The sequence below is a fragment of the Nomascus leucogenys genome, chromosome X (genome assembly GCF_006542625.1).
Source record: "Nomascus leucogenys isolate Asia chromosome X, Asia_NLE_v1, whole genome shotgun sequence".
Classification (NCBI taxonomy): Eukaryota; Metazoa; Chordata; class Mammalia; order Primates; family Hylobatidae; genus Nomascus; species Nomascus leucogenys.
Window position 1 is genome coordinate 105294001 of NC_044406.1, and position 111266 is coordinate 105405266.

Genomic DNA, 111266 nt, shown 5'->3' on the forward strand with positions numbered 1-111266 from the left:
CATGCCTATGCGCAATGTCTTTTGGGAAACACTACCGGGGATAGAGAAGTCAGTGCTAGCATCTCTGGCAACAGGGGGATCACTATCTATTTGGGAGAAAAAGCTACAAATGAAGCATCTCTATGACTCAAATGACTCAACCATGTTTACCTATAATATAATGACTTACTCAACTGTGCAGCCAAGAGAGCCAGGAAAGGCCACAGTGTGTGGCCTTTTCTCAAGAAGGGCTTCCCAGAGGAGGAGGGACTTGGGCTTCAAAAGATAGGCGGCATACTCTGTCTGGGTAGGGCAGTAAAGGCAGGACATTGTCTCCACAGGACTTATGTCAAAATGCACATGAGGCCTCAGAGGGTTCTTGGCTGTAAAAAACAAACAAACAAACAAACAAACAAACAAACAAACAAAACAAAAAAAACTTGAGCCTTGTGGTAGGGAGGAAGGAAGGGGATGTTGTCATGTCCAGAGGACAGACCTAGAGGACAGACCTAGAAGATTTAATGGAAGTTCTATGGTGAGGAGGATGACGAATAAGGCATCTTTATGCCTACTGCAAAATCAAATCCTCCTAGGTAGACAGTTTTCATAGAAAGCAAAAAGTGTCTTCCCAGGTCATGAAGAGCAGGGCTGTCCACTCGAAGCTGCAAGACAAACACTCTAGACTCTACTCATTCAATCATGCAGTGAACATGTATTGAGCATCTACTATACGCCTGAAGTTGTGTTAGGGGCTGGGGACTCACAGTTGCCTAAGACTTGTGGCTTGCCCCAGTTTAGTCTAGATGAGAAGACAGACATTTGGATGATGATGACAATTTTCCTTAGGGAAAGGTGCTCTCTTTCCCCACCCTACTCCCTCTGTCAGTCAACAGAAGTGGCCAAGTCCTTTCCATTTGCAGACCAACATCAGGGTCAGGGTGGGACAGAGGGAGAGACCTAAAGCCACAACAACCCACAGAGGTTTCCACTTAATGTTGGGATAACAGGCAACACCCCTGGAAGACCAGCCCAAAGATCTACTTTACAGCCTGTCTCAAAACTCAGGGCCTCCAGGCAGCCTACTTTTCTATATCTGCCCCCTACCACCCTCACCAGAGGCCATCCTGAATGACAGTGATATGTGTGGATGTGGTTTAGCTCCCCTAAGAAAGGCCCTTTAGGGGGAACGCCCAGGCCTGCCTCAAGTTTGTAACACCCACGGAGCCTGCCACAGGGCTCTGCACCAGGTCAGTGTTTGGTAAATGCTTGCTGAATGACTCAAAGGGCTTTGGAATCACTATCACCATGAATGGTGTTTCTCTTCTACCTGCCTAGGGCTTGACTGTCTACAAAGGGCCTTGCTATCCCCTCTTCCTTTTTCTTGGGATCATTTCCCTGGCCTCGCATGAGATTTCTGCTCTTCCGGCCTAGTGTGATTCTGCTGTGAGGCTGCAGACAATGAGGGATCTCACCTCTCAGGGGAGACCCTGCGCCCGCCCCCCACATACAGGGAGTGACTTGGTCCCTTGCTGGCCTCCTAGTCTACTGTGTCACAGCCAGAGCAGGCTGCGGGCGCTCTCCAAAGAGAAACACAAGTGCGGGAGTGCCATCTCCCTCCAGGCGGGGTAGGGCCCGTGGTCCTCAAGCCCAGTACTTCCTGCTGCTCCTGAAAGCCACAAGAGGGGTGGGGGACAGTCTGGAATGCTGGTCTCTCTTGGGATTTGACCTTCACTCCCACATCCCATGGGGGTCACTGCACAGGCTCTGTGACCTTGAGCTCAGCCCCTGGGAGTGGAGTTGCCTGTCAGGGCTCCATCCTTCCTGTTGAGCAGGAACTGCAGCCCCACTGGGCCCTGATTCTGGGCAAGTCTGCACCACCACAGGCTCCTTTTCACTTACAGGCTAACCTAGCTTGTGGGATTCGAAGAAAGATTATTATCATTAATACCCTCTGTGTGTGCAGGGCCTTGCCATTCACAGCGACACTTCTTCATAATCTGATTGATGTCTCAGGATAGGCATATCAGTTGGGTTTTTCATAAACTGAACTCAGTCATTTTTTCCCTTCCTACTGGTTTTCTAACTCAGTGAGTGGCCCTCCCCCTTCAAAAGTATATTAGCAGTACAAGTGTCTCAGAAAAAAACAAACATACCCATGTATCTTGGTTGACACTTTGAGTCTGATAACACCATGCTCAGCAATTACAGGGCAGGGACACACTCCCTGCTGAGCAAACAGTAGAGTTCAGGGAAAATCGCTATCAAGTATAAGTGTATTATGAGGACAGAGACCAATTTACCAAATAGATTGATGAGAGAGTTGCTATTCACAGTTTGAAAGTGCAGTTATTTTAAAAGACATTCACAAAGTTATTGAATTTGAGTGAGTATGCACTTGTTTATTCTATTCCCCTGGGTTTTCAGATATAAGTTTGTAAAAAGAAAGTGACTAGTTACATCCCACAGCTAATTAGTGGTCTGGGCTAGGACACAAGCCCATTTTTCTTTCCTGAGCCTTGGCCTGTTTATATGAGCCTCCCTGGAATGGAAGCGTTTGCTTACAGGCTGCCCATTAAACACTAAAAGTAAAATAGAAGATAAAAGAGTGACTTGAAGCTCAAGTATTCCAAAACATAGTACAATGATGACCAGTTCAACATTTAGATAAAGTACTATACCTCTGAAATGAATATTTGCTGCATAGCAGTCACAGGGGAAACGGGACTTGAATTCCTTGAAGTGGCTTTACATACAAAGATCTAGCAACCCATCTAACAGCATCTTCTGATGAAGTGAACAAAAGATGTCAAGGTGGAAAGCCAGGGTCCTGACCAAATTCTTTAGGCTGTGAGACCTTGTACAAGTCACTTAGCCTTCCTCAACTTCCATTGATGCTAATATCTAAGTTACTACCAAAGAGAATCAGTTGAGGTCATCCAGTCAGTCTCCACATTTGCTCTGTCTTATCCCTAAATTCCTCTTTTCTCCATCCTCTGTTCTCTCCTTAGCTGAGTCGTCTTCATTTCGCTCTCTACACTGTAGCCAAAGAGATCTTTTGAAAAGGCAAACCCAGTTACGTAGCTCATCTGCTCAAAACCCTTCAATAGGTCTCTGTTATTATTATAATAAAAATCCCAATTCCTTACCCTGGTCTACAAGGCCTTTCATGATCTGGCACCTGCTGGTTTCTCTGGACTCATCCCACACTACTACTCCCTCTTAAATCCTAGACTCTAGCCATAATTAACAGCTGTTCCTGGGTGAGCCAGCTTCTCTCACCTCCAGCCTTTGCACTAGCTTCTTCTTGTTCCCAGAACACTCAGTGCCTTCCAGCTCCCACTCCCCCTTTTCTTCTTCTAACCCTGTAATATTCTGTATCTATATTACCCACCTGGGAAACCCTCCCCCAGTCTGAACTGCTCTTCCTCTGTGTCTCCCCCGTCACACCCCCGCAGCACCCTATGCTTCTGTCTTCTTAACACTCATCAGCCTGATTAAACGGCCTTTTTTTCCTTGTTGATTTCTCCCACTCACTTCTGCAGGACTGTGTCTTACTCATCACTATGTCCCCAGTGGAGCTCGTTGAATGAATGATGCATGTTTAAATGCTTTGTAAACTGCAACTTGCTACACAAGTGTTAAGTATTATGTAATGTTATTGTGTTCAGATTGCTTGCTTAGTTATTGTTGGCATACTCACCCATTTGATAATAGCGAATATAATATTTCAAGCACATTATTCTGGCTCCTTCTTAAGCCCAATAGTAATAAAGGCTACCACTTATTGAGCACTTAACCTGGTCTAGGCTCTACGGTAAGATTTTACATGTACAATCCCATTTACTTATCATTATAGCAATCTTATAAGCAAGGTTCTATTATGAGCATCATCCCTATTTTTCAGATGAAAACACAGCTTGCCCAGTGTTACATAGCCAGATTTTGAATCCAGATTTTTCAAGTTCAAGATCCATGCCCTGCCAAAGTCTTCATATAAGAGAACTATCAACAGAGTGAAAAGGCAACCCACAGAATGGGAGAAAATATTTGCAAATCACATAGCCAGTAAGGGATCAATATCCAGAATATATAGAGAACTCCTAAAACTCAGCGGCAATTGTTTTCTTTTTCTTTTTTATTTTTATTTTTGAGATGGAGTCTCGCTCTGTCACCCAGGCTGGAGTGCAGTGACGCGATCTTGGCTCACTGCAAGCTCTGCCTCCCGGGTTCATGCCATTCTCCTGCCTCAGCCTCTCGAGTAGCTGGAACTACAGGTGCCCACCACCACGCCTGGCTAATTTTTTGTATTTTTAGTAGAGACGGGGTTTCACCATGTTAGCCAGGATGGTCTCGATCTCCTGACCTCGTGATCCGCCTGCCTTGGCCTCCCAAAGCACTGGGATTACAGGCGTGAGCCACCGTGCCCGGCCAGCAATTGTTTTTTAAAAAAACAAACTGATTAAAAAATGGGAAAAGGCTTGAATAGTCCTTTCTCCAAAGAAGATACAAAAATGGCCAAAAAGCACATGAAAAGATGTTTAACATCACTAATCATTAGGGAGATGCAAATCAAAACCACAATGAGATATTACTCACACTCATTATGATGGCTACTATTTAAAAAAAACAAAACAGAAAATAACAAGAGTTGGCCAGCATATGGAGAAATTGGAACCCTTACGCATTGCTGGTGGGAATGCAGAATAGTGCAGCCGCTGTAGAAAGCAGTGTGTTGGTTCCTCAAAAAATAAAAAGTAAAAAAAATAGAAGGACAATGTGAACTAGCAATTCCATTGCTGGGTATATACCCAAAAGAATTAAAATCAGGGTCTCAAAGACATATTTGTATACCCATGTTCATAGCAGCAGTATTCACAATAACCAGAAGGCAGAAATAACCTGTGTCCATCAACAGACGAATTAATAAACAAATGTGAGATTTACGTGCAATGGAATATTATTCAGCCTTAAAAAGGAAGGAAATTCTTGCGGCTGGGCGACATGGCTCATGCCTGTAATCCTAGCACTTTTGGAGGCCAAGGCCAGCAGATTGGCTGAGCTCAGGAGTTCGAGACCAGTCTGGGCAACGCAGTGAAACCCCGTCTCTACTAAAAAATACAAAAAATAAGCCAGGCATGGCAGCATGCACCTGTAATCCCAGTTACTCGGGAGGCTAAGGCAGGAGAATGGCTTAAACCCAGGAAGCGGAAGTTGCCGTGAACTGAGATTGCGCCATTGCACTCCAGACTGGGCGATAGAGCGAGACTCTGTCTCCAAAAAAAAAGGAAGGAAATTCTCATATGCTACAACGTGGATGAACCTTGAGGACATTATGCTAAGTGAAATAAGCCAGTTGGAAAAAGACATATATTGTATGAATCTACTTCTTTGAGCTGCTTAGAGTAGTCCAATTGATAGAGACAGAAAGTAGAATGGTGGCTTACTAGGGGATCGGGGGAAAACAGAATGGGGAATTAATGTTGAACGGGTATAGAATTTTGGTTTTACAAGATGAAAAAAGTTCTGGAGATGGATGAATGATGACGATGGTTACACACCAATGTGAATGTATTTAATGCCACTGATCATGCACTTAAAAGTGGTGAAATGATAAATGTTATGTTATGTATATTTTACTACAATTTAATAAAAAGATCCAAGCCCTGATTCTAACCATTTCTCAGTCCTGCCAACGCCTTCAGATAATTTGCTCCTGATGAATGTTTGCTGCTTTCCCTCCAGATTACCTGCCTTTTGTTTCTTTTTCCTCCCATGACCAGACTGCTCTGTCTGGTCCTCTAGAGCCTCCACATTGGTGAGTGTCTCTCAAGAGGGCAGGGCCCAGGCTCAAGCCTCCTGCCCACTCTCCTCTTGGGAAGAAAATGCTTACTCTGAGAGCAGCCAGCGCAAATTTTACTCATAACAATTAACAGATGGCTGTGCATCCCTTCTGTTCCCAGGAATCACATCTCACATCGGGAATAACTGCACTGTGCATTTTTCCATCACTGGTAACTAATTCAAACAGTGACATTGGGCATTGTTATTCATCGGTGAAGAACAGACATAAAGAGAGAGGGGAAGTGGCTTGGGCTGAGTCACATAGCAAAGTTAGAACTCCAACCTCCCAGTGAGAAACCTCGCCCTGGACTCTGTCCCACACACCTGGCAGCTCAAGACTTGCTCCTTTTTGTACTCTGGGCGACAGACTCCCTGGCTAACCAAGCGGGTCTAACTTGTCTTGCAGAGAAATTAAGCAAAATCTTCCTTGGGATAGTATCTTGCCATCTTTCTGTTTTTGGTGGTTGACAGGCCAGTATCTCCACTACTGCTGAATGACCTTGTGCACATCATTGAAAGTGTCTGGACTCTCAGTTTACCCTTCAGTAAAATGTAGGGAAGAATTATTGGTGCCACTACCAGGGGAACTGAGGATGAGGTAGGGAGGGAAGAATTGGGGTAAACTCCTCCAGTGTATTCTGCATCATCCTTTACATAGGTGAACATCAAATTTAACTGAGCATCACAATCACATGGGTAGCCTTTAAGAATACAAATTCCTGGCTGGGCGCGGTGGCTCACGCCTGTAATCCTAGCACTTTGGGAGGCTGAGGCGGATGGATCACCCGAGGTCAGGAGTTTGAGACCAGCCTGGCCAACATGGCAAAACCTCGTCTCTACTAAAAATACAAAAATTAGCTGGGTGTGGTGGTGCATGCCTGTAATCCCAGCTACTCGGGAGGCTGAGGCAAGAGAATCGCTTGAACCTGGGACATGGAGGTTGCAGTGAGCTGAGATCCTGTCACTGCACTTGACCAGTCCAGCTTACTCGGAATTCTCTTTTTCCTGGGCCACCTAACTCCCAATATAAAGGAAGTCCCCTGGTATTGAGCCGCAGGATGGTCTTTCACTTCTCTATTTAAATCCTTTCCAACCTAGCTTAAAAGCACCTTTTCCATGAGACTGCATTGCAGTCTGTCCCCTTTGGGGGCTTCCGTGGACACACTGTTCCCTTAATTTTGGCACTTCTTACAGACTGCCTGTTATTTTTTAAATCTTTTTCTCTTGTTTCCTCAGTTAGCTACTGGAGGATAAGGACTGTGTCATATCCTATTATTGCCCTACAAATGCCAACTCCATTAGCACATAGTATATGTTTGATAAATATGTGTTGAACTGATGAAAATCTTGTAGGTGGGAAATCTGAAATAATTTCCTACAATAAGTAAGAAGAAGGAGATACGAGAGTTCGAAACCAGCCTGACCAACATGGAGAAACCTTGTCTCTACTAAAATAATACAAAATCAGGTGGGCGCAGTGGCACATGCCTGTAATCCCAGCTACTCGGGAGGCTGAGGCAGGAGAATCACTTGAATCCAGGAGGTGCAGATTGCAGTGAGCCAAGATCGCGACATTGCACTCCAGCCTGAGCAACAAGAGCGAAACTCTGTCTCAAAAATAAATAAATAAATAAAAAATAAATAAAAAAGGAGATGTTCTGTGCTCTTTAGCTTCCTGATCACATGAAAAAAAATTTTATAAACAAAGAGATATGAGCCCTAGCTTCCAATTTGGCTGTATCAAATTCATTATGACCTGTGGCAAGTCACTTGCCTTCTCTAGTGTTCCGTTGCCTCATTTGTGAAACCAGAGCTGACGTGTAAGCTAACTTTCCTTCCTTCCTTCTTTCCTTCCTTTTCTTTCCTTTTTTTTTTGAGACAGAGTCTTGCTCTGTCGCCCAGGCTGGAGTGCAATGGTGTGATCTTGGCTCACTGTAACCTCCACTTGCTGGGTTCAAGCAATTCTCCTGCCTGAGACTCCTCAGTAGCTGGGATTACAGGCATGCGCCACCATGCCCAGCTAATTTTTTTTTTAATTCTTATAGAGATGGGGGTTCACCATGTTGGTCAGGTTGGTCCTGAACTCCTGGCCTCAAGTGATGCACCCAGCTCCGCCTCCCAAACTTCTGGGATTACAGGCGTGAGCCACCATGCCCTGCTAAACTTTCTTTTAGTTGTGGGTTTTGGCTATTCTGTATAGCAAGGGGTGGTCTTGCTTTCCATATCAATACCATTAATGTCCGTGGTTCCTTTTTATCCCCCTGTAAGGACTGCAGATTTATGGGTCACCCAAGTTTATAAAATGAGAATATCAAATACAGAACAAATGCATGCTTTGGCCAAGCTTCCAGGCATAGAGTGTGTGCATGTGTATGTGTGTGCAGGGTTGCTTACACCTTACTACAGTTCTCTGGCTTTGAATGGACTCTTTCCTCCCAGAGTTGCTCAGCAGGCCTTTCCAAGTACAGGACTGTCAACCATTTGTTATTTGTGTGCCCAGTCTCTGCTTTGTGAATGACCACAGTGCATGGCATTCCAACTGTTTCCTCTTGTCCCTCTGCACACTCCTAGGGCCAGAATGTCCACTGGCATGTTCAGTAAGATCTGTTCAAGCACTGTCCTGCTTATGTCACTGGAGGAGATATAAGACACCAGTCCTTGCCCTCTGAAGCTTCTAGCCTACATGGGAAGCCAGTACAAGGATGTGTGTATGTGGGGAAAGATGCACTATCATAAGTGAGGGAGAGCCTGGGAGTTATGTGCTGCTTTTTTTTTTTTTTTTTTGGCAGAGTCTCTCACTCTGTCGCCCAGACTGGAGTGCAGTGGCGTGATCTTGGCTCACTGCAACCTCTGCTTCCTGGGTTCAAACTATTCTCCTGCCTCAGCCTCCCAAGTAGCTGGGATTACAGGCGTGCACCATGATGCCTTGCTATTTTTTTTTTTTTTGTATTTTTAGTAGAGACGGGGTTTCGCGGTGATCCACCAGCCTCAGCCTCCCTACGTGCTGGGATTACAGGCATGAGCTATCATACCCGGCTGCTGCTTTGATGTCTCCAGTATCTAGAATAGTCCTTGGTATGTGGAAGATGCCCAACAAATATATGAAAATGTGTGAAAATTGCTATGGTTTTCAAACTTGATATTGTAAGGGACAGCTTTTCTTCAATGAAATCATACCTGGAGGCTCAGTTATGTGAAACAGATGGAAACAATACTGCCCTGCTTGAGGGGAGCTAGGGTCAAAGCCTGCCTGCTTGTCTCCTCTGAGCCCCAAAGAGATTCTTGAGAGTCCAGTTGGAAAACTACTAGTTGAAAATGAGGGGCAGCTCAATCCTTGCTCTCTCTTGTTGGTTAACCTTAGCCACAAGGTGATCCTAGCAAAATAAATGGAGGTTTAAAGAACCTTACACTCCAAAGGGAATATTTGCACCTGAAAAAGATGGTGTTAATCTCCCCCTTCCCCTCATTCCAGGGGGGCTCCAATTAGTAAGAGCAGAGGAAGGAAGTTCTGAGTAGGAGACTTCTGAATTGGTTCAACAATGTATATCAATGTAATGGTAATATTTGTTTAACTTAAACAAAGAAAGAAAGAAAACCACTGTGATAATGTTTTTCAGCATTCAATAGAAACCCACTTGGTGTTGTCCTACAGGCAGTCTTGATTACAATGTAAAACTCCCTGTGGAGTCTGGTCAGTGAGTAGCTGGTACTGCCATTTACACCAGAGTACCCCGCATTATCCAGACTGCTATTCACATTCCTGACCAAGTTCACGGTCAACCTCCTGCACTGGCAGCCAAGAGGGCCTGCCTGGAGAGAGCTTCTCTTCTCCATGCCTGCAGGACTGTGACTCTCTACCTGACCTGGCCCTCTCTTAGCCTCCCTACCATAACAGGGCAAGGGAGGGGAATCAACCCAGGGGATATTCCCTTGTCAAGGTCGTCCACGGAGCAAAGCACATCCCAGATTTGCATCTAGGAAACAATTCTGAGTAACAGACATATATATATATATATATATATATATATATATATATATATATATATATATATATTTTAGGTATGTCGAAGGGGTAAAGCTCTTGAATTAAGATGGTTTCATCGTTATCTAGCTCATGAATCTCTACCTTCCCCATCGACTGTCCTTCCTCACAGGTGCCTGAAGGGGCAGGCAGATAATTAGTGCTGGGGACCTCATTTGATAGTAGAGGAAACTGAGAGGTGAAAAGAGCTCCCTTCAGTTAGATAGCAGCTCACCAGGAACCCCAGTTTCTCCCCTACTGCTTGGTATGGCCACCTCCTCCACCTCTTAGCCAGTCCTCTGACTTCTACATCTTAAAAATCTAGCTCAGGGGCCGGGCGCGGTGGCTCACACCTGTAACTCCAGCACTTTGGGAGTCTGAGGCGGGCGGATCACCTGAGGTCAGGACCTGAGTTCGAGACCAGCCTGACCAACATGGAGAAACCCCATCTCTATTAAGAATACAAAAAAATTAGCCAGCTGTGGTGGCGCATGCCTGTAATCCCAGCTACTTGGGAGGCTGAGGCAGGAGAATCACTTGAACCCGGGAGGCAGAGGTTGTGGTGAGCTGAGATCATTCCATTGCACTCCAGCTTGGGCAACAATAGCGGAACTCTGTCTCCAAAAAAAAAAAAAAAAAAAAATCTAGTTCAGGTCTGACCCCGACTAAATGGACAATCTTCCATTGATTTCCCATCCCCTCAACCCCCTTTCAAGCCACCATCCACAGCATTTGGACTAGTCATTTGTACTTAAGTAACTGAGTTGGTATCATGAAATTTGATCTTAGGATCAAAGCCACTCAAGGTTAGAGCTGGAGGGAACCTTGGAGATTAAGAGAAACTAAGGTTTGGAGAACCTACCTAAGGCTTCAAAGGCAAGTTTTCCAATGTGTTCCTCGTGCTTTCCTGGCTACACCTGGAGTTTCTCTATTTCTTCTTCTCCTTCTCCTTCTTTTTTTTTTTGTGTATGTGTGTGTGTCTTTTTTCTCCTATGTGAAGCTTCCTTTCTGCCCTGTGACCCTCTCCCTCTGTCCTGTCTTATTAGAAAGAGGCTCTAGAGCTGGCTGCATAGTACCTGTTCTCTGGGACCTTGGTGTTGATCTAAGGCTGGTTTAACTACCTAAAGAGAAGCAGAGGCCCGAGGGGGCCTTCCATAACCCAGCTCTGAAACATGACTTAATCCCAAGTAAGATCAGCTGTAACATTTGTTCAGAAGCAAAAATGATGGATTCTAAAGTTTGACTTGCCCAAGGTCATCCGGCTAAGAGGTGGCCGCAGCAGGGGGCAACAATAGGTCTTCAGGCCCCTGGGGCGGCACCCTGGCACTGCCCAAGAGCCCGAAGGCTCTGAAGGCCAACTGAGCCAGCGGCAGGCCTAGTCCCTGCCTCCCTGCTTGGAGCAGTGCGACTATACCGTTTTCTGTCTGCTCATTTGTGAGCTTGGTTCCCGTCCTAAATGTGGGGGTTCAAAGGAGACAAAGAGTGTGCGGTTGGCCACCCCGCTCGCCTTCAGGAAGTGTGTGGGACACCGTCGAGGCCCCCTAGCCATTGTAAACCAGGCGCTGAGGCTCGTGCCCAGTTGTACCCTTCCCGCGCAGCGCTCAGGAGCGACAAACCTGGAGGCTATTCGGTCGGCCACTCGGCTGTGCCAGGATTCGCGGACTTTCTCCTGAGTAGCGCTGTCAGCTCGCGTCTTCCCCCTGCCACTCTCCCACGCCCCCAGAGTACCCACCGACCCCAGCAGGCCGGGTACATCCCTGCTGCGCCCATCCGGCCAGTGGCTCCAGGGGCCGGCCTGGTGTTTCTCCAGCTGGGCGCCTGCCGCCCGCCCCAGCGCTAGTTCTGGCGTTGGGGGCAGAGAGGTAAGGAGGGGAGTTAGCGGGGCATCTCCCTCCCAGGGCTGAGCCGGCAAACGCATCTTCTCCGCGAGTTCCTCACTGTCCAGCGAGCACTGCCCAACTTCTGCGCCAGTGGGACCCGCTGCTCTGAGTCGGTCTTGGCACAGAAGACCAAGCACCCTCAGAAACCGCATTCACCACCTTTGGGAGGCTCCTGGGAGAAGGCAAGGAACCCAGGCGGGGCTCCCAGGGCTCTCGGGCTGGGACTGGGTTGTGTGTGTGGGGGGGCTTCATGGATACCCCTCCCAACCTGCTTCCTTTCCCTGACAGCAGCCATCTCCCCCAAGAGGGAGAGCCTTAGGCGTCCCAGAAGACCCGGTGGACTGTGCACCTCGAGGTACCAGCCTCTCCTGGGAGGAGCGGGGGGCCGCTGGTCAGCGGCTGGCAGAGGGGACCTGTTTGCTGGCCCGTTTGGAGGTGGGATGGGGTGGGGTTTGGAGACTGAGAAGCCCAAGAGAAGACACTGAGTTTCTCCCCACCCCCAACCCCACTTCCGAAAAAGAACCAGGTGGCGAGGAGGAATAAGGCGAAGTGTAAACACAAACAACCTCAAAAAGAAGCCAAGAAAAGCGAAGCCCAAAGAAGCAAGAGCAACACTGTTACAAAACTGTCTGGTTTTGTAACAATTTCCCCGCCGCTGGCCAATGAGCAGCGTGGCGGCACGTCACGTGGTACCGTTTTATATAACACTTTGCTGAGACAAGACAGTTATTAGGCGGCGCGGGGCGGCCGGCATGGAGCTCCGGGAGGCGCGGCAGGGTCAGGAGCTCGGTGGCACGGCGGCGGTGGCTGCCCCGATTTCCTCCAGCTGCCACTCCTTGCTTCGTGTCCCCGGTCCCTAGACGCCTCGTCCCCTCCCGTGTCCCTCTTCCCATGGAGTCAGTACGGACCGAACAGATGCTGAGCTTGCCCGCCGAGGTCAGCAGCGACAACTTGGAGCTGGCGGAGCGAGGGGCATCAGCGGCCCAAGTAGACATGGGCCCCCACCCAAAGGCGGCTGCAGAGGGCCCCGCACCTCTACCGACGCGGGAGCCAGAGCAAGAGCGGTCTCCGGGGACCTCAACGCCGGAGAGCAAAGTCCTGCTCACGCAGGCAGACGCCTTGGCGTCCCGGGGGCGAATCCGGGAAGCCCTCGAGGTGTATAGACAGCTCTCCGAGCGGCAGCAGCTGGTGGCTGAGCAGCTGGAGCAGCTGGTGCGCTGCCTGGCGGAGAAAGTCCCGCAAGGCGAGGCGCTGGCGCCGGCGCCCCCGGACGAGGGTAGCACTGCAAGCGGCACCGTGGCGGCGGAAGAGACGGGGGCCGCCGCGGCTGCGGCGGCCACCGAGGTGTGGGACGGCTTTAAGTGCCGGAAATGTCATGGGTTTCTATCAGACCCCGTGTCCTTGTCGTGTGGCCACACCTTTTGTAAACTGTGCCTGGAACGTGGGCGGGCCGCCGACCGGCGCTGTGCGCTGTGCGGGGTCAAGCTCTCCGCGTTGATGGTGGCCACTGGGCGGGCGCGTGGAGCCCGGCGGGCTGGGCAGCAGCCGCCGCCGCCGCCACTGCGAGTCAACGTGGTGCTCAGCGGCCTCCTTGGCAAGTTGTTCCCAGGCCCGGCGCGGGCGTCGCAACTCCGGCACGAGGGCAACCGGCTGTACCGCGAGCGCCAGGTGGAGGCGGCACTGCTCAAGTACAACGAGGCAGTTAAGTTGGGTGAGTCCAACGCGCTGCCGGCCTGGGGCTGGGGCTCGGTGGCTACATGAGGGAGCGGGAGAACAAACCCCGCAGCAAGAATGGATTTGGACCAGGGCAGAAGAGGGGGCGGGGGACCCATGGACTGTGGCCGGGGTGGGGGAGGGGTGATTCTGGGGCTGGGTCTCTGAGTTTGTCCTGTTTTCACTGCTTATCTGTCTTTCACTGTGTTTGTATTGATCTCGGTTGCTTTTTGTCTTTTTCTGCTACTTCTGTTAGCTTTTGTGTTCCTGTCTCAGTCCCTGTTCCTGTCTGTGTCTCCTTGCTTCTGGTTCTTTTTCTCCGTCTCTTCGTATCTTTGTCACTATTTCTTTCTTTTTCGGTGTCACTGTCTCTGTTCCTCTGACTCTCCTTCTCCCGCTGCACTCCTGGCCGCCTCTTACACCTGCTCGCACCTTCCCAGAGAGGAGAGGAACTTCGCGCGCTTCTCGCACTCGCGCCGGGTCCTCCCGGCTGTAGCCAGCAGGAGATGTCCGGTCGGCGCCTGCGTCCGCCGCTCGCGCCGCCGGGTGTTGCCCCTTCCGGGGCCGCGGCTCCCTGTGGGGTGGGTCCGGCGTGGAATTAGGTCAGGAGAGCACTGGTTGCATAAGGGCCGCGAGCGGCCCGGGTCGGGCGCCCCTCCCCCGCGCGAGCGGGCGGGATTGTGTAACCGCTGAGGTAACTGAAGTGGGCCACCACGCTCGCTTCGGAAACCATCCCACGAGCGTGTGCGGGGGGAGGGGGAGCGCTTGCGCCCCGCTGCCCTGTGACTCATTGTCACCGCTTCCTATCACAGGATCCTCGGCTGAAATAGATGCCCCCATCCCGCCCGCCCCGCCAACCCATAGCCTGTGCCCGCGCCTCCAACCCCTTTATCCTGGCCAGCTCGGCGGGAGGCCGGCCCGGCAACTGCTTGGGGATCCCCGGGGGCCGTGGGCTGGCTACGAATGGGTCACGCCTCAGTCCCGCTTTCCAGTGCCGCCTGGGAGGGTTTGGTGGGCTTTGCAGCTTCAAGGGTAACATGGGCAGTCCCCCATCTCCAGCTAGACTAGGGCACCCGAATTTCCCCAGGGAGCCGCTCTCTCCGACCCACCACGCCTGGACCCAGGAAGTGGCTGCTGAGCCGCCAGCTGGTGTTGCCCAGCTCTGGCAGTCTGCCAGGAGCTCGGCCGCGGGGCGCGGTGTCTGGCGAAGCATGCCGGGGAGGAGGCAGCAGGGCTGGGCAGGCAGGGCCCTGGGATCCGAGGGTGTCCTGGACCTGACTCTGTGGAGTGGAGGAGGGGTGTGGGCTGGAGTCTCCACGTGTTGAATCTCCACTCAAGCTTGCAACAGGTAATGGGGGGAGGAGGAGGAGGAATGAGGACTGACGGGGCAAGGCTGGCAGCCGGAGAAGGGGACCCCTCTAGCTCTTGTCTGTGCAAAAGCGAAGCAGACTGAGCTGCCACCAGGCTGGAGTGTGCTGCAGAAGAGAAAAGGCAGAAAAGACTAAACAATTTGCTAATGTCTTAAGAGCAAGTAATGGGCACCCAAGCAAGCCCTGAGCACACCCCTGGGAAAAAAAAAACATCAAAGCCTGTTGCCACAGAAGAAGCTAGAGCCCAGGTCTTGGGGAAGAGCAGGGCAATATGAATGAGGCAGGTGTAGGTCACTTAACTCCAGATCTCTAAGGCAGATTCCATACCTTTTAGCCATCCCCCAGGGGCCAGGAAAGCCCCTTCCTGCCCTCACCCTCCTCCTCTGTTGCCACCACATTCCCCTGGAGGTTCTTCCTTGCATCTTTGTTAATCCCCTCAGAGAAGTCAGGGTGAAAATGTCAAGGTCAGCTTTACCCTTCTAAGAGGAAAGGAGGCTCTCTGTTCTGGAAGATGGCCATTGTGTCCCTATTATTCCAAGTACTGCACACACCTTCAGAAAAAGGAGCCTGCTCCCCACATCCCAGCTTCAAAGCTTCAAAGTCTGACCAGTTATCAGTGACTGCCCAGCTAGCTGTGTGACCTTGAGAAGATGCCTTCCCTTCTCTGGGCTTGATTTTCCCATCTGAGGAATGGGTTGATTGAGCCAGATAATCTCTAATAGCCTGTCCAGCTCTGACATCTAGTAATTCAGAGTTTTTGGTGACAGCCGGCCTCACCTTATTCCCAGAAACCTTTTCCAAGTTCATTTACATTTGGCCATTTGAAATGAGAGGATGGGACCATGTAAATGTATTTCCATTTTCTTCAGGAAATCTTCATATGCGCTGGGCTTTGTAGACAAAGATGTTACTAATGTCATCAGTCATTCCCACCTGGAAAAGTAACTTGGATTTGTCTTCTTGGTGGTTCAGATAGGGGTCACATCTGCCCACATCTCTCTCCTTCCTACCTGGCCTGCTTTCTTGTTGGTAATACTGCACTCATAAACCAGGCTGCCAGGCACTAGCTGTGTGTAGCCACATCTTGTCTATGTCAAAGTGTCTAATGCATCACTGACACCACGGGGCCTCTAATGAACCGCTTGTGAGCGGGGGCAAAAATGACTTTGCAGTTGGGGAACCTCAGGCCCAGAGTGGCTAGGGGTGCAGAAGGCAGGACAATATTAGGACTAGAAATAGAGCCTAACCCTTTTGATCTCCAGTAGAAAAGTCCTAGAAAACTTATCATTTGCTCAAGATCCGTACTCATACAGGACTTAACACCTGCTTGTGCTGGGGGCCATTAATAAGGGTTTTTCTTTCTTATTTTGGCAGCTCCGAATGACCACTTGCTTTATAGCAATCGGTCTCAGATTTATTTCACCTTGGAGTCTCATGAGAATGCACTACATGATGCAGAAATAGCATGTAAGCTCCGCCCAATGGGTTTTAAGGTGAGTGTGGGATGGAAGAGGTGGGAAGGGGTTGTACTGTAGACAGGAATTGGCAGGAAGGGCTGCCTCCCTGGAGCGTAGGGGCACTAGAGCTCAAGCAGAACAGGAAGAAGGCTTTGCAAAGGAGCCAGGGTAAAGATCCCTGGGCAAAGGGTGACTCAGGTCTGCAAGGAAACTGGATTCTTCTCCAATTCAGTCTTCAACTGATGACCTTCAGAGCAGCCTGGGCATAGTGACTCTAGAATATGCACTTGGGAGCCAGACTGCCTGGGTTTGTGTCCCAACTCTGCTAACTTTTATGACCTTTGTAGCCTTGGGCAAATGACTTAACTTCCCAGTACTTCATCTCCTCATCTGTAAAATGGGGGCTATTCAAAGCAGCTACTAAATAGGGCTGTTGTGAGGATTACATAAGGTAATAATGTAAGGTGCTTAGAACAGTGTCTGGCATGTAGCACTATATAAACGTTTTCTTTCTTTCTTTCTTTCTTTCTTTCTTTCTTTCTTTCTTTCTTTCTTCCTTTCTCCCTTTCTCTCTCTCTCTCTTTCTGTTTTCTTTCTTCCTTTCTCTCTCTCTCTCTCTATTTTCTTTCTTTCTTTTTTTGACACGGAGTTTCCCTCTCGCACCCAGGCTGGAGTGCAGTGGCGCAGTCTCGGCTCACTGCAACCTCCGCCCCCTGGGTTCACGCCGTTCTCCTGCCTCAGCCTCCTGAGTAGCTGGGACTACAGGCGCCCGCCACCACGCCTGGCTAATTTTTTGTATTTTTTTAGTAGAGACGGGTTTTCACCATGTTAGCCAGGATGGTCTTGATCTCCTGACCTCATGATCCACCCGCCTTGGCCTCCCAAAGTGCTGGGATTACAGGCGTGAGCCACCGCGCTGGCTTTTTTTTTTTTTTTTTTTGAGACGGAGTCTCACTTTGCCATGCACACTGGAGTGCAGTGGCGTGATCTCAGCTCACTGCAACCTCCATCTCCCAGGTTCAAGTGAGTCTCCCACCTCAGCCTCCCGAGTAGCTGGGATCACAGGCGTGTGCCACCATGCCCAGCTAATTTTTTGTATTTTTAGTAGAGACGGGGTTTCGCCATGTTGGCTGGTCTCAAACTGCTGGCCTCAAGCAATCTACCCACCTCAGTCTCCCAAAGTGCTGGGATTCCAGGTGTGAGCCACCATGTCCAGTCTATATAAATGTTTTCTATCGCCATTGTTATCATTTTCCAGGGACATTAGAAAGAGGAAGGTGAGAGTGGTGTTGCTGGCCTGGTGCTCCTGAACTTCTACTGATAGCCAGGCTCCTTGGCAGCTTGGCCAGTTTTCTCTGAAGGGATCCTCACACTCACACAATGGTTGTGCCATTTCAAGTCCTTAATATAGTCAGTCAGCCTGCCAGTATCCCCAAGGATTTAGGTCACATGGGGGGTGAGAAGAAAAACAGCCTGGACACCTCTCAGGATGCCAGGATGCAAAGTGTCACTTTCTGTATCTTTGCCTCGCTTCAGGACTGGCCCTCAGCCACATGTCAGTACTTTGTTTAGAAGATTAGATTTGAGCCTGTGCTCTACTACTTGCAAACCATGGGGAGGTGGCTTCACTCTCTGAACCCCAAGTATCCTTGTTTGCAAAATGAAGCTATTGATATCTGCCCTGATTGCCTCGCAATGATGCAATGAGGGTCAAAAGTGAACGTGGCCAAGAGGACATTCTGCAAGCTATAAACTTCCTGGGTGTAGTGCTCTCTCTCTACACAACCCAAGGATGCCTTCCTCAGAAAACCAACGTATCCAAGTTCAAGTCCATGATCCCTTATCTGAATCTTATAAGACCAGAAGTGTTCAGAATCCAGAATGTTTTATATTTTGCAAGGACCATATATTAGGTCTCAGTGAGCTCTAGACAGCTTCCTGTAATCCAACACACTATCCAGCAGATTCCGTGAAAATTCACACTCAGTGGGACAAATATTTTTAAACACTTTATATCAGTTTAGGTCAGGTTTTGCCATCTAATGAATTTTGATGTCAAGCTTACGAAAATAATGGATTATCAGAACTTTTTTGGATCTGGAAACCAGATAAAGCATGTGGACCTGTGTACTCTGCCATGAATGTCAGGTGAATCTTGTATGTTCTTTCCTGAGAAGGTTTTCATGAGTGATGATGGATTCGTATGTTTTTTTTTTTTTCCGAGAAGGTCTTCATGAGTAATGATGGATTGGTATGGTTTTTTTCCCCAAGGAACACATTTAGTGTTTAATACAAGTCACCAGTGTCTTAACCCAAAGGAACTTTAGTGGGGGCACTTTCGGCCTCCCAGTAGTGCAAGTCAGGGAGCTGCCTGGGAGTAAGAGGACTTGCAACTCTTTCCACCTCCACCCTAAGCCTAGATCCTAGGGCTAAGGACCTTGATAGTGTGGTGAGAAGCAGAGCTGAGAAGCAGTGAAGCATTTTGGATGAAATGGGAAAAGTGACTTCCCCAGTGAAGGAAGAGTTGATGAAAGTATTAAATAGGAGTTCCATTTCCCCATAGTGATGAAGTGAGAGGCGGGGGCAGTGATGAGATAATTTATTTTCTTGGGGGTTAAGAGAAGACAAACTGATGCATATAATTCAAAACCACCTCCCACCCTGATTTGCATATTTCCCAACATTTCTATGTAAAATGCCCCAAGTGTAGGGGTTTATCTGGCAGCCCTATTCTTTATTCCAGCCATCCAGCCAGAGTGTGTGGTACTCAGCACATCCTGCAGATGATACAGCTCTCCGTGGTGTGAGCTGGTTGCCCTGAGCAGGTAGAGTACATGGGTTGGCTGGGCATGGTGGCTCATGCCTGTAATCCCAGCACTTTGGGAGGCTGAGGCAGGTGGACAACTTGAGGTTAGGAGTTTGAGACCAGCCTGGCCAACATGGTGAAACCCCATCTCTACTAAAAATACAAAAATTAGCCGGGCATGGTGACGCATGCCTGTAGTCCCAGCTACTCAGGAGGCTGAGGCAGGAGAATCGCTTGAAGCCAGGAGGCGGAGGTTGTAGTGAGCCGAGATCCACCACTGCACTCCAGCCTGGGTGACAGAGCAAGATTCTATCTCAAAAAAAAAAAAGTGTATATGGATTGCTACTTGATATGATTAGTGGGATCACACAGAGGCCTTTCCAGTCTCCCAACACTTCTCCCCTCTAGCTGCCCTGTGGTGTCATACAAGCCTTTCCCAAAGGCCCTTGGTAAACACTGCTGGGAGAAGCAACAAGGGAGGCCATCAACATCCATGTATCAGCCAAGACAAGGCTTCAGAAGGAGCTGGGGGAACGTGGAAAGGTCCTCAAGAGGTTTGGAGCAGGGGCCACTGCTCAAGAAGGCAGCTTCAGGGCAGCCTCTGCAGCCAGGCCATAGCCTGAGGGCTCTGAGGCCTGCAAAGAGGCATGTTAGAAAGGGGGGCAGGGGAGTATCCAGCAGCCACAACCGGGATCACTTCATTCACTAAGTTAGGCTTAGTACTGCCAATGGAGGAGGCAAGGGAGCAGGCCACTGGGTGGAGGGACGTCCTAGATGATTCAAGTGAAATGCTCTTCAAGGCAAGTTGCTAGTGTCCACCTGTCTCAAGACACACACAGAGGGCAGCCCTCTCCCCAGCTACATTTTTCTTCCTTCTTCCCCAGGATGTTCCTCTGCCCTCCCTAGAGTGTCTTTCCCAGAGCAGTTGGGCTGGGGCCTTGAGGAGCCATAAACTTCTTTATACTTTTTAAAGTATGTGGTGAGGGAGCAGAAGTGATCCAGGCCCCTAGGAGAGTAAGCATCTGCTCAGCCCCTGGTTAGCCCTCTGAAGGGCAGTCTGCTTTGTGGAGAAGAGCGTTCTGGGAGTCCTGAGACTGCAGTTCTAGTTCCAGCTTTGCCACTAGCTACCTTTGAGGTCTTGGAGAGGTCAGATCCCTTCTCCTGGGCCTCTTCTGAAAACTGATCAGTTAGTTTAGGTGCTCTTTCAAGCCACTACTGAGGACTAGTTCTCTGCTTGAGAGACTAGTTCAAATGAAGGCATAGCTGGGCAGGCCCTGAAAGCTGGTTAGCATGTGGTCAAATGGGGGTTCTTGCTACATTTGATGGTCACTCCGTACAATGGTGGGGCAGAGACAAGGTAGTATGGCAGAGTGGTTAAGAATACAGGCTTTGGTATCAGTCGGTCCCAGGTTCAAACCCTGATTCCACAATTTACCAGCTGTGTTACATTGGGCAGGTTAACATTTTTGGGTTTCAGTTTTGTCTTCTTTATAATGGCATTAGAACAGTTGCCCACATTTTAGGGCTGTAGATAAGAGAGTCCTTTTAAAATGTTTCACACAACAGTGAGTGCTCTGGGTTGGTTATTGTTAGAGCAGTAGTGTTAATAGGCTGAATAAAATGGGATTGAATGCTAATGTTTCCTTCCAGGCACATTTCAGAAAAGCCCAAGCCTTAGCCACCCTAGGCAAGGTGGAGGAGGCACTAAGGGAGTTTCTCTACTGTGTATCCCTTGATGGAAAGAACAAGAGAGCAAGATGTGAAGCCCAAAGAGTGAGTTGAAATGACATCAGGTCCAGCTGCCTACTGGACCCTCCCCTCTCTGTCTTCTCTAGGAAGGGGAGTGAGGGTGCTGTCCTCCCTGGCATTTGGGGTCCTGAGTGGGTGGTTCCCTGGGTTAAGGGGACAAAAGGGAGATGGGAGTGTTAATTGATTGCCCAGAAACACCGTCCTTCTGGTGTGTATGATCAGATTGGGCAGTTCCTACATTTTTGTAGGAGCCTGTGAGGAATGTTCTTGCTTCTTTGACTCAGGGTCTGGATTGTCAGTGGGAGAAAAACCAAAATCAAGTACATTAACATGGGGATTGAGGCTCACTGAGGACATTCTGGCTGTTGATGAGAGATCCAGGGTGTGGGGCTACCTGCTGTTACGTAACTTTACTTTGGCTGAATCACGGTTTTCACCAGCCACACATGACAGCCAGCCCCTGGGAAGGGATGTTGGTGGTCCCTACCTCCCCTCTCACCATACACAGAACTCCAACCTTCAGCTTCTTTGCTAGAAATAAAACACACTGCCTCACAAATGGCTAGTCAGAGACCATTACAATATAATGCAAACAGTCATTCCAACTCTTGGGTCCCAGGAGAATGTGGTAGTTATAAAAGACAAATGGTGTGAAATACTGAGAGCATTAGTGAAGGCTCAGGCATCTTCAATTCATGCACTTTGTTGGTTATTGTTCTACAGTTTACTCTGTTGGTGTCTGGGTAATCAGCCTGTAAGTTGGATTCTGACAGTTGGCGGTTGTCTCTGCTCTCCTTGTGCTCCATCCACTATTCACCGCCGAGCCTTACGGTTTCTGTCCCAGTGTGGTTTGGCAGAGCAGTGGATAAAGAAAGTGAGCAAGAGACAGAACTGGTTTCTGAAGGCTCTAGAAAGGAATTGTTAGCAAAATCAATGAAATAAGGGAACTGGCCCTGGATTTTCTGTCTCTCACAAAAGATCTCCTTTCTGGGAGGTTGCTTTGAATTGGTTTGAGTATGTGAAAAAGGTATGCTTGAGAGGAGCATGGTTCGGGGAGAATTGCTTCAAGCTGTGGACCCTTCTCCAAATCTTAAGTGTAGTCCATGATGTAATGATAATAATAATAGCTAACATTTGTTGAGAATTTCATCTGCATTAGACACTGTGCTAGGCATTTTATGTGGAGTATATTATTTAAATCCCACTACATTCCTGAGGCTAGGTTTGGTTATTTATCCTCAGGTTACAGGTGAGACAGATGAAGCTCGGGCTTGCTGACTTTCCCAAGGTCATGCAGCTGGTGATTGGTGGGAAAGTATTCAAACCCAAGTCTATCTGCTTCCAGAGCCTGGCCTCTTAGCTGCTCTGCCATCCTGCTTCCCATGAGGACATGGCCACAGCCTCAGCACTCACTGGTGAAGCTGGATCAATAGTAGCAATGGAACTTTCCAGTTCCGGGATGAACAAAGGCAGTTAAAAGAAACTTGTCTTTGGGGACAGAGTGTGCAAAGGCCAGCAGAGGCAGGTCTCAGACCCAAGGAGGAATGGTTTCTTGACTCCTGTTTGTCCATTTCCCAGCTGGCCTGAGATGTTTTTGGTGTTACCAGTTGGGCTGACCTGTCTCTCTAGTCCGCTTTTATAGAGAAACTGTTGTCATTTCCACAGCTGCCTAATGGTTTGAGGCAAGGCATTGTGTGAAGCTCTGAAGACCCAAAGAGGCATAAGTCACAGTTTTAGTCTTCAAGGAACTTACAATCTTGCATTTGTTAACATAAATGCCAGATGATGCAAGTAAGCGTATGCCCGTGATGAGTGTTACAGAGTTCTGAAGTGAGGGTGAGAATTTAGAGGCGAATTTCCACTGAGTGTGATGAGGCCATGGCAGCGATTAAGAACATCAAGAATCCTCAGTTGTGTTTATTTACTAGATCATTCCAGTTTCAGGGCTAAAGATTTGACAGAGATTATGCAGGTTCAGTTGACATTTATAAGCTGCCTTCGAACTCATAGGCCTGTGTTTCTTTTTAATGTTTGTTTTTACTGCAGGTTCTTTTTCCCCCTTCTTGACCTATTTGGGCCTTTCTAAGGCTGAGGCTGAAATGGAATTGACTTTCATTCATGTGGAATGATCATTCTCACTGAGAATTGACCCCAACTTTTGTTTTCCAATGCCACTGAGAAGGCCTAGAGAGAGATCTCAAGTAGTAAAATGAAGAAGGGAACTGCTGTTGTTATTTCTGCTTTGTTTCCTTTGATTTCTCCCTTGGCCTCCTTTTCCTTCCCACCACCCTCTGCCCTTTCATCCTTGCACCTTGTGATGCTGTGTGGCTGCCACTGAAGAGTATTATGCTCTTTTTGGGAGAATTCCAAAGATACTGCCTCCTCAGAACTGGCTTGGTCCTGTTGAGTCACGCATTAGGGCTTCAGAGGACCAACCTTGGCTCCTGTGGAGGAGGGACCTCTGAAACCTGGCATTTATGGCCCTGGGTGCTGTGAGTACCTCCCCATTTAACTCCTGTGCCAACTCATAACTGGAAAGTGGGTTTCTCAGAGCTGAAAGGAAACATAAGGATCAATCTGAGGACTTTGGGCCTGAATGCTAGGCCTCTCCCTGGGCCCTGGGGTGGGTAAGTGTCTTAATTCAATTCCATCCAGTGTGATGAGTATTTATTGGGTATCTGTTATGTGCCCTCTAGAAGCTGGCCATCTGGCAGGAGAGAAAGGCTTACATCTGTGACACATTTCTAGGATAACATAATGTGGTGGTGTTCAAGATGCTATATTATGGTGCACTCTCTACTACTGCGTAGGACAGGACTGGAATAGTGAGGGAAGGTAGCACTTGAGCTGAGCTTTGAAGGCTGAGTGGGGTTTGGCTTCATGGTGAGTGCTGGCATCTGAAGGAACATCATGAAGAGATTGCTGGATGCCAGAGAATAAATCAAACTGGAGTTTGGTGTTCTGTCAAATTTTATTGAACGATTAGTACCCTAACTATGTACCCTCAGCACGGGACTGGAGCTTCCCTTAGTGGATCTCCAAACACTGCAGGAGCTGCTAGGTGGTAAGCACTGGAGCAGGTTTTAGAAGCAAAGTCACCTGCTCTCCTTGTGTTACATGTTTCAGTATATGGAAACACACACACACACACACACACACACACAATCCTTGCTGGTACAGGGGAAACTTGGGGCAAGAATGTGGACAGTGAATGGTGCAAGCTACATTAGAACGCATGTCTACCCTCCCAGCTTATCCAATTGCAAGGGAAACCAGCAAGAGACTGGAACCTCCTTGCGCCTGGTACTTAAACTTAACCTAACATCCTCTGGGAGGCAAAGGCCAGAAGAGGGGAGGCGAGGTTGGGAGAAGAGGGAGGAAGCTGGAGTTCCATTTTTCCTAACAGTTAACTGCTCAAGTTCCCAGCTTTGAAGGGATTAAAGATCCAGGGGTGATGGTGGGGAGAGGAGGAAGCAAAATGGGTAGTGGAGAAAAGAAACAGCGAGTATCCTAGAAGACATTTGTAGACTTCTTCTACCCACTGAGGTATTATGAACTTCAAATTCCCCAACTGAGGTTTCTCTCCTGACTTTACCTCTCTGTCTCTTTCCTCCTAGATGAGTTTTAAAATCCCACTGCAGATATTTCTGTGGAGTGTTAGCACTAGCATGGTGGCTCTTAACCTTGGCTAGGCAACAGAGGCATCTGTAGTGCCTTCTCAAAATCCAGATTCCTGGGCCACACTTCAGACCTGGGAGAGATGGGAATACAAAGTAGAGACCTAGATTTTTCATAAGTTCCCCAGTTGATTCTGATGCCTGCTGAAGCGAGGACCCCTGCCCCAGTGTGATGTGTTCCCTAACACACTGGTCCAAGGCTTCCTCCCTGGAGTTCTGCCCTGCAAGCTGGCTCCCTCCCCGCTTCACCCTCCTCCCCTTCACCTGGGCACCTGTAGAAACCTAAGTAGTGAAGTCTTCTGTTTTATGTCACAGCTTCTCCTTAGTTTCTTTTCACCATCAGTCCCGGGGGATTCTCAGGAACATTCTCCCGATATCCTGAAGCTGTTGGCACCTCACTCTAGATTAAAGGAAAACGTAGAGTCAATGACTACTGAAGTTACCAGCCATAATCTGCCAAGGTTGTTACAGGTAAAACTCAACTCACCCAGCTCGCTCGTGATGCTTCGTTTGGCTGTTTTGTGGGCAAACGTGGGGAGTGAGCCCTCCCTCTCCTATTTTGGTTCCTGAGAAAGAAGAAATTGAGTCACTAGTGGTTCTGTTCTTTGCAAAGAACCTCTTAAAGATGCAGCTGTGAATTTCAGGCATGGTCCCAGAGTTTATTCATTACATTGAAAAAAAATTATGAGACAGGGTCTCTTTCTGTCACCCAGGCTGGAGGGCAGTGATATGATCACGGCTCACTGCAGCCTCAGACTCCTGGCCTCAAGAGATCCTCCCACCTCAGCCTCCCGAGTAGCTGGGACTACAGGCATGTGCCACCATGCCTGGCTAAGTTTTTTTTTTTTTTTTTTTTTTTTTTGTAGAGACGGGGTTTCACCATTTTTGCCTAGGCTGGTCTCGAACTCCTGGCCTCAAGTGATCCTCCCACCTTGGCCTTCCAAAGTGCTAGGATACATTTTTTTCCAGTTCTTGGCTAGATCCAGCCAAGAGAGAGATTTTACAGAACTAGAAAGGAATTGGCTCACTGCCCCTGGGCCATACCATTTGGGTGGGTTTATAGGCTTTGGAGAGGAGTCTGGGAAGAGGGCCTAACAATCCCTCCTTTCAAGCTTTTGTTTGTTCAAGCTGCTGGCCTTTGAGTGCCAGCACTTATCCTGTGCAAAGACAACTCTGTCTGATCCTCAAATGGATGTAATTTCATATTCCTGCACTATGCCTTATACATAAGTAAGCTTCCAATACGTATTTGTAACAGAAGAGGAAAGAGATGTTGGAAAGAAAGTTGAGTTGAAGGACCTGGGAGGAAGACAGGTATTTGTACCTTTCTTTGAAAACCAGGAAACAGAATACGAGAGAGATGGGCTCCAGGCCCTGGCTTTCCCGGCAGAGGGTAAGTGGTCAGAAGTTGAGGATCAGAAGCACAGACTCCAAGGCAGAGTTTAGCACTGAATGCCTGGGCACCTTTAGGGGGGCAGTTTTCCCTCCATTCATGCCCGGTGTTCTTCTCCTGTGTGTAAGCCCTGGGCTCTCATAAAAGGACTGAAATGCAGGTGAGCCCAACTTTTCTTAAAAAACGGCAGAACTTAGAGGATCTCCTGAAATCAGAGAACCCCCAGTGATTTCAATAATTAAGATCACTATTACATGATTGAGAATGCTAATACTGAACCCAAATGCCTGGAGTGACTTCTAATTGCAGCTCCATCTGAAAAGAAGAAAAATAGCAACCTTGGCTTTCCAACGTGAACCAGCTGGGGAACAAAGGATTGGATTTCCACCCAAACTTTGCTTTGCAAAGCGGTATACTCCTGAGTGGCCAATGCCTTGGGTTCATGGAAAGTCAAGGTTGTAGTATTGCTGTAGTGCTGGAGAAAACCCCAACTCCCAAGTTAGAGACAGAGGAAACCCACATTATTTTTCTCCTCACCTCATTGTTTTCTCCCAGCTATATGCTCCCCTTTTTCACCTGTCTGCCAGTTTTTTTTGGTAGGGGGTTAGAGGGAAACAACACGATGAGTATCTTGACCTGTGGACTATGGGTTTAGATTAGAGAGGGGTTCTCCATGTAAATCTGCATAAACATGTTGTTATTGCACTTATTTCTAAATCCTTCTTCAAATATCCATCTCCTGGGAAAATATTCTTTAAAAGGCTAGAGACATTGTTGATTTTTTTGCCAGGTGATTTTGTCTTTTTTTTTTTTTAATGCTTTTCACCCCAAATCTAGTAAAAGGAATAGTTTGCACCTTGTTCATTTGCCAAGTGTAACATACATCCCTGGAGCATGAGGTAACTTGGCAGGCCTGTGAACAGACCTATGCCAAAGCCCTACCAAAAGTCCTTTTGGAGTTGGAGTTTGGGGATTGCAGACGGCCGTGAATGGCAGTGAGGGCGAGAGGAACTATTGAGTGACAGGATCTGCCCTCACTGCCTGCCTTGGTTTTGCTAAAGTGGTTACTGGGGAAGGATTTGATAGGAAGGGGAACTGGTGCTATCTCTGGCATTTCCTCTTTTTGCACCTGCCCAAGGAGGCTTTCCTCCTACATACCTTCCTGTCCTTGCCTAGGGAAGTTCCCTAACTCCACCCAAGCTGGGCATGCCTTGGTTGCAGATACTGTGCAGAAAAGAAGTAGGAAATAATGCCTTATGATGACTCCCCAGTTGAGCTCTGTGTCCACTATGCGATCGGGGTGGGGATCAGGACTCTATAGTTTCCCTTTGTCCCTCTGGGTAGGAATATCAGAGGACAATATTGGTCCTAAGAAGATTCTGATATGTGGCCTTTTCTTCATCCAGGACAATCTGGAGCTCCCACATTGTTCTAGTCAGGAGGAAGCAGCAGTCAGGGGACCCAGCAGTGTGATGGACCCAGCTAAAGTGAAGGGGGATGGTCAGCAGCACCACATGAAAGACCAGGAAGAAGAGGAGGAGAAGCGGGATGCTACCTCTCCAAAAGCTGCTTCCAGCAAGACTGGAAAATGCCAGGAAAAGAAAAGGAAACATTGCCACATTGAATCCCAAGAAGAAACAGGGATGCCTAATAAAGCCTCCAAGCAAGGTACTGGCTCTACCCAGGGAGAAGGTAGCTTGGAGGAGATCCCTGGGCTCACCAATATATACAAGTTACTTACCTCTGTCCGGGGGCTCCTTAGGCTCTGGGTGTGTGGCCCAGCTCTGGCATTTACTTGCTGTGTGACCTCAGAGATTGCTATGAGGCTTCTGTGAGATCATGCACAGTGCCCAGCACACTGTAATAAGTGTTCAATACTAATTATTAATATAACGGAAAGCCAAGACATCAGGTCAAGCACAGTATCAACTAATGACATCCCATACCCATGGGGATGCCACTTCCTTCTAGGTCAGCCTCTCACTACCCCCATCCCCATTCTAGGAATGCTGGATGAGGAAAGTGAGGTCAGGCCTCACCCTGCTCATTCCCAGTTGTGTTCCCATAGGTAGGCATGTGAGAAGCAGCAGCTGTGGCTTGCTATCTTTCCATGAGAGGTTGGCAGTGCCAAGATTCAGTTTTAGCTTTGAAGGCCTAGCTCAGTCCATTGAGTTGCTGTAGCTTCTGCTGTTGAGAGAGGTGCCTGTTGTATTTGAATGAAGTCCCCAGGGCTCCTGGACATTCTTTGACTTGCATTTCTCTTTCTGTTGGGGCTGCTGGAAACCTCTGAGAGCCTACTTCTGAGTGTCCCATTTTCAACGGCTCAGGTGTCCACTAAGTCAACTCTCTGGGAGGTGGTGGTGAGAGTGGCAAACGGAAAAACGCATTGGATTATTTTGCCTCAGAAGTACCATCTATGAAACCGGGGTGGCTCCAGCGCTGACTTCTTGCTTTCTAAATCGCAGATCCTCCCACTGATCAGGGGGACAAACCTGCTCTCAGTTTACCACTTGCATCTTTCGACGCATCTGACCTTGAATGCGCTCTATGTATGAGGTACGTCCTGTGTACTATCATTTACTTCCTGATGTTTCTTCATCTCTGGTGTCTGGACCTTTCTGCTAGTGACCTACTGCTGGGTTGGTTAGCATGTAAAAAGCATAGCTCTAACGGAATGGAAATCACAACATTGATTGTCACATGGGTCAGCTTGTGTCCCCTTCCCACAGACTGCATTCCCTGCATTCCTGGCTCCTGACTTGGAAAAACCTGGAGAGTGGGAAGGGAACGGTCTATTCACAGGTCACAAACTGATGGCCCACTGAGCTGAATATGTCTGAATATGTCTTTTTTTTTTTGGTGTCTTTTTTTTGGAGACAGAGTCTTGCTCTGTTGCCCAGGCTGGAGTGCAGTGGGGCGATTTCAGCTCACTGCAACCTCTGTCTCCCCAGTTCAAGCGATTCAGGTGCCCCAGCCTCTTAAGTAGCTGGGATTACAGGCCTGCGCCACCACGCTTGGCTAAGTTTTGTATTTTTAGTAGAGACAGGGTTTCACAATGTTACCCAGGCTGGTCTCAAACTCCTGAGCTCAAGTGGTCTGCCTGCCTGGGCCTCCCAAAGTCCTGGAATTACAGGCCACTGCGCCTGGTCTGAATATGTCTTCTGTTTGGCCCTCATGGGGTTTGTTTTTCTTAAACGTGAATGTCTTGAGACAGGACATGTACTCTCCAGTTGACCATACCCACCACCACCCAACTGCCTTGTTCCAACCTGTGTGTCACAATTGCATTACATTCTTAGCCCCTAGAGATAATTTAAATTTTGGACCCCAGCACTAATCTCAGTTACATGGTCAAGAGCTCAAAGTTCAAGGACTACTGTCACTGCCACAGATCTATTCTTGGGAAGCCAAGTGGTGGGCCTGACTAGCTTTTGTTTTGTGTTGTGCCATGAATATTAGTGGTGGGCCTGAGATACTTAGCCAAGTATCTCCCCACCAAACAGTGCCACATCATCTCTACTTCCTCAGATCTCTGGAGGTGCAAATTATTCACATGCTCCCCCACCCCAAAAGAAAGAGGCTATGATTATGGTGTGTGTAACCATACACATTTTTTTAAAATTGCTTACATGTCTTTGATTTCACAGCTGTGACTTAGTGGCTTAGAGGAGAGGCTCCCTGGCTCTGTCATTTACTGGCTGTTGACCTGGGTGGAGCAAGTGACATTCTCTGCTACTGTTTTCTTGTCAGTAAAATAGAGAACAGTGTACCTACTCCATGGGGTTCTCATGATTAATTGATAAAAATCTATTTAACACCTGGAATAGTGCCTGGCATATAATAGATACTCAGTAAATGTTAACTATTTTTTTTTCCTTCTAGACCAGAGGTCCAGAAGGAAACGTTGGGTCTATGGACCTCTGAGGATGTTCTATATATGGATTCTAATAGATGTATGAATGTCTCGAAGTTGTATGTTAAAGTATGTGGGTTTTCCAGGACAAGGTCCACATCCTTTAGCAGATTCACAAATGTGTCTGTTTTCCAAAAGAGCATTAAAAGGAGGCTGAGATATTTGCACAAAAATTAAGATGGTTGGCAGGCCGCTGTTCGTTGTGCTGGCGGGTCCTGCGGGGAGGGCTGTGGAGCTCCAGATGGACTAAAGAACAAACCAGCAATCCCGAGAGGGCCCACAGTCCCTCTGAAGGAAGCGGGTTGCTTCTGCAGGACCCAGGAGACACCCCAAATACTCTGGGAGGCAAATAGCCTTGGTCAAGTTCTCAAGTCCCTCTCACTCTCCGCCTGGAAACAGACTTGGAGCTGTTGGGGAGGGCACGGTGGAAGTGAGACTGGCCCTTCAGTTTGCATGGGAGCTGGGTGGGGCCTGTGACTGCTGTATTTCCCCAACTTCCTTGGTAACCTGCATGACTCAGCGAAGGCACCCATAATCCTCCTAGGTACACAACTCCAGTGACCTGGGAATCTCACCCCCATCCCCCACAGCAGCTGCAGCAAGACCCACCCAGTGGGTCTGAGCTCAGACATACCTAGCCCTGCCCCCACCCAGTGGTCCTTCCCTACCAACCCTGGTAGTGGAAGACAAAGGGCACATAATCTTGGGAGTTCCAAGGCCCTGCCCACCGCTGGTCCCTCTCCACACTACCACAGCTGTTGTTTTCTGGAAAGCACCACCTCCTGGCAGGAGACCACCCAGCACAAAAATAGAGCATTAAACCACCAAAGCTAAGGACCCTCATGGAGTCCATTGCACACTCCACCACCTCCACCAGAACAGGCATTGGTATCTATGGCTGAGAGACCCATAGATGGTTCACATCACAGGACTCTGCAGACAACCCCCAGTACCAGCCTGGAGCCGGATAGACTCTATGGGTGGCTAGACCCAGAAGAGAGACAACAATCACTGCAGTTCAGCTCACAGGAAGCCACACCCCTAGGAAAAGGGGGAGAGTACTACATCAAGGCAACAGCCCGTGGGGCAAAATAATCTGAACAACAGCCTTTAGCCCCAGACCTTCCCTCTTGACAGAGCCTACCCAAATGAGAAGGAACCAGAAAACCAACCCTGGTAATATGACAAAACAAGGTTCTTCCAACACCCCCCAAAAACCACACTAGTTCACCAGCAATGGATCCAAACCAAGAAGAAATCCTTGATTTACCTGAAAAAGAATTGAAGAGGTTAGTTATTAAGCTAATCAGGGGGATACCAGAGAAAGGCAAAGCCCAATGCAAGGAAATTCAAAAATTGGCACAAGAAGTGAAGGGAGAAATATTCATGGAAATAGGTAGCTTGAAGAAAAAACAATAAAAGATTCAGGAAACTTTGGACACTTTTAAAAATGCAAAATGCCCTGGAAAGTCTCAGCAATAGAATTGAACAAGTAGAAGAAAGAAATTCAGAACTTGAAGACAAGGTCTTCAAATTAACCCAATCCAACAAAGACAAAGAAAAAAGAATAAGAAAATATGAACAAAGCCTCCAAGAAGTCTGGGATTATGTTAAACCATCAAACCTAATAATAATCAGTGTACCTGTGGAAGAAGAAAATTCTAAAAGTCTGGAAAATGTATTTGGGGGAATAATCGAGGAAAACTTCCCCGGCCTTGTGAGAGACCTAGATAGCCAAATACAAGAAGCACAAAGAACACCTGGGAAATTCATCACAAGCAGATCCTCACCTAGGCACATTGTCATCAGGTTATCCAAAGTTAAGATGAAGGAAAGAGTCTTAAGAACTGAGACAGAGCACCAGCTAACCTATAAAGGAAAACCTATCAGATTAAAAGCATATTTCTCAGCAGAAACCCTAAAAGCTAGAAGGGACTGGGGACCTATCTTCAGCCTCCTCAAAACAATTACCAGCCAAGAATTTTGGATCCAGTGAAACTAAGCATCACTTATGAAGGAAAGATAGTCATTTTCAGATGAACAAATGCTGAGAGAATTTGCCATTAGCAAGCTACCACTACAAGAACTGATAAAAGGAGCTCTAAATCTTGAAACAAATCTTGGGAACACATCAAAACAGAACCTCTTTAAGGCATAAATCACATAGGACCTATAAAACAAAAATACAAGTTAAAAAGCAAAAACAAAAACCAAAGTACACACGCAACAAAGAGCACGATGAATGCTACGGTACACCACATTTCAATACTAACAATGTAAATGGCCTAAATGCCCCACTTAAAAGATACAGAACTGCAGAATGGATAAGAACTCACCAACCATCTGCTGCCTTCAGGACACTCACCTAACACATAAAAACTCACATAAACTTGAAGTAAAGGGGTGAAAAAAGGCGTTTCATGCAAATGGACACCCAAAATGAGCAGGGGTAGCTATTTTTATATCAGACAAAACAAAAAAAATTTTTTTTTTTGAGACAGAGTCTCCCTCTGTCGCCCAGGCTGGAGTGCAATGGTGATCTCAGCTCACTGCAACATTCGCCACCGGGTTCAAGTGATTCTCCTGCTTCAGCCTCCTGAGTAGCTGAGATTACAGGCACGTGCCACCATGCCTGGCTAATTTTTGTATTTTTAGTAGAGACCGGGTTTCACCATGTTGGTCAGGCTGGTCTTGAACTCCTGACATCGTGATCCACCCGCCTCGGCCTCCCAAAGTGCTGGGATTACAGGCATGAGTCACTGCACCCGGCCCAAAGCAAACTCTAAAGCAACAGCACTTAAAAGAGACAAAGAGGGACAGTATATAATGGTAAAAGGCCTTGTCCAACAGGAAAATATCACAATCCTAAACATATATGCACCTAACACTGGAAGTCCCAAATTTATAAAACAATTACTAATAGACCTAAGAAATGAGATAGACAGCAGCACAATAATAGTGAGGGACTTCAATACTGCGCTGACAGCACTAGACAGGTCATCAAGACAGAAAGTCAACAAAGAAACAATGGATTTAAATTATGCCTTGGAACAAATGGACTTAACAGATATATACAGAGCATTTTATCCAACAACTGCAGAATACACATTCTATTCAACAGTGCATGAAACTTTCTCCAAGATAGACCATATGATAGATGATAAAATGAGCCTGACTAAATTTAAGAAAATTGAAATTATATCAAGTACTCTCTGAGACCACAGTGGAATAAAACTGGAAATCAACTGCAAAAGGAACCTTCAAAACCATGCAAACACATGGAAATTAAACAACCTGCTCCTGAATGAGCGTTGGGTCAAAAACAAGATCAAGATGGAAATTAAAAAATTCTTCAAACTGAATGACAATAATGACACAACCTATCAAAACCTCTGGGATACAGCAAAGGCAGTGCTAAGAGGATAGTTGATAGCCCTGAACACCTACGTCAAAAAATCTGAAAGAGCACAAACAGACAATCTAAGGTCACACCTCAAGGAACTAGAGAAACAAGAACAAACCAAACTCAAACCCAGCAGAATAAAGGAAATAACCAAGATCAGAGCAGAACTAAATTAAATTGAAACAACAACAATACAAAAGATAAATGAAACAAAAAATGTTCTTTGAAAAGATAAGTAAAATTGATAGACCATTAGCAAGACTCACCAAGGGAAGAAGAGAGAAAATTCAAAAAACCTCACTAAGAAATAAAACAGGAGATACTACAACTGACATCACTGAAATACAAAAGATTAGTCAAGGCTACTATGAACACCTTTATGCACTTAAACTAGAAAACCTAGAAGAGATGGACATATTCCTAGAAAAATACAATCCTCCTAGCTTAAGTCAAGAAGGATGAGATACCCTGAACAGACCAATAACAAGCAGCAAGATTGAAATGATAACTTAAAAATTGCTAACAACAAAAATAAAAGTCCAGGACCAGACAGATTAACAGCAGAATTCTACCAGACATTCAAAGAAGAATTGGTGCCAATCATTTTGACACTATTCCACAAGATAAAGAAGGAACCCTCCCTAATTCATTCTATGAAGCCAGCACCACCCTAATACCAAAACCAGGAAAGGACAACCAGAAAAGAAAACCACATTAAGGTATGTCCCTTGTATGCTGATTTTGCTGAGAGTTTTAATCATAAAGGGATGCTGGATTTTGTTTAATGATTTTTCTGCATCTATTGAGATGATCATGTGATTTTTGTTTTGATTTCTGTTCAGTATTATGTTGGTTGTGGGTTTGTCATAATACTGAACGGGGAAAAGTTGAAAGCATTCCCTCTGAGAACTGGAACAAGACAAGGATGCCCACTCTTAACACTCCTTTTCAACACAGTACTGGATGTCCTAGCCAGAGCAATCAGACAAGAGAAAGAAATAAAGGGCATCCAAATCAGTAAAGAGGAACTCAAACTGTCACTGTTTGCTGATGATATGATCATTTACCTTGAAAACCCTAAGGACTCCTCTAGAAAGCTCCTAGAACTGGTAAAATAATTCAGTAAAGTTTCTGGATACAAGGTTAATGTACACAAATCAGGAGCTCTTCCATACACCAACAGTGACCAAGCAGAGAGTCAAATCAAGAACCCCTTTTACAATAGTTGCAAAAACATAAAATATTTAGGAATATATCTAACCAAGGAGTCGAAAGACCTCTACAAGAAAACTACAAAACACAGGCCAGGCGTGGTGGCTCACGCCTGTAATCCCAGCACTTTGGGAAGCTGAGGCGGGCAGATCACGAGGTCAGGAGATCCAGACCGTCCTGGCTACCACGATGAAACCTTGTCTCTACTAAAAATACAAAAAATTAGCCAGGCGTGGTGGTGGGCACCTGTAGTCCCAGCTACTCGGGAGGCTGAGGCAGGAGAATGGTGTGAACCCAGGAGGCGGAGCTTGCAGTGAGCAGAGATCACACCACTGCACTCCAGCTTGGGCGACAGAGCTAGACTCCATCTCAAAAAAAAAAAAAAAGAAAGAAAGAAAAGAAAACTACAAAACACTGCTGAAAGAAATGGAAGATGACACAAACAAATGGAAGCACATCCCATGCTCATGGATGGGTAGAATCAATATTGTGAAAACGACCATACTGCCAAAAGCAATCTACAAATTCAGTGCGTTCCCCATCATTCTTCATAGAATTAGAAAAAAACAATTCTAAAATTCATATGGAACCAAAAAAGAGCCTGCATAGCCAAAGCAAGACTAAGCAAAAAGAACAAATCTGGAGGCATCAAACTATCTGATTTCAAACTATACTATAAGGCCATAGTCACTAAAACAGCATGGTACTGGTATAAAAATAGGCACATAGACCAATGGAACAAAATAGAGAACCCAGAAATAAACCCAAATACTTACAGCCAACTGATCTTCAACAAAGCAAACAAAAACACAAAGTGGGGAAAGGACACCCTTTTCAACAAATGGTGCTGGGATAATTGGCTAGCGACATGTAGGAGAATGAAACTGAATCCTCATCTCTTACTTTGTACAAAAATCAACTCAAGATGGATTAAGGACTTAAGCCTAAGACCTGAAACTATAAAAACTCTAGAAGATAGCATTGGAAAAACCCTTCTAGACATTGGCTTAGGCAAGGATTTCATGACCAAGAACCGAAAAGCAAATGCAATAAAAACAAAGATAAATAGCTGGAACCTAATTAAACTAAAGAGCTTTTGCATGGCAAAAGGAACAGTCAGCAGAGTAAACAGACAACCCACAGAGTGGGAGAAAATCTTCACAATCTATATATCTGACAAAGGACTAATATCCAGAATCTACAACAAACTTAAACAAATCAGTAAGAAAAAAACAGTCCCATCAAAATGTGGGCTAAGGACATGAATAGACAATTCTCAAAAGAAGATAACACAAATGGCCAACAAACATAAAAAAAAGCTCAGCATCACTAATGATCAGGGAAATGCAAATCAAAACCACATTGAGATACCACCTTACTCCTGCAAGAATGGCCATAATAAAAAACTCAAAAAACAGTAGATGCTGGCATGGATGTGGTGAACAGGGAACACTTCTACACTGCTGGTGGGAATGTAAACTAGTACAACCACTATGGAAAACAGTGTGGAGATTGCTTAAAGAACTAAAAGTAGAACTGCCATTTGATCCAGCAATCCCACTGGGTATCTACCCAGAGGAAAAGAAGCCATTATTCAAGAAAGATGCTTGCACATGCATGTTTATGGCAACACAATTCACAATTGCAAAATCGTGGAACCAACACAAATGCCCATCAACGAGTGGATAAACTCTGGTATATATACAATGGAATACTATGCAGCCATAAAAAGGGATAAATTAACAGCATTTGCAGTGACCTGGATGAGATTGGAGACTATTTTAAGTGATGTAACTCAGGAATGGAAAACTAAACATTGTATGTTCTCACTGATATATGGGAGCTAAGCTATAAGGATGCAAAGGCATAAGACTGATACAATGGACTTTGGGGACTTCGGGGGCAAAGTGGGAAGTGGGTGAGGGATAAAAGACTACAAATATGGTGCGGTGTATACTGCTCAGGTGATGGTGCACCAAAATCTCAGAAATCACCACTAAAGAACTTAGTCATGTAACTGAATACCTCCTGTACCCCAATAACTTATGGAAAAATAAAATAAAATAAATTAAAAACAGAAATTAAGAAGATTGACCCAAGAGAAAATATAACAAAAGTCTATTTCATTTTTAAAAATTAAGTTAAATTGATTTTGTTTTTGAGACAGAGTCTCACTTTGTCATCCAGGCTGGAGTGCAATGGTGTGATTTCATCTCACTGCATCCTCTACCTCTCAGTTCAGGCAATTCAGTCTCCTGCCTGGCAAATTTTTGTATTTTTAGTAGAGATGAGGTTTCACCATGTTGGTCAGGCTGGTTTTGAACTCCTAACCTCAGGTGATCCACCCGCCTTGGCCTTCCAGGGTGCTGGGATTACAGGCGTGAGCCACTGCACCTGGCCCTAAAAAAGTATTTTCATACACTACATGGTGGGATCCAGCCAGCAGAAACTGCTCAGATATTTCCTCGCCCTTTATGAGCACATATGCTTCTCATATTGATCACGTGCATTTGTATTCTGAAGGATTGTTGTTGGATGACTAAAAACGAGTAACACAGCCATTACCTGAAATGTGGACCTTCTTTCTCTTAAAAAAAATTTTAGGTGCCAGATTTTTTCATAAGCTTTGGCAGACCTGACAACAAACAGCTCAGCAGGTGGAATGCTGAAGCACTCAAAGCAAGCCTCGCATGCTGTTAGGAGTTGGTGTGGGTGGAGTGGGCTAGGGTGGGAGGGGCTAAATGAGCAGGTTCCTTTCACTACTTCCCTCACTCCCTTACGATAGAATGGCAGGTGGGTTCTGGCAAAGCCAAGGTAGAAGATAGAGAAATCCTGCTTCCAGGCAGAGCAATGGGCTCCTGCAGGTAACACCATTGTGGCTCTAAGCCCATGATGTGCGCTGTGGAGTAGACTTGACTTAGCCTGCTCAGAGACCAGGTCTTTGTTGTGCGTATCCTTCTTAACACTCCCCCCAACATCCAGGGTACAAGAAATCAAACATACAGACTCATCCTGTTTGTGTTTTCTCTGAAAACTAAGAATCCTGAGGTGTAAGTTCTTTTGTTCCTCTGCTTTCTCCCTTTCATCTTGTTTGTCCTTGAACTCAACGGGGCTTTGAAGGAGGTCTTGAAATTTGGTCCAAGAAATAAACACCAAGAGGATAAGACCCCCTTCTAGTTGGCTCACTCGAAATTTAAAAGCCATCATTTCCCTTATCCTGCCCCTCCGTTCTAAGTGAGTCTTCAAAACAAAACAAAACAAAAAACCCTCTGTGCCTGGAGTAGCCATTGCATACACTGCTAAGTTATAGCTGGCCTCTCACTGCTTGATGGTGATAAGAAACCTTCTAAATCTAGAAAGAACTTTGGATCTTGAGGTTCTGAAAACTGCAGCCATCGGTCAGAAGCATGTAGTTCCCTTTCCAACAGGGTTTGTCTATAAGTTAGACATCGGATGTTGACAGAGGCTATTTCATACACATGCTTCAGCTTGAATTATGATAGCCTTGACAAAGCTTTTGATTCCACCTCTCCAGTGTTTTTCTTCTCTTTCTTGTTGTTAGGAATATGATTGGTTCTCTTATTACCCTCATGTGTCCTTGGGGGAGAGTGTCTGAGAGTAAAGATAGTCTGAAACAATCTGTGGAGATCATGAAATTAGACATTTGTACTACTTGTGCAAGATTTTAGTATGAAATCCAGTTTCATGGTGCTGCATTGGTAGAAAAACAAGTTAGAGTGTGAACTTGTATACACGGATTCTAGAGAGAAAATTAGGAGGAGCAGGTTGTAAGTTCCACAGGGAAAAGGGTGGAAAGAGTGAATGGAACAATAATCGGAGGTGTGTAAGTGAGCACCATTCCAATCTCCAGGTCTCCCTTGCTGAACTGGGAGAGCTCTGTTGAGGGAAGTTACCCCCTAACTTCAACCCTTAAGAACTCTGCTCCTCAATCCTTAGTGGTTGCAAATGCTCCTTTGATATTTGCCTCGTGTGGGTACCTTAGCCACTGGGGGCCACCTCTGGGGCTGCTGTGGAGAAGAACTTTTGGGGTGACAAAGACATTTTGAGATATGCAGTAAGAATGTTTGATATTTGAACCAGTTATCTAATGGCCCAGTGACCTCTTTGTCAATTCTAACAAGAAGCTTCATATTTAACCTAGTTTTAGCTACTCAAGTAGCTTGGTGTTAAGGATCTTGTCAGTTCACTCTCATTCTCTCTCTCTCTCTCTCTCACTGTCACTCTCTCTTCCTCCCTCCCTCTCTCTCCCTATTTCTCCCTCTCCTTCTCCCCTCCCTCCTTTCCTCCTCCTTTCCTCTTTGCTCTCATTTGATAGCAAAAGAAAACAATACAAGGATGTAACTGGTGGGAAAAGATAGCTATTTCCAGACAAGCCAAACATTTTATCTGGGCTGACATCAAACTGAAAGCATTTATTATTGCTATTGTTTACTCCATCACTGTAACAATGTAAAATGGTTTTTGTGTGAAAATCTGGCCCTGCTCTGATTTATAAATACCTCTTGGATGTGTTTTCTGAAATCGTTACCTAAAGTGGTAAATTAAAAAAATTCTAGTCAAGTTATCTCTCTCTCTGTCTGTCTCTCTCTTTCTCAGAAGGAGGGAGAGAGGAGAGAGGGAGGGAGGAAAACGTGCATATGAGTGTGTGCATCTACATGTAGATGGATGATGTCTATTTGGATGCAGAAATACATGCACACAGTTGTTGCCGCATCATAGAGTGAAGAAGAAGGATGGGCTTGGGAGTCAGATCTGACCTCACATCCCAAAGCCCTGCTGCTTACCAGCTAGCTGTGTGATCTTAGGCAAGTTATTTTAACCTGTCTGGGTTTAAATTTTCTCAATAGTATAATGAAGCTAATCATAATTATCACCTCTTAATATACAAAGTTAAGTATGGACACACCAAGAAATACAGCCAGAAAAATATATTCCATCTGTTCCAGTCACTTTACTCAGGCCGTGCAGAGAAGCAGAGTAGCCCTAAATATAGAAGTGAATTGAGTATTGAAAAGTGTAATGTATTCTAAGCATCTGAACCTTGAATTATTTCAAAGCAATAATTATGCAGCATCTGTGGCCGCATTTGTGTTTGCTACCACTCAGTCAGGGGCATTTTAATCACAGCTTTTGCTAAGAGATTGCTGTGTCCTTTTGTGTGTGTTTTATTCATCTGCTCACTAAATGTCAGTATTTATTGCAATTAATCAGCCAGCTATATCTTTGTTATTTTAGATAGATTACATTAGGTTACATTCTTAAATGAACAATAGGCTCAATTGCAAAATTCTCAGGAAAAATGGTTTTGCATATTAGTTGTAGATACAGATTCATCAATCATCTTCATCATTAGTACCATCAAATAATATAAGGCATTCAGATTCACAGGACTAAGTTACCAAGGAAATGAGATATTTTGGTTTGGCTGCTCTGATAATTAGATCACAGCAGTGATTCCAAATCACACTTTTGAAAAACATTTTAAATTGTGAAATACACACAGTGGAAAAGTGCATAAAATATAAATATGTTCTCTTAACAAAATATTGTAGAGAAGATACTTATGTAACCCCTCTCAGTTCAAGAAGTAGTAAAATATTGCCAGGACCCAAGAAGCTGCCCATATGCCTCTTCCCAATCAGGACTGTCCTTCCTACCCCAACCACTATCTTGACTTTTATCTTGTTTCTCTTTATAGCTTTACTACCCGAGTATGTGTATCTAGGCGATGCAATCTAGTTTTGCCTATGTAAAAGCTTTATATAAACTGAATTATCCAGAATTTATTATTTCAATCTGGCTTGTTTTATCCATGTTATTGCATATAGGTGAAGTTGGTTCATTTTCATTATTGTATAATATCCCATTATATGAATCCACCACAGTCTGTTTATCAGTTCTCTTATGGATGGATGTTTGGATTGTATCTAGTTAGGGGATATCATGGACAACATTGCTATAAACATTGTTTACATCTGCTGGTGCTTATAAGTGTTTGTTCATTTTCTGTTGGCTTCCTTCTCTTTTTCATACTGACTTCTAGGGGCTCTATGTATGCTCTAGATACAAGTTCTTTGCTAGTCGTATGTGTTGCAGATACTTTCTCGTACTCTGGCTTGCCTTTTTGCCCTCTTGATGACATTTTTTGATGAACTTAAAAGCACTTCTTCTCCTTTTTTTAATTTTTTTTTTATTTTGAGATGGAGTCTCACTCTGTCGCCCAGGCTGGAGTGCAGTGGTGCAATCTCGGCTCACTGCAACCTCCACCTCCTGGTTTCAAGCGATTCTCCTGTCTCAGCCTCCCCAGTAGCTGGGATTACAGCACCCACCACCACAGTCTGCTAATTTTTATGGGGTTTTGCCATGTTGACCAGGCTGGTCTTGAACTCCTGAACGCAGATGATCTGCCCGCCTCAGCCTCAACGTGCTGGGGTTACAGGTGTGAGCCACTGCACCCAGCCAAAAGCTCTTCATTTTAATACAGTCAAAATTATCAATCTTTTCATTTATAGACAGGGTCATAATTCATTTTTTTTACCTTCAGGTCATAAAGATATTCTCCTATTTTATCTTTATTTTCTTTTATTTGACTAATTAATTTATTTGAGACATGGGTTATCAAACTCCTGGTCTCAAGCGATCCTCTTGCCTCAGCACCCCCGCCTCAAGTAGCTGGGATTAGAGGGGCCAGCCACTGTGCCCGGCTATTTCATCTTCTGAACGTTTTATTGTTTTGCTTTTCGCATTTATTTTTACAGCCCACATGGAATTGATTTTTGCGAATGATATAAGAGATGATCCAATTTCATTTCCCCCTATAGATAGCCAACTCTCCTAATACCATTTATTGAGAATGCTATTTATGTATTGAAAATCTTTCCCCCATCTGCTTTGAAGTGGCACATTTGTCATAAATCAAGAATCCACATCTGGATCTGTTTCTGGGCTTTCTGTTCTATTGGCCCGAGTTTATTTGCCCTTGTGCTAGTCATATACTGTTTTAATCACTGCAGCTTTATATGTTCTGTTATCTGGTAGAGTGAGTCCTCCCACATCGTTGCTCTTCAGATATATCTTGGCTCTTGGCCCTTTGCTTTTCCTTATAAAGTTTAGAAATCAACTTGTCAAGTTCTACAAAAATAAACAAATGAAATAACCCATTGAGGTTTTTTATTGGGACTTAGTTGTTTAATTTCTTTCAATGAGGTGTTCGTAGCTTTTTCCAATAGAGGTCTCCTACAACTGTTGTTAGATTTCCTCCTGGACACTTGATTTTTAAAAGCAGTTGTAAATGTTATCTTTAAGATGATGACATTTCTAATGTCTATTGCTGGTATATAGAACTATAATTGTGTGTGCACGTGTGTGTGTGTATTTATCTAGTAACTTTGTTAATTCTATTCTTATTCTAGTAATCATTCGTAGATTCTTTTAGATTTTTCTAAGTTCACCATCATATCATTTGTGAATAATGACAGATTTGTTTTTTTCCTTTCCAGTTCTCATATATTTTTTTCTTGCCTTAGTGCGCTGAGACCTCCATAGTAAATAGTTTTTTTTTTTTAAATAACTTTGCTTTTTGGCCAATTTGATAACTAAAATTTATTAGTTTTAATTAATTTGTTAAACAAGTTAACTACTTTTTATTTTTTTATTTTATTATTATACTTTAGGTTTTAGGGTACATGTGCACAATGTGCAGGTTTGTTACATATGTATCCATGTGCCATGTTGGTTTGCTGCACCCATTAACTCGTCATTTAGCATTAGGTATATCTCCTAATGCTGTCCCTCCCCCCTCCCCCCACCCCCCAACAGTCCCCGGAGTGTGATGTTCCCCTTCCTATGTCCATGAGTTCTCATTGTTCAATTCCCACCTATGAGTGAGAACATGCGGTGTTTGGTTTTTTGTCCTTGCGATAGTTTACTGAGAATAATGTTTTCTAGTTTCATCCATGTCCCTACAAAGGACATGAACTCATCATTTTTTATGGCTGCATAGTATTCCATGGTGTATATGTGCCACATTTTCTTAATCCAGTCTATCGTTGTTGGACATTTGGGTTGGTTCCAACTCTGCTATTGTGAATAGTGCTGCAATAAACAAACGTGTGCATGTGTCTTTAAAGCAGCATGATTTATAGTCCTTTGGGTATATACCCAGTAATGGGATGGCTGAGTCAAATGGTATTTCTAGTTCTAGATCCCTGAGGAATCACCACACAAATTAACTACTTTTTAAACAGAATCATAAAATTCAAAAAGTACCAAAAAGGTGAATACATGGAAAGTCTTTCTCCTCCTCCAGACCTCCACTGGCTTGTTAAAAATATCCCATTTCTGCTGGTCTCCTTGACCTGCTGAATCTGGAACTTTAGCCAGTGGAGCTTCACACTGTATGTTTTTTTTTGCTCCACAAGTAACTGATATTTGAAGACCAATACAGAAAGTTTGCCTAGGCAGAGATTAATGGGATTGTGTAACACAGTGATCCTCAACCTTGGCTGTACATTAAAACCACTGGGAAGCTTAAAAAAATTTCTGATGCCATCCTGTACACTGGGCCTACTGATCTGAATCTCTGTAAGTGCTGTAGTGGGCATCTAGAGTTTTCATAAGCTCCCCAGGTGATTGGGGGAGGCAGGAAGGAGGGCTTACAAAGGGGCATGAGGAAACATTTGGGAGGGATGGGTATGTTTCCGATCTTGATCGTGGGGATGGTTTCATAAGTGTGTACATATGTCAGAACTTATCAAATTGTACATTTTAAGTCTGTTCCATTTATTTTATGTCAATTTTGCATCAATAAAGCCGTTTAAAGATAAAGCTGTTCAGGTAATTCTGATGCACAGCAATGGTTGAGAATTATTGTTGTAATAGAAAAGGCACATGACTGGAAGTGGAAGTTGGATAGACTTTCATCTGTCAACAGTTGGCTGTGCACACTTAGACAAGTAACTTCAACCCCTGTGGACCTCAGGTTCATTCTAGTTAGTGGGTTCAGTTTCTTCTCAAGTACTTTTCAGCTGCCATGTTGATTCTTCTACTCAGTCTGGCAGAGCTGGCCAGGCTGCTGGTGCACCTCCTGGCCACACGAGGGAGCCGTGTAGCTGGCAGCCTCTGACTCTCCACTGAACACTCTTGTGAGGTGAAAATAGGCTGGTCAGGCAGGGGTCTTTCCCTTCTTCCTGTGCTCCTCCTCTTGGTGAGTGCAAGCCCCACTCCTCAACGGTCATCTTCAGCTACCCTCACTCACTGATCTCGCTGCAGGTGAGCCTTTTTTTAAGCAAAGCAAATCCATGAATTTCTGAAGGTACAGAACAGCTTTATAAAAGAATTCTCACATTGCTTTGAAAATATTCTGCTCTACCCAAGCAATTAAAATAGTACCAAATTGAAGTATATGTATGTATATGTATGTACACATGTAAATGTATGTATACATGTGTGTATATGCATCAATATAGATCCATATCTAGTCTATATCAGTAAGCACACTAACAATACTATTCTCCTGCCCCTATGAAAATTATCTATATAAAAGGCAGTTAGGTTTGTTAGAGGTACAATTTTGATATCCTTCAGGCATTAACATTGCTTAGACGAAAAGAGGAATCAAGGTTAGCAAACGGTTTTTTTCCATGGTAATATGATGTAAAGTGCTTAAATGGGTAAATGTGTAAGAGAGAGAGAGAGAGAGTGTGTGTGTATGTGTGTGTGTGTGTGTGTGTGTGTTTACATATACTCAGGTGAACAGGTTGGCTAAATATTTTTGGAATGGAATTTATCCAGACACTCTGTGCATTAATCTCTATTTTTCTTGGACCAGACAGGGCAAAAAATCTGAATTCCCCAGAAGAGATAGACTAGAATTGATGTTACAAAATGATCTAGCTATGCCCTAAACTTTAATAGATGTATTTTAATCCAGCTCAAAAATGAAAGGCAAATGTTTGCCTGAAGTACAACAATAGCGACTTTTAAAAAAGAACTCCTCCCCCACCCTAAAATATTCTAAATAATGCTTTAAAACCTTAGCTTTGAGTCGCTCTTTTATTTTTGGTCTTATTGCAGTTTTCTTCCATTTTGATTCCTAAATTTCAGATTATTCTATGAGCCAGTCACAACACCTTGCGGGCATACTTTTTGCCTAAAATGCCTAGAAAGATGCCTAGATCACAACGCAAAGTGTCCATTGTGCAAAGACGGTCTTTCACAGGTAAATCAATATTTCTTTCTTGTTTGGTTTAAATCAGTATTTCTTTCTTGTTTTGTTTAGCTTATTTGGAATTGGGCACTAAGACAGTGTTGAACTGGACCCCAAGCCACTGCACTGTGGTAGGGCACATTACTCCCTCAAGCCATCTATTTCTCCTGTCTTTTTTTTTTTTTTTTTTTTTTTGACGGAGTCTCCACTCTGTCACCCAGGCTGGAGTGCAGTGGCATGATCGCGGGTCACTGCAACCTCCGCCTCCTGGGTTCCAGCAATTCTCCTGCCTCAACCTCCCAAGTAGCTGGGATTACAGGCGCATGCCACCATGCTCGGCTAATTTTTGTTTTGTTTTGTTTTGTTTTGTTTTGTTTTGTTTTGTTGAGACGGAGTCTCACTCTGTCGCCCAGGCTGGAGTGCAGTGGTGCGATCTCAGCTCACTGCAAGCTCTGCCTCCCAGGTTCATGGCATTCTCCTGCTTCAGCCTCCTTGAGTAGCTGGGACTACAGGTGCCCGCCACCACGCCTGGCTAATTTTTTGTATTTTTAGTAGAGACGGGGTTTCACTGTGTTAACCAGGATGGTCTCGATCTCCTGACCTCGTGATCCACCTGCCTCGGCCTCCCAAAGTGCTGGGATTACAGTTGTGAGCCACCGCGCCTGGCCTAATTTTTGTATTTTTAGTAGAAATTGGGTTTCACCATATTGGTCAGCCTGGTCTCGAACTCCTGACCTCAGGTGATCCACCCACCTCAGCCTCCCAAAGTGCTGGGATTACAGGCATAAGCCACCACACCCAATCCTATTTCTCCTGTCTTATAGCCACCGTCCCCCTCTCCATAAAGTCCTTCAGGAAAATGAGGCAGCATGCAGCTTTTTATGCGGTGTAAGTAGGGAAATTAATTTGTGTTGGAAACAAAAGTATTAAATAGATGATAAACTTGGATCCTGGTTATAATCTCATCGTGGCACCTGATACACTGTGATCGTGAGTAAATCTTTTGTCCCCTCTAGGATTGGACTAGGTAAGCCCTGATGTTCGCTTATCATCAGTGTTTATTCTGTGGCTTGAAGATAACAGCTCCAAAGGCCCCAGAAGAACCTCACAGAACAAGTGTGATCCTTGTCCAACCCCTCAGGAGCAACTGTACCTGGAAGCCCTAGAGCTTTGGCAGTAAGCCAATTTAGCAGACCGCAGCCCTCTAGGACTTCCAGGTTCTCTAAAACTAATCACACAGACTCCCACCTTTGTTTTTCAAGTGAACCTGAAGGAATTTCCTATAGATAAAGAAGACCTGAGAATCTATCTAGTTTTCCCTCCCTCAGGGACTTCTGTGCCACATTTTACAATCGGTGTTAACGTTCCTTGACCCCTGTCATTCCTGAGGAGAAGTTGGAGATGCAAGGCTATCTCTAGGTGACTACAGGTCAAGAGAAGTCACATGTTGAGCTTTACCATCACCCCAGTATTTAAATTAATGGAATGGAGTGAAATCATCATCACTGGTAGCCTTGAGGGTATGCGTTGGGATTGGGAGGAGGGTCAATGTCATACCTTTCCTTGGATAAAGTTGTAGGATTTGCAGGCCTGATTGTAGGTGAGAAGTCCGTGATCCTTATACTTAAATAATACATCTATGTTGTTGTAGCGCTGTAAAATTCAGATTAAGTGGAAACAAGAAAAATCTACCCATATGCTCAGTACCTAGAGAAAACCACTGTTAGTTAACATTTTAGTATGTGCCTTTTCTGGCTTTTTGTTTTAGCATCAGCAGAGGAGTCACCTACTCTTTTGGACTGACTACCTCCGCAGTCACTGCTTATCCCCCAAAACTGGGACTGGGAAATTCAGTTGATTTTCCCATAGCCAGGCAATGGCAGTGACAGTAGCAGATAAGGCATTCTGGAGACAGATGCTATAGAGTTCAGGACTTGGGGTCTAGAAGATATTCTCATCTATCTCTGTTTATTCACATAGGGTCACACTTGCACCATTTTACATAGAATAAAATATTCCAATCATGTTCACTGCAGAATAGAGACACAGCCCATACTGAGAAAGGAACAAAATTGTTTGAAGCCAACAGTTTTATACTCAGGCGCTCCCCCTGCTGGGACTGTAGGGGTAGTTTCCATAGCAAGCAATTCTCTGCAGATGTTTTAACATCAGTTGTTTGATTCACACCGTTAAATACCCACTACTTAAACATCCCTGGGTATGCATTGGACAGGGGTGTTTGGGAGGAGAGTAACAGTGACCATTGAGCCTGAGTCCAGTTCTTGAAATCATGACTTTTAATCTCAGTGATACCTAGATGGTATACTAGAGAGGCAAATAGACAAATCAATATTTAGCTGTTTGTGTTTTTTTAAACTAAAATTAAAAGAGAAAAAATAGGTAGATGTGGCAATATCCAGAAGCCAAGCATTGGGTTAGGCTGGGAGTGGGACAGGGCAGGAAAGGATCAGTGATTGAAAATTGCTTTTTAGTTCCCTGAACCTTTTGGCTACTAACTTTGAGCATATCCCAGATGGAGACAATTTCTGTGAGCTTGTAAATACAATAATCAGAAAATGGAAAGGGAAGAATTCCCCCCATCCTACTTTTTGGACAAGAACATGATCTTGATTTCAGTGTTTCAGGAAAACTGTGAGAGTTTTAAAACTTCAGTGCAGGTTTTACCCCCTTGTTAAAATATTTTTTCTAATTATAAAGATAATCAATTGCATGTGTGTTTTTTTAAATGAAACTAACATCCAGAAAATACATATATTATGATGGTATCAGCTGCTAATTTGTGAGTCCAGATTACTCCAATATGTGTGTCATTTGACTTTGTTCACTGATTACATCAGAAGTGTTTTGCTGATTGCTGCATATTACCTAATTGCATATTATCTAATTGCCTCCCCCCATATAGTGCTTGGCATCAAGAAAATACAGCAAAAATGTAATAATGGAGGAGCTCATAGCTAAATTCCTTCCAGAAGAACTGAAGGAGCGAAGGAAGCTTTATGAAGAGGAAATGGAAGAACTTTCTAAGTATGTATATGCATATTTCTGTTTTGTTTCACTCATACCAGCTCATGAGAGCTGAATGTGCACATTACTTCCCAGCTTCCGACTTAGTGATGTCATGCTAGCTGCTTGAAATTGGCTATGGTGAGAGTATTTACACCATGGAAATTGGCAAGTGCCACAAACCAGGGTTTCCCCTGCACCCAGAGAGCCAGTTGTTAAACTTACCAGCATACCACTGAAGAAGCATAAACGAAACCAGTGATGAGGGTACGCCCTGCCCCCAGTAACAGGGTATTGTTGGCAAGAATAAATTGAAGTAGCTTAATCAGGGGAACTTAACGAAATGTCCAAAAGATTGTTTTCAGATACATAAGAAGTTGCTATGAGGTTAAGAACTTTGGTGTCAACCAGAACCGGGCTTAAGACCCAGTTCCACCTCAAAGTGAGTCTACTTCATGACCCTAGGCAGGTCATTTAACCTTTCTGGGCCTTAGTTTCCTTATCTGTAGCTTGAGAATAATTTAATAATTTGAGTTCTTACCTCATGGACTTCTTTTTTTGAGATTGAGTCTCACTCTGTCACCCAGGCTGGAGTGCAGTGGTGCGATCTTGGCTCACTGCAACCTCCACCTTCCGAGTTCAAGCGATTCTCCTGCCTCAGCCACTCGAGTAGCTGAGATTACAGGCATGCACTACCATGCCCAGCGAATTTTTGTATTTTTTAGTAGAGGCAGGGCTTCACCATGTTGGCCAGGCTGGTCTTGAACTCCTGAACTCAAGTGATCCTCCCACCTGGGCCTCCCAAAGTGCTGGGATTACAGGCATGAGCCACCATGCCTGGCCACCTCATGGACTTCTTATGAAAATCAAATGAGTTTGTGCATAGTAAGCACTTAATTAATGGTAATAATACTAATACTTGTTAAGCACTTTCTCTGCTGTGCACAGGTAATGTGAGAGGTGAAGGGGAGGGGCAGAGGCGTCATTGAGGCTCTCAGCGCTCTGCCTGGCTGTAAGAACAGCTCCCTTAGCAGAAAAAGCAGGAGGCAATCACTAATTTCTGCCTCTCTTGCTTCTGCCCGCTCCTCCCTCCATCCCTAGTAGAATCCTAACAGCATTCCAGAGGCAAGGTTCCTGACAGCAAAAATGGTTCTGGTTTCATGTCCACTGTGTAGAGAACATTCGTAAACTCTGCCAGTGGCTTGTTTGAATGCACTCCTCACTTAGAATAATGCTTTTCTCAGAAGCTAGAAATCGTTTTTTTTTTTCTCATTAATTTACATTGGAACTACTCGGGAGATCTTTATCTTTATTTCTGGTCTGTAAATTAGCATTGAGCCTCTCTGAGCCCTCATCTCACATCTCATTTAAGGTCTTATTAACAAATACTGAGATGTATTAGGGCTTTCTATGTAAATGAATCCTAAACTTGATCCTTTTGAGATTTGGGCAGTTGGTCTTATATTTCTTGATAGGTTTAGGTTCAGATGTTCCTGTGTTGGATTTACTAGACAAATAAGACAAGGATCCCAGAGGAGCTGGCTCTGTTTTGGTTCCCCAATGGGTTGTGTGTGTGAATCTCTGGGGGTACTTATTGAAAGGCAGGGCCGGGCATGGTGGCTAATGCCTGTAATCCTAGTACTTTGGGAGGCAGAGCCCGGTGGATTGCTTGAGGTCAGGAGTTCAAGACCAGCCTGGCCAACATGGTGAAACCCCGTCTCTAATAAAATTACAAAAATTAGCCAGGCATGGTGGCATGCACCTGTAATCCCAGCTACTCGGGAGGCTGAGGCAAGAGAATTGCTTGAACCCAGGAGGCAGAGGTTGCAGTGAGCCAAGATTGCACCACTGCACTCCAGCCTGGGTGACAGAGTGAGACTCCGCTTAAAAAAAAAAAAAAAAAAGAAAAAGAAAAAGAAAAAGAAAGACCCTTGGGTCCCAATTCCAGAGCTAATGCATCAGTATCTCTGATAATGTGGTGTCCAAGTCATCTTGATTTAAGAGCCCCTGGTGATTCTGATGCACAGAAGCATTTGAGCATCACTGGGCTGGATTACTCTTGCCTATCTCTTGGTCCTTCCTCCTTTCAGCTGTGCCTCCTTTGCAGATTCTTTGGGGTCCTTGCAAATTTGAGATGCCCTAGGGACCTTACAGAGAATTTCCCACCACCCTTCTGGAGAGCTGAGTCCACTTCTATCATCAGCAACCTTCCCCATGCAGCCTGAAAAACACCTGAAGAGATTGTTTTGAGTGGAGAGCATGAAAGAAAGAAAAAATATGAGTTATAGCTATCCTCCACAATATTAAGATACTAGAGAACTTCTACAGCCAAATTAAAATGTGTAGAATGCCAATTTTAATTTCTTAGACCTTAGGCTAACCTCTGCATCAGATCATGGGACTCAGCCCACACTATCAATTGCATTTCAATATTTTTCTATTAGCCATCAAAACTTAATGTATCTTTGGCAAGTGACACTGTCAAAAAACAAACATGGTGTCTCTGCCTTCCCCCAGGGTTATCACATGCTAACATTTGACCAATATTTTTGTGTTCTGTCCGATTGCTTTGAGATCCCTGTTATTTTCTCTTTCTGACAGCCTTAATAAGAATGTGCCTATTTTCGTGTGTACTATGGCCTATCCCACCGTTCCTTGTCCCCTGCACATCTTTGAGCCTTGTTACCGCCTGATGATTCGTAGATGTATTGAGACAGGCACGAGACAGTTTGGCATGTGCCTTGGAGATCCTGTCAAAGGGTAAGTGAGGAGCCATGCGAGCAAAGGGAGGTTGTGTAATGAGGGATTTCTGTTTTACTTTGGGGTACTCCCAGGAGAAAGGGAAGCCTAGCTCATGAGGTTTAGCCAACTGAAGAATATGAGCATTTGTAAAGATCAGGGTCCCTTTGGTGGTTAGTTTACCATGTGAGAGGCTGTCTATTTAAAGAACCCTAGGATTAATATTTGGTTAAACAGGTGGTATATGTTATAAAACTTGTAAGCATGTGGGCCTTGGAGTCAAACTGCCTGCGTTCAGTATCTAGTTGCAGCCTTGGAGCAAGTTTGAGTTTGAGCAAGCTATTTAACCTTTCTGTATCCCAGTTTCCTTATCTGTAAAGTGGGTACAATAATAGTACCTACCTCGTTGGGTTTGCTGGGAAGATTGGTGAGTTAATCATGTACATAAAATGCTGAGCACAGTTCCTGGCTTCCTTAGTCCATTTTGTGCTACTATAACAGAATGCCACAGACTAATAATTTATGAACAATCGAAATTTATTTCTCATGGTTCTGGAGGCTGGGAAGTCCAAGGTCAAGGTGCTGGCATCTGGCAAGGGCCTTCTTCCTTTATCATAACATAGTGGAAGGGCATAGCAGAAGGGCAACAAAGAGAGAGAAAGAAGGGGGTCAAACTTGTCCTTTTATATTAATAACAACCCTACTCTACTTTCACCATATCAGCATTAATGCATTCATGAGGGTGGAGGCCTAATCACCTCTTAAATGTCCCACCTCTTAATAATGCTACAATAGCAATTAAATTTCAAAATGGGTTGTAGAGGAGACAAATATTCAAACCATAGCACTGGCACAGCACATAGTATGTCCTCAATAAATGGTAGCAGTTACACGAATACATTACAAATTTTTTTTTCTTCACACGGGCACTGCCTGTTGTGTAATTGAAGCTGTAACCCAGGGACAGGAAAATAGGCAGAAGTCCCTTGAGCCACAGCATGGGGTTACAGAAATGGCTGGGTACCAGCCTAGGGAAACAGAACTCATCAAGGATCTATTCTCTTGACTCCATTCTCAATAAACAGGTTTGCAGAATATGGCTGCATCCTAGAGATCAGAAATGTTCAATTCTTTGCCGATGGCCGCTCGGTGGTTGACAGCATAGGCAAGAGGCGCTTCAGGGTGCTCCATCAGAGCCAGCGGGATGGCTACAACACAGCCGACATTGAATACATTGAAGACCAAAAGGTGAGGGTGGCCAGTGCCAAGAATCCCAAAGCCAGGCTATCCTTGTAACTTGATACACAAAGATAGTTGCGAAAGGATTTCTCAGAACCCTTGAGGGCCTTGGGATTTCACACCAAATTGCTGCAGCAACATTGAATGCTGCTGGATTGCTGTCCAATTGCACTATGGCAGTGAGGGCGCCTACTGTCCTGGCTCTGCTTAGCTGCTGAGTTGCATTCATGCATAAGAAATGCTATCCTAGATCAACCCTGGGGCTCATTCAGCTTCGGAGTTAAGTCTCTGCCAAAGATACCAAGGAATAGATCTGGGGTGGGTCTATACATATATATTTTATCTATCGATTTATGTATATTTTAAACCTTTTTCTTTTGAGACAATTATAGATCCACACATGCATTTGTATTTTAAAGTATGTAACCTGGCTAAGAGCCCTTCCCAATAATCCATCATCCCATAAGGCAGAAAGGTGACACATCTAATTAATCCTTGGTTTTCTGAGGTGATGGGTGGAAGAAGAGGTAAATAATCCTATGTTCATTTATATTTACATTTGTTACATAGTAGATTAATAAATATCTGATGACCGAGTAAATGCGTTTGACCAAGATAGTTACATGCTGAGACTGACATACTCCTGTGTCTTTTCCAGCAAGCAATGAGAAAACAGATGTAAAAATGAAAAGGGCAAAGGCATGGACCAGCATAACCTGGTTTAACCACATGCCTCCACTCAGGCCGGTTTGAATCTCTGGTTTTCTGCATGTTTTGCTGTTTCAGCTAATCTACCCAGCTAAACCTTTCTCCTTCCTCCATGGTCAGCAGTATCTACACACTGTCCAGCACTTGACTAAGGGGCATTTCACATCAAGCAAAGGAGAAAGCTGGATGCGTGAGCCTTCCCATAGGAAGGCAGGATGGATGCTCAAAACGAATCAGGTGTCAAAAGTGACTCCGGGAATGATGGAGAGGGTATAGAATGTTTCACTTTCACTTTGATACTTTCAGGTTCAGGGAGAGGATTGTGCTGAGCTCATGGGATTACATAACTGTGTCTATCAGCAAGCGTCATTGTGGTTTCATTCACTCAAATCATCCCTAAAGAATCGGATACTCAATCACTTTGGTCCCATGCCGGAGAAAGACGCTGATCCTCAGGTATAGAAAAATGTCTATTTTTAAACGGGTTGCCCCACTAGAAGAGAGTGCCTAGTGTTTGTGATTAGATGGGTATGTGGCTGCCATTCAGCACATCGAATGCAGAGAGGAAGATGGATTTAATTTGGTGTTGTTTGGCTGCACAGTGAGTGTCATGAGTAAGACCAAAAAGATCCCAAGTTAGAATTGGGGTAACTAAAGTAAAGCAGTAGGAACTTGGATCCAAGGCCGGTTTTGAGAGCTAAGTAAGATAAGAGAATGGGAACATAGATATCACCAACAGAAGAACCTTCTATGGGAGTCCAGATTCACACCATGGTAATGTTAGGGTGGCAAGATACGTGCAAAAGCCAGGACTTACAAGAAGGGTATCCTGGGAGCTGAGACCAAAAGCTGCTGCTTTCAGGTAACTTCATAACCCTCTCCCTCATTGTTTTGGGAACTAGGGGATAGGGCCAGCTACCCTTATAAGATTACAACTGCAAGACCACAAAAACTTTTCGTGCCTCAGTCTATCTATGCTTTGCCCTGCCAAGTCTAGACCCTTGCTATTGTCCTCACCAGGGCTGAACAGCTCCTGAGAAAACTGTTAAATACTGTTGGTTGAGTTATACTAGAAAGTAGTTTGTTAGGTTCTACTGATCAGTGTTCTTCCTGGGGGATAGGCCTATTTGCAAGATCAAGCTGCAGATCAGAAGCTCTCTAGGAGAGTGGAGATGGTTAAGTTTCACTAAGCTTTGCTTGCCTAGAATAAATCAGGGAATACTTTCTTTCTAGGATAAGGCTGGAGATATCCTAACCACACATTTCCTCACCACCATCTCTTCCTATGCTCCAAGCTGGCTCTCCTACATAAACACTCCCAGAACTTCCTTGATTCTTTACTTATGCTCATCCCCAACTCTGTCACAAAAGAAAAATCTCAATATGCATATTCTGACCAAAAGTCTGGTCCTGCTTACCTCACTAGCAGTATAACCTTGGGAAGATTCCTTTCCCTTTCTCAACTGTTGTCCCATCTCTGACATGAGGAGGGTTCTAAAGCCCCCTCTTCCTCTTGCATTCTGAGGTTCTAAGGTTCTAAGACAGCAGTCTGTTCCCTAAATGAAATGTCTTGCTTTCCTCAGACCACAAAGATGGCTTCTTTCCCCCCATGCAAAGGCATCATGAGTTTTCAGGGGAGAAAGGCCAGTTAGTGCTTCCTGTGACCCAGCTCCTGGCTCTGGGCCACGGTGAGTCAGGACGGCAGCATATACCTCTGAGCAAACTCATGATCAAGCTTAATGTTCCCCTTCACCTTCCGGGAAGGGTTCTCCCTTAGGCAAAAGATATAGATCAGCAATGGTTAACAGGGAAAAACACAGATGCTACAGTGTGATTCATAAAGGCTAATGACAGAGAAAGTTGAAATCTTGGCTTTCACTTCCTTTTTTCTTAGTTCTGTTATTATGTTGCTTTGGCAGCAGCAGCACCAGCAAAAAAGAAAAACCCAAACCCATCCCAGTTTGCTCCAGTCAATGCTGCAGCCCCAGTGGTCCCACAAATAAGAATGTTCTGTCAGGAGGATGTTTCTTAGAAACTGCCACAAGTGTTAATACCAGCTTAAATATCTTTGTTGGTGATCCTTGGAAAGAAAGTTCAGAACATCAGTCTAATATTCAGAACTGATCATAGGAGGGAGAGCATGTTGCCAGCTTCACGGAGGGACAAAAAAGAATGCAAATAAAGCTAGAGGCACAAAGAAGCAAAGAAGGCAGTGAGATTTGGTGACGATCAGAGGAATCAATTTGGAGCCAAGTAATTTCAGGTGTAGGCACTTTGACCAGAATCGTTCTCTATAGTCCTAAAACCAAACTTGTGAAAGTTGTGGGCAGAAAACTCGTTTTAGGCTTAGAAGGAAATAAGTACCCAATGTCTAAAATATGTGCCAGGGAAGCTGCTTACAAACAGAATTTTGGGGAAGGATTTATGTGGAATGGGAAAGCTCTTTATTAAAAGGAAATCTAGGGGCAGAATATATTTCTTTTTTTTTTTTTTTTTTTGAGATGGAGTCTTGCTCTGTCACCCAGGCTGGAGTGCAGTGGGGTATCTCAGCTCACTGCAAGCTCTGCCTCCCAGGTCCACGCCACTCTCCTGCCTCAGCCTCCGGAGTAGCTGGGACTACAGAAGCCTGCCACCATGCCTGGCTAATTTTTTGTATTTTTAGTAGAGATGGGGTTTCATCATGTTAGCCAGGATGGTCTCGATCTCCTGACCTGGTGATCCACCCGCTGGCCTCCCAAAGTGCTGGGATTACAGGTGTGAGCCACCATGCCCGGCCCTGGGGCAGAATATATTTCTAATGTGAATGTTTTCTAATTGGAATTTTTGCAAAGTGAGGTTGTGATTCTTTGGGACTGTAAAGCATAGCCTTTGGTTTCAAGGGAGAAGAGAGCTGTGGCCCTGTATAGTGACATGGTATACATGGACTGTTGCCTTCAGCCACATCAAGGAAATGAGGGGACTTAAAAGACATGCAAAGGTCAAGGGGTCATGGGAATTGAAGGCCTGAATGTTAAATGCATCAGTCCAAAGGACCTCAACAGAATATTAGAAGTGGAAGAGACTACATAGTAGATACCAGCTTGTAAAATCACATTGGCTAGGAGGCATGGTGTATCTGTCAGGATACTGGTTGGTTTGCTTTAACAAGAACCATCTAGCTAGGGGAAAGGGAGAGAAAGAGGAAGGCAGAGGGCATATGCTGCTTTCCCAGAGCATGACCAAGAGGTTACACATATCACTTCCCTTTACATCTCATTAGCCAGAACTTTGTCTCATGGCCTCACCTAGCTGCAAGGGAAGCTGAGAAATGCAGTCTTTTTTCTGGGTGGCTATATGCCCTGCTAAAATAAGGGGGAAAACAGATATAGGGACAATTAGCAATCTGCCACATGGAGTTGTTTTACCTGGGGTCTTTACCTTGAGCATTTGGAACTCTGCAGACTGATGTTCTTGGATGGGAATAGGATGACTCCATTGTGTTTCTCTGTTGCAGATGAACCCAAATGGCCCAGCCTGGTGCTGGTGGATGTTAGCGGTTCTTCCCTTGGAAAGCCGAGCTCAGCTCCCCTTCCTAGCAATGAGGTCCTTAAAGGACAGACTGAATGGTATTCGACGAGTCCTGGCCTTCATATCCCGAAACCAAAACTAGTGAGTGGATTGCCGAAGAGGAGCTCTCACCTTCCCCACTGCTGTCGGGGAGAGTCTTCTTGTAAATATATCTAATTGCAATAATATCTTAACAGAAGGGGGTGTCAAGCAGAGGCATCAGCCTGCTGTTGATCACAGAGAGAAATTGAGTAGAAAGACCAAAAGAATGTGACCTATTTGAAACTTTCTGTCTTAAGCTGCTTCTTGACATGCTGCATAACTACGTAAACAGCAGAGGTGTTTAAGAACCCAGAAAAACGTAATTTGATTTTAACATTAAAATTTCCAAAAGTTTAAAGTGGTTTTGCTTTAATATTCTTTCTTTCATAGATCAATGACTGTGTGGTTGAAATGTGAAAACAAAGATACTAATAATGTTGCTGTATAATTTCACTGACTTGAGGTCTCATTCCAAATGGTTCAGGTTTTATAGAGCATTGTGTAAAATAATGTTCATACTTCTTTCTGTTTTAATAATTTATTTTTTGCACTACTGTATCCTTTTTTCTACATGTATGTTTGTAACTATTTAAGCGTACATTGCTGAAAAGTCCGTTGCTTTATTTATTGATGTGGTTTACCATGTACCTAGGGGGAAATAACAATACTAGAAGTGTGCAGTTTTTGCTTTAATCTTTTTTTTACTACAATGACACTAGTTCTTAGATCATTTCTGTCCAAATGGATGCTTAAAAGAAGTTCAGGATGATGCTAAGATCATCTGTCTTCAGAGTCCACTTTTTTTTTCAGTTTGAACTAAACAATATAAAATACTTAAGGGATTTGGCCTAGATTATGGTATATGCCAAGGTAAAGTAAAATAAATAATTCATTTTCTGTGTGTAATACAGAACAAAGCTGAAAGAATTATTTTTATTATAGGCATTTACTTCAGCAATCTAATTGTACATGTATCTAATTTTTCCCCAGTGCAGTTAGGAATCAGATTTTAGGCAGGATTGTAATTAACTCTTCAGAGGAAATGGTGTTCAGTTTAGCACATCACAGTCATGCCCAACTAGCCTCCATAACCCACCTCTCCCCAGGGTTCTGAGGATCAAGACCTGGGCAGAAACACTTGATAAGGACTTTTTCTTATTAAAAATGTAAATAAGCCAAATAGAGTAGAACCCTATAAAAATCTTTTTAAAGGAACCAGACGGCCAGGCACGGTGGCTCACGCCTGTAATCCCAGCGCTTTGGGAGGCTGAGGCAGGCGGATCACTTGAGGTCAGGAGTTCCAAGACCAGCCTAACTAACATGATGAAACCCTGTCTCTACTAAAAATGGATACAAAATTAGCCAGGCGTGGTGGTGTATGCCTGTAATCCCAGCTACTTGGGAGGCTGAGGCAGGAGAATCACATGAACCTGAGAGATGGAGGCTGCAGTGAGCCAAGATTGCACCATTGCACTCCAGCCTGGGTGACGAGCAAACCTGCGTCTCAAAAAAAAAAAAAAAAAAAAAGGAACCAGATAATCTATTACTTTACCTAAGTACTGCCTTTGCTTCTAGTTGCATGAGTGAAATATTTCAATGTATGGGGAGAATACAGGGTGAGGAGTAAGAGTAAGCCCTGATTTAGCTTGCTTAGTGCTAGTTTGAGTCCTTCAGTGGCAGGACAGCCTGTAAAGTACCACGAGTACAGGAGTGTTATAATGGCAGAGTGAAACAATTATAGCAGGGAGGAAGTGAATTGTGCCATTAGTACCTTCATGCAAATTATACCATGTCATTTTGGACAGTGAATGATTTTTGCATCATTCACTCATAGCCCATCGCTCTGTTAAGGTGAGAGGGTAATTCTTACTTTTCCCATCACCACCTGTAGCTAGAAACAGGAAAGGGAGAATGAGATGATCCAGACAACATAAAAAAGATGCATGTAAGCAGAAACCAGATGGTCTTTTCTGCACTCACTTGATGGACATTATGTTGCCGGAGCGTTGTGTTTATCAGATTTGATGTTTGGAGCTAGTCTGGGCAGGTGAAGAACAGAAATAGGCGGAAGTATAGGCATTATTTCTGCGCAAGCAAACTCCACAAAGCTCAGGGAGCAGAAAAAGACTCCCCCTCCCACCTGGTTCCCAGACCATGTGGTCATAACACAATCCTAATAGTTTCTTGTTATCTAGTGTAAATGCAACCAAGAAAAGGGCCCTAAGCTTCTCTACTTATTAGATATATTACTTTTGGCAATTGATTTAACTTTTGCCAAGCCCCAGTTTTCTAATCTATGAAATGATAGTGATAAGTTCTGCATATAGGGTTGTTAAGAAAATTAAATGAGATAACGTGTAAATCAATTAGCACAGTGTCTCACACCTAGAATGCATTCAAGAAATAATAGCTACTATTAGATTAGTCATAGTTGTAGAATATCATCAAGGGCCTACACTTGTATAAAACACTGCCTTTACACACAATATCCACTTGAAACCCCTTTAAACTTAGTTGGGGGAATACATACCACTGATTTTTGGACCCATAATTTGATGATTTACTGATAATTCTTCTGGGAATTAAATCTGTGTGAAAGTGAAATGACTGGAGAACAAATGAGGATCAGAGATAGGGATCAATCCTATACCAGAAATTCTTTTTCTGCTTCAATAAGGGCTAGAAGGTAGTGCCCTATGTAGGTCTAGGATTCCTTCCTTCCTTCCTTCCTTCCTTCCTTCCTTCCTTCCTTCCTTCCTTCCCTTCCTTCCTTCCTTCCTTCCTTTCTTTCTTCTTTTTCTTTCTGTCCTTGTGTCTTTCTTTCTTTCCTTTCTTTCCCTTCCTTCCTTCCTTTTTTTTTTTTTGCGTGTGTGGTGTGTGAGTCTGAGTCTCACTCTGTCACCCAGGCTGGAGTGCAGTGGCACGATCTCAGCTCACTGCAACCTCCGCCTCCCAGGTTCAAGTGATTCCCCTGCCTCAGCCCCCCAAGTGGCTGGGATTACGGGCACGCACTACCACGCCTGGCTAATTTTTGTAGTTTTAGTAGAGATGGGGCTTCACCATGTTGGTCGGGCTAGTCTCGAACTCCTGACCTCAGGTGATCCACCTGCCTGGGCCTCCCAAAGTGCTGGGATTACGGGCGTGGGTATGAGCCACCGCACCCAGCCTAGGATTTCTGATAGAATGGAAGCCTTAAGTTCTAGCTCCATTAGAATAACCAACTTATCACTCCCTGTTCTCCAAAATGTATTGAGAACCTTACCCATCCCAGATGATGAGAGTTTACAATCTGTGACTTCTGTGCTTAGTTGATAGTATTTCTTTATGTTGCCCAAAGGTAACAGATTCAACAAAAATGTACTGAGATCCCCATGTACCAGGTACTGAGCCAAGTGATCTCACATATCTGAGCTCATTAAATCATTTATTTCTCATACCAATCCTGCGAGAGCAGTTATTATCCCCATATTATGAATGAGAAAACTGAGCCTCCACTATGTTAAATACTTTGTCTAGTTGCGAGGCAGGATGCAAGGCTAAGCTTTGGCTTTCTTTGGGATGTACCTTAACGAGGTAATCAATTGGTCTTGACAATTTTTACACTGGGAAATTGGTTTTGCTGCACAGCTTGTGAATGAACGGTATACAGAAGAAAGACATAAAGCTAAATCTAGGCTAGAAAAATAAGACTTCCCCCATGGTAGATAGTGCCACTTATTTAGTTAGTTTTTCTGTCTATCGTGACTGACCCAGTCTTTGCCTAGTAGGTTATATTTTGTATGTATGTATGTATGTCTTTGTGTGTGTGTGTGTGTATATATATATATATATACTAGGTAGCAAGCAGACATCATATCTTTCTGCTTTGTACTGTACTACTGCTGCTAGCAAATAACCAGCAAAATGTAGAAAATGAAAAACCAATTTTCTGTAGACAACTTGGAGAAAAGAGTGCCTGCCCCTGACTTAGCAGGGCAGAGAATGACAATTTTTAAAGTTTGCCTTTTCTGAAGGCCAGCTGCTTCTAGCCCAGTGCTGCCTCGGCAGCAAGGGGCAAGCTGAGTCATTGCGCATGTGGCGCTTCCAGCTCTACCTGTGGAGCTGGCCTGGGCTCAGATAATCCCCTGTGACTGGCCATTGGAGCGGTGGAGCTCCTGAGGCTGGTTCACAGCACCCAGAGGTCTCTTACAGTCAACAGACTGCGTACTGTTGACAGACTGCAATCTGTCTGTGTTCCCCACACCAACTCCATTTCCAAGATGGGAATTTTATTCAGGAACTCATTTCTTGAGTTCCCAACATGTTGACTTCGCATCCATTTCTGCTCACCAAGGCAGAACCATAGCAGTGGTGTGTGACAAAGATGCAAATGGAGGGCAGCCCAAACAATGGAAAAGAGAAGATTTTCAGCCCATTCTTGGGGCTGAGAAGTGAATTTTTGATTTATGGTAGAAGACAGTTCTAAAAAGCAGCTGGCAGCATGGGCTTCAATTTGTGCACCTTCTGAGTTCAAAGAGAAGGAAGGAAAAGGAGCCACATAAAATGTACACATTCAATTCATCTTAGAATGATAGCTCCCACCTTATTACACTGTACAACTATTTAATAATCTGGGTTACACACATCCAGAGGTGAAATGAAGAAATTTTCACTTACAAATGTGTATTTCCAAACATGCTAAGTTAACCTCCAGAGAGAAGTGCCTGTAATCTGTGTTCCTGGTGTCACTTTAAAGCTTTTGCTTCATGACTGTAGCTGTTATTTAAAATGTTTTTGCAGCAAATGTGATTTAACAGAAGTTTACAAAGCAACACTGTAGCTAATGCATAATTTTAAAAGTTGATTAACATTTATCTATTGTTAAAGCAACACTAATAATAGAATAAAAGGAAAGCAAATAGGTCAATGTGGCACCATAGGCTTATTTTAGATAAATTAATTCCATCATCTTATGCAGTTGTAAGTAATGTCAGGATTAAAATATCAAGCAAGCCACGTAAACAGTGGCAAATGTGTGTGTGTTTTCATTTGTTTGGTAAGCAGCCATTTTACTCTTGCACTGTAACGAACTGAAGGGAAATATAAGATAATGCTTTTTTCCCCCCATATTGCTATTCAACTACCTCTATATGCTTGATTTCTTTTTAGGATTCCCATCCTCCAAATCTGTACAAAAACGTTTCAGCTCATCTGTGTTGTAATAACAATGTGATAACAGACAGTTTGTGTGAAAGTTGTTTGTTCATTAAAAAATGTTTCCTATTGCCTCACTTTGTGTCCAACAAAACTGTATTCCTACCTTAGGAAAAGAATTATCCAACTAGCTTCAGTATCACTTCGGTGGAAGCTGAATAGAAAGGAATGCTTCAGGAACATCTATTTTGTTCTTTTTCCTATTGGTTGTAATACCTTTAGGTACCAGAAGATCCTTTAAGGAAATATACTTGCATTCAGACAGCAAACTCCCATGTATGTGACAGTGAGGCAGGTGTGAACTGATTAATGTGACTGATGTGTTCTGAAAAACTGGCCATAAAGTGTTTCAAAATGCACCAGAAAAGCTTGTTACATAAAGAATTATGTTGAAGCATTTTGTCAATATCTGCCCCTACTTTATATGTAAATCCAAGCATTCACATATTGGGTTTGCTTAAAGCAGAACACATTGCCTACTATTTTCTTTGGCATCATAAAATGTTCAAGAAAACAAATAACATGTTTTTATTTTAAACAAGCAGTTTATTAACAATAGGCTAAAAGCTAAGGCCCAAAACATTAACCTTTTAACAGGAAAATTGGTAACATTTGTGACAATGAGTGATACTGACCAAGCTGACCCCAGCAGAAGAGCTTCAGCAACATCCCATCTTCTCTACAGTACTGATTTTAGTCTTATGCCATTGATAACTTTTAAATGAGTTCTTACCGTTGAGGGAAGAAGGACACAAGAATGGGACAATTAAAAACGAAATGATAGAAAATTCCACTTGAGCTTGATCTTATTCTGTGTAACAGGACCTTGGGGGATATTGAAAAAAATCAGAACTCCTGCCCATCTAAGCCCCAGAGGAAAGATTTGGCTCTGTTAGACTTCATCCTTCTGTGCCCAGTCTGCCACTCTCAGGTTCTTAAGAGATAGAGTACACTTAAAGGCACAAGCCAGTCCTTCCAAGACAGTCTTGCCCAGAATCCCTGCATAATTTTTCTCTGGAGAACCGAACTGAGCCATCTTAAAAGAAGGTTCTGTTTGCAGTTGTACCCCAGGCCTTTGTTAGAACCAAAGCCAACACTTTCTGCATCCTCTCTTCTGGGATCCACTCTGGCTTTTTTTTTTTTTTTTTTTTTTTTGAGACGGAGTCTCACTCTGTCGCCCAGGATGGAGTACAGTGGTGCGATCGGCTCACTGCAAGCTCCACCTCCCAGGTTTACGCCATTCTCCTGCCTTGGCCTCCCGAGTAGCTGGGACTACAGGCACCCACCACCACGCCCGGCTAATTTTTTGTATTTTTAGTAGAGATGGGGTTTCACCATGTTAGCCAGGATGGTCTCGATCTCCTGACCTCGTGATCCACCCACCTCGGCCTCCCACAGTGCTGGGATTACAGGTGTGAGCCACCACGCCTGGCCCACTCTGGCTCTTTTGAGTTCTCCAGGGCCAAAGATGCCTCCCTAGAAGATAATGCCAGTTGAAAAACGAGATATGAACAAGAGAAAGGAAGGAAAAATGCCCTAGACTCCCAGAAGCCTAAACTTTTCCTTGTTCTCTTATGTTTTATGATTTCTTCATTCCCAGGAGGGCCTGAGGTGGGATGGGAAGGGTACTCCCCATATTGACTTCTTCAGGTAATGTAGATTTCCTAGCCAGACTTGTCTGTGGTCAGCTCAATGCAGAGGTATGTTCTGGTCAAGGTAGAGAAGTGTAAGTTCCAAGGAGGCCTGCCTCTGTATCTCTGAGGCCCCTTCTCCCACCCTTTCCAGTTTTTGGTTACTGATTCTCCCATTTCAACCTATACTCACATTGACTGGCCATACACGTTTCCTGTCCACTTACACACATATATTATCAAATGTCATCGTTGCATTACAAAGACCTGAAAAAATCTACTCCATTTATTGAAGTACGGCCTCCCAAATTGCACCCCTTTGCAGAATACTTCCTACCTTCTAGTAAGTCAATATCAACAATTTCTGGACACTACAAATGCTGCAAAGGGCTGAAATAGCCCACTTGCCCTAAATCCAGTTTTGCTACAGAAATCTTGCTTCTCTTGGATTTTAGAAGTGCATTATGGGGATATTCGATACAGTCACGGGAACAGGGGAGATCATTGCACCTTTGACCTATCAGGATGTCTGTTGCCACTGGTAGAAGGCAACTCTACAGTCTCAGGACCGTGTGTTTCTTCTGCGAGCTGAAATGAACACTTTCATAAGAAGATAGTGGTTATTAGGGAAGGGCGAGCATTATGTCCACAAATGGAGTTAAGCCCTTCTGCTTAGGCAGTCTACAGTGATGAGTTCCCATTGGAGGGAGAAAAGGATGGGGGGAGGAAAAGAAGGAAAAGAGAGGAATGAAGGCAGAGAAGGGTTATGGAAATGGCTAATTATGAGAGCCAAAGTGGTTACCTTTTCATCTCCTGGCCGGAACATCATGTATCCTCTTCCCATATTAACTGTGGACTTGATCTTCCATCCTGATTGGGGAAGTCACTTATGCCCAAACTAAGCCTGCAGTCATGTCTTCGGGAAATATGAGCCACGTCCTTGCACCTGTAGGCTGATCCCAGAAAGAACAGACAGTGTATCAGCAGCTCCTCACTGAGCTGGTCACTGATCCAAAGGCCAAGCCAGTGTCCATTGAGTGTTCATTATGTGCCATGTTTTTTTCTAGAATTTTTAACACTCTTTTTAGAAATAATAATCTGTGGCCAGGCACGGTGGCTCACGCCTATAATCCCAGCACTTTGGGATGCCGAGGCCAGTGGATCACCTGAGGTCAGGACTTTGAGGCCAGCTTGGTCAACGTGGTGAAACCCCTTCTCTACTAAAAAAAAAAAAAAAAAATTGCCGGGCATAGTAGCACGCACCTGTAATCCCAGCTACTCAGGAGGCTGAGCCAGGAGAATCGCTGGAATCCAGGAGGCAGAGGTTGCAGTGAGCTGAGATCGTGCCACTGCACTCCAGCCTGGGTGCCAGAGCGAGACTACATCTCAAAAAGAAAAAGAAATAATAATCTGTGAAGTAGAGCCCTTCACAATAATCTGAAGTAGAGCTCACTATAATATGTGAAGTAGACATCTTGTTATATACTTGTTATAGGCAAGTAAACTATGGCACGGGGTGGTTTTGTTACTTACCAATGGTCATGCTGATTAAGATCTGGGCCAGAGCCTGCATGGATTCCAAAGCCCACATTCTTACCCACTATTATGGGCCGCCCATTGTGTAGTGCCACAGACCCAAGAGAACAACTCAGTTTATAAATGCAAATCAAAACTACGATGAGATACCATCTCACACCAGTCAGAATGGCAATTATTAAAAAGTCAAGAAACAACAGATGCTAGTGAGGCTGTGAAGAAATAGGAATACTTTTACACTGTTGGTGGGAATGTAAGTTAGTTCAACCATTGCAGAAAACAGTGTGGTGATATCTCAAAGATCTAGAACCAGAAATACCATTTGGCCCAGCAATCCCATTACTGGGTATAAACCCAAAGCAATATAAATCATTTTATTACAAAGATACATGCACGCGTATGTTCACTGCAGCACTATTCACGGTAGCAAAGACACAGAATCAACCCAAATGGACATCAATGACAATGTAACAAAATGTGGTACATACACATCACGGAATACTATACAGCCATAAAAAGGAACAAGATCATGTCCTTTGCAGGGACATGCATGGAGCTGGAAGCCATTATCCTTGGTAAACTAACACAGGAACAGAAAAACTAACACTGCATGTTCTCACTCTTAAGTGGGAGCCGAACAATGAGAACAATGAGACACAGGGAGGAGAACAACGCACACTGGGGCCTGTCAAAGTGGTGGTGGGAGGGAGAGCATCAGGATAAATAGCTAATGCATGTGGGGCTTAATACCTAGGTGATGGGTTGACAGGTGCAGCAAACCACCATAGCACATGTTTACCTATGTAACAAACCTGCACATGTATATCTTAGAACTTAAAATTAAATTTAATAAAAAACGTCTGGTGGAGAACTTCCAGTAATGATGACACCACAACAACAGCAACCATTTATTGAATGTGAACTATGTGCTGTGTGCTGTGCTAAGCATTACCTTATTTAGTTCCGAAGTTGGTGCTATTATTACCCAGCTTTTACATGGCAGCTCAGAAAAATAAAGTGACTCGTTCAAGGTCATGTGGTTAGGAAGCAGGGAGGCTGGGCTTGGGATCCAGGCTGTCTGCCCCACAGCTGTTGTTCTTACTCACTCTGCAAGTTAGGGTGCCTCTCATAAAGCCCGCCATTCTCCTCACTTCTCAGGCCTTGATTCCTGTGTCCTATCATATTCTAACTCTAGTCCCTCCAAACCTGCCTCCTCTTCTGTCTTTGGCATCCTCCTCCATGAAAGCCTCTCTCCCTAATGACTACAAGCTCTGGGGCCCCTTGATTATCAACACAGCTTGCCCAACTTGTTCTTATCCCTACTCACCTCTGTGGCCGATTTGATTTATTTTTGCATCAAAGAAAAAATAGGAGTATAGATTTGGAGATTCAAAAGGCAAAATAAAAGATAAATGTTGAAAGCTACGTACATACAGATGTATGTTCTAGAGTCATACATCCCAGTGTGTCCGGAATTGGTGGGTTCTTGGTCTCACTGACTTCAAGAATGAAGCCATGGACCCTCGTGGTGAGTATTAGAGTTCTTAAAGATGGTGTGTCCGGAGTTTGTTCCTTCAAATGTTCAGATGTGTCCGGAGTTTCTTCCTTCTGGTGGGTTCATGGTCTCACTGATGTCAGGATAGAAGCTGCAGACCTTCGCGGTGAGTGTTACAGCTCATAAATGCGGCACGGACCCAAAGAGTGAGCAGCAGCAAGATTTATTGCGAAGAGCAAACAGCCAAAGAACAAAGCTTCCACAGCATGGAAGGGGACCCCAGCGGGTTGCCCCTACTGGCTCGGGCAGCCTGCTTTTATTCCCTTATCAGACCCCACCCACATCCTACTGATTGGTCTGTTTTACAGAGAGCTGATTGGTCTGTTTTGACAGGGTGCTGATTGGTGTGTTTACGAACCTTGAGGTAGACACAGAGTGCTGATTGGTGCATTTACAATCCTTTAGCTAGACAGAAAAGTTCTCCAAGTCCCCACCTGACCCAGAAGCCCAGCCAGCTTCACCTTTCAGTGGCCCTCCCCGTGGGAATTTGCGGCACCTAGCCTGGGCACTCCGGCAGCCCAGAGGGAGCTCGTGCCCAATCAAGCCCAGCAGGCGCCAGCTGGCTGTGCCTGCAACCACCCAGAACCCTCTGCGCACAGCCTGCTCCCTCCCGCGCCTCTCCCTCCACACCTCCCCGCAGCGGAGGGAGCCGGCTCCGGGGTTGGCCAGCCCCAGAGAGGGGCCCCCACAGCGCAGCGGAGGGCTGAAGGGCTCCTCAAACGCCGCTGAGGCAGAGGAGGCGCCAGAGAGCGAGTGAGGGCTACTAGCACGTTGTCGCCTCTCACCAGTGCTGAAAGAGGCCTTAAGAAATCATTCAGCGCAGCTAAATCTCCTGCTTTCAGCCACTATTATTTTTCCCATTTTGCAGGTAAGAGAACTATGGTTGCACAGCAGTGCTCAAGATCACTCCATGAGTTAGTGGCCAAATGAGACAAGAGCCTAAAATGTAATGCACACTCAACACACTAGAAGAAGCTCACAGCTGGCCCTCCCTACCCCATGAGTGTTCTGATGTGTGGCTTCTTGGAGATGGAACTTTCACTGGGAAGAACAAAGAATTTTTGAAAGAGCTACAGCCTATTTGGAAAGGCCTCTTTGGGGATTGTTCTCTCTCTGACCCTCCCTAACCCAAACTTCTCTTTACATTGCTTCTCTGTTCTAGGAGCCTTTCTCTCACACAATCTGTTACTTAGGAGAAACCTTCCACTCCATTCACAGAAGTTTGGGTTTCATGCAACTGACGCAGACTGCTTTTGGCTGAAAAAGAGGAACCTCATGCCTGCCAACTCACACACCCTGTGCCCCCAGTCATTCAGGTGATCATGGAAGGAGTTGGAATGGCTATCACAGTTAGGACTAAAATCAGATTTGGGGATCCTGATCCAGCATAGACAGCCCTTCAACCCTCAGTGCTTTCCACTGCATTTATTAATTCATTAATCCATCCATCAAATATTACTACAGTGCAGTGGTTGAGATCACAGACCCTAGAGTTAGACTGTTTACGTTAGAATCTTGCCCCCACCACTTACCACCTATGTGACAAAGAAACTGTGTCTCAGTTTCCACATCTGCAAAACAATTGTATCTACTTCATAGGACAGGTCATCAAAATATTTCCTATAATTTTCCCACCCAAAATAGACATACATTGTCTTTTTAAATAGGAAGACAAGAAGCAAGAGATTTCAGGGCTGGGGTCACAGGTTCAACAATCCCATCTAAGTGCCTGGTCTATCTTTCCTGAATGTTTTTAAAGCCCCATAGTGAAGTAGATTCACAAAGAAAAGCAGCAAGTCCATCTAGTCCTTTCTGCTGGGGACCAGATGCCTTAAAGGGAGGAGTTTTTTGTTGGCTAACAGGTCTAAAGGGCTACAAATCCATAGATGAAGGAATTTTTAAAGTGAGAAAGGGGGAATTCTAGTGCTCACACCTACCTCAAGGTTCAAATATGAGGATGTTCACCTATAGAAACTGCCAGGAAAATGAAGGCTCAGCTATCATGGTAATTCTTAGTCGAGGCCCTAAAAGGGCATTAACATCTCTAATTTATTCATTTATTAATGGAATAAACTTTCGCAGGACACATATCATATGCTAGGCATTGGGCTATAGAGAGGAATACAACACTATCCCTGCCCTTGAGAAGTTTGCAGCCTAAGGAAGAAAACACGGACTTACTCATTACACAGGGCACGGTGGTGGTAGCTCATAGGAAACGCACCTAATCTTGCCTGGGGAGGTGTTCAGGGAGGGCTTTGGAAGGAGGTGATGCAGGAGCTGAACTCAGAAGAACGAGATGCTTTCCACATAAGAGAGTAGAGAAGGGTCGGAGCAGATGAGAGAGTAGAGAAGGGCTGAAGAGCACTCCAGGCAGACGCAACAACTCATGAAAAACATCTGGTGATCCATAGAGAGTGAATTGACCAGTTGTGTGGAATGTTATGAGCAGTTCAGCCTGGTAACGAACAGGGCTTAAGGTATGCAAGTTCCTGACAGGGGAGCAGGGCCTGGTTTCTCACAGTTTTGTTTCATTTCCAATTAAAATCTGGTCTCCAAGGGGGTCTCCAAGGAGGTCTGTGCAGCAGGCTTTTGAGTGAGGGGGAGAGGGTTGGCCTATGAGAGCCCAGCTTGCTGGCCAAGTCGGTTTAATGGGTAGCCACCAAGGGAGTCCCCTTGGCACAGCCTGATGCTGGGTGCTGGGCTCAGGAAGCCCCTTAGGGTTTGGACAAGAGGAAGAGAAGTGGGAGTTGGTGATACAGACAATTTTTGAGGAGTGATTGGAGTGTTTAGAAGTGGGGGCCGGGCACAGTGGCTCACACCTGCAATCCCAGCACTTTGGGAGGCTGAGGCGGGCAGATGACTTGAGGTCAGGAGTTCGAAACCAGCCTGGCCAACATGGCGAAACCCCGTCTCTACTAAAAATACAGAAATTAGCTGGGCATGGTGGCATGTGCCTGTGATCCCAGCTACTTGGGAGGCTGAGGCAGGAGAATGGCATGAACCCAGGAGGCAGAGCTTGCAGTGAGCCGAGATCGCGCCACTGCAGTCCGGCCTGGGCGAAAGAGCGAGACTCCGTCTCAAAAAAAAAAAAACCTTTTTGTTAGTATTAAAAAAAATGAGGAAATGCCAAAGATAACGCTGTAAATATTGTGGTAACACATTTGCACATTTCATCACAGAGCAGTTTAACTTTGCTCTTTGCAAGTATAACTTTGCAAGTATAACAGTATAACTTTGCTCTTTGCAAGATAAATCCAGGATTTATATAAAAATTAATTTGTCCTGCATTATATGCAGTATGTTCTGGAAAGGAAACACAAGCTTAAATTTGTTTGTTTTGTTGTTTTTTTTCTTTAGACAGGATCTCACTCTGTCACCTGGGCTGGGGTGCAGTGGTGTCATCTTGGCTCACTGCAACCTCCTCTATGCGGGCTGAAGCAATCCTCCAGCTTCAGCCTCCCAAGTAGCTGAGACTACAGGTGTGTGCCACCACACCTAGCTAATTTTTGTATTTTTCATAGAAATAGGGTCTTGCCATATTGCCTAGCCTGGTCTCAAACTCCTGAACTCAAGCGATCCACCCACCTCAGCCTCCCAAAGTGCTGGAATTATGGGCGTGAGCCACTATGCCTGGCCACAAAGTTAAATTTGTATGATGAATGTTGTCTCTGTTCAGTCCTGTCCATAAATCTCTGAATGTATGAAAGATAGCCTTTTTTTGTGAGATAATCTCAAACATAGAGGCCCTTCAAGAATGTAAGGCCGGCTGGGTGTGGTGGCTCACGCCTGTAATCCCAGAACTTTGGGAGGCTGAGTAGGGCAGATCATGAGGTCAAGAGTTCAAGACCAGCCTGACCAATATGGTGAAACCTTGTCTCTACTAAAAATACAAAAATTAGCCAGGCATGGTGGTGCACGCCTGTAGTCCCAGCTATTCGGGAGGCTGAAGTAGGAGAATGGCTTGAACCCGGGAGGTGGAGGTTGCAGTGGGCCAAGATCGCACCACTGCACTCCAGCCTGGGCGACAGAGGGAGACTCTGTCTCAAAAAAAAAAAAAAAAAAAAGAATGTAAGGCCTTGATCAAATGGCTTTTCCAGCTGCCCTCTACACATTTCACCCAGCACAGGGCCTGCCATGAGTACTGTCTGCTTTACTTGGCCTCACAGCTCCAGCTCTCACTATAGCTCATAGAGGGGCAGCACAAGCATGAAAGTATTGCTGTATCTCAGTGATTATCACCACACACATGTGGAACACTATCTGCTCTCCAGAAAAAGGCGCATGCACACACACACACACACACACACAAATACACACACAATTTTTGCATGCACTTTGCATACAGTCTACAGACCTCCCCTGAATCAATGTGTACTCTGTGTATAAGACTTTCTACACACTAAAGTCCGCAGTCCTTAATAGGAAGTTCTATGCCATAATTGTTTGAGACTACTAAGGTTGCATTAACATGAGAGCCCCATAATATTTCAATATTTGTTGGTGGCTAAGTATATTAGGACAACATGCTAAATTTGGACTTATCCCAAACTCCCACTTTCCCAGTCTGACAAGTCTGGGGACTGCCCTCTCCACCCTTTCTGACTTAGTGTCCCAGGCATGCTGGCTATCTGGCTATATCCTAGAATTGACTCAGCAAAGAAGCAAATGTAAATACTCATTGAATCTTTCTGGGGCCATTCCGTGGAAACAGAAATATATTTAAGTTTTTCTGCCTTTGAGAAAACACTATAGGGCACATCCCTGGGCAGATATATTTGGTGGCTCTTAGACCCCTGACATACACCCACAGACCATCCTCATCTATTTGCTTTCTGGCTTCTGATCTGGGCCCTTCCTGGGAATAGTTTTTCTCTGACCCTAGAGTCTAGACTAAAGCCAATTGGACATTCACTTCCTGGTGTTTTGTTTTGTTTCACATTTGTCTGGCAGTTTCTGTCCTGGCTTCCCCATACTTGGGCTCTCCTATCTTGGATTCATAATTATATTTCCAGCCACTTTTTCTTTCTGACTCCTTTAGCTCTTCTTTTCTTTTTCTTTACAATTACATTTGTATAAATTTAAGGAGAACAAATGCAGTTTCATTATGTGGCTACATTGCACAGTGTTGATGTTTAGGCTTTTAGCGTATCCCTCACCCGTATAGTGTACATTCTACCCATTAAGTAATTTCTTTTTTTTTTTTTTTGAGATGGAGTCTCACTCTGTTGCCCAGGCTGGAGTGCAGTGGCACCATCTCTGCTCACTGCAAGCTCTGCCTCCCAGGTTCACGCCATTCTCCTGCCTCAGCCTCCCGAGTAGCTGGGACTACAGGTGCCCACCACCACGCCCAGCTAATTTTTTGTATTTTTAGTAGAGACGGGGTTTCACCGTGTCAGCCAGGATGGTCTCAATCTCCTGACCTCGTGATCCGCCCACCTCGCCCTCCCAAAGTGCTGGGATTACAGGCCTGAGCCACTATGCCCAGCCCCCATTAAGTAATTTCTTATCCGTCACCCCTCTTCCACCCTCCCACCCTTCTGCCTCTCCAGTGATTATTCCACATTCTATGTCCATGTGAATGCATTATTTAGCTCCCACTTATAAGTGAGAACATGCAGTATTTGACTTTTTGTTTCTGAGTTGTTTCACTTAATGGCCTCCAGGTCCATTCATTTTGCTGCAAAATTCATAATTCCATTCTTTTTATGGCTGAATAATATTCCATTGTATATATATATATATATCACATTTCCTTTATCCAATCATTCATTGATGGACACTTAGTTTGATTCCATAGCTTTACTATTATGAATAGTGCTGTGATAAACGTGAGTATAGGTGTCTTTTTGATATAATTATTTCTTTTCTTTTGGGTAGTTTCCCAATGGGATTGCTGGATTAAATGTAGTTTTATTTTTAATTCTTTGAGGCCTTTCATTACACTGGTTTTTTTGTTCTCCCTTTCCCTTCAAGTAGCCTGTGAACATTAGATGCCTAATCATCCTCTGCCTGGCTCAGCTGATGGTCCTAGCATCTCCCACTGATGGGCTTTTTCTTATTCTCCTGAAGAGTTTCATATGGCTTCACAAGATACAACTGCATTTTGAGTATGATTCTCATAGATTTCTGCTTTGCAAAAAACAAACAGACAAAAACCCCACAACTCAGGAAACCACGTTGATATATTTTTTAAAAGTCTGGTTCTGACTGTTTTTCTATCCTCCATTGGCTTTTACTATTCAAAACCCATTGCTTACCAGCAGTAGCATTACACTTACTCCCACCTCTCTTAGCTGTGGGACTAAAGGATAGGACATTCTATTTGGCTAAAGAAAAAAGTAATCAGATTGAGCCCAGAGATGTACACATAGGGGCTCATAAACAAAACAACCTCGTTTCACTCTTTTACAGCAGAATTTTAGCTAGGTCACTTCTACTAACAGCCATCTATTGGGGGAAAATTAACGACTATCAATTTACAAAACAGGATTTTGTAAAATTTTTAAATGAGAGCTAGATAGAGAAACTATTGGGTTAACGTTCCTCAGTGACCTAGAAGTATATTGAAAAAACAAAATAGTGCATTTCTGATAATGGAACATGACAACTGTACCTAACCTTTTTAAATGAACAGTGGTGCATATATACTGTGATCTTTTCAAGGGCAGCAGGACCACATTTGAATCATTTTCTCCGTCGGTTATCTTGAGGAACATGATAGTCAAATGTCCCTAGGCATCTCCACCCGTCTGGGCTTTGGGTCATGAATTGATACTTATACAGGAACTAGCTGCCATTAGGTGGATGAATTTGAAGTCCAAAGGTCGTCTATAAGGATATCAAATCAGGAGGTTTAAGAACTCCAGATGTTTTAATTTAGGTGAGTGCAGCCACAAGGCTGCTAGGACATTAACAAAGAACTGATTGATAGAGAAGAAAAAGTAGCTGGTATTAGATAAGATGATGGGAGGGGCCTGATGTTTGGTTGGCAAGGCACCTAACTCTTCACTCAATAGTCCCCCAAGCACAGGATTCATGGCTTTTGTTGCCCCATCCCTTGGGTGTAGAGCATAATCCTTAGCTGACCTTTGAAAAATGCAGCCTCAGGCTTGCCCGGCTTCTGGTACTTCCAACTCTTCTTTGCCATTATTATAAACAGAATTATCAGTCTTTGAGGGGAGGCTGATGTTTTAGTTCAGATTTCCAGAGTTCAGATTGGCAGGTGTCCTTTGTCATCTCATAAAGGAATTAAAGTGACCTGAAAAAATGTCCTCTGGGTAAGATCAATGCCACCTGTACTCTGTCCCTGCCTGAACTCTTTCATCAGAGCTCTCATGTGCATCAGCCCTTCCCCACTCCCTTCAAGCCTGTACAGCCCGGGCATGACAACGAATTTGGTCCTTTAGCAATAGCATGTACAACTCCCAGGTTATTGTCTATCCTTTTTGAGAATTCAATAGGATTATTATTATTTGAGACAGAGTGTTACTCTTGTTGTCCAGCGGGAGTGCAATGGTGCGATCTCGGCTCACTGCAACCTCTGCCTCCAGAGTTCAAGCGATTCTCCTGCCTCAGCCTCCTGATTAGCTGGGATTACAGGTGACCATCACCACGCCCAGCTAATTTTTGTATTTTTAGTAGAGACGGGGTTTCACCACGTTGGCCAGGCTGGTCTCGAACTCCTGACCTCAAGTGATCCACCTGCTTTGGCCTCCCAAAGTGCTGGGATTACAGGCTTGAGCCACCACGCCTGGCCAGGATTATTTGATTGGAAATGTGAAAATAAGAAACAAAACAAAATACCCCAGGAGACAGATTATATTTGTCTAAGGTAGAAGGCTTTGAAGTATTCCCCACTGTGAAAGAGAACATTATACTTAAAATATACCCAATTCTTCATTGAATAGTTGTTTTAACTTGTTTCTAATTTAACTTTTTATTGGGGGAAAAAAGGTCAGTAGAGCAAAGGTTTCTATAGCAACCTGGCAGCTGCACCTCTTGTAACCTATGAAATCATTAAGTTGAGAGGTGCAACTAGGTCAGAGAAGAGCTTTATGGGAATCGGCTGACCAATGATTATATAATTGGAATAAGTGAAGGTCACAGTCCACTCACCCAGGAGGAAGCAAGAAGGTCTTTATAAAGACCCGAGGCTGCATCACTCCTCCCTATTATCAGGAGGGCCTTCACCTGGGGTGAGAGACAAGGCATGTGCATGTTGTGCCCATGTTTTCAGGTTGGGAGGTGGTGGGGAAGTGCTATAAAGAATGAAAAAAACAAAACCCAAGAAAACAGAAAACTGAACAGAAACATGTTGTTCCTATGTTTTCAGGATGGGAGGTGGTGGGGGAATGCATTAAAGAAGAAAAAAAAAACACAAACCCTGAGAAAACAGAAAGCTTAAGGTTTGAGTTAGAAGTCTGGCACTACCCAGACTAGATGATCCCTGCTGCTCCTGTTAATCTGGTAAGAGTGGGCAGGCCTCTTTTTGATGAGGGAGAAGGGTCAGCGGGGAAGCCTGTTGTTATTCCCCTGTAACCAGCTGGACTTGGGAGCAAAGTGATATGTGGACAAGAAAACAGGGAGACCAGGATGGGCATGCTGGCAGTTACAAAAAACCTAGGCTTGGGAACCTGAAGGTTTGCCAACATTAGGAAGACTGAGCTATCCGAGAGACACATTCCTTTCGGTCCCCATTCTTCCCTATCCCACAACCTATTCCAACCACTGTAAGTTCCCATTATGCCTACAAGTGGCAGATAAAAAACTGGTACTTAATACAGAGACTGCTGGAAATGAATACCCACTATTAGGCTCTTTTATCTCAGCAACACCTCTGCAAACCGGATGCAAATAGATTAATCAACCCAGTTCCATTTAATGTGGGAATTGCAGAGCATCATACAAGGCAACTGTTTTCTTTTGCATCTGCTGAAGAGAACGAGGGTTGATTTAGAAAAAAATTATTTCCAGCCTGGGTCACACATTGAAAGAGAGAGAGATGGATTCTCTTTTCTCAGCATCCTGTGGGAGGAAAGCCTGTCTCCTGATCCACATCAGTCGTATCATAGGGGTCAGGGTCCCCATTCTCACCAATCATGCAAATACCAAAAGACCAGTCTGGGATGCTGCCCAACTCCTTGACCCTGAAAATTGCTTTCTTGTCAACATCATTGCTGTCTCAGAACCCACCTCTGACCTCCCCATTCCCCAAACAGCACACCCAGGTGGCTTATTAGTTACCTTTGATCACGTTTGTCTGAGAGAAGGTAGGAGTGCAGGACTGAAGAATGTATAACTCTGGGGGAGTAGTGGTGAGAGAGGTCAGTTGGGGATAACAACCAGAGCTACAGCACTCATGCGTTGGCTCTAATACTAAAGTCCAGGGTCATTTCCAGCTTGCTGAGTGACCTTCAGTCCTCTGAGTCACAGCTGCAGCTGAGTCATAGGCAGTGGGAGACAAGCTATGTTTTCCGCTTATAGGCCTCCTTCCTTATCCCCTCCCCTACTCTTCCCAGTCGATTGAGGAAGGAGCTGTGCCTTCTATTATTATTATGACATTTTATGGCTTCGGAGTCATACAGATTTGTCATTTACCACCTGTAGATTACTTCCTCTGTCTGAGGCTTAATTTCCTCACCTACAATGAGGAGATAAAATGGTGCTTTATAATATGTCACAGGATTACCGTGAAGTTTAAATAAAATAAATCATGTAAAAAATGTCTCAAAGTCCCTGTCACAAAGCAAGTGCTCGAAGAGTGTGACTCATTATTAAATTACTCCCCCAAATCATTTTGGAAGTTAAATTAGTTGATGAAATCTAATCTTGGAGTCACTGCTGTATAGAGGTAAATAGAAGGTTATCTCCACTGTAAATCACTAAATTGGCTATGTGTGTTTAAAATCCATTTATTATGAGTCTGATTAGTGAGAATTATCTCCCCAGAACCTCATCACCCTGGAAGAGGAGGCAGTGATCTAATCTAATTTCTGCATCCTAAAAGCTGAGGATCAACTCTCAGCACATGTTGACCCAATCGAAGGCCACATATCTCAAAAAGCTAGGCATGAAACAACACATGGGCTTCTCTCTGAGCTTCCCTAATGCTTGGTAAGGAGTGTAGAAATGCATTAACTACCTTCTGCCATGAATGTAATGACTATCTTCTATTAACTACCTTGTTAGACTTCTGCTAGGGTCTATCCCAAGGTTCTCTGTGTTCATACTAACGGAATGATTTGTCCAGCCCATATAGAAGATGATGTCGTTGTTCATCACTGTCAGTATAACTTGACCTTTGACCACTTGGGTGCTCCCTGGGTCCTTCTGCACACTTGATCTTTTAGGCATCCCTTGGATGCCCTAACATCATACTCAGCTCTCAATGGAACTGACCAGCTCTCAAATTGAAGGCTATTTTGCGAGGTTCATTCTCTGGAAACAGCACATTAATCAATATATTCTTTTTTTAGACAGAGTCTCGCTCTATCGCCAAGGGTGAAGTGCAGTGACACAATCTTGGCTCACTCCAACCTCTGCCTCCCAGGTTGAAGTGATTCTTCTGCCTCAGCCTCTGGAGTAGCTGGGACTACCGGCGCATACCACCATGCCTGGCTAATTTTTGTATTTTTAGTAGAGACGGGGTTTCACCATATTGGTCAGGCTGGTCTTAAACTCCTGACCTCATGATCCACCCGCCTCAGCCTCCCAAAGTGCTGGGATTACCGGCGTGAGCCACTACCCCTGGCCTAATCAAGATGTTTTCTAACAAATTTCTTTGTGTTTAATTTGTTTTTTTGTTTTTCCCTCAAAAGAAAGGAAACTCTGGAAGTGAGCTTCTATGAAGTGTTACTAAGTCTTTTCCATGACAGATACAGAGATCTAATTTCAGGGCAGAGAGTGCTTTTAATATCCCCCCCAAATCAGTGAAGACCAATTCACCACATAACTTTTCAATCTCAGATTGTAGTCATAGGAAATAGAAAGGCTTCCAGCCTCCAGAGGAAACTTTTTTTTCTCCCAGAAACAAAGCTTAAGTAATGGCACACACACACACAAAACCAAAGGCAAGATCTGTGCAGATATTTTAATTGTTCTAGACACAGTCATCAAAGAACTATCATGTGGGCACCCCTGAAGCACTCTCATGTGTTCCAAATGCAAAGAGTAGAGTCACTTAAATGTTGACAATAAGGTGTGGCCTTGACAGCCTCACTGGGCATACTAATGACATACAGCCTGTGCCAACCTTCTCCAACAGGTTATTCCAGGGCTCCTGTTGTACTTTACCCCTCACAACAGACTACTGCTATGGGGAGAAATGTGCTACAATGCTGGTGAGGAGCCTGTATTTTCCTCTGATAACCTCATGGGCATTTAATCCAATAATTTATGGGAAAACATTTCTGTTTCCTGACATTTGGAGTAGTAGAAGTCAGATAGAGTGGACTTTTCAGCAATAAGGGGGTTATGGAATTGTCGTGGAATGATATTTAACTTTGGAAGGGCTCGTATGTCCACATTTTTAACAAGTGAATAAACTAAGTTCTAGAGAGGTTTTGTCATTTACCCAAGGCCACTATGTTTATTTAGCAGCAGAATCAGGACTAGAATCCAGGACCCCTGATACCCAATTCAGTGCCCTTTCCAGGATAGCATGCAACTTTCCACTGTAATATCATTTGTTTTACCTTAGGTAATAACAGCTAATACTTATTGATTACTCCCTATTTGCCAGAATTGCGCTAAGCACAAAACAAATGTTAGGAGGTAGGAACTTTTATTTTCTCCACTTTATAGATGAAGAGATGGAGGTTTAGAGAGGCCAAGTAACTGGACCAAAATTGCACATCACACTGCACAACTCTTTTAATGTTTAACTTACTAAGCTAACCAATCCAGTCCAAGAAGACTACTCAGACTAGAGAAGATACTTACATTGACCAGAATCTATAAGGCAGAATGTCAGAATTCTGTGTACATTTTTAAAATTTTTTATCCTGAAAAGATAACTTCCTGTGTTAACACTTACAAGTCTATTTCTGGGAGATTCTTCCCCCTTGTGAATGCTCTCATTGACATTCACCACTATGTTTAGGATTGGGAACAGGATTAGCCTTTACAAATGTGCACAAGTTGGAATTAAGAGTGGGCAGGTAGAGATTTGAGAATTGAAATATACATATTTTTTTAGACAGTCTTACTCTGTCGCCCAGGCTGGAGTGCAGTGGCATGATCTTGACTCACTGCAACCTCCACTTTCCAAGTTCAAGTGACTGTCATGCCTCAGCATCCTGAGTAACTGGGATTACAGGAGCGTGCCACCATGTCTGAATAATTTTTTTTGTATTTTTCGTAGAGATGGGGTTTCACCATGTTGGCCAGGCTGGTCTCGAACTCCTGGCCTCAAGCAATCCTCCCACCTTGGCCTCCCAGAGTGCTAGGATTACAGGTGTGAGCCACCAAACCTGGCCGAGAATTAAAATATTGATCAAACAGATTGAATATTCTGAGCTGCTCAGAAAAGATACATTTATTTATTCCATTTGTCATTTCCAACTCTTCATAAATCTTCTTCTGTTGATTTTTGGTAGAATAAAGCCACTTAAATAAAAGCTACTTGAGGTAATAAAGATATCTTCTGTTTTATTCTCTTTTTTCCCCCACAAGATTTCTTCATATGCATTTCCCACTCTGCTCCTCTGCAATTGAGCACCGGGTGTCCTTTATATCACTCAGGTAACCATAAAACAACACTTTGAAGCCACTCATTTATTCCCACAAATGGACAGAAGAACACAAGAGAAACTACGCTAGAATGTACAGGTTATGAGAACCTGCGTGGTTATTTAGCAAATGTCTTCTTCAGTTTCCATTCAAATCACTTGGGGCTCTATGATTTCCACAAGACTATGTCTTAGTCTGTTTTCTGTTGCTATAATAGAATGCCATAGACTGGGTAATTTATAAAGAAATTTATTTAGCTCACAGTTCTGAAGGCTGCGAAATCTAAGATGCCAAAGCCTTACTGGCATCTGGCGAGAGCCTTCTTGCTGCATCGTAACATGGTGGAGGGTATCACATGGTGAGAGGTCAAAAGAGTCAGAGAGACTTTGCTTTTATGACAAAGCCACTCCTGAGATAATGAACCCACTTCCATGATAACAACATTAATTCATTCATGAGGCCAGAGCTGACATTAATCCATTCATGAAGGTAGAGAAATTAAGTTTCCAACACATGAAATTTAGGGGGATACATTCAAACAATAGCACTGTCCAAACATTCCACTCTTCATTGGAAGTAGAGTTTGAACTAATAGAGTTAGTAATTTGGAGAGTTGGATTATAGTGTCAGCCATCCTCTCAGAAACTCAGTTTCCCCAAGGTTTGATACCCACTTTTTTAACATACACAGTGATTATAAAGACATCGTAAGAAAATATGTGAATGTTCTTTGAAAAGTTACAAGTTATACAAATGCAAATTATCATTTGTGATGGCTAATTTTGTGTGTCAACCAGACTAGGCCTAGATATTTGGTCAAACATTATTCTGGGTGTGTCTATGAGGGTGTTTCTGGATGAGATTAACATTTGAGGAGTTGCGTGGCAGCTCACACCTGTAATCCCAGTACTTTGGGAGGCTGAAGTGGGAGGATTGCTTGAGCTCAAGAGTTCAAGCCCAGCCTGGGCAAGATAGTGAGATCCCATCTCTACTACTACTACTACTACTACTACTAATAATAATAATAATAATAATAATAAAATAGCCAGGCATGGTGGTGCATTCCTGTAATCTGAAATGAGAGGATCACTTGAGCCCAGGAAGCAGAGGCTTCAGTGAGCCATAATTGTGCCACTGCATTCCAGCCTGAGTGACAGAGTGAGAACCTGTCTCAAAAAAGAAAGCAACACACAAAAAACCAAAACTCCATTATAATCAATATACTGAGTAAAGCAGATTGTCCTCTCTAATGTGGGTGGGGATGGGCCTCATGAATTAGTTGAAGGCCTGAATAGAACAAAAAAGGCTGACCCTCCTTCTAGTAACTGGGAACTCCTCCTGCCTGACACTCTTCAAACTGGCTCTTCTTTGAGTCACGAGCCTGCCAGCCTTTGGACTGGAACTACACTGTTGGTTCTTCTGGGTTTCAGTCGTTCTGACTCAGACTGGAACTACACCATCATCTCCTCTGGGCCTTCACCTTGCCAACTCATCCTGCAGATCTTGGGATGTTTCTGTCTCCATAATCATGTGGGCCAATTTCTAATAATTTCTCTCTCTCTCTCTTTTTTTTTTTTTGAGATGGAGTCTTGCTCTGTCGCCCAGACTGGAGTGCAGTGGCGCCATCTCTGCTCACTGCAAGCTCCACCTCCCGGGTTCAAGCGATTCTCCTGCCTCAGCCTCCCGAATAGCTGGGACTACAGGCGCCCACAACCATGCCTGGCTAATTTTTTGTATTTTTAGTAGAGACGGGGTTTCACCGTGTTAGCCAGGATGATCTCAATCTCCTGACCTCATGATCCACTTGCCTTGGCCTCCCAAAGTGCTGGGATTACAGGCATGAGCCACTGCACCCGGCCTCTCTCTTTTCTTGCTCTTTAGCTCTAACCTCTCACTTTTGCTCCAAACTTAGAGTTCATTTATGCAATAAATAGTTATTGAATGTCTGTTTTAGGTGCTGTAGATGAGGTGCTAAATAAGATAAACAAGGTCTCTGTTCTCATAGAGCTTACATTCTAATGGAGAAGAGAAAATAAACAAAACAGTAAATACAGAAGAAAATATCCAGCAATGATGAATTATTTGATGAAAATCAAACAGAGATATGTGATAGTGATTGAATTGAGTAAATAGGTTAATTTAGATTAAGTGATCAGGCCTTCCTGAGGTGATGACTTTTAAAGGAAGAACTGAATGACAGAAAAGAGCCAACCATGGGAAGATATGGGGGGAAAGAGAAAAGAGCTGCAGCAAGACTCTATGGTTGTGTTGAACTTGGTGTGTTCAAGAAATAGAAACAGGGATAGAGAGGCTAGAGCATAGTGAATAAGAAATTAGTACAACATGATGTCACGGACATAGGCAGAAACCATATCATATAAAGCATGTAGGGCATGATAGATTTATGTGCCAGAAGAAGCCATTGATAAATTTTAGGTAAAAGAGTACCATGATCTGATTTATGTCTTTAAAAGATCACTTGAGCTGGGGATGGTGGTGCTCACCTCTAGTCCCAGCTACTCAGCAGCTGAGATGGGAGGATCACTTGAGTTTAAGACTGGCCTGGACAGCACAGCAAGACCTTTTCTGAGAAAAAGAAAGAAGGAAAGAAAGAAGAAAGAAAGAAAGAAAGGAGGGAGGGAGGGAGGCAAGCAGGCAGGCCGGGCATGGTGGCTCATGCCTGTAATGCCAGCACTTTGGGAGGCCGAAATGGGAAGGTCACCTGAGGTCAGTAGTTTGAGACCAGCCTGACCAATATGGTGAAACCCTGTCTCTACTAAAAATACAAAAATTAGCTGGGTGTGGTGGTGCACACCTGTAATTCCAGCTATTTGGGAGGCTGAGGCAGTAGAATCAATTGAACCCAGGAAGTGAAGGTTGCAGTGAGCAGAGATCACATTACTGCACTCCAGCCTGGGCAACAAAGTGAGACTTTGTCTCGAAAGAAAGAAGGAAAGAAAGAGAGAGAGAAAGAGAGAGAGAAAGAGTGAGAGAAAGAAAGACAGAAAGAGAAAGAAAGAAAGAAAGAAAGAAAAAGAAAGAAAGAAGGAAGAAAGAAAGAAAGAAAGAAAGAAAGAAAGAAAGAAAGAAAGAAAGAAAGAAAGAAAGAAAGAAAAGAAGGAAGGAAGGAAGAAAAAGATCACTCTGGTCACTGTATAGAGAATAAAGTGTGTGTGTGTATATGTGTTTGTATTCATCTGGCAAAGAAATCATAGAATACATTTTAATAATAGAATAACCTTAGGCTTGGCCTAAGGTGGTAGTGATTGAGATGGATGGATTTGGGATATGTTTTGGAGCTACAGGAAATACTACTTCTTAAGATATTGCAGGTGAGTGATAAAAGAATAAAAACAATTAAACATGAACTTTAGGTTTTTGGCTTGAGCAGCTAAGAACTGAGGTGGGAAACACTGTAATTGGAGGTGGGAAAGAATCAAGAGTACCATTTGGGATATATTAAATTTAAGATGTCATACAAGTGGAGAGCTGGATATATGTCTGGAGTTCTTGGAAAAAGTCAGGCCTGGAGATGAAAATAAGGGTGTCAACATCATTGACAATATTTAAAGCCATGGGAGTGGATAGGATTGCCAGAGAGAGAGGGGATGGAGAGCAAGAGTCCCCAGGCAGAGCCTTGGTCATTCTAAGACTTAAAGATTAAGCAGAGGGGTAGGAGGCAGCAAAGGAAACTTAGAAGAGATTGGTGAAATAGGAAGAAAAATCCATCAAGTTATTCCCCAGAAGTCTAGAGAGGAAAGTGTTTCATGAAGAAGAGTGTGGTAAAGCATCTTGAATGTTGCTAAAAAGCAAAGGAAACACATAGAGAAATGGACACTAGATTTTGCAACATATCAGATCTATGTTCAAAAGATCACTCTAATAACGGCATAGAGAAAGGGTTTGGGTGGGCGAGAGGTGGTGGCAAGAATGGTAACAAGGTGATAACAGTTAAATGATCATTGTTAATGCAACTACAAGAGAAAGATCACAAGGGCCTTGACTGAGGCACTGACAATGATGGTGGAGAGGAGGAGATACACACAGAAAATCTCTAAAAAATAAAACCAAAGTTCTCTCATAAACACTTCTTCCTCTACATTTCAATTGTTCCTATTTCAGGACCTCCCCATCTCTAAAAGCACAGAGTTTGGAAAAAAAGCTAGAGATTACCCAGACTAAGCTCTAATATAACGATTCCTGAATTAAATATTAAGCAAGTCATGCCCCTAGTGAAAAGCCTTCCGTGGCAGAAATAAGATTAATACACCAAAAGCAGTTGTATTTATCTCTACTAGCAATGAATATTCCAAAAATGAAATTTAGAAAACAATTCTATTTATAATAGCATAACAAATAATAAAATACTTAGGGGTAAATTTAGCCAAGGAAGGTCATGACTTACACACTGAAAATTACAAAAAAAAAATGCTGAAAGAAATTAAAGAAGACCTAACTAAATGGACAAACATCATATTTACAGATTAGAAGACTTAATGTTGTTTGATGTCATACTCCTTAAGTTGATCTACAGATTCACCACGATCCCTATCAAAATGCCAGCTGGAATTTTTGAAGAAACAGACAATTTGATCCTAAAATTCATAGGGAAGGACAAGGAATCCTGAATAGCCAAGATAAATTTTTAAAAGAACATAGTTGGAAGACTCAAACTCCCTGATTTTAAAGCTTACTACAAAGCTACCATAATCTTAACAGTGTGGTACTGGGCATAAAGATAGACATACAGGCCAACAGAACAATCTAGGGTCCTGATATAGGCGCATGCATCTATAGTCCATTGATTTTCAACAAGGGTGTTGAGACGATTCAATGGGAAAAGAATATTCTCTTCAAGAAATGATGCTGGGACGACTGTATCCACATGCAAAAGAATTAAGTTGGACTTTTACCTCCCTCACACCTTATATAAAAATAAACTCAAAATGAACTCAAGACTTAAATGTTAGAGCTAAAAGTCTAACAGTCTTAGAATAAAATACAGGCTTAATTTTTTGTGATCTTAGCTAGGCAATTGTTTCTTAGACATGACCAAATACACAAGCAACCAAAGAAAAATTAGATAAATTGTACATTATCACAATTAAAATATTTTGTGCTTTAAAGAACACCATCAAGAAAGTGAAAAGACAGTCCACAGAATAGGAGAAAATATTTGAAAATCATATACCTGTTAAGGTACTTGTGTCCAGAACATATGGAGCACAATTAGAACCCAGCAATAAAAAGAGAAATAGCCCAATTAAAAATTAGCAAAGGATGTGAGTTGATATTTTTCTGAAAAAGATATGTAAATGAGCAATAAGCACACAAAAAAATGCTCAACATCATTAGCCATAAGGGAAATGAAAAATCAAAACTACCATGAGATATCACTTCACACTCACTAGATGTCTATAATAAAAAAGACAATCATAAGTGTTGACAAGGATGTGGAAAAACTGGAACCCTCATACATTGGTGGTGGAAAGGTAAAATGGTACAGCTGCTTTGGAAAACAGTTTGGTAGTTCTTCAAAAGGTTAAACAAAGGCTGGGCACAGTGTATCACACCCATAATCCCAGCACTTTGGGAGGCTGAATCAGGTGGATTGCTTGAGCCCAGGAGTTTGAGATCAGCCTGGGCAGCATGGTGAAACATTGTCTCTACAAAAAGTACAAAAATTACCTGGGCGTGGAGGCACACAGCTGTAGTCCCAGCTGCTTGGGAAGCTGAGGTGGGAGGACCACTTGAACGCAGGAGATTGAGGCTGCAGTGAACCATGATCACATCACTGCACTCTAGCCTGGGCAACAGAGCAAGACTCTGTCTCAAAAAAAAAAATTAAACTTAGAATTAGTATATGACCCAGCAATTCCACTCCTAGGTATATATCCCAAATAAACTGAGAGCACATTTCCACACAAAATCTTGTACATAAATATTCATAGCAGCATTATTCATAATGACCAAACACATTTGGGTACTCATAAAACCTAAATGTCCATGAACTGATGAATGAATAATGTGCAGCATATCCATACAGTATATCCAAAAAGAAATGAAGCACTGAGACATGTTACAACATGAAGAACCTTGAAAGTATTCTGCTAAAGAAAGAAGCCAGTCACAAAATGCCACATTTTATATGATTCCACTTATATGAAATGTCCAGAATAGGTAAATCCTTAGAAATAGAAAGTAGATTGGCCGGGTGCAGTGGCTCACACCTGTAATCCCAGCACTTTGGGAGGCCGAGGGGGGCAGATCATGAGGTCAGGAGTTTGAGACCAGCCTGGCCAAATTCGGTGAAACCCTGTCTCTACTAAAAATACAAAAAAAAAAAAAATAGCTGGGCGTGGTGGCGGGTGCCTGTAATCCCAGCTACCTGGGAGGCTGAGGCAGGAGAATGGCTTGAACCTGGGAGGCAGAGATTGCAGTGATCCAAATTCGTGCTACTGCACTCCAGCCCAGGGGACAGTGCGAGACTCTGTCTCAAACAAACAGACAAACAAACAAAAACCAAGAAAGTAGATTAGCATTGGCATGTACGTGTGTGTGTGTGGACCTTAACACTGCTGCCCTGCTGCCACTGGCGTGCACACAGACCCACTGTGCCGCTGCCCTGCTGCTGCTAGCACGTGTGTGCAAGTGCAGACCCTGCTGCCACTGCCCCAGTGAGCTACTTTTGCTGGCATTCCCCATTGGAGTGTTGTTGCCAGTGGACCAGAGACACTTCAGTCCCTCCAGCACAGCAAGTGCTCAACCTTGAGGGGCCAGAGAACAAAGCTGTGGGCCTAGTCCCAACTCCCAATGTATGACCATGCAGCCCAGGATTGCTGAGCTGAGCCTTGGCCTCCTGAAACCATCCAGAAACAAAGCCAGTCAACTAAATTCAGCTTATACCACAGTCAAACCTTCAAAGACATCAAATAATATAAAAGCAAAAAGCCGCATCCAAAGGACAGCAACTTCAAAAATTAAAGGAACATTATCCCACACAGATAAGAAAGAACCAGTGCAAGAAATCTGGCAACTCAAAAAGCCAGAGTGTCTTCTTAACTCCAAACAATGCAACAGCTTTCCAGCAATGGTTGTTAACCAGATTGAAATGGCTGGAATGACAGAAATAAGATTCAGAATGTGTATGGCGTTGAAGATCATTGAGATTCAGGAGAAGGTTGAAACCCAGTCCAAGGAAACTAAGGAATTCAGTAAAATGATACAAGAGCTGAAAGATGAAATCACCTCTTTAAGAAAGAACTAAACCGATCTGATGGAGTTGAAAAACTCACTATAAGAATTTCGTAATACAATCAGAAATATTAACAGCAGAATAGACTAAGGTGAGGAAAGAATCTCAGAGCTTGAATACTGGTTCTTCAAATAAACTACTCAGACAAAAATAAAAAAGAATAAAAAAGAATGAATAAAACTTTTGAGAAATGTGGGATTACGTAGAGACCAAACCTATGGCTCATTGGCATCCCTGAAAGAGAGGGAGAGAGAGTAAGCAACTTGGGAAACATATTTGAGGATATTGTCCAAGAAAAATTTCCCAACCTCCCTAGAGAGGATTTTTGCCTGAACAAAACTGATACCAAAACCTGGCAGAGACATAATGAAAAAAGTTTGCTCATGTAACAAACCTGCACATGTACCCCCTGAACCTAAAATAAAAGTTGAAAAAAAAAAAAACAATGTGGTAACAGAGCAAAGATAGACAAATAGTCCAGTGAAACAATAGAGAATCCAAGAAATAACCACACATATATGAAACTTGATAAATGAAATAAAAGGAATGGCAAATTTTAAAAAAGAAAGAAAGTAGATTCGTAGTTTCCTAGGGCTCGGGGTAGGGGGAGATGGTGGTAGGGCGGGTAAAGGATAACGGGTATTGATGGCTAATGCCTATAGTTTTCTTTAAGGGGAACAAAAATGAAAAATTAGGCTGGGCGCAGGGGCTCATGCCTGTAATCCCAGCACTTTGGGAGGCCGAGGTGGGCGGATCACTTGAGGTCAGGAGTTTGAGAGCAGCCTGGCCAACATGGTGAAACCCTGTCTCTACTAAAATACAAAAATTAGCTGGATATGGTGGTGTACAGCTGTAATCCCAGCTACTCAGGAGGCTGAGGCAGAAGAATCACTTGAACCTGGGAGGCGGAGGTTGTAGTGAGCTGAGATCACGACACTGCTGCACTCCAGCCTGGGTGACAGAGCAAACTCCCTCTCAAAAAAAAAAAAAAAAATTAAAAAATTAAAAACAGAAAAAGAAAAATTAGATTTTGCACTTTTCTTTTTTTTTTTTTTTTTTTTTTTTTTTTTTTTTTTTTTTTTTTTTTTTTTTGAGACGGAGTCTCGCTCTGTTGCCCAGGCTGGAGTGCAGTGGCACGATCTCGGCTTACTGCAAACTCCACCTCTCAGGTTCATGCCATTCTCCTGCCTCAGCCTCCCGAGTAGCTGGGGCTACAGGTGCCCGCCACCACACCTGGCTAATTTTTTGTATTGTTTAGTAGAGACGGGGTTTCACCGTGTTAGCCAGGATGGTCTCGATCTCCTGACCTCGTGATCCACCCGCCTCGGCCTCCCAAAGTGCTGGGATTACAGGCGTGAGCCCCCGCGCCTGGCCAGATTTTACGCTTCTTAAAAAATGTATTGAGGTCTTTAATTTCTCTCAACAATGTTTTGTAGTTTTCAGTATAAAATTAGATTGTGGTGAAGAATGTACAACTCTGTGACTATACTATAAAACATTGACTTGTCCACTTAAAATAGGTGAATTGTATGATATGTGAATTATATGTCAATAAAGATGTCAAAAAATAAAAAAGGCCTCCATACCTCCTCCTGCTTGCCTTGTCTCTCACCGCTGTCCTATATTGTGGCCTTCACCCAAATCTCAGTAAACTCCATTCCCCAATTAGCATCCATACTTTTCTGCCTCTGTGCATTTGTTTGACCTCAACTAATTCCCTCTCATTTCTTCCTGTGGAAATCTCATCCATCCTCCAAGACTCATTTCCATTCCTTTGTCACTGACCAGATATTCTAACTTGTATTGTAGTTATTGGTTGTTGTCTTATGCCCATAATTAGGCTGGAATCCCTTGAGGTCACAGTTCATGTCTGTTTTGCTACATTCCTGCAGAACCTAGTTCAGCAATAATTAGGAACTGAAATGAATTCACCTTGAACTAAGAGTGCTCCACAATAAGATTTTCCTTTAGCTCTTTTAAAACTTTGAAATACTATGATTTTTAGTTATTTAGCCTCAACAGTTTTTATAGCCATCTCTGAATTCCTGCTGAGTTTTTAGCCCTTTGTTAGCTGTATGGTCATGGAATGCTGAGACTTCTGATCCTTCACTATTCTTTAATTTGATATAGGTATGAATGAAATATATGTATACATGCACATATGGTACATATATACATAAATATATAAAGATAAATATAAACACATACATATTGAGAGAGAGAAAATATATTATATGCCAGATACTGGGAAGATATCAAGACATAAAAGTCATAAAGAGTTAAGAGTTCATAGTCTTTGCAGGTGGAAATGAAGGTGAGCATATACAGACATAATAGAACTTCTAGATTTAGAAGTGCACAGAGGAAATAGCACTATCTTGCAGTTAGAGACTACTGAGTGCCAGTGCTGTTCTCCTCAACCTACCTCCCCCCAACTCTACAAAGTATCTAAGTCTTTTTAACTGCCCTAGTGTCATTTAAGGCCATGTCTAATTTACAGATTGGCTTGCTTAATTTTCAACCATATTGCTTTTCAAGTGTCTTATTTTTTTTTCTTATTATGTATTAACTTGTCCTTAAATGGATTTTGTTTATTGACCTATTTTAGAATTTTTGTTGTCCCTTTTCTAAAATTTGAAAACTAATATGTTGAAGCCTGTAATTTCTTAATGTAAAAGATATCTAGCCATTTAATCAAGTTATACCACATTTCATCAATAACTCAAAGAAATAGACAATATCCATTTTATTATCACTGGCTTCATCTAATCAGGCTTAAGAATGCTTTCACCAATGGGTGAATATGGGCCACAAATGCTCTTAGGAGTAAAGTGAACCAAAACACTGATTTCCTAGCTCAGAGTTATCCAACACTTTTAACAGTCACATTTGATTACTTTCTTAAAGCTGCAATAAATAAAAATTTTAAAAAATAATAAAATAGTTTGAAGTAACCACAGCTTTCCTTATATTCCTGCAATTCCTCCTTCTCTTCTTCTTCTTCTTTTTTTTTTTGTTTGTTTGTTTACTTGGTGTCAACAGAAGTGTCTGGGAAAGGAACTCAAGTGAAGAATCTCAGTCAAAAGACATACATCCCATCCTTGTGCAGGTGGAAAGCCAGCCACTGAAATGCCAAAGGCATCAGTCTTCTAATTAATGGAGGGTTTGATAGAATGTATACTTTATTACGTTTTTGGCCCTTAAAATTTTTACCCAAAATGGGTGAATCCACTTTCATGCCTGAGTCCTAACACTAATGCTCTGAGAAGAGGAGGTCCTCAGGGTCATCATTCTGAACATGGGCCGTCTTCATCCGGAACTGAAAATGGCTCCTGAGATTGAATTTACTGTCTCCTGAGTCCAAATAGTCCTAGATTTGCTTTCAAAACATCCCATCAGCCTCTTCATATTCTCCCAGCCTGTGGCTTGCCTTTTCATTCACTTAATAGAACCTTTTGAAGAGCAGTTTTTAATAGTAATAAAGTCAAGCATATCAATTTTTTCTTTCACAAATTAGCCTTTTGGTGTTATATCTAAAAGTACATTGCCAAACTCCAAATCATAAAGTTTTCTCCTATGTTTTCTTCTAGACCTTTTGTAGTTTTGCATTTTCCATTTAGCTCTATGATTCATTTTGGGCTAATTTTCTGTAAGGTGCAAAGCGTGTGTTGAGATTCTCTTTTTGTATATGGATGCCCAATTGTTTCAGCACCATTTATTAAAACACCCAGTTAATTTTTGTAGAGTGGCTGGATTAATTTTGAAATTGCTGGTCTTGGTTATACATTGTGCTCCTGTTTTCTTTACAGGAACGGTAAAAAATTTTGAAGTTCGTGCTCATTGCAAGATGGCCTCAGTGGGTTTCTTGGGTGACAAGCCAGCACATTGTGATCCATAAAATCTTTTTGGAATATAAATACTGATATGTATATACTATATTATTTCATATTTATATTTGTTGGATATTCAGCTTGCTGAAATAACAAGAGAAAATTAGGTGACATTTTAAGAAGAATTTAAGACCTAGTGATTGGAAGACTTGGAAGCTTGTGTCAATCCGGGAAATATCACTTATTTTAAGAAACCTGAGTGTCCCTTACACCTAAATGAATTCCAAATGGGTCAAGGATTTTACAACCAAAATCATGAAGAAATAGAAGAAAACACAGGGTAAGTTTTATATATAATTTTGCAGTTGAGAAGGCCTTTTTAAGTATGACAGAAATCCAGAAGCCATAAAAGGAAACATTGATAAATTTGACCTCATGTAAGTAAAACAACTTCTGCATTTCGAAATACACTATAAACCAAAAAAAAATGTAAAAAATAAAAATGACAGACTGGGAATAATACTTGTTACATGTATCACAGACAAAAGGATAATTTTCTTACTATACATAAAGAACTCCTACAAATTGACACAACAACAACAACAAAAGCCATCAATTCAATTCAAGTTTGCAAAGGAATAAATGAAAAGTTCATAGGAAATATAAGAGCTGCATCAGCTCTTGAAAAGATGCCCATCAATAGTAGTAACAAAAGAAATGCAAAATAAAACCACACCCAGATACCATTTTTACCTGTTATGTTGGCAAAGACGCAAAGTTTAATTACATCTTGTGTGATCCGAGGTGTGGGAAAATAAGTACCCTCATGCATTGCTGGCAAGAGTGTAAACTGACAATACTATCGAGCTGGAGAGTGATTTGGCAATGTCTATTAAAACCAAAAATGCACTTACCCTTCTCACACACACACATACATCAATATTCACTCATTGCATCATTATTCATAATAGCAAAAAATTGAAAACTATGCCCTTCAATTAAGACTGATTCTACAAAATACGATACATACATACAATAGAATACTATGCAGCCTTTAAAAAATGAGGCAGCTCTCTGTAGTTTGATACTGACGGACCTCCAAGATGTAGTGTTAAGTGAAAAACAAAGCTCACAACAGTGTCTAGTATGCAACATTTCTAAGAAAAACATGTTATAGACTGTGAGGATGGTTTAAGGGAGAGGCAGGAGGAAGTCTTGCTTTTCACTGATTGTCTTTCTGTGCATGTATTAATATTTTAAAAATAAGATAATTTTTAAAACTCAAGTGATAGTTTTCAATGTCGTTTTAGAAGCCCCTTAGGCTCTTACCCTGAGGATGCCAACGCCAAAGGTCTGGCTCCTCAAATAGTGCCCCACAGGCCGGTTAATAGCTCCACAGAGGGAAATTTTAGAACTTGGTGCTCTTTTCTAGATACACGTCCAGCCTGTGATGGACTCTTAAATAAGAAAGGTCTAACAGTGCACATTGTTCTTTCTGTGGTTAGCTTATATTTAGCATGACACTGGAAAAACATCCATGGGAATGGGAGTGGAAGCTTCAAATGCACTTTTCAGATCTGTGTGAGAAATTTCTGAGTATGAATACCTTTCTCAAATTAATAGGTTAAGTGTTTCATGTGTTCATATATTTATATACATATAAAAATAAACCTACAAAAAACACACAAAAGGGTTAACAACAACAATTTCTGGATGATGGGATCATAAGCTATTTTCTTTTTGTTTTTTTAATTTATTAATTTTTTTTTTTGAGACAGGGTCTTACTCTGTCACCCAGGTTGGAGTGCAGTGGCATGATCTCGGCTCACCGTAGTCTCAACCTCCCAGGCACAAGTGTTCCTCCCATCTCAGCCTCCCAAGTAGCTGAGGTTACAAGCACGTGCCACCACATCTGGCTAATTTTTGTATCTTTTTAGAGATAAGGTCTCCCCATGTTGTCCAGGCTGGTCTCAAACTCCTGGGCTGAAGCGATCTGCCCACCTCGGCCTCTCAAAATGCTGGGATTACAGATATGAGCCACTGTGGCCGGCCATACACTAATTTTCTTTGTATTATTTAATCATGTGCAGTTTTAAATTTTCTACATTGAACATGGATTGATTGTGTAATTAAAGAAAATCTCTCTTCCTTTGAGCATTCTTGTCCATAAAGTATTACCTTGTCTAATTTATGCTCTACGTCATTAAAAATGAACAATCAAGAAATCCCCATTGTGTTAATGTACTAAGAAAAAGATGAGTGTGACAGAAGAATGGTACAAGACCCCTCTGTTCAGGTATAACTCTTATTCTAAGGTCATCTACTTCCTGTTCATGGAAGAAGGAGCATGGCCTGCTCACTGGTTAAAGGTAACCCTGGAATATTAAGATGAGAAAAACTGGTGAGCCAGCCAGGAAAAGCAAGTGCCACATCTCAGAAGAGTCAGGGCCAGGCCTGAGAAAACTATGAAGTAGGCCCACAAGTGACCCCAGCTCTGTATGATTCCATTTTGCTCTTCTATAGCATCCCCATTTCTAGCCTCCTTCAAGAGGGTGGAAGTGAGAAGATGGAAAAAGCGAAGATGTTACTGGGAAGTGCAGGAATCCTTGGTTCTTGTCTAATTTGGGAGAAAGAATTTGGCCAAGGCACAATTAGTAATGCAAGCCAAAGATTTATTAGAGAGATAAGAGTACAACCCAAGAGAGGAGCCAGTTAACTTGGCTGCAAGACAGCTCTGGGCTGGTCTAGCTGGAAAGCAGCAGCAGCAGCAGCAAGGTTTATTTAAACAGACTGTACACTTTGAAGCACGAGTCAGAGCAGGCTGCTAGAAAGAATGGGCTAGCAGGAGCTGGTGCTGGGGGACTCTAAGAGAATCTTACATGATTATTCATGAAGGGGCATAACGGGGTGTCACTTGCAATCATGTTTTAGGTGGTCCCCTTGGGCACACATGCTGGATGATTGTACGTGTTAGTATGCATGACACATGTCTCATTAGTATTTAAAATCCCCACTCAAGGGTCTGTTTTTTACTATTATAACGAGCAAAAGGGTACTCTAGGGCAAGCTATTGGAGGATTGTGCATGCACATCTGCCTGGGAAGTCCCTATCATGGTTATCTCCGGCTAGGGCCTGATAAGTCTCCTTCAGGGCTGGAGGAGCCCAACCACAAGGCCAGAAGTAGCCAGTGTAGCCCATCTTTTTTGCTGTCAGTGGGCAGCATCTCCGCGACTTCTTTTCCCAGGGGCTCCTTTGCCTGCTCGTTCCTGGCTATCTGCCTACTCTAATAAAGGGACTTTGTGGAGGGTTAGGAATGGAGGTAAAGTGACAGAAGACTCTCTTGCCTGACATGAATAAGGGGTTTGCCGCAGCTTTATCTCTCACATGTAGAAGTGGCTTCTAAGGGTAAGCATGAGATACAGGAGCCAAACAGGGAGGACAATGGAGAGAAATTCCAAATCCGTTGCTCAAATAAGCTTTGTTAGAGGCAGGCAGATGGAAATCCTGCGGCTCTGTGTTCCATGACATGAGTAGTTTGTTGTAAAGATTAAAATATTCTAATGACTGAGGCAAAATGCCAATTGGATTTGTCAAGTTGTGTGACAAGCTTGCTTCTGTTTCTGAAAAAAAAAAAAAATTGTCACAAAAACTGACTGAGCTGTGGCCAAAAAGAGATAAAGTGTAATAATTTACCCCTCAGCCATTACTTCTTGTTTTAAAACTTTCTTGGTGGGAAAAAATTCATTATGTCCGCTATGAAGAAGAGAACAATCCTGGAGGGCTTGTATTTTTCAAAAGGCTTGAGAATTCTTCAGATGAAACTGCAGCACCTATACGTTCATAAACTTCATGTAGTTTTAACATAACATTGTCTTTGTTATCATGTCAATCTTAGTTCACCAAATCTAGAAGCACTTGCTGTGTAACCTTTCCGTGTTAATGATCCTAACAGGTTTTTCAGTACTTCTAAGGCTATTAGGTCTCTACTGCTCAGTGCTTCACTTGGAAAGAAAGTATGGATTTGATGGAGTAGGAAAGACACACGTTGCCAAGTTACAGTTTCCCATCTAGATTGTGTCACCCAGAGCAACTCATCAAGGGACAAGATTATGGGAGAAAAGGAAAACATGGGAAACAATGTTAAGTAATTGAAAAAGTTCCATAGCCAGAGACTGGAGTCCTTCAGTACTGGTTTCCATTATTAACTCGTTCGATGAGATGAAGATAATGGGACTGAACATTTTACTAAGAACACTGTAAGTATTTCAAAAGTGTCTAAAATCGTGGCACACAGACAGTCTCCATATTGTTATTCTCTATGTTAGTGAGTGGGTTGCTCCTATGCAAGTACAAATTTAAATTTAAAGTTTCTCAGATAATTGGCACAGGAGTATGAATTTGAGTTTGTTATTGTGGGTCTGTGATTCATTCATAATTAAAGAAATATGATCATCTGTAAAATATGGCTAAAAAAAGAAAAAAGAAATATTTTATTAAATTTTAGAAAAAATGTTGCTAGCATGTTTTTCATTGAAAAGATAATGTATCAAAAAGCTAAAAACATTTTCTAAAAGAAAATATGGCCGGGTGGCGTGGCTCAAGCCTGTAATCCCAACACTTTGGGAGGTCGGGGTGGGTGGATCACCTGAGGTCAGGAGTTTGAGACCAGCCTGGCCAGCATGATGAAACCCCATCTCTATTAAAAATACAAAAATTAGCTGGGCGTGGTGGCAGTAGCCTGTAATCCCAGCTACTCGGGAGACTGAGGCAGGATAATTGCTTGAAACTGGGAGGTGGAGGTTGCAGTGAGTTGAGATCATGCCACCGCACTCCAGCCTGGGTGACAGAGCAAGACTCCATCTAAAAAAAAAAAAAGCAAAATATGTTTAATAGTTTTAATCAGAGTCAACTTGCTTTAAAATTTTAAAATGTAATACAGTTCAAATTGAGTATTTTTGGTTATTAAACACAGAAATGCCAATTCACATACAGAATTGTTCTTTTAGTTTTACTGTTTGTTTATTTACTTATTTATTTTATTTGAATCAGGGTTTCACTCTGTTGCCCAGGCTAGAGTGCAGTGGCCCGATCATAGCTCACTGCAACCTTGAACTCCTGGGCCCAAGTGATCCTCCTGCCTCAGCCTCCCAAGGAGTTGGGACTACAGCCATGCACCACCCTGCCCAGCTAACTTTTTTTTTTTTTTTTGGCAGAGATGAGGTCTTGCTATGTTACCCAGGCTGGTCTTGAACTCCTGACCTCAAGCTATCCTTTTGCGTTGACCTCCCAAAGTGTGGGGATTATAAGTTTGAGCCACCACACCCAGCCTCAGTTTCACAGTTTAATTATTTCTGAAACTGTAGTTCAAATATTTAAAATTATTATTTTTGAAAGATTGGGTAAGAGTTTAGCTTTTGTTTTGCAAGGGATATATATGTATATATACATATTTGGTTTTGAGACAGGGTCTCACTCTGTCACCCAGGCTTGAGTACAGTGGCATGATCACAGCTCACTGCAGCTTTAACCCCCCAGGCTCAGATGACCCTCCCGTCTCAGCCTCCTGAATAACTGGGAACACAGGCATGCGCCACAACGCCTGGTTAATTAAAAATATATATGTGTTTGTGGAGACAGGGTCTCACTATGTCGCCCAGGCTGCTCTCAAACTTCTGACCTCAAGTGATCCTCCAGCCTCAGCCTCCCAAGATGTTGGGATTACAGGGATGAGCTACTGTGCCTGGCCTACAAAGGGATATTTTAATAGGTATATTTAAGAAAAAGACTTGAACATTTAGTATGTAAGCATTATCCTTCAATGTAGAGTAGTTATAAAAAATAAAACAAATATTTCTATTCAGGAACACCCTGTCAACAGTTATTTCATACCTACTTTTTATTTTCTGCATCATATATTATTTTGGTGCTAGTAACATTGATGAGATGTGACTGTGATAAGCATGAAGAAAAAACAAATGGGACAATATTAGAAACTGAAAACCAAATGAAAACACTACTACTGGTATTGTATTGAAAACAAATCACATGAAATAAAATAAATTGAATAGCCAAACTTAAGAACTTAAGATCTACATGCATAAAAAGAGAAATACATTAACATTATTTTTATAACAAAAGAAATGAAATCTATAAAATATGCAAATACCTTTATCTTTTAGGTTCAATAAACACTTATTTATACTTCCTACATGATATGATTTTCCACATACATTATATTGTGTTTCCTTGATAACATTTTTACTCATTTTAAAAAGTAGACTGGGCACAGTGGCTCGTGCCTGTAATTCCAGCACTTTGGGAGGCTGAGGTAGAAGGATTGCCTGAGGCCAGGAGTTCAAGACCAGCCTGGGAAACATAGTGAGACCGCCATCTCCACAAAAAATTAAAAAATCAGTTAAGTGTAGTGGCGTGCCTCTGTAGTCCTAAATACTCACGGGGCTGAAGTGGGAGGGTCACTTGAGCCCAGGAGGAGGAGGTTGCAGTGATCTGAGATGGTGCCACTGCACTCCAACCTGGGCAACAGAGCAAGACCCTGTCTTTAAAAAAAGCAATGTATGTGCATGCATGGAGGCAAGATATATATGGGAACTCTCTGTACTTTCTGCTAAATTTTTCGGTGAACCTAAAACTTCTCTAAAAAATAAACTCTATTTAAAAAGGCAATATATACTTATTGTAGAAAATTAAATTTACAAAGGTATAAAGAAGAAACTTAACATAACCCACAGTCTTACCACCCAGAGGCCACTATTGCCTTTTCTCTTTTAGTTTTTTCTGTGCGTATATATTTATAACCATTTAAAAAATAAAATAGTAATCATGCTGCAGATGTAAAGTAATTTAACCGTCTTATACCTACAGGAATAGCAAAATGTTAACACCAGAAATTAATGTGCCTTTCAGCAATTAAAAAAAAAGAATATATTTTGTTAACTGTTTGGTCAAATAAAAATTTATTTTCACAATTGGTGGACACGCAAAGCAGTTGAAATATTCTGAAAAAAACCTGGACATATATAATTAAAGTGACGAACACATCTTTTTTTTCTCTCTCATCAGGATCTAAGCCAAGAAACTAAAAATAAAAACATGAATCAGGAATGATCCCAGCAACCATGCTGGAAACTAAATATTTCATTTTTGTTTCGCTAAAGATGTGTCATTAGTGTAACTAAGAAAATTATACTCTAATTGGAAACACAACATGAAAAATTATACTGTATTGAATCCTACACACAATAAATTGAAAAATGAAGCCATGAAAAAATGCACAGAAAAAAGCAAATGAGACTTTATACATAAAAATAAGAATATGACACACTGAAAACTATAAAATATTGATGAAATTGAAGAAGGCGTAAATAAATAAAAAGATATCCTGTGTTCATAGGTTGGAAGAATTAATATTATTAAAATGTACAGACTACCCAAAGAAATCTACAGTTTTAATGCAATCCTTGTCAACATTCAAATGACAAGGATTTTTCACAGAAATGGAAAAAAAATCCTAAAATTTGTATGGAACCTCAAAATACCCCAAATAGCCAAACCAATCTTGACCAAAAGCAACAAAGCTGGAAGCATCACACTACTTGATTTCAAAATATACTACAAACTACAGTAATCAAAACAGCCTGGTACTGGCATAAAAATAGACATTTAGACAAACGGAACAGGATAGCCCCCAAATAATTCAACACATTTATAGTCAATTGATCTTTGAAAAAGTGCCAAGAGCACACAATGAGGAAAAGACAGTTTCTTCAATAAAGTGCACTGGAAAACTGGATATCCGCATGTCTCCTTTGAAAAAGAATGAAATTAGACCCTTTTCTCTTACCATATACAAAAATAAAAGAGATTAAAGACTGAAATGTAAGACCTGAAATTTAAAACTACTAAAAGAAAACATAGGGGAAATAACTTCTTGACATCAGTCAGAGCAATGATTTTTGGACTATGACTTCCAAATCATAGGCAACAAAAGCAAAAATAGATGATTGGGATTGCATCAAACTAAAAAGCTTCTGCACAGCCAAGGAAACAATCAGCAGAGTGAAAAGACAACCTACAGAATGGAAAAAAAAATTGCAAGCCATGCATCTGATAAGGGGTTAATATCCAAAATATATAAGGAACTCAAACACTCAATGGCAAGAAAACAAGTAACTCAATAAAAAATGAGCAAGGGACCTAATAGACATTTCTGAAAAGAAGACATCAATATGGCCAACAAGTATATAAAAAAATGCTCAACAGGCTTAATCATCAGGAAAATACAAATTAACACTACAATGAGATCACTTCACACTTGTTAGAATGGCTATTATCAGAAATATGGAAGAAAAGTGCTGGCGAGGATCTGAAGAGAAAGGAACCCTTGTATATTGTTTGTGGGAATGTAAATTGGTACAGCCATTGGGGAAAATAGTGTAGAGGTTCCTAAAAAAATTAAAAATAGAACTACCATATGATCTAGCAATCTCACTTTTGGGTATATATTCAAAAGAAATGAAATCAGTATGTCAAAGAGCTATCTACAATCCCGTGTTCGTCACAGCATTATTCACAATAGCTAAGATGTGAAATTAACTTAAGTGTCCATTGATGAATGAATGGATAAAGCAAATGTGGGATATATACACAATGGAATACTATTCAGCCTTAAGAAAGAATGAGATCCTGTCATTTGTGATAATGTGGATGAACCTGGAGGACATTATGCTAAATGAAAGAAGCCAGACAGTTACGGAAAGACCAATACTGCATGGTCTCACTTATATGTGAAATCCAAAAAAGTTGAACTCATAGAGGCAGAGAGTAGAATGATGGTGGCCAGGGGCTGGGAGTGAGGGCAGTGGAAATACGTTGGTAAAAAGGAACAAAGTTTCAGTTATGTAGGATGAATAAATTCTGGAAATCTACTGTACAGCATGGTGACTACAGTTACAGTATTGTGTACTTGAAAATGCTGAGAGACTAAATCTTAAGTATTCTTACCACGACAAAATAATAAGTGAGTTGATGGGTACATTAGTTAGCTTGATTTAATCATTTCACAATATGTATATATATATATATTACAACATCATGTTGTATACTGTAAATATATACAATTATTTTATTTGTCAATTATACCTTAATAAAGCTGGGGAATAAGTGAGTATATAACTATGCACCTATCAGAATGGCTAAAATAAGAAATAATGATAACAATGCATGCTGGTGAGGATGAATATTCGGCACTTGTGAAAGGTGGGGGTTTGCTAATGGTGGTAGTTCAGGAATTCTCCCTGGAGACTCTTCAAATCAGAGGTAGCAGGCCTTTATACACTTGTAATTCTATGATTTTTCCATATGTGGGAAAATTTATATTTGGCTAAATGTGCAGCCAGCTGCTTGGCAACATTTCCCAGGAGAGCTGGGATTGCAGTAAAAAGTGACCATTTCTGGCACTGTTTTTGGAACACCCTAGATTGGCTCCAACGGTTTCAAAGGAACATTTTTGCACAATTTCCTCAAAATTAATTATCCCAATTCATTTTATACCAAAGATAATTTAAGGCAGGAAATGCCCCCTGAAAATCCTTCTATCTAAATTGTATTTTATCCCCAATTCTTCCTCCACAAAGCCGTCCTAGACTCACTTGGCCCACAATGAGCTCTTCCTGTGAGAATTCCTCCTGTATTTATGATACAAGTTCAGGTGGCCTTTCAGAGGCCATGTAATTTAGCACATTCTTCTGGGTCTATGTTCTTGCTCTGTTTGTCAGCGATTGGCTCTCTCCCCAGTCAGGCTGTCTACTCCTTGAGAATAAGGTTGGTGTCAGATACCTTAGTCATACTGCCTCCCCCAGCCCTCTCGGTGGGTTAGCATAGTTTAGAACCAAATGTATATTCAAAAACATGCAATTGAGAATGGGCGTGGGGATGAGGTAAAGTCTGTGTCCCTGTAAAGCACTTAAAGAATAGCTTCAAGAGAGCTCCTTGCACAAACACCAATTGCAATTTTCTCCTGGATGCTAAAACCATGTGTACATTATGTTGGGCTCTGTATTTAACCAGCCTGAAGTCTAGACTTATCTTCCCTGGGACCTCAGCCAGAGATTACAGAGAAAAAGCAGCCTTGGGTGAATGTCTTATTTGGAAGTGGAAAGACCTTGTTCAAGTGTTGGTGTAGGAACAGCAGCAGACAGGAGCTGAGCTACCTCCCTACCACCCTTCACTGGGAGGTGATCAGTAAAAAAGGAAATTTCTATGCGCAGTAGATTGTGAGATTGTGCTCTATTGGCAGCTGCTGAGTGGCAGTGCTGAGATAGAAACCAAGGCAGGTTGGATCCACAAGCTGTGCTCGCAACCACTAGGTTACACTGCCTCTGACGATGGTCCCCTGTTAATGAACATACTTGCTGTTTCTGGTTTTCAAACATTTGCAGTACTCTTCCTTCATTCGTTGAGCAGGGACTCTCTCTCTCTTCTTATCTGTCCTATCTATCTTTTATCTGTCTATCATCTATCTATCTATCTATCTATCTATCTATCTATCTATCTATCATCTATCTATCTATCTTTTTTTTTTTTTGAGATGTAGTCTTGCTCTGTTGCCCAGGCTGGAGTGCAATGGCACGATCTCTACTCACTGCAAACTCCACCTCCCGGGTTCAAGCAATTCTCCTGCCCCAGCCTCTCGAGTAGCTGGTATCACAGGCGCGCATCACCACACCTGGCTAATTTTGTATTTTTCCGTAGAGACAGGGTTTTACCATGTTGGCCAGGCTGGTCTCGAACTCCTGACCTCGGGTGATCCACCTGCTTCAGCCTCCCAAAGTGCTGGGATTACAGGCATGAATCACTGCTCCCAGCATTTTTCTTTCTTTTATCTGTCTATAGTGTTCCCTGTTGTATCCCCGGTGCCTGACAATGGTCGTTAAGGAAAAGTTGCTGAAAGAAGTCTCTCTTCTATCCCTGCAGTGCTCTGTGATTGCCTTTGTCATTTTACTTACCATGCTGTGTTGTATGAGGTGGGGCTGCACTTATTTCAGACATTTCTTTGTTTCTTGGAATTTTTTAAATGAACCTTAGTAAGAGGGATGCATCCATACCCCTCAATCATTTTAGTGATATTGTCAATGTCCTTTGGCCAAAGATCACTAGGCACACACATGTTGATCAACCTGGGTTTATTACTTGTTGAAGTGAGGGGGCATGTACACTGTGAAGAACTGTGAGGCATCTCAAGAATAGTATGTTAGAAAAGATTTGTTATAGGATTTGGGCATCGGCTAGATGACTTGGGGGAAGGTCAAAAAAAGCCATGGTTTGCCCTAAATTGGATGCTGTCAGACAGTAGAACAATTCTGTGATCAAGTATTTCAATAAGTTTTAGCTAGAGGGAGGGTAGAGTAGAGGGAAGCTACAGCTCTAGTTAGTAAAGGGTAGCAGTCATTCATTTTAGCTGGGAGAGGGATGTTTGGTCATTTCTGTGGTTTGGACAGTGTTCACATTTTGTCTGGGTTCAGCCATTACAGAGTTATCTTGCTTCTGCCTTGATCCATCATAGTCACAGAGTTGCCTTGCCTGATATTGGCATTCTGTGGATTTATGTTCAACAGAACAACAAGACCTAGTTTGGTGTTGCTACTAGTGCTAGGCCAGCTCCTAGCAACAGCAAGGCCTAGCTGATGGTACTAGTCCAACTCCCGGATGTTAGGAGATGCTTTTCTCTTTCTCATATCAGTATTTTACCAGAAGGTAGCACAGGGAGCTACCCTAAGTGCATTTCAAATAGGCTCCTGAACACCTCCATCCATCCCACAGGTGTTCTACCTCCAAAGCCCTGTTCTCTGACCCCACCGCATTGCTCTGTTTCCATCTATCCAACCCCTGCTCTATTTCTGGGCCAAGTCCTACCTCTTCTACGAAGACATCTCTGACCACGCCACACCAAAATACTTTCTCACTACTCTGATCTCGGTGCCTTTATTGTTTGCTCTGTTTCTTTGGCATTTTCTGGTTACACCAAGACTCTCCAGCTCACTACCATATCCTAAGGCCTAACACTACATATGGTCTAGTGAAGCGGTAGCATGTACTGCTATTTAACCTTTAATGCATGGGTTTTGTCCCCCCAGCTGAACTCTAATCTACTTGAGGGCAGGAATTATATGCTGAGGACCCATATGTTGCTTATGTGCCAGGCTTTGTCCTAAGATTTTACATATATTAGTTCATTTAACACTCACAACAAGCCTATGTGATAAGTGCTCTTCTTATCTACATTTTTCGTATTTTAAAAAACCCACTGAAGTGCAGGGAGGCTAAATAACTATCCAAGATCACACAGGTACTAAGTGGCAGAGCTTGGGTTAAAATCCAGGCAGTTCAGCCCCCGAGTCTGACAAATTCTTTTTTTATATTCACAGCAGGAACATCTGGAATTAAACAGTACTATCCTCTGGAGAAAGGCATCCTTATTCATTTTTTTCCCTGGACCTGGGGTGCCTCTCAAGGAGTTGGAGAAATCAGAATCTCCCTAATAGAGATGAGCTCAAGGGTAAAAAAAAAATGTGATGGATAAGATCTAAGCTTATTACACAGATAAATGACTGCATATTACCCGCATACCAAAGCACTTTTTCCTTTACAAAACCCTTGCCTGCAAATTCCTTCAAAGAGAAAGCACCCTAATGCATTTCGAATAAGCTCTCTGTCTGCAACATTTCCCTTTTCAGCCCTCCCCTATCTCTCCCCACCCGCTCCAACTGTCAGTGGAGTGGCTTGAGTGGGAACTGCTATAGGTTTTTAGAACTTATGGCAGTGAATGTGTGTCCTTTTAACTTCCAGAAGACTCTGGAGGTCAGTGGGCTGGTGAGGCAACCTGTTGCCAAAAAGTGCCAAGTGGTCATTTGAAGCTAAACCAGCCCAGAGGATGAGCTGTGGGCTGTACTGCAAAGGGAGTTGTTTGGTTGTTGGCATGGGACTTCCTGAACTAGACCTGTCAAACAGCCCATGGAGCTGTCTTGAAATGTTCTTTAGTTACAGTCATTTACAGTAGCTCCTTCAATTGCCCCATCGATAGCCCTGCCATGAGAAACAAGAACACCTTCTGCAAGCCATTTGGAATATAGAGGAAGGGGAAATCACATCTATCTATCTATCTATCTATCTATCTATCTATCTATATGGCCAAGAGCGACCTGATTCTTGTTCTCATTTCTTTGAACTGAGGTCCGCTCAGTTATAACCTTGCTTTGTTCTTTCCCAGTCCTAGACTGCCATAGATAGTGGGCTTGCAGCTTTGTATGGAGGCATTCACTGGGCACCAGTGCACTGACAGTCTCTGAAGAATTATTAGATCAGCTGGTTCCAAAGAATTTCAGGCTGATTAAGGCCCTGGAAGAATCTTTTTCCTAGCCCCTTCTGTTACCTCTTCCGTGCCTTCCCCTCCAGTTCACTCAGAGGCTGGTTCTTGACCGATTGCAAAAATCAGGGTAGTAGCGCATACAAATCTTCTCTCTAAATACTCTTTGGATGTATTTCACTTTGTATAATACGTGTTCTTGAAAATACGCATTAATAAAATTGTGTTTGCTTGAATAGAGAAGCTACCATCACTGTGTGGATTAGAATGGCATTGGTGTAAAAATCTATGAAGATACTACATGCCAAGTTAGATCAATGCAATTTGGTATGCATTGATCCTCACAATGCCACTCTTATCCTCCTATTACAAGTAAGGAAACTGAGGAAGAGTGATTCCCAGAAAAAGAAGAGAAAGACAAGATAGAGAGGTAAAAGATAAGAATAGAAAAGTACAGGAAGTTTTGGGCAGAAGGTAAGAGGATATTGGTAGAGCTTTGTGGGGGTGGGTTAGGAGAGGTGAGGGGAAGCTTTTAGGTAAGGACAGATGTCCTTATTGTGAATCTGGAAGGGCACAGAAAAGAAACCAAAACTTAAACATTTCTGGAGGCAATGCCTGGGCCACCCTCCTGGAATGAGAATATCTGAGGTCAGAGTAGCTAAAAAAAAAAAAAAAAAAAATCCTTCTATAACTTTTGCCTTCTCTTGGAGCGAAGTGCGACCTCTACTCTGAAACAGAGTCATACAGCTCCACTCAGTGGCAGTCTCTAGGTAGTGCACCGAGAGTGTCTGCAGCAGCCACCCAGACCCAATGAATCAGAACCTTGAAAGACAGAGGAGAGGCAGTTATGTTATTTTATTTAATCCCCACGAGGTTTTGATGTGATGCCACATTTGAGAATTTCAGGTCAAACTTGTGCTTTCTCTATGACATGAAGACTTTTTAATTTAATCCCCACGAGATTCTGATGTGCTGCCACATTTGAGAATTTCTGGTCACACTTGTGGTTTCTCTATGACATGAAGGCTTTTTCTGATGCCAATCAGTGTGGCAGGAAGCACCTGGGCAAAGCAGAACCTAGACCCTCTCTTTGCTCTTTGCATTCTCTTCTCAGGAGTTTCCTTCTTTCTCATCAACTATCACTTCTCAGTACGTGATTATGTATTAGGTGCTGTGGTGATGTAGCATGGCACAAGACAAACAAGATGTCTGTTCTCGTGGAGCTTACAGGGAGAAAGACAGCAAATCTATACTTACAGATGGTGATAGGTTCTATGAAGGTAGTAGACAGATATGGCAGTGAGACAGAAAATAACGGAGGTCAGAGAAGGCCTCTTTGAGGAGTTGACATTGAAGCCGAGACTTGAAGGTTGAGAAGAAGCCAGCCATGGAAAGAGTAGAAGCAAGGTCTTGCACACCAAGGAGCACAGCTTGGCAAGAGGACTGCAGGCTAGATTTCGGCCCACCCTACACCTCAGCTGGATACCTTTGTGTAGAGAACAATCCGCACGATCTTACATGAGAGTAGGGGGTAAGGGGATTGTTCCAGCAGATGGAATTTCATGTGTAGGAAAGAACATGTATTCTAGAAATTATGAGAACAGTGCCAGGAAAAGGCTAGATCACAAAGGGTCTTATGGGGTAAGATAAGGAGTTTATATCTTATTTAATTCACAAGAAGCCAGTGAAGGTTTTTAAACAGGACGACTGAAAGGATATGAATTATATTCTTTAAAAAACTCTCTAGTTGTGCAGAATCCACTGGAAGGGGAAAAGCCAGTTAGGAGGCTATTGAGTAGTCGAATCAGAAATGCTAAAGGTTTGCAGTCGAATGAGAGTATTAATAATTGAAGAGATGAGAAATGGACAGATTTGAGAGACGTTTAGGAGGTAAGCAGACAGATGGAATGGATGTAGAAAAGAATTAAAGAGGGCAACCAGGTTTCTGATGAAAGCATCTTGGTGGGTAGAAGTGCCATTTCCTAAGAGGAAAGAACAAGCAGAGAGGAGGAGCAAATCCAGAATGACATTTTAGCCACTTCAAGTTGGAGAAATCTGTGAGATACTCAGGTGGAGATGCCAAGTCAAATTTGTTATAAACTTGGAAGAGGGATTTGAGACACAGATATCAATTTGGAAATTGTAATCATTGGGTTATCTTCAAGGCCTTGAAAGATAGAAAGGCGAAGTCTCAGAACAGAGCCCAGAGAAACTCTAGTTTGGGGGAATGAGATAAAGAGTGTCCAAAGAGGAGAAAACTCAGAAAACTGTAATGCCATAGAAATCCTGAAAGGGGCTGTTTAAGGAAGAGTAATGTGGGTAGCTGCTACTGAAGGATCAAGAAAACTGAGAATAGGAAGAGATTGATGGCTTTGACCACATGGTGGTCATTGCAGACCATAATCGGAACAAGGGCACCAAACTGGAAAAATAAGAAGTGGTGGTCAGAGTGTGGAATTCTTAAGATTTTTTAATCTTGAGATTTTGGGAGTGATGTATATTTTCATTAAGAAAGGTCTAGGATCCTTGGCATGGTCCTGAGAGTAAGTGGATGAGGTAGGGTAGATGGCAAATCATTGGAAATGTAGAAGCTAAGAAACAGAAACGTTTGTGTGTTCAATGGCAAAATTGTCAAAGATTTGGGGTGGAGAGAAAGTGTAGTGAAACTGTGGTTGCCACGCAGTCTTGTGCTCATGACCACAAATTTTTAGTGAATTTAGTCAACCAATTTTCAATATTTTTATCTGCTTCATTTAGTGGCGAGGAAAAAGTAATATAATGCAATTCAACTAGAGTTTGGGGTTTTGCCTAGTAGATATGATAGACAGCTAAGAGGAGAAAGGGAATGGAGTGAGTGAGTAGGTATCGGTTTCCTATTTCTGCGTAACAAATCACCACAAACTTTGTGGCTTAAAATACAGACTTAAAATATTAGAGTTGCAGAGGTCAGAAGTGTCATTGAGCTGAAATCAAGGTGTGGGCACAGCTGCATTCCTTCTGGAAACTCTAGAGGAGAATCTGTTTCTTTGACTTTTCCAGCTCCTACAGTCTGCCCACATTCACTGGCTTATAGTTCCCTCCCTCCATCTTTAAAGCCAGCAACATCAGGCCAAGTCTTTCTCATGCTGCCATCTCTTTGGTTCTCTCTTCTAATTCCCTCTCCCACTTTTAAGGATGCTTGTGATTGCATTGGGCCTATCTGACTAATCCAGAATAATCTCCCTATCCTAAAGTCAACTGATTAGCAACACTAACTCCATCTGCAACCTTAATTCCCCTCTGCCAGGCAACCTAACAGACCCACAGGGTTCTGGGGATTAGGACACGGGCATCTTTGGGGAGGCCAGCATTCTGCCTGTGATAATAACAACACATAATGGATGGAATTTAAACTGGGTAAGTAGGCAAATGAAGAAGATGGTAGGAAGGTAGAGTGAAAAAGTGGCTAGGTCAGCAGATTGGGGAAATAATCTGATGGGATTGAAACATTGTAGCAGTAGAGAAGAAATTTTCTAAATGGTGCCCTTTCTGGTAATGGAAAAGGCTAGTGTAGGACCATGGGGGTAAGTATCTGATGTAAGGTTGTAGAAAAGATCAGACGAGGAGGTCACGGAAGTGGAATTCCAGGTCGTGGGATAAGTCATCCCTGTGGATGGTAAAGTCACGAAGAATGATGAACAAACTTCAGTGTAGGAAAGAAGACTGATGATGCAAGGAAAGGCATAAACCCCACAAGCTAGATGAGCCTGTAAGTGAAAAGGAGCCTGTGGTGGTGCAGACTTGCCCAGAATCAGAAGGATGGAGCCCTGACATGCAACTCCACTCCCAGGGGCTGAGCTCAAAGTCACAGAGTCTGTGCAATGACCCCCTTGGGATGTGGGAGCCAAGGTCAAATCCCAAGAGAGACCAGCATTCCAGATTGTCCCCCGCCCCCCTCCCGTGGCTTCCATGAGCAGCAGGAAGTGCTGGGCTTGAGGACCATGGGCTCTACCTGGCCTGGAAGGAGATGGCACTCCTGTGCCAGAGTAGGCACAGAGTAGGCACCCGCAGCCTACTCTGGCTGTGACACAGTAGACTAGGAGGCAAGCAAGGGACCAAGTCACTCCCTGTATGTCGGGGGTGGGGGAAAGGTCTCCCATGAGGGGTGAGATCCCTCATTGTCCCCAGCCTCACAGCAGAATCACACTAGGTTGCAAGAGCAGAAATCTCACTAGGCCAGGGAGACGATCCCAAGAGAGAAAGGAAGAGGGGATAGCAAGGCCTTTTGTAGACAGTCAAGCCCTAGGCAGGTAGAAGAGAAAAACACCATTCATGGTGATAGTGATTCCAAAGCCGTTTGATTCATTTAGCAAACATTCATCAAACACCGACCTGGTGCAGAGCCCTGTGGCAGGCACCGTGGGTGTTACAAACTTGAGGCAGGCCTGGACATTCACCCTAAAGGGCCTGTGCTTTCTTAGAGGAGCTAAACCATGTCCATACATACCACTGTCATTCAGGATAGTGTCTGGTGAGGGTGGTGGGGGACAGGTAAAGAAAAGTAGGCTGCCTGGAGGCGGTGAGTTTTGAGCCAGGCTGCTGTAAAGGAGATCTTTGGGCTGGTCTTCCAGGGGTGTTCCCTGTCATCCCAACATTAAGTGGAAACCTCTGAGGGTTGTTGTGGCTTTAGGTCTCTCCCACTGGCCCACCTTGACCTTGATGGTGGGTCTGCAAATGGAAAGGACTTGGCCACTTCTGTTGACTGACAGAGGGAGGTGGAGTGGGGAAAGAGAGCACCTTTCCCTAAGAAAATCTGAAACCCTGGGTTGTGCCAACTACCTGGCTTGGCAAAGATCAGATGTCATGAGTGGGATAGCTGGAGATAAAGGAAAGGTAGCAACTACACACCAGAGATAAGGGAATGTGACATCCTGGATGGGTCTGCATCTGCAGGCAGCAGGATCAGGCAGATAACCAAGGCTATGGAGATTGTTCCACGGACTTCTGGCTCACGTAATTGCCATGAAGAGAGCCCCAATGCGGGAGCTAGGAGGACACTCTCCCTCAGTTTCACTTCAGGTAGTTTCACTCCACTTCTTGAAAGCACACCTGCTCAGCTTTTTCCTCTCTCTTCTGTTTGCTGGTGCTAACTAGTTTCCCCTCCCAGGGACTTGAAAACAACTGGTAAGATAGCTTACTGCCACTGCAACAGAACCATCTCCTCCAGGATCTGCCTCACTCCTTGACAACAACTTGCTCCATAACAAGCCCAGTGCCCAGTCCTATCTCCCTGCAGAAAGAAGAAGCTACTGCTGTGTACTTTTTGCCCTAGAGACTTCAAGATTGACAGCAGTCATCACATTGTGTTTCACACTCACTGATAAGTGGACAAGGCAACTGAAGAGGAAATGATTTAGTATAAACTGGAGTCTCGGCAAATATATTGGAACGTTGACACTCTATGTAGCTGGGAAGGCTCAGCTTCCAGAGGTCTTAGCTAACCTCCACCCCAAAGAGGGGCACAGGAATGATGGGGGAAGAGGCACTAGGATGTAAACCATGAGCAGTCTGTCATCTTTGGATTTCATCAGTCAAACAAGCAAGAGGTACAAATGACAGTTGTAAGGAGGCATGGCATTGGTACATGTAAGGCACTCAACAATTTGGTAAATGAATAAATAAATGGTTTAATGAATAAGGTTGATCACTTTAGGTAGGGGGTGAAGAAGATTGGAGGGCACTGACCGGGCAAATACAGAAAATAATGGTGGTACAGGCCGGGCGTGGTGGCTTACGCCTGTAATCCCAGCACTTTGGGAGGCCGAGACGAGCAGATCACGAGGTCAGGAGATCGAGACCATCCTGGCTAACACAGTGAAACCCCATCTCTACTAAAAATACAAAAAAATTAGCCGGGCGTGGTGGCGGGCGCCTGTAGTCCGAGCTACTCGGGAGGCTGAGGCAGCATAATGGCGGGAACCCGGGAGGCGGAGCTTGTAGTGAGCCGAGATCGCGCCACTGCACTCCAGCCTGGGCGACAAAGTGAGACTCTGTCTCAAAAAAAAAAAAAAAAAAAATGGTGGTACAAAGAGGATTATGTGTCCTATGGAAGGCAGGAAACCTACTTAGTGATAGTAATTACATAACAGTCTTGATATTGCCTCTGGGCCTTGCAGAACCTAAAATGTTTCCTTTCTGCCCTTTACAGAAGAAGTTTCCCCAATCCAGGGTGCCTCCACATTAGATCACTATAGTGCTGCTAATAATCGTAAAATTAAAAGGACAGGGCTTGTGTGGACCTAAGGGCTAGCCCTGAACACTAAGGCCTCAAAGAAAAGGTAGAGTTCTGGATTCTGAGTTGTCCTAGAGCTTGAGGGCCTTGATCTTCATTGGACGTAGAGCATGTCAATCTGAAGTTTTCAGCAAATGAGCTTAGAGCTCACTGAGAGCCCCTCCTTGACCCTTCCAGTCCCGCCCCCTGTCACTTAACAACCCGAATCTTTCCCGCCTTGTCTAAGTCCTCTCAGGCCAACCTTGGCGGGAGGCTCCTGGGATCGGCTCCCTGCCCTTCCCACCTTAGGGTGTCCTCAGAGACAGACTTTTATTCCCTCAGTAAAGAGACAGACTCTTATTCTCTCAGCAGCCCAGCCCCTCACCTCCCCTCAGCCACAGCCACGTCAGTGGCCACCGTCTTCAACGTCATCACTTCAGCCTAGTCGCCACTCCAGTTGAGGCACTGACCGGCGTCATGTCTGCCACAGGGGATCGAGACCCGATCCAAGAGGACCAGGAGGCCCCAGTGAGCCAGGAGGGAGCGCAGGCCGAGCCCGGAGGTGACCGGGAGGGCGGTGACTCTGGCCCCGACAGTGGCAACACGGTGCCCGCGGCCGAGGTGGCCGGAGTCGCAGGGCCCATGAGAGGCCTCGGGGAGGAGGAGGGTGGGCAGGCGGCAGGCTTGGCCGCAGCCCCCGGGAGCAGGAACGCCGAGGAAGACTGGGAGATCAGGATAGTAGTGGAGATGGTGGAGGAGGAGGAAGATGAGGAGGAGGAGGAGGAGGAAGATGAGGAGGAGGAAGAGGAGGAGGAGGAGGAAGAGAGGAACGAGGCAGACAACATCAACTTGGTCGCGGCCGCCCATCGCTACCCCATAATAGGCTTTCGCGTGGAGTTTCTGGACATGGTCCACTCCCTTCTCCGCCGCATCTATCTCAACGACCACATCCTGATCCGGATGCGTGGCAGCCACCTGATGCGGAGGCGCCGCACTACGGCACCCAGTAGCTCAGATGCGGCGTCCAGTGGCTCCGATGAGCCCCGGCTGTTGCTGGTGCCTGAGAGGCTGGGCGCGGGGGACGCGGGCCCTGAGGGCGAGGGCCTGGGCCTGCTCCAGGAGGCCGCGTCGGCCCCAGAGCCTGAGGTGCCAGCAGACCCGGCCGAGATGGCCAGGGAGCCTGCAGAAGAGCCCGCAGAGAAGGCATCAGAGAAGCCTACAGAGGAGGCCGCAGAGGAGGAGCTTGCAGAGGAGGCCGCAGAGGAGCCGGCAACAGAGGAACGGGCTGCAGAGGAGGAGTCCGCAGAGGAACGGGCTGCAGAGGAGGAGTCCGCAGAGGAACGGGCTGCAGAGGAGGAGTCCGCAGAGGAACCGGCAGCAGAGGAGGAGCCCGCAGAGGAACCGGCCGCAGAGGAACCAGCCACAGAGGAGGCTGCTGCCCCCGAGGGTGAGGAACGGGCTATCTGCAGTGGCGAGGAGGCAGGGACCCATGCACGCAAGGGTTCCAGGCAGGGACGCGGTGCGCACACAGCTGGTGAAGCGGGTGGTGACGGGGGGTCGGGGCCTCGGGTGGTGAAGTGGGGGTCAGGGCCCTCCTGAAACTTAAGGCCAAATGTGTCCCAATGAGTCGAAGCCTAATTCTCTAACGACCTCTATAATTTTTGAGAAAGCATGCCGCCCTCTACCAACCTGTGTTTGATAGAAGATCTGAGATCATCAATGCCATTTGGGGGGCCCACAGATGAATGGCCAGGTAGATAGGGGTTCAGGAGGGAGCTCAGCAGGAAACAAGAGACAACGGAAAGAAAAGAACAGGCAAATGGCAGGCATCCTTTTTTGTTCATGGCTTTTCAAAGTGTAAATATTCTTAGAAAGTTGATCCTCAAATGATGAAGTGATACAGGGGCCCTTGGTAAAAATGAAACATTCAGGGGGGTGAGGAACCAATGAGCTTCACCATATA

General features: G+C 43.7%; 2 protein-coding genes across 5 annotated transcripts in view; both read left to right on the plus strand.

The window, feature by feature from the left end:
* The first annotated feature begins 12451 nt into the window (after window positions 1-12451).
* Window positions 12452-57164, plus strand: LONRF3 (LON peptidase N-terminal domain and ring finger 3). Of its 4 annotated transcripts, XM_003262244.3 has the most exons (12): window positions 14166-14782; window positions 16179-16297; window positions 20718-20840; window positions 24809-24964; window positions 27293-27554; window positions 28352-28442; window positions 44540-44654; window positions 47566-47687; window positions 50268-50426; window positions 51491-51653; window positions 52659-52808; window positions 55846-56298. In XM_003262244.3, exons 2-12 carry the CDS (start codon window positions 16286-16288, stop codon window positions 55999-56001), a joined length of 1509 nt encoding a protein of 502 aa, XP_003262292.2. In that variant the 5' UTR covers window positions 14166-14782; window positions 16179-16285; the 3' UTR covers window positions 56002-56298. The 4 variants fall into 4 exon arrangements, 3 of the variants coding, with proteins under 3 accessions (XP_012354223.2, XP_003262291.2, XP_003262292.2); XM_012498769.2 differs by lacking the exons at window positions 14166-14782; window positions 24809-24964 and adding an exon at window positions 12452-13432; XR_004028781.1 differs by lacking the exons at window positions 14166-14782; window positions 24809-24964; window positions 51491-51653 and adding an exon at window positions 12452-13432 and having other exon boundaries at window positions 55846-57164.
* A 52616-nt stretch (window positions 57165-109780) lies between these two features.
* LOC100595382 (cancer/testis antigen 47A-like) overlaps window positions 109781-111266 on the plus strand; it is a 2312-nt gene continuing 826 nt past the window's right edge. Inside the window, exons 1-3 of the mRNA XM_030806518.1 lie at window positions 109781-110044; window positions 110105-110572; window positions 110693-110750. Of these exons, the coding sequence (XP_030662378.1) occupies window positions 109781-110044; window positions 110105-110572; window positions 110693-110750 (790 nt within the window). The remainder of the gene's footprint in view (window positions 110045-110104; window positions 110573-110692; window positions 110751-111266) is intronic.

Excerpts from the sequence above, each read along its gene's own strand:
- LONRF3 (XM_012498769.2), top strand. The coding sequence starts at position 12,613 with ATGGAGTCAGTACGGACCGAACAGATGCTGAGCTTGCCCGCCGAGGTC. Across the intron at positions 16,298-20,717 it reads TCCGCCCAATGGGTTTTAAG|GCACATTTCAGAAAAGCCCA; the intron begins GTGAGTGTGGGA and ends GTTTCCTTCCAG. Across the intron at positions 20,841-27,292 it reads CAAGATGTGAAGCCCAAAGA|GACAATCTGGAGCTCCCACA; the intron begins GTGAGTTGAAAT and ends TTCTTCATCCAG.